General features: G+C 33.3%; 6 protein-coding genes, 1 long non-coding RNA gene, 1 other non-coding gene and 1 pseudogene across 16 annotated transcripts; 5 read left to right on the top strand and 4 right to left on the bottom strand.

The window, feature by feature from the left end:
- Positions 1-23,652: 23,652 nt before the first annotated feature.
- Positions 23,653-26,069, bottom strand: LOC107887547 (dynamin-related protein 5A-like; annotated as a pseudogene).
- A 14,710-nt stretch (positions 26,070-40,779) lies between these two features.
- LOC121224532 (uncharacterized) lies at positions 40,780-41,639 on the top strand. The gene is made up of 2 exons (XR_005922146.1): positions 40,780-41,095; positions 41,322-41,639. It is a non-coding gene; the product is annotated as an uncharacterized lncRNA (long non-coding RNA).
- Positions 41,640-45,232: 3,593 nt separating this feature from the next.
- LOC107885973 (E3 ubiquitin-protein ligase RDUF1) lies at positions 45,233-46,818 on the top strand. The gene has a single exon (XM_016809747.2). The coding sequence runs from the start codon at positions 45,529-45,531 to the stop codon at positions 46,621-46,623; it is 1,095 nt and encodes a 364-aa protein (XP_016665236.2). The 5' UTR covers positions 45,233-45,528; the 3' UTR covers positions 46,624-46,818.
- An 11,355-nt stretch (positions 46,819-58,173) lies between these two features.
- LOC107885974 (E3 ubiquitin-protein ligase SDIR1) lies at positions 58,174-62,715 on the top strand. 9 transcript variants are annotated; one of them, XM_041107970.1, is made up of 11 exons: positions 58,174-58,358; positions 59,599-59,755; positions 59,859-59,913; positions 60,033-60,085; positions 60,178-60,406; positions 60,543-60,657; positions 60,763-60,811; positions 60,904-61,005; positions 61,445-61,543; positions 62,277-62,416; positions 62,511-62,715. In XM_041107970.1, the coding sequence occupies exons 2-10, from the start codon at positions 59,678-59,680 to the stop codon at positions 62,400-62,402; spliced, it is 906 nt and encodes a 301-aa protein (XP_040963904.1). In that variant the 5' UTR covers positions 58,174-58,358; positions 59,599-59,677; the 3' UTR covers positions 62,403-62,416; positions 62,511-62,715. The 9 variants fall into 9 exon arrangements, 8 of the variants coding, with proteins under 8 accessions (XP_040963904.1, XP_016665239.1, XP_040963901.1 ...); XM_041107969.1 differs by adding an exon at positions 59,195-59,260 and having other exon boundaries at positions 58,221-58,358; positions 62,277-62,715; XM_041107978.1 differs by lacking the exon at positions 60,904-61,005 and adding an exon at positions 59,195-59,260 and having other exon boundaries at positions 58,225-58,358.
- Positions 62,716-65,269: 2,554 nt separating this feature from the next.
- Positions 65,270-72,541, top strand: LOC107885975 (laccase-2). The gene is made up of 7 exons (XM_016809753.2): positions 65,270-65,437; positions 65,527-65,678; positions 65,749-65,993; positions 66,089-66,217; positions 66,302-66,607; positions 71,500-72,162; positions 72,245-72,541. Exons 1-7 carry the CDS (start codon positions 65,321-65,323, stop codon positions 72,373-72,375), a joined length of 1,743 nt encoding a protein of 580 aa, XP_016665242.2. The 5' UTR covers positions 65,270-65,320; the 3' UTR covers positions 72,376-72,541.
- Positions 72,542-72,719: 178 nt separating this feature from the next.
- On the bottom strand, positions 72,720-73,792 carry LOC107888000 (chitinase 2). The gene has a single exon (XM_016812194.2). The coding sequence runs from the start codon at positions 73,753-73,755 to the stop codon at positions 72,835-72,837; it is 921 nt and encodes a 306-aa protein (XP_016667683.1). The 5' UTR covers positions 73,756-73,792; the 3' UTR covers positions 72,720-72,834.
- A 6,253-nt stretch (positions 73,793-80,045) lies between these two features.
- LOC121225755 (small nucleolar RNA R71) lies at positions 80,046-80,152 on the bottom strand. The gene has a single exon (XR_005923633.1). It is a non-coding gene; the product is annotated as a small nucleolar RNA R71 (small nucleolar RNA).
- Positions 80,153-95,260: 15,108 nt separating this feature from the next.
- Positions 95,261-96,196, bottom strand: LOC107887549 (uncharacterized). Its single transcript, XM_016811805.1, has 2 exons — positions 95,968-96,196; positions 95,261-95,883 (listed from the first exon to the last, which is right to left on the bottom strand). The coding sequence occupies exons 1-2, from the start codon at positions 96,194-96,196 to the stop codon at positions 95,261-95,263; spliced, it is 852 nt and encodes a 283-aa protein (XP_016667294.1).
- Positions 96,197-103,773: 7,577 nt separating this feature from the next.
- LOC107887550 (laccase-2) lies at positions 103,774-111,177 on the top strand. The gene is made up of 7 exons (XM_041107963.1): positions 103,774-103,943; positions 104,033-104,184; positions 104,255-104,499; positions 104,595-104,704; positions 107,175-107,190; positions 109,712-110,671; positions 110,754-111,177. Exons 1-7 carry the CDS (start codon positions 103,827-103,829, stop codon positions 110,882-110,884), a joined length of 1,731 nt encoding a protein of 576 aa, XP_040963897.1. The 5' UTR covers positions 103,774-103,826; the 3' UTR covers positions 110,885-111,177.
- Positions 111,178-144,179: the final 33,002 nt, after the last annotated feature.

The raw sequence follows: 144,179 nt of genomic DNA, 5'->3' as shown, positions 1-144,179 counted from the left end.
TTTCGGGAAAAAACCACGGGCAGAGGAGAAAAAAATTCACAATATAGAATTTATTTTGGGAAAAATAACTTCTATATTTTGACAAAATATAGACGCAAAGTGACTATTCGTCTTTTTTTTATAGAGAAAATAACACGAGTCTCAATTAAACAAGATGTAACCAAATAATAATATTTTAAAAGAAAAATACACTCCCACAAGGAGTGTATATAAGAGGCAACAACAACACGCTTTCTGGAATTAGGGTTTGTCGCCCCTTACTCTTAATCGGGCCTAGGGGAGTGCATTTGGTCAGTTCTTTTTTTATATCAAAAATTGAATAAACCAAAATATCAATGTAAATCGAATAAATCGAAATGATTGAAAGAGCAAAACCGAATAAACTGAATTGAAAATGTTCAATTTAGTTTTTCGATTTTTTGTTAGTTGGAAAAAATTTCTAATTGAAATACTTATAATTTTTTTTCCTTTCAATTTTTACATAATTGCCTTCTTTCATCAATTTAGTATATCGTATTACTTTTAATTTTGTTTTTATTTCAAATTCATTATAAAAATATTAAAAATTAAATCAAATGAGTTTTAACAAACTAAAAAAATATTTATTTTGTCACATGACCAACAAGCCAACATACAATTTTCATGTCTTCTACTATTTTTAATTTGTGTATATCAATTTATTATATATATATATAATAGCATAAAAAATTAAATCATCAAATTGGGTTTTAAATATTAATGAGTATTGGGTTTTAAATTTTAATAGGTTTGGGTTTTTAAGAGTATTAAATTTTAAAGAGTATTTGGGTTTAAGATTTAAATTTTGGTTTGGGTATATAAACAGGTTATGGGCTAGGTTTAATATGTTAAAACTAACTGAATAAAACAATTAATTCGAACATAAAAGTCGATTAAACTGAAAAACTAAATAAACAGAAAAAATTTGGTTTTTTTTTCAGTTTGGTTCACTTTGGTTTTTTCAGTTTGATTTTTTTTTCTCACACCCATAGTTAAGCCTTGTCATGTATCAAGTCAATTATATGTGTTATTCGGTCTTTAAACCAACTCGTATAATTTGTATAGCCAAAAAAATATGTTTCCTATGTCCAAAATATTATTTATTTAAATTAATTAACTTAATAAATTATTCTCTCGACCCAATTCTAATCCCGTTAACATCATGACGACTTTACTGTACTAGAATCTATGAAGAAACTAATTTAATTAATTTGTTCTTATGAAACTATGATGACTTAATTAATTTAATTTCCATTTCAAGCTTCAATTATTTAACTACAAAATAATTAAATAATAATTCGAAAAAATAAATTTAATTACCAAGTCATCTCTTGTTAATAGCAAGAAAACACATTCACTGTAGATAGTGATACATGAGGTCTATTTCTCTAGTTCATCTTTTCACATTTTCATATTATCAATTCTATTGCAAACCATCAAGGTTCTATTGAGCTAGCGGAGAGACTGATTGAACATGTATAATTAGGGCTCAAATAATTTGTAATTAAATTTTGACTCTTCATCTATTAATTACAACATTATTTAGCCATGGAGTCATTCCACTAAAGTACCATGACTGAACTCTCCTTATTATATATAGGGGATGCTTAGTGTGCTCGACTTGGCTGGGACCCAATGTCCCGGCCTTTGCTGCCTCTATTGCACACACAATTGGGTGTGATGCCTGATTGCCTCCTAAACGACGCTAGCCCTTGATCGATTGCTACCAATCGGTTGCAGTGTGATGCCCCAACTGATCTCACCTAGTTTTCTTGGTTGGTTGGGCACGGTGCCAAGCCATCTTGTGTTTGAACACACCGTGATAGGGCATAATGCCTGAGCACTTTGGTGTGCTTGGCCATATGATTGGGGTGTGACACCTCGACCGTTAGCGTGCTTTGCACTAGCTGGTCGTACGTTATGTGGAATTCCCAGTCGATTTTCCACACCACCACTAGTTTCCTACCATCCAGAACAGCTTGTCATTTGTCCGTTGTTCAATTTCTATTTGATTTTGGATTATATGTCCACCATGCTTTTCTAGGTTCCATTAGAAAATTTAGGGTTGCAAAAAAAAAATCCTAGTTAATTTTCGGCTCACATGATTTTTTTTAATTTTACAAAAATAAAATAAAAAACTTGCATGAAGATGAGACTCCACAATTTAATTACAACCCAAAAAATTTGGAATCCTAAATACAACCGATCTAAATGCTAGGATCTATTAGGATCTAGTGTTCCAAATGTAGCGTATTCGTCATTTGTACTCGTAATTTTTCGAACAATTTGGTTTAATAAAATTTCATTATTCATATTAATATCATTTGTATATGTCCTTAACTATTTTTTATACACAAAGCAAAATGTAAGTAAATATATTGACTTGTTGATTACCCAATGTTTAACTAATAAGAAGTCTCATTATGTGGTTGGATCATATTGTGAGAAGACAAATTATATTAGTAGGTAATCTAAAAAGTCCATAGTTTGATGAATAAAAACTAAAGCAAATCGATTAAAAGACTATTATGTTGTCTATCCAATACAATTGGAAAGATTCATTGTCTTGGGTATCGAAGTGATTGACTTTTAGAAGATAGAAACTTAGATGTGATTGTGTAGGTTGATAATACATCTGAAAAAATCCAATGTGAATTAGTCCTAGATCTGTTTTTGGATTAAATCACTTGTGATATTCTCAAGTTGACTTACCTTAACCTTAAACAGGTGATTGGTTATGTGTGCGTGTCTCATATACTTTGACGTATTAAAAACTTGAGTTTAAATAGCTAAAGAGTAGAAAGTTAGTAAGTTGGGCATGCGAATTTTAAATAAGATAGCTTTATTTACAATAACAGAATTCATAGCCTAATAAATGGTTAATTGTATACTCTTATTGGCATTATTTGATAGATGGAAAAGGAATGTGGTCATGAGTCATTTGTCTAGGACGAATGCTTTAATTACTATTTGTTAGTAATTGACCTTTTACATAATATAAAGTTTCTTTCATATTAATATATAATAAGGAAGAGTTCAATCATGGTACTTTAGTGGAATTACTTCATGATAAAATAATATTGTAATTAATAGACGAAGAGTCAAAACTTAATTACAAATTATTTGAGCCCTAGTTGTCTATATCCAAAAGGTCCCTCCACTAGCTCAACATAGTCCAAAACAGATTGCATATGGAGCTGATACGTTGGAAGGAATGAAAACGAAAATTAAGAGAAATAGACCGTATTCAATGTAACAACCCAAAGTTTACGGGTATCGGAAAAATTGAATTTTCGGGTCATTATTTCAGAAAAATGAATTTGTAAATATTTATTAGAAATATTTACAAAGTTAGTAGTGTGGTTAATTAGATTTTGGTTAAGTAAATTAGTTTGAATTAAGGCTAATTTAGAGAAAGGACTAGATTGAATAAAGGGTAAAAGTTAAATTGTAGAATAAAGAAAAGTCAAAGGATTAAATTAGTAAGTAAACCAATTGAGGACAAATGTGTGGTATAAAATTTATACATGTGTAGTGAATGTATTTATACAAATGTAATAAATATTGGTATTTACTTATATTTTAATTATAAGATATTTTATATAAATAATATATTATTATATTAATTATTAATTAACTAAACGTAAAAAAAATAAAAGAAATAATATAAAGAAAAACCATTGAAAAAAAGAACAAGGAAGAAACTAAATAGGAAAGAAAGAAAGGGAAAGAAAAAGAAAAGGAAAAATTAGGGTTTTGAAGTTTAAAGCTTAATTGGTAAGTCAATTTAGCCCCTATTCTTATAATTTTGATGTTCTTAGAATCCTAGAGACAAATATTGTTTGATTTAAGTTGATATTTTGAAAGTTCATAAGTCTTAAGGCATGATTCATGTTGAGCAAATTATTGAATTAGAGATTTAATTGAATGAATTTCAATTTAGAAATGATTAAGGGATTAAATCATAAAGGAAGCTATAAATTTTATATTTGAGGGACTAAATTGAAAGAAATATGAGAGTAGGGTTTTACTATGAACATTAATGGATGAGGTGAATGTGATAGGAAAATTTAGTAGATATGGAGTATGAATTGAGTAGTAAAAATCAATGAATTAGTTTGAATCAAATTGAAATTGAGAATTGAATTGAATAGAAATTCAATTAATTATTGTAAATTGTTTATGTATTAATAGTATAAATTGTTTAATTTTCGTAGCTAACGTAGTACTGGAGACATCGACAAAGAAAAGAAAAGAGAAGGTTGACGAAGAATAATTCGAGAAAACTACGGCTTGTATTTCTATAAACTGAGCTTTTAAGTTAAATGTTGTATGTATTGCTTTATTATGTATGGTAAGTAAATTAAAGGTAAGTATTGTTAAATTTGAAATGTATTAACTGTTATACGAAAATTTGAAAGTGAAAACCCTATTAGCAGTGTCAGGCTAGTCGGATATAGTCATGCCATAGGATTGGAAGTGTTCTGGATATTCCAACTTTGTGTCAATGAGGCACTATAAGTGTCTACTACTGTTACTGTTCTGGATTAGTTCCGATGAGGTACTTTGTGTACCATTACTGTTACTGTTACTGTTACGGTGTATTCCGGCTTCGGCTGATGAAACATTGTATACTATCCCGGTGTGTGGGTTGGATTCGTGTATCCATCCAGGTCCAAGTTATGTTAATAAGGGTAATTTAATGTACTGAACTATTGAATGATTGTGCCACTATACTAAAAATCGACTGTTTTTGACTGATATCATTGAACTGAACGTTTCATTGAAAAAGAACTTTAAATATAACTAGTGCCAATAGATTTGAATTAAGTAACTTAAATGCATTTTGATGTTAATATTTGTTTAAGTGTTAGTTTATAGAAATACCACTGAGTGCATACTCAGCATACGGTTTGTTGTCCGTGCGCAGGACTAGGTATGAAAGAAAGCTAAGAACTCAGCATCCAAGCCAATCCCAGACTTAAAGTGGTGAAATACTTTTCTTTTGGTAAAATGGCATGTACCTAAGTTGTTAAGATGTTATTTTGTAAATGATAGTGAATGAACATGAAAGATGTTGAAGCATGGTATGAAATATACATATTTTGGAAGTTAAATTTACATGAATTTGATCAGTATGATAATGTAGTATAATTTCGATATGAATTATGGTACCAATGAGGGTACATTGGTTGGATATTTATTGTTTAATTGGACATGTATTAAGTGTGTTTAATCGATTTCTGGTTGAGTTAAAAGTTGAGGAAATTATTAGCTTGAAGCTTAAGTTATACAGGGTTGGTAAACTTGAGACAAAAGGCTTATTTTGAGGCATGTGATCAAACCGTGTGTGACACACGGTAAGCCCACGGGCGTGTGATATGACCGTGTGTCCTCTGCATCCTTAAATGTGAAGTCAAGATAGTACACGGGCAAAAGACATGACCGTGTGTCTTGGTCATGTGAAGGACACCAGTTTCAGGCATGGTCGTGTGTCAAAATCGTGTGAAAAAGGCTTAAAAATGGTCAAAAATCAGTTTACCATACGGCCTAGCCACATGAGCGTGTGCCTAGGCTGTGTGCCCTTTGATGCTTAAGAAATTGCAAGTCAGAATTGCCCACGGGCATGTGCCCCTAACTACTTTAAATTTTTTTTTAAAGTTTTCTAAAGTTACCGGTTTAGTTTCAGATCACTTCTGAAGCATGTATTGGGCCCCGTAGGCCCATATTAGGTCTTTATGGTAAAATTGAAAAGTTTTGATCTGAAATGCAAATTTATGACTCGGTTTTGTACAAATGCTAGTGTATAAGTCCAGTAATACCTTGTAACCCTATTCCAGTGCTGGATACAGGTTAAGGGTGTTACATGCAACACTGTATATGCAGTGAAAGTGTTTTTGCGCTAAGTACAAAAGATAACTTGAATATTAAATTAATTTCTTTGAATTATTATTTAATTGATTGAAATTAAATAATTGAAATTTAAAGTGGAAATTAAATTAATTAGTCATTGTAGTTTTATTAAACGAGAAAATTAAATATATTTCTTCATAGATTCTAATACGATAAAATTTTCATGACCTTAACTGATTTAGCATTAGATTGAGAAAATAATTTAATAGGATAAATTAGTTTAATTAATTAATATTTTTGGGAAATTAAAAAAGGGTTATTATGTTGTTTAAATTATGTGTTATTTTATATGAGTTGGTTAAAAGTCAAAATAGCACATATAATTATACCTAGTACACAAGACAGGCTCGAGAACCCATCCCGTCGTGTGAGGGGAGACAAACCCTAGTCCTTGGTGTGAGGGGAGACAAACCCTAGTCCTTACTAGGGTGTGTCATCGACCCCATTATTCTCTATGAATAGGAACTATGGGTTGAACCAAAATTACACCAATTACTCATATTTTGAGTACTGCTACTTTGTCAGAAAATAGTGATAATTTATTTAAAAAATAGATTCTATTTCTTGAAAGATCAAGTTTTTGATTCCACATAGAGAGAATTAATTTTCCTACTAAAAATTAATTAAAATTTTCATTTTGTCCGATCGGTTCATGAAGTTAGAGCCCATACTCTAAGCAAGTCAAGTTTCGAGGATAGCGAAGAAGATTATTTGATAGAAAGCCAAGAAATGACCTAAACCACTTCTCTTAAAGCATATATACTAATTCAGTGTAGGGTTTATTCCTATAAATATCACGAGACTTAGTTTTAAGAAAAAATTAAACTTCTGATGTGCATTTGGCACTGTTTTCTAAACTAATTTTTCCAACAAGAACCACAATTTTTGGCTAAATTACTTTATAACAATTATAATATAATAAATATTCATTCATCCATATATACAAATCCAAAACATGCATATAATACAAGAATGTCACTTCTCATCAATTTAGTCAATCAAAAGAGAAAGAGAAGTAAATTTGGTAATTCAGTTTACACTATAAACATAGCATAACTTGACTTTGATGTCAATTGTTGGAAAAATTCAGCTTAGAAAAGGTTTTGTTGCATAATGAAAAATTAAAAATATTCTTAAACCGAACCATTGTGTTATTTATAACAATAAACCCTTATTAAATTAATACTTGTGTTTTTGGAATAGGAAGACTTGGTAGTTTCCCAACTTTCAACTAACACAATCTTCTCTGCTATTTTTGAACCTTTGGCTTGCTTAGAGTGTGGGCTCTAATTCACAAATTGATCAACACAATGAAAACTTTATTGATGTTCTAGTGGAGAAAATCAATTCTCTCTATGAGCTAGAAACCAAAGTTAAACTCTCTCGAAAAATAGAATTTATTGAAAAGTAAATCTTACTATAAAACGACAGAGTAACAACACTTACTATGTTTTTATTTTGGTTTAGCTCATAGTCTCTATTTATAGAGAAAATCACAAAAGTCGTAGTTCAATAAGAAGAAGCAAAATAATAATATTTTAATAGAAAACATATAGCTCTACTAGGACTAATAATGGTGGTCAGTGGCACACTCCCTTTGAGAACTATATGTGTCGCCCATCCCATGTGTTGTGGGCTTATTGAGCTTTTTTTCATTTATTTTGTATAATTATATGTTTGTCCTTGGTCTTTTAAACCATCCCATTTAATTTAACCAACACAATAAATTATTTTCTATTCCAAAAATATTTTTTATTTTGTTAAAATAAATTTAATTCATTCATTCAATTAAATTATTTTCTAAACTCAATTCCAATTCCATTAAAGTCATGTCAATTTTATCGTGCTAGAATTGACGGGTAAATAAATTTAATTTTCTTGATCAATAAAACTATGTTGACTAATTAATTTAATTTTTACCTCAAACTTCAGTTATTTAATTATAATCAATTAAATAATAATTCATAGAAATTAATTTAATCTCTTTTTCATCTCTTGCTTACTGTGAAAAAGCACATTCACTATGGATAGTGATACATGGAATCTAATTCTCTAATTTGTCGTTTTTAGTTTTTCATTGTATCAATTCAAATGCAAATCATCAAGAGTTATATCAAGCTAGCGGAGGGACCGTTTGAGCATATATAATTAGGGCTCAAAAAATTTGTATTTTAATTTCGACTCTTCGTATATTAATTACAACATTATTAGTCATGGGGGCCTATCCACTAAAAGTATTATGACTGAAATCTCCCTATTATATACCATTACAAATGCAACTTAATTAATGTGTTGGGATCTAGGGCCATTTGTATCAATTTTCGTCATATGTAATTATAATTTTTCAATAAGTGGTAAGAAATAGTGTTACATTGCTTGGTTTGATAGAATAATGGTAATGAACATACAAGGAATTAGATTACAAAAATATATATTATTAAATAAACTATATTTTACAATAAATTATATAATTACAATTACAATTTATTTGTAAAATATTTTACTAAAAAGAATAATAAATAAATATTACAATATATGATTAAAAATATAATAATTACTAATTTATATATAATATTATTTTTTATTTTGTATTAATTTTAATATATAATATTAATTTCAATATTAACTGTAAAATTTTCAATATTAACTATAAATTATGCGACTAGGTTTGACGAGCTCTCCACTGAGGAGCGTGATCATTTAGAATAAAGTACGAAAAAGATTAAGGGATCTAACAATGTTGGCAATCCAAAGGTTGACTTTCTTGTTGCTTGTTCAAGGATTCTCTTATGGAATCCCGGTTTTCACAAAAATGTTTCAAGGTTCACTTTCGATAGAGGAGGATGAGTTGGATTTGGACTCAAATCTAGAAGATGGTGGTAAGGATATTATGAAAATCCCAACAGTGTCGATAAACAAAGAATGGAAGAATCAATTGTGACAACCATGGAGAAAGGCTCTTATTATAAAGTTGCTTGGAAAATCAACTGCTTTTAGTTCCTTGGTGAATAGAATTACTAGTTTATGGAAATTGGAAGATGACTTCGATTGTACTGATCTAGACTTTGGGTTTTATATGGTGAAATTTATCAATCCGAAGGATAGGTTGAAAGTAGTCACTAATGGGCCGTGGAAGATAATGGATCATTACTTGGCTATTTAGAAATGGACGCCTAATTTTCACATTGAAAGGGCAAAGGTTAAATCTACAGCGGTATGGATTCACTTGTCTGGTTTGCCTTTGGAGTATTTCCACAAGTCTATTTTAGTTTTAGTTGGGAAACTTGTTGGAAAGTCGATAAAAATGGATACTAACACTGCTTTGGCAACGAGGGGGAAATTTTCTCGAATCTATGTAGTGGTTAATTTTGGTAAGCCATTAATATTGAGGGTTCGAATTGAGAACTTCACCTAATAGATTGAGTATGAGGGTTTGCATACAATTTGTTTCTTGTGCAGACATATGGATCATCGTATAAACTTTTATTCAATGGTGCCTAGGGTGGGGTTGAACCTTTCTTCGGGCACAACTGAAGGCAGTTAGGTTGATGTCACAATGGAGCTGACGACAGGTGTTGTGGAGGGGGACACCAATTTTGATCATTGGATTTTGGTATAGTGACAATCTAGGTGTTCCAATTAGTGGGGAAATAAGAATTCTAATCCTAGGAGAGATTTAAGGGATGCCAATCATTTTCAAAGTTTAAATTCCTTAGATTTAGATGGTGATTAAGAAGGCCAGGTTATGAGTGCCCCTATTGTATGTGTGATTATAGTGGATATTCCTTCTTTGGTGCATAAGCTTCGTATCTATAATGGTGGAAGCGGGTAATAGAGGTAAATCGTGGATATGTGATGGTATTGGGAGAAATGTATGAAGATATTGAAATGATATATGATTTGCCTCTGGTATAACATGTTAATGCAAACCAAGATTGGTGAATGACCCCGACCTTACAAGGGAACACGTAAGTATTCAAATTAACAAGGAGGATTTGAGGAGGTTTGGTTGGATAAATGGAATACTGGCTCTACAGAGCAATACCATCATAATGGAATTGTAACTCTTCGGAGCGTTGAATGGATTAGAAGATAGTACAATGAAGGGTCCATGAACTGGCCATACATAGTATGTCTGTATTACATAAAGTCCTACATGTGAATAGTACTTATTTAGGATAAGTATCTGCACATAAATTGTGGCTAACGGGTTTTGTATTCGCCTATGAATTTTACATAGAAGCAGACAGTGTCCACCACTGAACAATAATGAGTTTGCAGTATGTATCCGCCAATGGAATACACACAATTATAATGTTGCATTCGTGTGTAAATTTTATGGTAAATATATATTTTAATTACTCTATGTTGATTTTGTTTCCTTGAAACCTTGTTAGAAAGTTTGTCGTTTATTCTTGGAACTCACTAAGTTCAATTTGAACTTACCTAGTCTCCTCTCCCATTTTTCAGGAAATTTAGGTTATCGTGGGCTCTTAAAGACTCAACCAGAAAGTGACTTCAATTGTGAGTCATGTGTTTTTATATTATAACATGTATATATCGAGGTAGCGTATGATTATAAAACACTTATTTTTAAAACGTGTTGCATTCCTTGAATTTGGTTGTATCCACCAGTGAACATTATTTTGTATAAACTAACTTATAGTGGTATTCACCAATATTTTATTCTTATCTTGAATATTATATGTTATGCACTTTTGTTTTTATTTTTGGTTTTTGCCTCCAATTAGAATCTGCCAAGCAGCGTCCCAACATGTTAGTTATTTGAGTTAAAAGCTTTCTTCGAAACCTTTTATTTTTTTATATATTGCATTTTAATTCTAGCCCTTTTAAGACTGGGTTGCTAATTTGTTTTGAATGACTTAATTACCAAAACCTTTATTTTTGACTCTATAAAATGATTTCCATTTTCCAATAACATCATTGTTCGCCAGACGAACCGCTGAATTGTGGGTGTTACATCTCTCTTAGGTGGTAGCTGCACTGACTACTGAACAAGCTTCATATCAATTTGTTGCCTTTCTAGCATTTCCAAAGTGGTCTCCTTAGCACTCTGATCTATCCAGTCAATGTTCTTACCACAATGAACATCCTCGGCCAGTTGGATTACCGACAATACCATTGTTTCTCCCCTCATGTCTCGACTCACTGGCAATACGCATTGTTGTTATTGAGTATCCAAGATGCACATAGAGTCGGCAAAAAGAACCAAAAGAGCATTAATTCGATTAAGAAAATTCAAGCCAAGAATGAAATCTTAATCATCTAGATGATTTACCTCAAAGTTTTCCTTGCCTTTCCACTTGTCGATCTGTAGCTCAACTCCTTGTGCTACTCCCACAGTTGGGACCTCTTTGGAATTAACAGTCTTGATCTTCTTAGTTGACTCACTAACTGAGAGACCAAGTTTACCCATGGCTTCTTCTAAAATAAACAGGTTTGATGCCCCTGTATCAATAAAAGCATTGTTCTTTTGATATGTGATGTTAATGTCTACATACATCAACCCTTTCTAATTGCAATCCCTCTTCGCTTTAACAAATTTGAGCATCATTGATCTAAACTCCAATACCTTATCTTCAATAGGCTCCGCTTCAATTTTTTTAGTGAATGCAAACAGCTTAGATTGCTCTAGACAGTCTTGCATCCTATGCAGACCATAGTATAAGAAGCACTTCACTGGCTTCTTCTTATTCTTGTTGCCTCTCTTGGCTTAGACCCCACGCACAATCGAACCAAGCCTCGTCGGAGATTTTTCTAGCTCATCATTCTCTCCAATGGCAGAAAACATGGATCACTTAGGACAGTCCCACACCATATGCGGACATTCACAAAGGAAGTATTTCAATGGCCTTGTCTTCTTTTCCCACGGGTTGATGAGTTTCCTCTTCCCATTACGTGGTTGCCCATTACCACTATAGCCACAATTACCTTTGGTAAACTCACCCTATCCACCTTCTTCTTCTCCATCATTGCCTTTTTCTTTGGGTGTGGAAAATTTAAACTTGTCTTTCCTTGGAACAAGCTCGATTAAAGATTCTGCACGATTATGGCTTTCGACAGTTCTTAGACTCCTCAACGTTCCAATTCCTGATAAACCTATGGCTTCAACCCATCCAAGAAAAAGAAGAATACCCCATTCTTACTTAGATTCAGGATTTGGAGCATCACTTCACTAAACTCATTCACATACTACTGAATTGTGCCTTTTTGTGAAAATCGACGAACTTAGCCCGAGCCTCCTTTTCGGTATATTAAGGGTAAAACTACTCGTTGAACTCATTCTTGAACTTCTTCGAAGTCTTCATTGCAACCTGGCCACGCTTTTCATATGTGGACCTATGCCTCCACAAAGAAAAGCAAAATCAGTAAAATATTGAACAACGGTATTTACTTTAGCATTATCATCCTTGATGCCCATGACATGAAATTATTGCTCCATCTCCCACAAGAAGTTGTTTACTTTTCTTGTAGACCTTACCCCCTTAAACTTCCCCAATTTGGGGAAACCAATCTCTCGATTTAGTGTTGCACTCAACACCCCTTTACCCACAATAGCTTTGCACACAACAAGCTCTCCCTCGAAATCCTCGATTTGTATATTTAAAGCTGTCATTGTGGCTTTATTTTCTTCCTTCATAGTTGTCATCCTAGTTTCAAGAGCATTATTCTTCTCTGTTATCTTACCTATAGTAGTATTGAGGAGCGCTTCCACTATGTCCATATTGGAACTAAGGGCCTTCGCTACATATTCTTTAATCTACTTTTTTAATGGGTCTAACTCATTAGTGCGTGTTTTCACTACCTTTAGTGTTTCCTTCATTTCCCTTATGGATTCCTCGAGATGGACTACACGACTTTCCAAAGCCGACAACATATCCTCAATCTACAATTTTTCCTGGACCTTCCACTGGTTTACATCAAGACATTCTGCTTGTCTCCTCATTTCGTCATCTCAATGGCGCCTTCTAACCTTGGCTCGGATACTAATTGTCATGGGGCTAGACCTTTCTTCTCGTAAACCATGCGGCCTTAGGCGATTTCTCCTCTCCAACTCTACCTAATTCAGTCTAACTCTCGTAAAAGTGAGAATTCTCGTAGAAATTCTCTAAGACACTGAAAATATAGCGGAAGCACACTCGAAATGAAAGAGAAGCGAAGAAAAAAAAGCCAAAGGAAAATAGCACGCCAACTGTTTGAGTAAATGCTTTCAAGTATATTCAAATTATGAATGAAGTGATTACAAATGAAGGGGAGGCCTCTATTTATAGTTGAGCTCCCCAAAAGCAACGGTATAAATTGAGTTACATCGACGATCAAGATTAGAATCTATCTACAATTAAGAGTCCTAAGGGATTTAAATTCTATACAATCTTATCCATATAGGATTTACACTATTTACCTTTGTAGCTCTAGTATTATTATAGTGTTTCACTAGGCCACCAAGGCTTCAAGTAGACGGGCTTTTCCATGGGTTCCACGAGTCGAGCCAGTTCAGTTGCGTTAAATGAGCCCTATTTCATCAATTGACTTATATAGGATGTTCTTTGCACCATCATTACAACCTTTGATCCGTGACCCGTGACATTAATACATCGTTGCAAGTGGCATCGGCAGGTGGCTTGTTAGGGATGATAGGGGGCATGGATTTCGAGGCTTCATGCTGAAAATTTGGTGTACTTATAGTTTTCGTGTGAAGTTGTGAGGGGTTTGAGAAGCTTTGCGTCTAGCTCAAGAGCTTGGTATTGCTTAGATAATTATTGAATTCAATGCGCTTCTAGTGGTTCAGATGTTATGACGACCCTATTATCATAACCACCCGTTAGGGACTTCCGTTGCGAACTATTTGGCTTTCATGTGCAAGGGATGGGTTGTGGAGATATGCCACATCTTGCAAGAGGGTAATAACTATAAATTTATTTTTTATTTTCATATTAATTTTAATATATAATATCAAATATATTTATTTTTATTAAAATATTAATTACATAATAATATATTAAATAAGAATTTCCTCTCTCTTCATTATTTTTTACAATCTCTCCATCTTTCTCTCACTAATTCTTTTTCCCCCCCTTTATTTGATGGTTCTTTTTCTTCTTAAAAAAAATCTAAACCATCTAATACCTACTCTAATTAAAATCCTTGGATCTCTCGGTGTGTGTTTTCATGTGCACAAATGACATCCAAATTGTGATATCACATCTTCAATACTTCTATAATCACATATTACAATAACACCATATGAGAGTTTGTGCTTTGAGGAACATGCTTGTGTTTCAAGATGTTTGCATGCTTATGTTTTCAAGAACAAGATGATTTTTATGATTCTTTTCAAACTTTTTTAATTATTTTCTTTGGTGAGCTGTGCACCAACATTATTGTCTCCGGTGTTAAGTCAACCCCTCTTCTTTCCTTCCTCCTTCTCTCCATCCTTACTGGGTTTGTGACTTGTTTTATATGAAGGTAAAATTATATACATATATACATATTTCATATTCGGGGAGTCTTGTAACAGTCATTCTTAAGTCCCCACAAAGAATGATTATTACAATCATACATATAACAAGATAGAAATATATAATTTTTTGAAATGAGATTATCCCAACTAAACTTTACTTTATTGTAAAGATGGAATGAGGTTGAGACTTGAGTAGGATTTATTTTTAAGTGAACCAAATCACGATGTTACAACATTGCAGGAAGAATCTAGTGTTAGTGGTAGATGACGTTTGTTTCTGCTTTACATGTCAAATTTAAAGGAAGATTTTGTTATTTATTGTCATCACCTACCACTAAAATGGTCTAAACTTTCAGCTTTCAAGTGCATTAGTTGCCCAAAAAGAACAAAAAAACTGAACTGAAATTGAGGAGTACAATTTGTGGTACTCTGTCTCCTGTTGTTGATCCCATTCCCAATGGCATCCCTATTTTCATTTTGTTGCTACCTTGGGACGTGTTATTTGCTCCATACCATATTTCTTCAGGCGCTTATATAAAATTTTTGGAAGGGATTTATTTATATTTATGTAAAAAATATGAAGATTTGTAAAACTATTTTAATTAATGCAAGTGAATCCCTTTCCATAAATTTTATGAAAATAATGAAGGTAAGAAGGATGAGTATTGAGAAGAACTAGAAGGTACATGATAATGGGCAGTTTTTGAAATAAATAGTTTGAAAGTTGAAATAGTGGGTTAGCATTTTCATAAATTTTTTATAAAAGAATTATATAGAAAAATTAAATTATTTAGATTTCATCAGCTACTTAAAAAAAACAACAAAAAAAAATTTATGGTATACTGAGTAAAAATTTTATGTAATAAATCTAAAAAGGAAATTATATAAAACTCAAAATCTAGTTTTAGTTGAAATAGTAAAGTTGAGGGATGAAAGATTTTGAAGTCTTATATTCAAATTTATTGTGCATGTATTTTTCTAAATTGTATTTAAAAAGATAAAAGTACCTTCAAAATTATATTTGTTGTTTTATAAAAGTATTAGATTTTTTATAATTTCACAATTAAGTCGAGATTTGGTTAAGGATAATACTAACTCAATTAAAGTTTTAAATATAAAAGAGTTTTGTAATATTAATTTAGTGAGCGAAGAGTTTTGTAATAGTAAATATAAAAAAGGTTGTATGGAATTTTAAAGAAGGAATTCCACATCTTAGATTTATTACAAATAATAGAGAAGAATGTCACCATGGGTGAATTCAGTTGATTAAAGACTCGTTAGCACCCTAATGAGTATTACCAACGGGTTTATTTGGTTTAGATTTTTTTTATTAAAAAAAGTGGTTTTATTTGGTGTGTGATAAGTAAAGAGGGGTGAAGTTAAGAATGTTGTGATGAGAATGGAGATAAATCTTTTAAAAAAAAATAAAGGGGCCAAAGTGTTATATATATATATTAAAATGTTTAAATTGAAAATTTAACTTTTGGGAGAAACCAATAATACAACTTTTCATTTAAAAGGGATTCCACTAAACTATTATTGTTTCAAAACAATGGAAATTGGGTATTCCCGTATGCATGCCTAGGTTTGTAAGTTCCACTTTAAACCCTTTATAAGTATTGGAACCCACCATTGTTTGAAAAGTCAAATGGGGTGGGCACCGAAAGTAGAAAGTAATATTGGTTGGCAAGTTGGGTTAAAAGTTGGCATGGGATAATTGCAATTTTGGTCTCTAATTGTATAGGGATATTGCAAGTTGGTCCTTGAACCTCAACTATAAATAGGCCTAACCATTGCTTACTTTCTTCATCCCATAATTGCCATTCTCTACTTAAGGCATTATTCTCTCTCTCTATTTGTAAATTTCACTTATAATTTTTGGAGTGAAATATATTTGGTAGTGCCCGAGGACGTAGGCAAAATTTGCTGAACCTCGTTAAAATTCTGGTGTTCTTTATTATTTGTTTTGCATATTTTGTGAATGTGATTGTAGTGATTTATTGTGCTATTAAATTACGATATAGGGATATTCTGGCTAGGAAAGACTTGGTATTTAAGTGATCTTCGTGATCTACCTCTCTTTCCTGGGAATTGAACTTAGTGTGATTTTTCAGTACAATAATTTTACTCTTTCACACGCTTCCGCGCAACAATAAGGCAAATGGCATACCCCAACATTTGGAATGAAATAGTCTTTCTTTGCCTAAATTTTTATTGAGAAAAAAATCTAAATTTATTATCATATGTTAAAAATATTTATATGAACCTACTAAAATTTAGATTTAATTAATGTATATTATTTTTAGGGTAAAGTATAGAAATGATCACTAAATTATTGTTTACGTTCTATTTTTGTCATTGAACTTTTAATTTTTTCGATTTAGTCACTAAACTAATCGAAATCAATTTTGTTTTTGTTATTGAATGTTAACAAATGTTCAGAATTTGACAGAAGTACTAACATGGTTTTTTTTTTTATTAGTCTCATAACAAATTTAGCCCTATAATGTTTGTAAATCTATTAAATTGATCCTAATTATAAAAAATTCAACAAATTTAGCTCTTAATATTTACAACATTTGTCATTTTAACCCTCTAAAATATATATATTTCAAAAAATGAGTAAACTTATATAGATTGTATACCCCTATCCAACCCTCTCCTCAAGTCCAAGTAGCATAAGCTAAATAATGGAGAAAACAAATGTGGTATGTAAAATGAATAAATGGAATGAAAGTTAGCACCTTACTAAAGAGCAATATTTTTGCATAATTGGTCCATCTAAAAGTTCGGCAATCAAAAACTTTTAGGGAAACAAATCATTTTTGCCTCAATTGAAACTGCTTTCCTTCAAAATTAAACAAACCCCACAAATACTATATATATATATACACTTAAATACCTATATTAATTTAATCTTTTTATTCTTTAAAGGAGGATATCAACTATAAAGTATAATGCAATTATCAAAAACTAAATTGATATTTTCGATAAAAATGAGCAAATTAATATTAATTTCTTTTTAATTTTAATTAAATTTACATTTTCTTAAAATAGCAAAGAATTAAATCAAATTCAACCATGTCTGTCATAAGTCTTTTCTAATTTATTGAATTCAAATCCCTTTATTGTGGGATTGATCAACAAAGAAAATCTTAAAACAATTACAAATTTTATTAAAAATTCAAATTAAATTATACTAAAAATAAAGTATTATTTTTTCTTTTGACGAGGCAATAACACGTGGAGAAATTGGAGATGAGATCATTAACGAAGGTCATTTGAGTGGCGGTAGCTCGAACTGAGTTGGATGTTATCATGGCTGACTTGACGCTTAATCGTACCATTGAAGAGTTAATAATTTAATTTTTTTCGGTATTTGAAAAATTCAAATTTGGGATCAAATTTCTTTAAGTTGAGCTAGTTCGAAATTTTTAATGGGGCGATTATGAGACTTGTATGAAATTATAAGATCAAATCACTAAGTGATTACTTAGATAGGTTGTTAGATATAATACGATGACTAAATGTAAGGTAATTAAAATTGAAGGAATTAATTAGAAATATTTTATTAAAAAATAAAACTAATTAAATGTGTATATCCACATACAACGCATTAATTAAAAATATTTTTAAATAATTAAATTTAAAAATATTATTTTAATAATATTACGTATATATCAACTTTTGAACCATTATAAATCAAACCCAATCCAATCATGAGTAAATAAAATAAAATAAAAATTGGATCATTAAATATAATCAAGTAAATAACTTTATTAGCGGTAAAGTTTATTCAAATCCACATTGAAGTTGAGAAACTATCACTTTATTCTTAATTTTCATTTAAAAATAAAAATAAATTATGATACATGTTGATTTCATAATTTTTGGTTGTGGTACCAATAAATAATCCTAATTAAAATTAACTAAAATGCTGGATAAATTACTTGTACAGTGGATTCTTTTTATTTATTTTGATAAGATTAAAAAAAACATATTTAAAAGATGCAAAAATGATGGTAGTTCGCCTTGGTTGGCTTGAGTCAAATGATATTAGGTTGGTCCTGTCCGATATGAATTTAAATTAAATAATTTAAACAAATTATATAAATTTAATTAAAAATGTCAATATAAAATTATTTTTAAATAAAGTTTTTGGGTGTCTCAAGTTGAGTTCCAAATCGAGCTTAAATACTAATTATTAATTGTTATTATGGTTGAAAAATGCTTTTAAAAATTGTTTAAAGGAAAATGTGGTTTGCTAACGTTAAATATTTAATATTGTTGTCAAAAAATATGGTTGAAAGTTAAAATGTTCTTCTTAGAGATGATAATGTAAAGTAAAAGATAGTTAAGTTACATGAGATTTAAATAATTTAATACAATGATACACGAGATATAAATTTTAAATATTTTTTAAGTAATTATTATAAATTGTTTATAAAATGAATGATACATAAAATAGTTTAAAATTTTAAATATAATGATAAATGATATTTAAATAATTTAATATAATGATATTTGTAAATAATATACTAATTTAATATAGTTGATACTAACTGAGTTAAGACTTAACCAATTTTTTTTTTTGTTAACAAAAGCGGTTTACCAAACCTAAACTACATACATTAGTAGGTACATTTATATATTTTTTTATGTGAATACAATTTTTTAAGGCACATGAATACAATTAATAATTGATTATTTTTTGCAATTTTTAATTGTACTTGTAAATGGTAATTTTTACACTATTTGAATCAATTCTAAAGGAAAAAGAAAAAGAAATTAAAAGAAAAATATATATTTTTTGTTTGGATGGTATAAAATTAGTAAGGGAAAGGAAAAGAAAATAACTTTAACCATTTTTGTTTGGTTAAACCCTAGAAAGAAAAGAAAAGAAATTAAATATAGTGATTTTTTTCAATTATAGAATTTTATAATATAATTATGTAAAAAATAAGGAGGGTAAAAAAGATATTTTAAAAGAAAATAATAGATACTCAACTCCTTCGATTTACCTTAAATAAATAAAAAATTTATTTAAACTTTTTTTTTACTTGTATATTATTTCAATCCAAGGATAAAAAGAAATCTCATCATTAATGGAATTTAGAAAAAAAAACCATATAAGTAAGATTAGAGAGTTGTTATGTGCCCTTGTATTGTATTAGAAAGTTAATAAAAATGACATGCAACAGTTTTTTGTAATTAATGTTGTAAAAATTGGTTTTCATTCAACCTCCACAAAATAAAAATTTTAAAAATTCATAATAAATTTAAAAAAAAGAAATAAACACAAACAAATAAATAGTATAAACATTATTATATAAATTATAATAATAAAATTAAATATTTAAATTAGCTTAGATTCAGATCAAATAGTTTTTAATTAATTTTTATTCAGTTTAATCTGATTTTTTACCGATTCAATCCCTTCTCAATTTTATGGCACGGGCTAAATCAATTAAATATATAATGTAAGTGAGCTTATATTATAAAACAAGTAGTTTAAGATTATTCCAAAAAGGAGCCTCAAAGTGGAAGTCTCTAATCATTAATACAGAGATGCAAACAAAATGTTTGTTAGAACATACTTTTGTGGCGTGCAAATGCAATTCAACCATCAACAAAGACAGTTGGGCCACTTTAACATTATGCTTTTAGGGAAAAAATTGGATTTTGGAAGAACAAACATCAATGATTCCCCAACCCAAATGCCCAAATCTTTTTCATCTTTTGATCTGTCACCCAAAATCTTAGGGCAAACAATGTATGTACTTTATTAGAATGAGCTAGATAATACTAGTAGTGTAAGTATGACGAGATTATTCCATTACAATCTATTGATTTTAAATTCTATACTTATATAAAATTTAGGGTAAAATACAAAAATAGTCACTTTTGTTTACCTCATATTACATTTTAATCACTTATGTTTGAAATGTTACATTTTAGTCGCTTACGTTATTGTTTTGTTACAAAGTAGTCACTCTACCGTTAAGCTCTATTACCTCCCTAACAGCGGCCCTACGTGGCAGTCCAAATGAGTTTTAAATTCCAATTTGAATGTCCTATGTGGCAGTCTAAATTAAATTTATTTAATTAAAAACCTTCATCCCAGTAACTGAACATCCAAGTTGGCATTTAAAACCCATTTAGACTGCCACGTAGGACTGTCATTAAGGAGGTGACGGAGTTTAATGGTAGAGTGACCACTTCGTAACAAAATAATAACGTAGGTGAGTAGAATATAACATTTCAAGCATAAGTGACTAAAATGTAATATAAAACAAACAAAAATGATCATTTTTATAGTTTACTCTCAAACTTAATATGTTGTTAAGATAGTATCATCAATTTAATATTTTTTTAAAAAAAATTGACTACTTTGATTCCAAATTTAAGTAAAACTAAGTATCATCGTTGTACACAAAAAGATTATATATATATATATATATGTGTATTCGTGATGATTTCTTTTATGTGAAATTCATGTGAGCAGTGATAAGTTTTCAATGTACTTGAGTAGGAATATTAGAGCGGAGGGTTGAAATTTTTTCCACATATGCTAAATTAGCATAATTAGATCCATAAAGATAATAGAAATAAAAATTTGCACCTATAACAATGTATCTAATATTATTCTAGCAGTTTTTGTGGATTTGGATGGTAAATAATTTGTGTTAATTTTAATTTTTAAAAAGCACATAGTTAAAATAATAATAATAATAATAATAATAACAATAATAAACAAATTGAGTTCTTATGTGCATTCAATTAACTTAGTGGCAACAAAAAAAAATATTAATTAACTTCTTCTCATAATGAAAATTGTTGTTATTCAATTTAATTATTAATAAATGCCAATGTGATTGATTGGAAGCAATATGTGACATATCACAATAATTAGTATGATGATGCGGCTGGCTATATCAACATATATTTAAAAGTTAAAATGTCTTTTAAATTTATTTAAAAATTACAAAAAAATGTACTTTTATAATAAAGTTGTACAAATGAATGTTTAAATTCATTTAGGTATAATTATCTATTTGTCAATATTCATTCTAGACATGATTCAGAATATTATTAAAAATAAAAATTTGATATTTTCTAAAAAAGATAATTTATAATTATAAAACATCATAAACAAATATAAATTATTAAAATTTAGTAAAAGAAAAATTAAAATAGTCAATATGTGTTATAACATCACACATTATTCTAGACTAAAATGCAATTTAGCACAAATATATGTATATATTACAAAAAAAAAATCAACCTTAATTTGAATATACGCATATATATATATAAAATAAAAGCAAAAGGTATTTTTAAGAAAAATGGTGGCACAGAATATCATTAATTTGAATATATATATATAATATTATATTTGTGTCAAATTTCATTTTAATCCTAAACGCATTATATTTTAATCCTATTAGATGTGTAATCAACTATTTTGACAATTTTTAATAAATTTTAAGGTTTTTATAATTTTTACCATTTTTAATGTTTTTGTTAAAATTTTAAAATAATTTCTTTACAATTTTTATAATATTTTAAACAACATATGAATTTGAACAAGTGGATGTCCACATTTAGGGCCCGTTCTTCATTCCATTTGAGATGGACTTATGCACAATTAAGTATTTTTTCTCCAAAAGCAGAAAAGAACAGCTAACAGTGGCAAACTTTTTTTGACTTAAATTAAGTGCTTTTGGCCAGTTCCAGAAGCAGGAAAAATTGGCTTTTCTCAGCCAAAAAGCACTTTTGACTATTAATTTACCTTTTTAACCTTACTATTTCTACACGTTACAAGATATTTTTTTCACCTTTTCTGTTTTGTCTTCTCTTTTGTTTGAACTTTATTTTTCTCTTTTGTCTTCTCTTTTTTCACCTTAATAATTAATATTAATTACTTAGAAATATTTAAAATTAATATTATATATTAAAATATTAACAATAAGTTATAATAAATTATTTTTTATATTTTTGTTAAAATATCATAATATTAACTAATTTAAATATTATTTAAATACATATTTGTTACTTTATAATATCATGTTTAAAATGGACATTTTACTTCTCAAAAGCACTTTTTGACAGCAATACCAAACACTTAACAGCACGTTTGGTTCGCTGTATTGGAATAGAGACGTAATGGAATAAAGGCGTAATGGAATAGAAGTGTAATGGATTAGAGGTATAATAGCAAATCAATTGTTTGGTTGAATGTAATGGAATAGAGGCGTAATAGTATTCTTGTGTTTGGTTGAATGGAATAGAGGTGTAATAGCATAATAGAAAAAACTAAAATGACTAGAATACCCTTAGCATAAATTTGTTTTGGTAAATGATTATTGTTATTGTTATTTAAATTTTAATAAGATTATTAATATCAATAATAAATAATTTAATCATATTTAAACATAATTATTATTAAATATATTATAATTAAAATATATAATTTAATAAAATTCTTAATAAATAATATTCTTATATGAATTTACTGAAATCATAATATATGATACTATAAAATATAAATTAACATAATTATTATTAAATATATTATAATTAAAATATATAATTTAATAAAATTCTTAATAAATAATATTCTTATATGAATTTACTGAAATCATAATATATGATACTATAAATATAAATTAACATAATTATTATTAAATATATTATAATTAAAATATATAATTTAATAAAATTCTTAATAATTAATATTCTTATATGAATTTACTCAAATAATAATATATGATACTATAAAATATAAATTAACATAATTATTATTAAATATATTATAATTAAAATATATTATTTTTCATATTATTTTTGATATTATTTTTATATCATGTATTAATTTATTGCATGTTTGTATTATTGTATTTAGAAGTTGAGTGATTCTGAACATTATATCGAAAAACCTTCCAAGTTAATTTTCTTGAGTCAAATTACTATATATTTATATATCTTATTCAAAATATGACCAATTTAGAATCAAATCATTATATTCCAATATAAATATCTTAGTCAAAATATGACTAATTTTTCGAAGCATGGGAAGAGAATTTATCTAGTAATTTTAAAATTTATCTCAAAAATGCTTAAATTAATAAATTGCAAAAAGAAAAAAGAAAAAATCGAGAGGTATTTGGGTCAAACTCAAGTTATTTCCAAAATGTGTTCGGATGCTTAAATTAATGAATGAAAAATCACATAAGTGATAAAGTGGCAAAACATTTGCATATTATACAGCTTTAAAGAAACTCAGAATACACAACAAATGATGTTTGCATTCTAAAATATGGTAAAAAATATATTTCTTTAACGAAAATACAACAAAACAGATCCCAATACCATGCCCCATGGATCTAAATTTACCCACTCTTACTTCGACTAAGTGACCGTATCGATTTCAGCTTATGCACTCCTATATAATTCCAGTCTCTTCGCAAGAGCGGATCAGCGTTCCATGATTGCTGGATCCTTATTCAGTAATGCCGATAATCGTTTTTGCTACAAAAGAAATTTCCCAGAAATCATTCACTGATCATCTGTTTCACCAAAATAAGTAACAGACGGTAAGTTGGTTAAGAGAGGACATTTCTCACCTCCAGTTTACCCAATTCCGTGTAGAAAAAGTCAAGCAGGCTTCTTTTAGCTTCACGGACTTGACAATAAACAATAGACTTTCGAATCGAGTGGCGCAAAGTAGCGCAGACCATATTTACGTAAGACAAAACTGTACTTCCTGCTCACACATTGTTAGAAACCCATTATCAGAAATAAAATACATTGAATAATAGTATCCTTCGATTAAGTTTCAAACAATTGAGATCCATCCTCAACTTTTTGTGTATATGAACCTACCAATTCTCCTCAGGTAGGAGTCATTGTATCGGTCAAATATTGATTGCGTAGCACTGCCACCCTTATCCACATCTTGAGGAAGCTTTCGGAAGAACTCAACTGTAAGGTAACAACATTCCATATCAACCAGTTGAAGTGTTGCTTTTTTGCTCTGAACCCTCATTCTTTCAAGAGACTCGATCGCAGCATTTCCCACCTCTACTCTGAGTGCAGGATATTACTTTAACTCCTGAAAACCAAACCATGTTGACTCTTATAAACCTTAAAGAATACTAAACTCAATGTCAAAAGATAGAAAAATAGCAGGCAAAATTTCTTTGGTACATGAACAATATAAGCAAAGATGGGAACATACCGGAGTTTCACTCATAGCCTTGTGAACCAGATCCTTCAGAATGGAATGAGTCTGAAAAATGTAACAAATGAAATCAATCCAATTTGAAGCATCAGTCTATGACCAACATGATCCCTAGTAAACCGAGACCTTAATAGCAGTTAAAAATTATCAACATTTTTTATGTAAGACAACTAAATAGTAGAGGATAGCAAGAATCTTGATACTTGAAAGAATTTTTTTTTTTAAGAATCACAACTGAACTGATGCTGAAAGAAAAAGAAAACCAAATGATCTTGGCATGCCAAATTGAATATGACAGATATAGCATTTTTTCTAAAATTTACTTTCATACCGCATCAACAGCAGCCTCAGCTGGACTTCTGATAGTAATTAAAGTAGATTCAATCAAACGACGGTATCCTTGTTCAGGAGCTATTAAATGTGGTTGATAGCCATCAGCTTCCATCAGCTTCAGTAATGAGCTTCCTAATATTCTTCATTGATAGTTGCCTGTCAAATTGCAACATTTTCAAAGCAGCAGGAAGTTGGTTGTCGAAAATATTGTAAACCTTATCACCACTAGTACGCCTGTGAACAACATTGAAAGTCAAGACAAAATCTCTAACAAAATTAGCAAAATTGAATGATGTTAAAGACAGGTGTATTAAGGAAGGTAAAACAAGACGTGATACATACACCCCATCCAAATGTTCTCTGAAATTTTGATCAAAAAGACGGCAAATCTCCATAATTGTGTACAACTTCCCCTGTATAAGCATCTCAATCATCAGTAATTCCTAAAGAGCTTATAACTAATAATCAACTGCAAGTGGAATAGCCAAAGAATTCCAAAATCCACACACAAGAGCACACTTACACCCGCATCAGCTGCAATAGGATTTCCAAGGCGACTCGATTCGGTTTCAAGTTCAGCAATTGTTTTATTAATAAGGGACTGAATGCCAGGGATTCTAGACTTGATAACAGTTTCCAAATGCTGAGACATTAACCAGTATGACAAAGTTAATACAACTTAAGAAAAGATAGCACTAAACCCAGTATCATCTTGTCCTTTACAAGAAAGTATAGGATAAAAAGTACAAAAAAAAGGAAAAAAGAAATAAACGCCCTATAGATTACCTTTGAAAGCATCTTAGCAAGATGCTCAGAACCCATTCTATGAGCAAGATGCCTATATTCAGGCGTAGTAGAAAAATACTCACGCTCTCTACGTCGAGCAGCAATCATATCAACATTCTTGTTAATATCTGCTTGTGAGCGATTCACGACACCAACCCAAGGGAATTTCAGCCGATAAGATTTACCTTCCAATATCTAAGTCAAAGGAAACATGAATCAGAACATGATAGCGCCTAAGATGAATTGGAGCACTGGAGATTTGCTTGGTTCGGCCAGTTTCTCTATCCATCTCATCTTGAATCTCCTTCCTGACGGCAAAGGGGAACAGAAGAGGCAGAGGGTAAAACAGGGAGTTCTTATGTGCATTCAATTAACTTAGTGGCAACAAAAAAAATATATTAATTAACTTCTTCTCATAATGAAAATTGTTGTTATTCAATTTAATTATTAATAAATGCCAATGTGATTGATTGGAAGCAATATGTGACATATCACAATAATTAGTATGATGATGCGGCTGGCTATATCAACATATATTTAAAAGTTAAAATGTCTTTTAAATTTATTTAAAAATTACAAAAAAATGTACTTTTATAATAAAGTTGTACAAATGAATGTTTAAATTCATTTAGGTATAATTATCTATTTGTCAATATTCATTCTAGACATGATTCAGAATATTATTAAAAATAAAAATTTGATATTTTCTAAAAAAAGATAATTTATAATTATAAAACATCATAAACAAATATAAATTATTAAAATTTAGTAAAAGAAAAATTAAAATAGTCAATATGTGTTATAACATCACACATTATTCTAGACTAAAATGCAATTTAGCACAAATATATGTATATATTACAAAAAAAAAATCAACCTTAATTTGAATATACGCATATATATATATAAAATAAAAGCAAAAGGTATTTTTAAGAAAAATGGTGGCACAGAATATCATTAATTTGAATATATATATATAATATTATATTTGTGTCAAATTTCATTTTAATCCTAAACGCATTATATTTTAATCCTATTAGATGTGTAATCAACTATTTTGACAATTTTTAATAAATTTTAAGGTTTTTATAATTTTTACCATTTTTAATGTTTTTGTTAAAATTTTAAAATAATTTCTTTACAATTTTTATAATATTTTAAACAACATATGAATTTGAACAAGTGGATGTCCACATTTAGGGCCCGTTCTTCATTCCATTTGAGATGGACTTATGCACAATTAAGTATTTTTTCTCCAAAAGCAGAAAAGAACAGCTAACAGTGGCAAACTTTTTTTGACTTAAATTAAGTGCTTTTGGCCAGTTCCAGAAGCAGGAAAAATTGGCTTTTCTCAGCCAAAAAACACTTTTGACTATTAATTTACCTTTTTAACCTTACTATTTCTACACGTTACAAGATATTTTTTTCACCTTTTCTGTTTTGTCTTCTCTTTTGTTTGAACTTTATTTTTCTCTTTTGTCTTCTCTTTTTTCACCTTAATAATTAATATTAATTACTTAGAAATATTTAAAATTAATATTATATATTAAAATATTAACAATAAGTTATAATAAATTATTTTTTATATTTTTGTTAAAATATCATAATATTAACTAATTTAAATATTATTTAAATACATATTTGTTACTTTATAATATCATGTTTAAAATGGACATTTTACTTCTCAAAAGCACTTTTTGACAGCAATACCAAACACTTAAATTTTTCAAAAGCACTTCTCAAAAGCACTTTTCCACAGCACTTCTCAAAAGCATTTCTCAAAAGCATTGCCAAACTGGCCCTTAGTGAACTTGAATGTCGATTTGTTTAGGTTCATTCTAGACATGTATTTACAATAAATTTTTAGAATTTTTTATTTTTTTAAATATGCTAATGTAGCATACTTATCAACATGACCAATTTCTTAGTGCTTCCACCAACCATGTTAATATCATTAATGGTCAAACCAAAAAATAGCAATTTTCATTAACAAAATTGCCTAATTGAGTTTTTTGTTATTGAAGGTTCAATTGAGTACGCTTTTTCTCTAACGGCTTAATTGATTTCTTTTTTAAATTACTAAGGGTTTTTTAAGCCCTTTTTGTTGAAAAAAAATCGGTTCAAAAACGGTTTTCTTGCACAGCAGAAAATAGAAATTTTCAAAACCAAGCCGATTTGTGATATTTAAAACAATAAACCTGTAACATCCATAACACGTATCCGACAGCAGAACAGGGTTACGAGGCGTTACCGGACTTACAACACAAACAATCATACGATTCAAATCATAAAACCTCAATCGAAATAAAACCATACACATTCAATCATACTATCATGCTATAAACATTAAAAATATAATAAATTAAATATTTCAACTTCGGATTTGTAGTCCCGAAACTACTGTTTCGATTTGACTAAAAACGGGCTGTTACAACTCTCCCCCTTTAGGAATTTTTGTCCCCGAAAATCTTACCAGAAAATAGGTTAGGGTACTATTTTCTCATAGCTTCCTCGGGTTCCCACGTAACTTCTTCAACACTGTGACGTTGCCACAGAACTTTCACTAAAGCTATTCTTTTATTTCTCAATTCTTTAACCTCTCGAGCTAGAATTTTGATTGGTTCTTCGCTATACGTCATATCAGGTCGAATTTCAATCTCTGTCGGAGAAATTACGAGTGACGGGTCTGATCTATATCGACGTAGCATCGACACATGAAACACATTGGGGATCTTTTCTAATTCCGACAGTAAAGCTAGTCGATATGCCACTGGCCCTATTCTCTCAATAATCTCATACGGCCCGATAAATCACGGACTTAATTTTCCTTTGCGACCAAACCGAAGAATTTTCTTCCATGGTGATACTTTCAAAAACACTCTATCGCCCATCTGAAATTCAATATCTTTACGTTTCAAATCCGCATACGATTTCTATCGATTAGAAGCTGCTTTCAAACTGTCGCGAATTACTTTCACTTTCTCTTCGGTATCTCTGATCAAATCAACCCCGTGAATCTTTTTCTCACTAAGTTCAGTCCAGTACAACGGAGTTCAGCATTTTCGACCATACAAAGCTTCGTACGGTGCCATCTTAATACTTGACTGAAAACTATTATTATACGCAAATTCAAACAATGGTAAATATTTTTCCCAATTACCTCCAAACTCTAATAAACAACATCGGAGTATATCCTCAAGAATCTGAATCATTCTATCAGATTGACCATCGGTTTGAGGATGAAATGCGGTACTAAAATGCAACCGCGTACCCAAAGCCTCTTACAATTTCTTCCAAAATCACGATATAAACCTCGGATCTCTATCTGAAATAATAGAAACGGGTACCCCGTGCACTCTGAAAATCTCAGAGATATACAATTCAGCTAATCTATCAAGCGAATAATCTATACGTACCGGAATAAAATGTGCCGATTTCATCAGTTGATCAACGACAACCCAAATAGCATCTTTCTTTTTTGGAGACAAGGGTAAACCCGATACAAAATCCATCGTAACTCTATCCCATTTCCACTCTGATATCATTATTGGCTGTAGTAGTCCTGAAGGTACTTGATGCTCGGCTTTAACTTGTTGAAAAATCAAACATCTCGATACAAACTCTGAAATGTCTCGTTTCATCCCTGACCACCAATACGACTGTTTTAAATCATTGTATATTTTAGTACTTCCCAGATGAACAGATAAACAACCACTTTGTGCTTCATAGTTGGCATGCCATAGGATTGGAAGTGTTTAGGGATATTCCGACTGTGTGTTGATGAGACACTATATGTGTCGACTACTGTTACTGTACCGGATTCGTTTCAAAGAGGTACTCTTACCTGACTGTTACTGTTACTGTTACCCTTATGGTGTATTCCGGCTTCAGCCAATGAAACATTGTATAATATCCCGGTGTGTGGGTTGGAACCGTGTATCCGTCCAGGTCCAAGTTATGTTAATAGGGGTAAATGAAAGTACTAAAGACAAAGACTGAATGCAATTGATTATGTGACTGTGACTATTATATGATTATTAAAAAGAATCGAATGATATGAAATATATACAAAGAATTGCTTAATTTCATTTAAGAGCTATAAGATGAAGACCAAAGATTAAGCTATTAAGATTATAAAAGTAAATGTTTTGAGTTACAATACATATAGATGGCTTATTATTGTTCTAAGCATTAGTTTATAGAAATACCACTGAGTGTATACTCAGCATACGGTTTGTTTTCGTGCGCAGGCTAGGTACAGTAGAAACTAGCGTCTCAGCATCCAAGCCAACTCCCGAACTCAAATACTTGGTGATGTATCTTATCTTGAGAAATGGTATGTACCTAGGTTATTTTTGAAGTTATTTTGTTTATAAGTGATGTTGGTGAAGAATGTTAATAGATAGTTAATTAATGTAATATGTGTGTTATAATATAGTCCATTTTGAATTGATTTGAATGGTATTTATGTACAAATTTTGAAGTTGCTTTGTTTAATGGTTATTGAATACAAGTGTTAGATTATTGTATCGTGGTTTTAATGAGTATTAGGTGTGTTTTATCATGTTTTGGATTGGTTGAAAGATTGTATTTAAATTGTTTACTATTCAAGGTTTGCAGCGTTGGTAAATTTGAACTATAAGGTTCAATTTGAGTCCACACGGCATGTCACACAGGCGTGTGATCAGACCATGTGAGACACACGGCTTGCACACGGGTATGTTGATAGGTCGCGTGTCCCCTGCATCCTTAAATATGAAGTCAGGATAGTACACGGGCATAGGACACGGCGATGTGTCTTGGTCGTGTGTAAGGCACGGCTTTCAAGCACGGTCGTGTGTCAAAAACATGTGAAAATGGCCTAAAAATGGTAAAAAAATCAGATTACCACACGGCCTAGCCACATGGGCGTGTGCCTAGGTTGTGTGCTCCTCTGATGCCTAAGAATTTGCAAGTTAGATCTGCCTACGGGCTGGCCACACAGCCATGTCCCAAGCCACACGGGCATGTGCCCCTATCTTCAAGGTAAAATTTTCAAAGTTACCGGTTTAGTCTCGAACCATTTCCAAAGCATGTATTAGGCCCCGTAGGCCTATATTAGGGACTTTATGATGAAAATTGAAAAGAATTGATCTGGAATTCAAAATTTATAACTCGGTTTTGTATAAATGTTAGTGTACAAGTCTTGTAATGCCTCGTAACCCTATTCCAGTGACGGATACGGGTTAGGGGTGTTACATATCCCAAACCGGTTCGATTTTCAAAATTTTTATTTTTTGCTGTGCAAGAAAACCATTTTTAAACCAGATTTTTTTTCCAACATATTATTCTTTCAATTGGCTTGCTCATTTCTGATTAGACTAAGGACATGTTTAAGTTCATCTACTAATATAAGCTATCTTTTCGTATTACGATTCGACCACGTAATACCGTTTAGTATTAATTTAAACATTAGACAACTAGTGAGCCAATATTTGTTTCTATTTTGCTTTGCATGCAAAAACCACATGAGAACATTATGAAAAGTATATTATTGTAATTCACAAATAATTTTTTTTAACCAATTTGTTCGAAAAAATTACAAGTTTACATAGACGAAAATACTACACTCAGGGCACCAGATCCAACACTTTTACCATTTTTTAGAATTAAATTTGTATTGATATATAACAAATTGATAATAGGTATACTTTAATGTTAACACATTAAGAGTCTTTAACTCATTTTTTGTGAGATTGTATGATAAAACAACAATGAAAGAATCAAATTTGGCCTAAGGGCTATAACCAAAACTAGGGTGGCTTAACACTTTTTGACTGACTAGTGAATAATATAAATGCTAATGTTTGACACCATATTCATAGAAAAACTAGGAAATTCATCTTTACCTTTTTTATTTAGAAAATTTGGCTATCTCGCAAGGCAAAAGTTTTTCATGGAAATAGTCAGGTGGTCCCTAAAGCCTTATTTAAGGCTATAGAATTTCATGTTATTTTAATACCTCCCCAAAGATATGGACTACCCACTGTGGTAGGAGTAAAATGGGTTTACAATCACAAATCCAAGATAAATTATCTATAAAAATCAAAGAAAAATGGTTAGAGACTTACTTAAGTGAAGGATTGTAACAATGACGCTAAACATGTACATAATATCACCCCAGATTGCCCGACCATGATGGCTATCTCAATTTGATTAACCTGTCACCCCAGGGTGTCTAGAAATGATGACTCACTAACTACAATCTACCACCTCGTGTTTCATAACAACAATGGTTTCCAATCAATAATCTGACCGTATGGCATTCCAACTATATCCGACTCAATCCGAACAACTAATAGGATAACAAATTTTTGATTCATTACAAATGTAGATCGATTCACAATCTTTCAATCTTAATTTATCATCAATCATCAATTTATCATATAACACAACATGCTTCAACTCAATTTCATACCAATTTCCAAATACCAATCAAATCATGAATCTTTTATTTTATTCAATTTAGTCCCTGTCTCGATAATCATTCTTAATCACATTAGTTTAGCTCAAATAATCATCAATAACTCACCTCAAACCTTCATATAATGCAAAATGACATGAACATGTAGAAAATAAATGGTTCCCGAATCATAAAAATGCAAACCAAAATTCCGAGCTATTTATCGTCTACTTTCGATTTTCCTTTCCTCTCGATAGTTTCGTGTCAAGGTTAGCTAAATAAAATCATAAAACATAGAATATTATCAATTTCCTTTCTAATCAGAACCAATCACAAAACCAATCATAATTTTCAATTTATTCAATTTAGTTCTTAAACCTAAGACAAACTATTTAATTTCATAATTACTCATTAGGGACATCCTATTTCTTAATCCTACTAAAATTTCATATCAAATGTTATGTTTTATTCAATTTATTCCCTAATATACATAACTATAAATTAAGATTTATAATTTAGTCATTTTCTTAAACTAAGTTTAATTTCTATCAATTTAACACCTAAAAGTTTCAATTCTCAATAATGGAATCTCATCAAAACTTCACTAATTAATCAAAGAAAAACCTGACACATATCCATTCTGAGTTCATCTCTTTTTAATATGATTATAAACATACGAATCAATTAAATGGTATATAAAATTGGGCTATATGAAAAAAATATTAAAAGAATCGAAATTGAGCCCTTAAAGGCTGAATAAGTATGAAAGAGTCATTATACTCAAAAATGGTTGAAATGCCAATATGAATTGGAATATTTGTGCTTAATTGTTGATGTTGATAAATGTATATGTACATGTAACAATAAATGATGATATGAATTGATTTAGTTGCTTATGAAATAAATGATAAATAATAAGTTAGTATATATATATTTATGCCATGTTTGGTTGAATGTAATGGCATAGCAATTACAACTCAATTCTGTAGGCCTACCACAAACCATTGTTTGGTTTATTGGAATGTCTATTACAGGTCTATTCCATCACGGGTTTATGCAGGGAATGTGGGACATTCCTATTCCGTTTCATCCTTACTGAATAGTTGATTTGTGCCTAAAGAATTCTATTCTACCCTCCCATTTTCTCACCTCAAAAAAGCTCTCACTCAGCCCGATAACTACCGTCAGTCCTAACCTCCTTTATTTCCTTCATCTCCGGTCACTAGCACTCCTCCCTCGGGTAAACCTTTTATCTCTTTTGTTATTCCTTTCGATTTCCTCTCTGCCTCTTTTACTTTCCCTAAGAACAAGACTGGTTCAACGTCTTGAAAATGGAAAAAGTAAATATTAGAATTATATTTTCTTTATGTACAAAAATTTGGAAATGAACAAAAAGATTTAGCCAATTTCTTTAAAGTTTCCTTCCCAAGTCGAAGAAAAAGTCCTAATAATTTAATACTATTAGGGTGTATTTCTGCTTTTGATTCCCCGTTTGTAGGAGGGAAAAGAAAAGAGATTAAATGGAGAGTGTAGTATGGCAAGGGTTGGCTTTATTTGGAATTTTCTGTTGGATTGTAATTACTTAATATTTTGATGTAGCCAAAAAGATTAGATCTTTGTTACAACTTTGGGTGTCTTATCATGTTGTCTTTAGCACTTCAATCATCCTCAATATCTAGGTTTAGACCAAAATAAACAATACCTAAATTCTTATTTTCCTATTCCTTTCATCATTTATTTCCTTTTTTCCTCTCTAAGCTTTTCTGATTATACTAAGAAAGAAAAGAAATTTTTTTATGATGAGCCCTTAGTAATTTTTTTTATGATGAGCCCTCAGTTTCTTTTTTTTCTCCTTTTAATTAATACCAAGATAAAATTTTTGATGCATTTTGTCTTGTTTATACACTTTATCTTTGAACCTTTTGCTTTGGATTGTAAATTTGGTTTGCTGTGAACTTCAAAGTTGAGGCATTTTTGGTAGTGTGTGTGTGTATTTGTGGTTCATAGTATGCCATTCGAAGTATAAACAATCCTCTTTGGGATAAAAATAATAATGGCACCATATGGTGATTTAGCAGAATAGTTGGTATAATGGGGATAAATTAGAATGAAAAAATGGCATAAAATAACAGAGATAATGTAATAGACAAAGAATTATCTGCGTTCCCTCTCTGCAATTGTGTGCTCTAAAATAAAAATATAAGCCTAGTCAGTTGTCAAGGGAGCTACCAGATAGTCTTCTCATTGTTAAATATAAGACATTCTGGTATTAAAGTTCAAATACCAATTCCAAAATTGAGGTAAAAAGAAAGTCTTAATACTGAAATAGAGAAATATACATACTGTAGTAGGCCAATTTTGGCCCACTAATACCAAGCCCATTTAACCCATCCTCAAACCCAAAACCTAAAATTAACCTAGCCCAACATCCAAGCCCAATCCCAAAACCCTAAACTCCCACTTGCCTCTTCCCACTCTCCCATGCTGTCTGCCACCAGCACCACTCCCACTCTCCCATGCTGTCTGCCACCAGCACCATCACACACCCCCATACCGTCTACCACCACCATGCCTTTGCCGCACCTGCAAACAAGCAAAGGAAAAGGACAAAAAATGGAGCAATAAACATTAACAGAATATTGTATTTTTGGCTATAAAAGCCACAAGCAAAATCGAACACCGGGGGGGTTTTTTTTCTTTTCTGTTTTCATTTTTAACATTCATTCAAGTGTTCAAAAGAAATCAATAACCAAGATAGAATGAAACACATGTACAAGTCGTGACTTTAATACTGAAATCAGAAGTTCAAAGTTGTCAAAAAAATCAAAAACTACAAATATAAGGTAATCTTTTTCTTTATTTTGTTAGTCTCGTTCTCTAAACCTATTTTCCATACATAAATATTAATATATATAAAAAATACAAAAAAGTATAAACATAAAAAAATAAAAAAAAATATTTTTTACCTTTTCCGGCCACCGCACGCCGGCGAGCCTCCGGTGGCTGTCCGGTGACCGGCCCCCTGGCCGGATTCCCCTTCCCCCCTCCCTTCTCTCTCCCTTCTCTCTTCCCTCTCTCTTCTTTTTTTCTTTCCCTCTCCCCAAATGATTTTTTTTGGTTATTTTAGGCCTTATATAGCCCTCCAAAACGACGTCGTTTTGGGGGCTACACTTAAGCCCCAAAACGACGTCGTTTTGACCATGCCCGACCCATCTGACCCGACCCGTTAGAGGATCCGCGTGTTTTCGTTTGAATGGGATATTTATGCGCACAGTCCTTCAGCTTTTTCAGGGTTTTGCAATTAAGTCATTTTTCTTGTTTCCAATTTGGCCCCATAATTTCTCGCGCTTTTCGATTTAGTCCCCGCCAATGTGCTGCGTTTTAATGGAAAGGAATAATTATTGTTTCGGTCCCCCTATGTTTTGTGCGCGCTCAAATAAGCCCTTTTCTCTTTATTTCCTTTCACATTTGCCCCAAAACTTTGTTATTAGTTCAATTTTAGTCCTTTTTTATTTGTTTTTGTTTCTTTATTAAATATTACATTTTTGTATTTCAATATTATTATTATTATTATTATTATTATTGTACATTAGTGTATATCTTCATGTATGTACTTATATAATGTACGGATGCTTTTCCTTTTCATATTATTATTTTAATATATATATTATATTTGTGTATATTATTATATATATTTTTAATGTTATGTATTGTATATTTCTTACTGTTCATATGCTTTTATGTCGTTGTATGTATATTTTATTATTAGTTATGTTTTCTTATATATACTATTTCATGTATGTAACATTATTAATATTCGTTTTCCACATTATTATGATATATATTATGTAAATTTTTTAACATTATATTATATATGTATTTATATATTACGTATGTACATATACCTTTTAATATTATATTTTTATATTACGTAAATATTATTTTAAATACTGTATTGTATATATATATCCTTAGTACCACGTTACATATATATTGTGTATATACTTGTTTTCTTACCCCTATTATATTCATTGTTAATACATTTATTTTTTTTATACATGTATACATACCCTTTTTATAATATTATTTTTTACACATATATGTATATATTTTATTTTATTGTTGCTAGTTATGTACTTTTTTACTATCTTATATGTACTTCAAACACTATACGTATAATATATTTCTAACACTACTACCATTTATATAAATATTTTACGTATATACTCTTAATTATCTTCATATGTGTATTCATTGTATTCTTATTACGTTCTCGTATTCAATGCTAACATTGCATTTGATCTTGCATGCACGGTTATTATTTTCTAATATTATTGTCACATCGATTATTTGTTTCAATATATGCCTAGCCCTATCATTTATTTATTTTTATTTCATATCAATTTATTTTGCATTATTTCAAAAATCATATACTTGTTTTGCTAATTAATTTCAATAAACAAGGAAATGTACCGATTAAACATTAAGTCATCGAGTTCATCGCTATGTTGGGTGAACGTCAATTGACTCGTGTTAAAACGGCATATCCTTCTCAAAAACCGGAATAAACTAAAATTTCTCGTTTTTTTTCGGATCATAACTAAACTTTACATTGAGTTCGCATTTTTGAAAATTAAGACAACATGTGTTTAACGAGATACCAATTTTGGGCGTCGCGAGGGTGCTAATACCTTCCTCGCGCGTAACCGACTCCCAAACCCTAATTTTCTCTGGATTTTCACGCAGACCTAAAATTACCTCTTTTTAGAAAAGCTTAAGAATAAAGTTTTCTAAAAAAGGAGAATTTTGTAGGTGTCCGATCACACCTAGGAAAAGGATCGGTGGCGACTCCCTCTTTATTTTAAAATCAAACTTCAGTTTTCAAACTTTTTCACTAGATTGCCACAATTAGCGACCCCGAATCCACCAAAGTTTTACGTCGCTACACATACACACGATCAACACTAGACTAGGGCTACATTTGGAACCCTTGAAAAGGGGGGACTTTACCATTGTTCCAATACGATATTATGAAATCTCATTTCCTACCTCTATACATCATAAGTGAACTCTCATCTCAGATCATCAATAAGAAAATGGTACTTTAATTACGCTAGATTAAGTGATATTAAAATGATATTTGGTATTCAGAAACATGCATTGCCATCATTATCCTCATATGTAGCACATGAATTATATCTATTGAAACCCGTTAATTCTAATAAATATCTTTGTTGCAGGTATATGTAGTAGTAATTTATGCACTGCTAGGTATGTATATTGTACTTTAAATGTATAAAGAAATTTAATTGAAACTCAGAAAAAATGATTGATTCTGACTTATCAAACATGCATTTTTCACTTTCTTCAAACTTTCACATTGTTATTTGATATTTTGTTCTCTTTAACCTAATTTTCCTAGGATTTTGTCATGCTTGTGCACATAAAAAATGTTTTATTTTTTAAATGTTTTTATTGATTTACCAGTTCTCTTTTTCCAAAAAGGGAGAAATTATTACAGCTTGTTGGCATTCTTGGCCTTATCTTGGTAAGTTATTTCACTTGATTTTTAAACTGTTCTAGCCAAAGTCTGTCTTTGATATTGATTTCCTTGTTTGTGAAATTTGAAACTAACTTCAACATTTTAGATCTTTTGAATGTTGTGTTTTGAAAGACAATGTAGAAGTTTTAGTTAAACTTGAACTCACTGCATTATATGTGCATATACTTTCTACCTAACAATTTAAAGTTTCAAACTTGGTATTTACTATTTTAATCATAATCCTGGAATTTCATCAATAATTGGAATTTAAAGAAAATTTTTAGAAATTCCTTATAGATAGATAGTATTTTTGTATAGACCTAAAATTTCTCAATCTTGATAGCACATTCGATCTTAATTCCAATTCCGCATTACCTGATTTAAACAAAAGTTGTTCAAAGTGAAGAAGTGAAATTTATAAACTCATTTCATGATGCTTTAAGTTGGGTTTTTCCATTGAGTTTCCAATCTCCTAAAGCATAGGTACAATCCAATGGTATAAAATAAAATGAGCATTTAAGTTATACTTAAAAACAATGATTCAAGTTGTTTAAGATTATAAATAATAAAAAATAATGAAGGAGAAAGTCATTAATATAATAGAAAAGAAAATGGTAAACAAAAGAGACGAGAATACCATGGAATAAAGTGAAGTGAATATGATGTCCTTGCCGAGAACTTGTGTCCATTCATAAAAAACAGAATAGTTTGAACAACATCCCATTATAAATTGAAGTAAAGTGTAAACATAAGCATTTGGTGTCTAACATAGCATCTGTAAAGATACAAGATAAAAAATCATGTTTATGTGGACATGAATTTTTGTTTGCAATAGCAAAATGACCAAATCCTTATATTTTGATTTCAGGGAATTCCTGATTCCTTCATCCAACTAGCATCCTGTTTTGAGATTAATTATACTGTGATTTGAAGATATCTAACACTTTAATAACTTGCAGTAATGGATCATTTGCCTTTAAAATATTACAAAGTGAGGCAAAAAAGAATTGGTCTTGCATTAACAGTACGGTCGCAAATGTGTACAGTTGCGAGTTGGTTCTTAGTTAAATTAGGTTTCGTCTCTAATCTACATACTTATAGACCAAAGATTAGATCATATATTTTATATTTTTATGCACAATGAGATTCTGTGAAAAGACTTGTACATGTTAGTGACGAGACCTGTATTGAACAAGTTAGGATGAATAGAGTTACTTTTTTAAAACTATGTGAGATGTTACAAATTTTAGGAGGATTGAAGTCGTCAAGGAATATGCTTGTTGATGAACAAGTGACAATGTTCTTACATATCATTTCTCATCATCTTAAAAACCAATTTATCAAGCATCAATTTAATAGGTCCGGGGAAACCGTTAGCAGATCATTTGACAATGTTTTAAATGTTGTCATACGCTTATAAGATGTGTTATTTAAAAGGTAGAGCCAATTACAGCTAATTCTACAGACCTAAGGTGAAAATGGTTTTAAGGTGAAAATGTCACATCTCGTAAGTTAAGACACGACATTTGAACCTTTGAAAATAAGCTTGCCTTTTAAATGTTTTATTTAAAATTCGTACTTTGATTTTTAAAAGGATATTCAATTGTTTAAATCTAACGAGGAAAATCAAAACTCCGTAAGTTAGGGCACGACCCTCTCGAGTTTCTAAACACGGAATATTGTCTTTATTTGAAATTCACATATTTTAAAAACTTAAAGGGATATTTGGCTATTTAGGTTTAATGAGAAAGTCGAAACCCTGTAAGTTAGGGTACATTTTCTCGAATTCCTAAAATGCGAAACATTGCCTATTTTAAAAAATTTCTCTTTTTACGAATTTGAGTAAAAAGTAATGTAACTTTTAAAACGATATGTTTAGTTTATTCCATCGTGGCACAAAAACGGTTAAAACGTAAAAAGGGAGTCATACTTAGCGAATAACGATAGTGCGACATAAATTTGGAGTAATAATGGCATGACATACATAATAAGATATAAAATATATAGTATTGACATTAATAAATCATAATGTTAATATGCATGAACAATAATAATAATGATGAAAATGATAATATAAATAGCAATAATAATAATAACAATAATAATGAATAATACAAAATTGAATGTAAAGTAATAAATAAGAAAAATAATAATAAGGGCAAGAATAAAAATAAACAAGCCAATAAATAAATAAAAAAGCAAAAACTAAAAATTTGAAACTAAAAAAAAACTAATACTAAACAAATGAATAAATAAATATTGTGTAAAACAATTTTAAAAAAAATAATATTAATAATAATGATGATGATATTAATAATAATATAATAAAAAAATCTGAAGTTTAAAATTTATATAAAAATATAACTAAATAAATAATAAAAAAAAAGATAATAACAAAAGTGAAGATAAAATAAGATATGTGTATTAAAAAAAGAGATAATAAGAATAATATAAATAATGAATAAATTATAGTTAAAAGGATATAGATAAAAAAAAAAAGAGAAGATATAATAAAATAAATGTATTTTTAAGAAAAGTTAGATAAATAAATATAAGTAGAAATATAATAGTAGTAATAATTTATTAAAATAGTTAATTTAATAACAAAATAGTAAAAAATAACAAAAAAAGGACTAAATCAAACTTTAAAACAAAATTTTGGGGAAAATCTGAAACAAAATAAAAGAAAAAGACCAGATTGAATGCGCGAATAACAAGGAGGGACCAAAATGAGAAATAATCCCTTCTCCAAAACGCACAACTTCAAGGTGGACTTAATTGAAAACTGAAATAAATTACAGGGCCAAAATTAAAGATTAAAAAAGACTTGATTGTAAAAGAATAAAAAAGCGGAAGGACTAAACTGGTAAATAGCCCAATTTACGAAAACAAGCGGATCCCCATGGCGGTTTGGGTCGGGTCACACTCATGGCTCAAGCTTGAAACGACGCCGTTTAGTGTCGCTATATAAACTAAAAAAATTCCAAAAAAAATCATTCTTCTTTTATTTTAAAAAAAATTCTGAGAGCTCTCAAACTTTCTCCTCGTCCGAGCTCCAGCCTAGGTCTGATCATTGGGCTACCGGACGTCCGCCGTAACAACTGCCGGCCACCGGCGACTGTGCCGCAGTCTGCGGTGGCCGGAGAGCTCAAAAATCTCCTTTTCCGAACTCCTTTTAAATGGTTCGCCTTCTATTTAAAAAAAATAAAAAAAATGAAAAAACGACCCCAAAAGGATCGATTTCTTTTAAAAATCGTCGCACCATCAAACCCCAAACTGAACCCTAAGGGTTTTGGGCTTTCAGCGTCAGAGAGAAATCCGAATCGGAGGGATCCGGTAAGTTTCCTTCGTTCTATTTCTTTACAAAAAAAACAGAACTAAATATCAGGAAAAAAATCACCTTTTCACTTTAAATTTCTCTTTTCTATTGACATTGTTCGTAAAAAATATACATCAATTCTCTCTAGCCTTATAGCTGAGAGAAAAAATAAAGGAAAAGAAAAGAACAATTCTTTTTTTTTTGCTATAGTTATGTGATGTTGTCTTTTTGTTTTATTTGTAGGAATGGAGGCTATAGGTGGCGTGTACAGAGGCTGTACGTGGGAGCGTTGACGTGGAGATGGAGGCGGCGACATTAGGGTTCCTCTCTTTTTTTGCTGCTGAAAATGTTAAGGTTTTGGGCCCTTTTGGGCTTAAGGTTTAGTTGGGTTATTTGGGCTAGGGTCTTGTAAATTGGGTTGTAATTTTGGCCCTGGACTATTTATTTGGTTTAATTTTTTATCTGTATCGGCCCGGGCAGATTTGGGCCTGTACAATTATCTTAGCTGTAAATTTTAGACTTATCAATAACTGAATTAGATAGGCATAACGTTAAATTTAACTCTTAATATTTACATCTTTTGTCAGTTTGACCCTTATTTTTTAAAGTTAAATTTAACTATTAACCTTTCAAAAAGAGGCAAATCATTTTTTTTAATGGATCTACTTGCCTCTTGGCGTGCGCCTACCTATTAATTTTTTAACAATGTTGGATTGATAATCCATGTGACAGCTAACATGTCTTTCGTGCTGACATGATATTATTTTTCTTATATGCATTGTCAAAAAATAATTTTAAATTTATAAAAATATTTAAAAAATAAAAAGTTCAAAAAATATATAAAAAGTAGTATAAAGTATATGCAGATTGTCATGTTTAAAATTTAACATTTTAGTCAGTATTTTTGTTAAAAAACAACAATTCAACTTTTTTTGAAAAGTTGATGGTCAAATTTGACCTTTTCTTTTAAGAGGTTGAGGGCGAAATTTGGCCTAAAAACAAGAATAAAGATCAAATTGATAAAAAATATAAATGCTGAAGATTAAATTTGACATTATTCCAATTAGATAAGTAAATCCTATTAATGGAAAATAAATTTCATCACAAGACTTCTCTTGCATTACAGTTCAATTATTAATTTAGTTTTTTTATATTTTATTTGTCTCTATTTATTTAGCTAGTTGCTTATTTTATTTTCTTAATAATTATTTTATTTCTTTTTAGTTATTTCTTAGATTTATATTAACTTATTTATATTTTATATTGAAGTTCTATTCCATTATTTTAAAATTGTAAAAATTTGTCTGTGAATTTGATCTTTGGAATACTTCCTTAAAACGGAAATAATTCGATGTAATTTATAATTTGACAGTGCTTTCGTATACTTGCAAGTCAAAGAGGAAAATGACAAAAGTCTTTTGAGCTGAAAATTATTTATTTTATTGTTATTTCTCTATATACATTTTCTTTTTTTTTTGTTATTCTAGTTATGATTTAATTTTTTTTATTGTCTTTAAAAGTGTAATTTTCTTAAACATAATTTTATTTATTTCTGAGAAGAGATAGAATATTAGTAATTAAAATCAGTATCTTAATCTAAATTTATCTAATCAATTACTACATATTCTTATTCAAAATGGTATGACTCTCTTTGGTGGCTTCTTATCTTTACCAACTTAAGCACACATCGATGTGTTGATATGCTCATTAGACTGGGAAACCATTTTTCAAAACCCTCTAATGCGGATATTTTGCTGTATAGTTATTTGCATGTTAAATGCCAACAAATACCAGACTGTTTAAATGCCAACAAATATGTATCCTCACGTTTTTGCTCAATACTCACTTAATTATTAGTATTTATTTTTATTATTAAATGATTTTTTTAAAAAAATTATATAATAACAAATTTAATCTTCAAAGTTTACATATTACCTAATTTAATTTTTAAGTGCGAATCTTATAAAACTAATGAAGAGTGAATCGACAGCGATTGATTCATCTCAACTATTAGTTTCGCATCCAACAATGGATAATCAGAGTCTCAATAGAAAATAATGAGAAAAGAAGAAATTTATGATCTTAGATTTTTAAGTGTTTCTATTGTTGGTATATATATATACACACCAATTTAGTTGATAAATTTTTTTAAAGCTTTTTAGGTGAGATGGTCACAAAGAAAAGTAAAATTACGAAAAGGATGAAATTACACAATATACAAACATTGATTGTTAATTTCAATATTAAATTAACACAATGTATAAATATTTGAGAGTTAAAATTACAATTATTTCAATTTTAAAAATTAAAATGTTATTTTCCTGTTAGTCACTTAACTTCTAATAACTAAAAAAAAAGAATTGAATTGTTGAGTGACTATTTATAAAGTTTTTATAGTTGAATCACTAAAATAAATTATTAGTTGAGTGGCTACCGATATCATTTATCTAAAAAAAATATCCGCACGTTTAACACATGTAGACAATAGTTCAAATGTAGCAAACTTGGCTACTTTAGGTAATAAAATTCAAATATAAGGGAACATGTAAGGTAAAAACAAGCATCTTTAGAAACAATTCAGCTCAACAATATAGCAAAAGATGACTGAGATAATACAATAGACCAAATATCCTCTTCAAATACGAAAAGAATTGTATAAAATTATAATTTTACGTAATTTTTATCTTTTTTCAATGAGGAACGACAAATTAAATTTTTTCTTAAAAATTCAAATTTAACTAAAAATATTAAAAATCATAATTTTATACAACCTCTTCTTTTCCAAATAAAAGCACATTCCTTGAAATTGCTTGCCATCTGGACCATATTGGAAAGAAGGAAGACCTGAGTTTTTGTTTTTGGCCAACTACAATTGATTTGTAAGTTTTTTTTCTAAAAAAATTTATTTGGCCATTAAACTTTGACCCACAAAATATCTCTTTCATTCTTTATAGGTCTGTACTTGGGGACAACCTATTAGTAATACCTGCTTATTATTATTTATTTAATTGGTGTTTTTTTTTGTTTTTAATTTCAAATTTTAAAAAAAGGAAAAATAATAATAAAACAAGAAATGCTAAATAAATGAACCTACGAAATGTCACCATGGTAACATTATGATGTATAAACTGATATTTTACAGAATTAATTATGAATTGTTATACTACTTTGAATGAATAAATTGTTTTTATTTAAAAAATAAATAAAAAAGTATTCATTTCATGCTTTGTTTTTATTTTAAATGATAATATTAGTATTAAAAATAACACGTTTTGTTGTACTTAAATACATATATTTCATTAATTTGTTTGTTACCTAATTTTCACGATTCCCTATTTAATATTTTGATGTCAGAAATTTAAATACTTAATTAGATGATGTTTATGCCCATCATGTGGGGAAAAAATAACGTAAAAAGCATTTAAATAAAATTTATTTAAAAGTTAAATAAACCGATTAAGTTGAAATTTTAGAGATTAAGGTATTTTAAGTTAAAATCATATTATAATAATATTTTATAAAAGATTATATTAATATTTGTTTAATAGATTTCTAATTAAAAAATAAAGTGAGACGAATTTTCAATTAAAATTTTCTACATTAAATTGAGTTAAGTTTTGATCACACCTGCGTCACCATAAAAAACTATTAAAAAAAAAACACCTTTCCTTTTAATTTTATAAATTTTAATTAATTTTTTTGAGATTTTATAACATCTTAAATATTTTATTATTAATTTAGGTAGATATATTTTAAATAAAATGAAAATGGATGGAGAGGAGTGAGAAACAGCCGGCTCCACCTGCTGCCATCCTACTCACGAGAAATAGAATTTATATGGTAATTTCCTCTTTTTCTTTTCCTCAAATTATATGATAATTTCATATTAAGATTTGTTCAGCGATGAATTTTATTAATTAAAAAATTTTCATAAGAGTTTGGATAATCGTTTTTTGTCCACAAAATTTTTATAGTTTAAGAGTGTGGGTCCCTTTCACGCGCCAACCAAACACATAACAACACACTCTTTTGCCTCGGTTTAAAGAATCTTCCTAGTAGTTCTTGCCAGTTGTCCTCTCACTCTCTACCACGTCACACGCGCCTCTCATTACTCGGCCTATTAGTTTGAATTTTCAAACTCGGCGTCCCGACATTTTTACAGCTTCAGATTTTAACTCCTTTTACCCCCACTGTCAACCCCCCGCTTTTAACCTAAACCTTAGTCTCCAATTGACCGGTCAATCTGTTAACGCCGTTAAGTTTTGTCTTTCTCTCCAATCATAAACAGCCACCTGGATTCACACTCCTTACGGCGTTTAAACTTTAAGGCGGCCTCGTTTCCCTTTAAAAGCGACTGAAGCTCATTTCAGCACCGAAAATCCTTTTTCTTTTTTTTTTTTTTTTAAATTTGCCTTTATTTCTGGATCTGGAATACTCGCCGGGGTCAAGCATGTCTTCAACGTCTTCGTATTGGTGTTACAGCTGCACCCGTCTGGTTCGTGTGGTGGTTTTGGATAGCGGGTCAAACGACGCCGTTGTCTGCCCGTACTGCGACGGAGGCTTCATCGAGGAGATCGAATCTTCGGACAATCACAACCGTCGGTTTCCAGCTATGTACATGATCACCAGCAACGATAATAGCCGTCAAAATTCGATTCGGGCGCGAAATCTCGTCTTTCGTAGGAATCGTCGCGGTTCTGTTGACCGGTCAAACATCAATCCGATCATCGTCCTCCGTGGCTCCACCGACGACGAGAACGGCTCCACCAACGGGATCAGCAACAGCGGGTTTGGGTTCTTCTATGATGACGGATCTGGGTCCGGTTTAAGACCCATACCGACTTCGATGTCCGAATCTCTAATGGGTTTGGGTTTCGACCGGTTATTGGAACAGCTTTCCCAGATCGAAATAACCGGACTGGGTCAACCCGAGAACCCGCCGGCTTCGAAATCGGCAATCGAATCAATGCCGACGATTCAAATAGAAAAAGCCCATGTTTGTTCGGAAACCCACTGCGCCGTTTGTAAAGAACCTTTCGAGCTCGGGTCGGAAGCGAGGGAGATGCCGTGCAAGCATATTTACCATGAAGATTGTATCATCCCATGGCTGGCGCTTCGGAACTCGTGCCCACTTTGCCGCCACGAATTGCCGTCGGATCGGAGCGAGTCGAACGACGAGGCATCAGAGACGGTGGGGCTGAGCATATGGAGGTTACCGGGTGGGGTTTTCGCGGTGGGAAGGTTCAGGGGAGAAAGGGAAGTGCCGGTAGTATACACGGAGATGGACGGTGGGTTTGGGGAATCGGGATCGGAATCGGGTTCGGGTCATGGAGCAGCGAGGAGGGTATCGTGGGTCGGGGTAAGAAGAAGAGAGAATGGATTCAGGAGAGTTGTTAGAAATGTGACGTCGTTTTTGAGGGGGTTGAGGTCTCAGCCGTCTCATCGTGGAAATGAAGAATCCGGTGGTTTGACTAGAAGTGGTTCAACGTCTATGTTTCGTAGGTTTACAAGAAGCTTAAGCTCAAGCTCCAACTCTGTTTTGTAATAACAATAATTTTTTTATTTAGATTAATTACATAAAAGAAAGAGAAAGCCAAGTTTTTTTTTTTTCCTTCCAAATTTTTTTATGGGGTTTTATGAAAATAAATGTGTTCTTTGATTATTGTAAATACCATTTAATTGCCTGGAATTGGAGTCTCTGATTTCAGGTTGCAATGCAGTTTCATGTTATTTTCTTCTAGATTGTTTGCTAAGAACTTGTTAATTAAACGGCAGGAAGAAAGGAATGGAATCAAAAGCAAAAATATCTCTAGTTTGTCAATTTTTGAAGGCAATGGTGAAGACTGGGCAACATAGGTTTCCATGTGTTTATTTGGATAATTACTGGATTTGAGTTAATTAGAGGATCTAATTACTTGTTTCAGTTCTCATGGGAAAGGTTGAGAAAGGAGGATTTCATGCTGATATCCAAAATTCTGGAAATATAGCATAAAGTAGTCTTTTGGTTTTATTTCATGCTCAATTTTTACTATCCGATGCAGTCTTAGTTGGTCCAACCTGCCAGCTTACTAATCATGTTTGTGCGTTATGGATCGTTACGTGCTGCCTTAACGGGTCGAAAACTAAGTACCTTAATTTCAACAGTAACGAGCTTAAGTCAATTTTGCACAAAGGCAGAATTAAAACCTTATTCTATAAAACTGGTTTGACAAGTGCAATGCATAAAATTCTTATATATTTTTTTAATCTTAAATTGAGAGAATGAAATCTTATATGTGTGAATCGGAGTGTGTATAAGATCACTTGTTTCTCAAGACTAGAAAGCAAGCTGGCAAAAACCAAAATGTAAATGCAAAATTGGTGGGGTGAGAAGGGTTTGGAATATACAGAGCACTTGGCCGCATTACCAAACACCTCCTCATTCTATGAGAGGCAAAACAAAAGGTCACCTTGTCTCTAATATCGTGGTGGTACAGAATACAAATTTATTTATTAGAAGAGTGGGTATTTACAAATAACAACAGAAGAATATAGTTTTAGGTCATTTAAGAAAAATGAACAAATGAAACCAAACTGCGACGCGTTCAAAAGGCATAGAAAGAAAAAGAGGCTCCACCGACTCAACACAAGCAAGGCAACGAAACTCCACTCTTTTATTTGATCATCTGTTAACATCAATTTAATGCCTTACATTGTTGTCATCAATCAGCAATTTTTTTTTTTAGAAAACAAAGTAATGATATTTACTTTATTCTTGCTGTTAGCAATTCATTTTTAATTTTTTTATATAAAAATTATTTTAATTTTTCTTCGCTAACAAACTACTGATTGAATCCTAAGGTTTTTTCTTCATCACTAGATTTAGGGTTTCAACATTGTGTGCGAAAACTCTTTCCAGTTTTATTCATACTTGTAGAATTTATGTTTGCATTAGAAACCATGTTGAGGTTGCTTATCTCATTTTTTTAATTATGTGCTTAAGAGTTTGATTCTCAGATCGAAATAATTAGTTACTGTAATTTAGTGAACATCTCATAGGCCTAAAATTGATGTTTTGGTAAATATACTAGGGATTTCAATATTTCCTTTTTCAAATTTTACCTAAAACGGTGGTTTTTCAAAAATCATTTATTTAATTTTATATATATTTTGTAAATATTATTTTATTAAAATTATTTTTTTTGCAAATATAATTATATATATTTTTTACATTACTATTTTTAATATAATTATTGTTCATTTATATTTTTAAAATTTTTAAAATTACAATAACTTATTTTTTTCATAAATCAATTATTTATCCAAATAAAGCAATTAAAAATACTAGAATTTCGTGTCGGTCACTTTTAAAATGATATCATTTTAAAAATCTCAAAAAAAAAATTAAAATTCTTCATTTAAACACACTTGATTGAGAGATTTGTTGGAGAGATTTCATTTGCATCAACGTTTTCAAAATTTTAAAAATAAATTTGTTTGGATAAATACATGGGAGAATTTCAAATTCTATGAGTAATTTCAAGGTGATTTATGGGTAATTTTAGTAGCTCAGTTTCCTTTTAGGTAAACTACGCCATTAGTCACTAAACTATGGGTAGGTTTTCGTTTTGATCACTTAACTAAAAAAGTTACAATTTGGTCACTGAACTATTTACAACTTTTCATTTAAGTTATTAGGTTATTAAAATTGATGCTATATGACTTTCTTTGTTCACAATGCCTGCACCAATAGAAAGTTCTATTTCCCTTTCTCTTCTACAATTCAATTATTTCCATCAAACAATTTTGGACGTTACGAATTTGCAAACCAAAATTCAAACAACTTTTTTCTTCAATCTCTGACACTGACCTTTAGATCGAAGTGGGTCTAAGATATGTTCTTCTACTCGTTGATGGATATTGATCTACTGTATCGATTGTTAAATCGTCGCTTGGAACTTACTAGCAGAATTTAAAAAAAAAAACTTAATATCCCAATGACTTAAATAAAAACTTTTTCATTGTTCAGTTACTTAAATGAAAACTTTTGAATAATTTAGTGACCAAGTTATAACTTTTTTAAATTAAGTGACCAAAATAAAAATTTAATTAAGTGACCAAAATAAAAATTTACTCATAGTTCAGTGACTAATAGTGTAGTTTATTCCTTCTTTTTTCAAATTCCATCTAAAGTGACTGTTTTTCAAAATTCCTCATAATTTTATCTCAAGTAACACACGTGGTCTACTATGAGATAAAAAACTTAAAATTCAAAAATCTTTTTTATTTGCCAACAATATTGTGTTATAGACATGAGAGATTGGGTTTGATCCGAAGCAACCCCATTCCTCACCCCTAATTATTAAAAAAATACTTTTTTATGAATCTAATAGTTTCCATATTGAGTTTTTTTTAATATTATTTTTGTTAATATAATTATTCTTCTTTCATAATTACTTTTTTAATTTATAAAATTCCAATAACCTAATTTTTCTTAAAGCAATTATATATCCAAACAAAACAATTACAATTACTAGCACTTTAAATTGATGAACACTAAAATGCTAATATTTTAAAACTCTACATAATTTTAAAATTCTTCATCCAAACACACTCTTGAGAATTTTTAGCAATCTATTATTGAAGACATATCATGAAAAAAAAATCAAGTCAAGCAAAGAATGTATCAAGATTTTCAATGTGACCGAAGTTCTAATAAATGAAGAGATCTTTTTTCCAAGGGACTTTATAGTGAGATGATCTCTGTCGTCTTACTCATTATTGAAGACATATTCAAATGCTACTTTTGAGGAATTAGAGATTCATGTTGTTTATATTTTAAATGTAATTTATTGTCTATTTAACAAGAGTCATGTTTTACAATGAGAGATTAAGAGAGCACTTATTCTATTCAGGTTAGAAACTTATTTTAGTGCATATTAGTTGTAAGTAAATTGTTCTTTTCGTTCAATTTATAGCTAAACTCTTGGAGGGGGAGCTTAATGAGAGAGTGATCAAGATTGAAGTATAGGAGAAGGTTGCAACTTGGTGAGTGAGTTAGAGTTAAATCTCATATTGTACCTGTCGATTTAGAGTGGATTTGATATAAGCATCGAGGCTTGTGTACAAGCCTATTCAGCATCCTAACAAAATTATCAAATTAGTCTCCTTAAAGGTTTAATCACACGTACAAAATCAAGGTAGATTCGAGTTAAGTTACACTTGGTCGTGCAAGAAATTGAGATGAGTAGGCTTAACAAGCTTGGGGGAGTTGAGATCGAGGCAAAAAACAATCAAGATTTAAAATCTTGGTTTCAAGGAAATTAAGAAATCGAATATTGGTTTCATATGAGCAACTTTGAAGATTTCACAAATCAAGAAAATAAATATTTCTATTCTTGGAAATCTTGGTCCAAAATCGAGAATCTTGGATGTGGACATGTGTGGCGATCTTTGATATGTGTCAACGTTCAAGAATTTTGAAAAATTCAAGCTTAGATTGATTAATCTTGAGTTTCTTGAAATTTGGGTGTGACTTGACGAGTGTATGTAATTTTAAGATATTATTTGCGTTTTGGGCAATTTTTGGAGCATTTGGATCCTATGACATGTATTATCTTAAGTTAGTTAATTTATCCATGTGTTTGTTCAGTTCTCAATGAGTTGACAATGAGTTATCATGTTTTTCTTGTGTCATCATTTGATTGGTTAATAGAGAGTTGGTTAATTTTAGCATTATACATAGTAAGTAACTCTCATTCTTTTCTCATTCCCATTCATTTTAAGAGATATTCTCCAAGAATTGTCTAAGTCTTCTTGAAGAGTCTCCCAAGTAAGTTTCAAGTCTTTTACTTTTCAATTTTGGTTTTTCTTTCTTTTCCTCTAGTTCGATTGTTCTTTCTTATTCTTTCTCTCTATGTCATCCATTTGAGTCTTTTTATTTATTTATCATAATCCTTTGTTCGAAGATCATCCTTTGGTTGCTTAGAGTCTTTGTTATTCTTTTCACCATTTTCGAATATTCTTGGTAAACCTTAGACATATTTTGACTTCTTTACTTCTTTTGGGTTATTTTGATGTGTTTGAGTTTCTTGGACTAAACCTTATATATACATTCTTGATAAGTTATTTTGGATTCTTTAACCATTAGTGGGCTTGCTCAATCTTGATAACGTGTTAAAGAGTTCAAATGTCAATTCTTCATATTAGAAAGCCTTATTTCATTCTTTTTTACTTTATTATGTTAAATTATGTTTAAATCCATTAAGTTTCAATTTCTTTCATTTGAATCCGTTCATACTTGGGTTAAATGGGTCAAAGTTGAGTCTCGAGTCTTTTATTGTATCTTGGCTGAATTTAGCTAATTATCTCTATAATAACTTAATCACTTGAGTTTCTTCAAGTGCATGCGATGCCTAACTCATTCAAACTCTTATCTCTCAAGCTATTTAGACTTTTACTTCTAGTAGGATTAGTTGTTTTATATAGCCTACATAGGGCATTCTTTTCATTCATTATGTAAGCTTTTGATTTTTTTATTAATAAAGTATTCTTTAGAGTTCATTTATCTTTACAATATGTAATTCTTGTTTTTCTTTTTCTTTTATTTTATTTCAGAAGATTCTTTTTACTTTATCTTTTTTTTGTAAGATTTTAGAGGAAGTTCTTCAAACTTTGGGTTTTCATTAAATCTTTCTTGGAGGGTTGATTAGAGCCGCACAATTGAGTTTGCTGGAAAATCTTTCTCAAAGGGTTCAATTGGACAATCTATCTTCCCTTCTATCTTCCGCTTAGTTTGTTCATTCTTTATCGCATCTAATTTGTTTTTCTTCCATTGTATTACTTGAATTTTGGTTTCACTTATTCATCTTGTTGCTTTCTTATTTCTTTGATTACAAGGAACACTTTTTAAGTTGATCATTCTTTAGGACACAAGCAACACCATTTTGAACATCATAAATCCTTTAATTCGACTTATTCACTTGTTTTTCTTTTGCTTTCTTTATTTTATTCTTGTTGCTCAAGTCTCTAACTTGTTTTTATGTTTCTCCAACAACAAGTCGATCTCCAAAGGCCATAAAACTACTTTAATTAGAGGACTCAAGATTGGCAACCTAGAAGCTCTTCTTCCATCTGAATTTGGTTTCTTTCTTCAATTTGATTATCTCATTCTTTTTTTTGTGTTTTTTTTCTTTTGATTATTGTTTTCTCGTTTCTTATCTTCTTTGCTACTTTGTTTTAAGATCAATTCGATAGCTTGTTGCCCAAGAATACCCTAAGATCAGTGTAAAGCTTCCTAAGTCAAAATGGGTATTCTTCTCTTTGAAGCAACTTTGAATTAACCTAGGAACATTGTGGACATTGCCTTTTATCAGGATTACACTTTGTGCCTGTGTAACAAAAAATTGATGTTTATTTATTAGTTTATAACTATTAGTAAGTTTATCCAATTGCAACTGAGCAAAAATTTAGAAGGAAAAATAAACAAAATCTCAATTTATATTAGAGCTAGACACATGATACACTAAGTGGAGATCTTTCCATTGTGTTATTATTAAGACAGCAGGATCATATTGGAAAATTCGGTTAAGAAAATGATTTACAGTTCTAACAGAAGTTTAAAATTTTCAAAATCGAGTCGGTTTATGATATTTATCACAATAAATTTTTTATCAAAAACTACTTATGATTTATGCAAGATAGATTCAAGTCGATCCTGACTTTCAACTGAACGACCTTCTCCGTTATCCTCATACCATAAACTGCATCGAGTGTGGGCTCGAGAAACACGACCCAAACACAAAACAAAACATAATATTATTACTTTCAATAAAAATCAGTAAAGATCGTAACTTCCAGAAAATAAAATTTATTCTTAAGTAAATAAATTATCACTATTTTCTAGCAAAATGATGATAAATTAATAATCAATAAGTGTGTGAATTAAGTTAAGTGGTGTCACTTATTTATAGGGAGAGATAGAAGAATCTTGGTTAAACAAGCCCTTGTAAAATAATATTATTTAACTAGGGGTGGGCAACACACCTTAGTAAATACTACTAGGGTTGTAGCATTCATTTTTTAATGCGGTGTATTTCTCTAACTTCATCATTTCCATTAAATTCTATTTATTTAGTTCTATATGCAATTCATTTTTGGTTTCAACGATCTAACGAAGGGATCGATTAAACATATATAATTAGGGCTCAAATAATTAATAATTAAGTTCCAGCTTTTCGCCTATTAATTCTAAACTTATTTAGCCACGAAGTAATTTCACTATAGTATCGTGACTGAACTCTCCCTAATTACATACCATTACAAAAACTATTTAATAAATGTTCATCCAATTACCTTGTCTTAAGTATGTTGCCTTCATAGGATATCTTTAATCTCTTTGGGATAAATTTATTCTCTCAATATGATTCTATTTTATCTAATGGCAATCATTACATCTTCCTTCATTAAAAGTCAATTAGTATCAAATAGTAATTAAGTCATTCACCACAAAGACAAACGACCCTTGATCAAGTTTACTTTTCATCTATCATATAATGCCAATGAGAGGATATCATTTATCCATTTCTTGGGCTATGAATTCCACTATTATTAATGATGCTATATATTACAGAAGTCGTATACCCAACGCATTAACTTTCGATTCTTTATATATTTGAATTTAGGCTTTTACTTACATTAAAATATACGAGTCACACATACATAGTTCATCATCCATTCAGGATTAAGGTATGTCACACTATGAACATAACAAGTGAATAAATCTATAAACAGATTCATAATCTATTCTTCTTGGGTTCTGTTCGATGTATTGTTAGTCCAGTCAGTCACATCTATGTCTTTATCTTCTGGGGTCATCTGCTTCAATGCTCAAAACAAAACACCTCCTTATTTGGACTTGATAGCTGACATGTTAGTATTTAATCAGTTTGCTCATTTCTGATTAGATTAAAGACATGTTTAGATTTATCTACTAATACAAGTTATTTTTTCATATTATGATTTAATCACGTAATACCGCTTAATAGTAGTTAAACGTTAGATAACCAGCGTGTAACACCCCAAACCCGGCCTAGACGTTATGGCTTTATTTGACAATGTCACATGAGAGTGTTTTTAGAAAATCATTTTGATACATAAAATCTGTAAAATTTTTATCTATTATATAGGTCGAGAAAAACATGAAATAATCGAACTGGTTGAATACATGTCTTTATCGTAGAAGCTTTGAAACCAATATATTTTTAAAACCCATTTTTATTTACGAAACCTTTTAGTTTATTTTAGGAAAACCATATTTTAGCGTTGCAGTTTATATTCCAAATCACAGTTCAACAACCCAAATTAAAACCAAGAGTCCAAGTCCCTAATTACATCAAAACTCCCAAAAATAATGAGTAAAACAAAAGCATTAAGGTCATAAACCAAAATGTATGTGGTCGTGGTCACCATCGAGTCTTCTGCTGCACTGATCTGGCAACTGCTGGGGATTACCTGAATAGATAAAACAGAAAGGGTGAGTTTTCACAAACTTAGTGTGTACATCCCCACAATTCAACATGCATACAGACAGATCATAGAATACAGTCATAATTCGGGCCTGAGCCCTTAACAGATGCGATGCTGGCCTTGGCTCACTCAGAACAGAACCAGATATATCATGCATATAGATCAAAATAACAGAAACATGCCCACCAACCCTGCACACCAACTCCGTCCAACCTTAACACAACATGTGAGGATAAAATTGACCCCCCATCCCTACACATCAAATATGGGGATAAAATCGACCCATCCAACCCTACACACCATAAAGTACCGTAATGCGGCACATGTCATAATTATGCAGCTTAGCTATCAGATAACAGGCTTAAGAAGCCTTTCAGATACTTTTTTCACTTCATCAACCCACTCCAATGCAATGCATCGTACAATATGACATGCTATAATGCAGGTTAACAGTCATACATTTATATTTAGAATAGAACAGGTAAACATGCTAAGTATAACATGCTAGTGCATACATCACATAATCAGATCACAATAATAGGAGTCTAAGATATCCTTACCGACCCTATGACAGGTTATAGTCGACTCGGGCGACCCGTGCAACCTTACAGTGCATTTAAGAAAAATGAACTCACACACCTATGTGGCCTGCCCGTGTAGCCCACACGGCCCACTTTAACCTTGGCCATGTGGATCACACGGCCTGGCCCAAAATTTCAAAAGCCCGTGTAGCCTACATGGCCCAATTGGTCGAGCCCATGTCTCACACACAGCCGTGTCTGTCACACTAGTGTCGCACGCGTATGGCTTGGCTTGTCGACCACACTCTTGTGTACTGCCACACGACCTACCACATGGGCGACCATACGCCCGTGTAGGGTCGACATAATGCTTTTCGGCTTTCTTCGAATCTCATTTTTAGTGCATTCGGAGTACACACTTGGTTTCGATTGAAGTTAAACCGAACCTTGAGCCCTCCAGAACCTAAAAATCCATAATCCAAATCCACTTTAGTGATCCTAACGACACTTAAACAACTTATTATGAGATATTTAACTTTGCCAACAAAACTTTACCTTTGAGCGAGAACAAGAAATCCACACACTTAAAACGTTGTTGAATGGTCTTCAGCCCTTCGATTATCTCCTAACACCAATCAAAACTCAGTAAACAATGATTCATCATTCTAAACGAAAAATATAATACTCTAACGTACTTACATAATCGCATAAAGAATATCGAAACTACGGACTGTTGAAACTTCCAGTAAAACAATGACGATAGCAAGGAAGGGAATGAGGAAAAGAATCGCCAGCAAAAAGGGTAGGAAAATTCGGCAGAAGGCAAAAAGAAAGAAAGGGGAAAACAGAGGGGGAGATGAACAGTTTTTTGCAGAGAGAATTTGGGAAACTGATCACCCAAATCCCACTTCCTACTCTATCTCAACCAACCATTACCCAGATTTCCAGTACAACTCAAACTCTAAGCCACCTCACCGAGCAAAAGTATATTCCTACGCTTATGCAAATATTTGAACCCAAAACCTCCAACAAACTAACACTCTACTTAACCACTAGACCAGCAAGCCTATTCTAATATGATTTTACCACAATTAAACATAAGCCTATCGAACCAGATTAAAGCTTTATTCAGAAAAACATCAAACTTTGCCATATGCAAGGCTTGAACTTGGGACCTCTCATACACACCCAATACACTTAACCATTAAAGCAGATACACATTTGTATCACATAATTATGGAAACGTATTTACAAAATTTGGGGCGTTACATAGCGAGCCAATAGTTGCTTCCATTTTGCTTTGTATGCAAAATTGTTGAAGAAAATATGCAAAGACTATTAATGTATTCAATGGATATTTATTTAAACTAATTTATTTGAAAAAAATACAAGTATACAAAATGAATTTACTACATTTAGAGCATTAGATCAAATAAATCATTAGTCTTAAAAACCCCCATGTTAGATGACATAAATTATGCCTACCAGAAGGTAAGGATATGTGATTTTATCATGTCTATGTATGAAAATGCTTGGCATTCAATTCCAACTAGTTAGGAACCATCGACATCTAATGTAGTTGGTGTCTGAACCTTTAAACTTGAAGAAACTTGGACTACTGATGAAAAAGAATTAACAAATACAAACTCCAAAACCCTTATGCAATTTTCTATGGAGTTGACCCTCAAGAATTCATGTGTATTTCCTATTGGAAAAACATGGAAGGTGTGCGTGGGAGAATTTTAAAATTTTTTAATACATCCATGATCAACTTAGATAATTAAGAACAATACATCACGATACTCTAGTACTTAAATGTGTTTTGATCCGTTTTCACAAGCTGGAGAGGTTGATTTACAATTAAACTTAAATTGCCCGTAGGGATGTAGAATTTGAACTTCATTGATTCAAGAAATGTTGAGAATAAGGCTCAAAGATATACTATTTTGATAGAAGAATCACACCAAAAGGTGGCCAAAATGTCTTGATAAATCCAGCTGAAGTTACCTCTATGGAACCCAACGATTAATCTTGAACTTCCCATGAGGAATTTCAGTGCTTTATGAAAATGAGCTTATGGTTATAGGCCTTAAAATCTGATGATTCGAAACCCGTTTCAAAGATAAATTGAAGTTTTACAATTTAGGCACCTAGATTACCCAAAAAAACTGGTCGGAGCATCTCTAAAAGTCCAAATGAAGTTGACCTTATGGAATCCTTCGAGATTAGTTTTGGATTCTCACATAACTTTAATTTTTGCTTTCAACTAATTGGATCTTCTCCAATATTCTCTAACTCATGAATTGCACGACTAGTGGGCGTTGTTCTAAACACGAACATAAATACTCACTCAAAAATCTATAAAAAAAAATGTGAGATTCATGATAAGTAAGATTTCAAATTTAATTTAATATTTTATTTATTGCAAATGTGAATGACTAAAATGCTAACTTTTCAAACATATAGAGCTTAAAATGTTGCTTTTTATAGTAGATGGACTAAAATAATCTTTTTACTATGATACATCGACTTATAGTGAACTTTAACTTACTGATGTTTGCACTGCACCTTCCCAATTGTTTCATGATGTGGTTTTATTTTCCAATTTCTTTGTTAGATTTTAACATTTGGGCATTGGATTTAGTTTGATTTTTTAAATTGGGACAATTTTTTTTATCTTTTCAATTTTTTGTCATTTTATTTATTTATTTAATTTAATATCATATATTAGATGTTAAATTTTTTTTTTGTGAAAGGATGTTAAGCTTTTAATCTCTAAAACATCGTAATTTTAATCATATCAATTGAGACATTTTTTTCATTATGCCTTTAAAAAATAAAATTATTTTTGAGAAATTATTAATCTGATTTTTTTGTTCAGAAAAGAATAAGATATTTGGAAGTATGGATGCTGATTTGGCGACGAAGCTCCAAACCACAAATCTGAGTGGGGGTACACAAATGACAGATCCAACGGCTGATATTAAGTCATCCACGCTGTCAACAAGACGTGGCAACGATTCGATCCAAACCAAGTGCACGTGTCACTCTCTAGAGCTTTCTCTCTTCGTAAAAAATTAAAAAAAATGAAAAATGAATAAAGATAAATTGCTATTTTCATTTCAGACAAAGGAGAAGAGCGCAGAAGAATTTCTTGCAAGTTTTTATTTTATTTTTCTCTCAAATTGCTCGTGTTTTGCAATTAATAGGACGGCCTTTTGTCTTTTTAGCGATTGATCTTCAATTTTCTTGAGTAAGTTCTTTTTAAAACTTATTTTCTGGTTTTTCTTTGGTTCTTCGCATCGAATTCTGTTTGTTTGCTGAGAAAACGGTTGAAACCGGTGATTTTTCTTTTTTCTTTTCCTTTCGATTTCTCATCATTCAACGAAAACCTGGAAAGTCGACTTTTTTTTTTGGAGATATTGATTCACATAGAGCAATGTAGGTCCTCTGTGTTAATATATTTAAATTCTATTATTCCTTTTGCTCGATTTTGCGGTTGATTCAGTCTTTATATGTGATTTATTTTATTAATGTTCAAAAGATTTAAAAAGGAAAGGAATTTGAATCATAAACTTTGAATCTTTTGCTTCTGAGTATGTGTAAAGTATGGCTTACTTAGCATAATTTATTGTGAACTTTAGTTTAGAGGGCGGGTGGGGCTTTAAAGAGAATTTAATTACTATAATAATAGTGCTACTGGCAAGGTAAATGTCATTGCGATATATAAACAATTCTATGCATTGGCTTTTTAAGTTACTTTATATGGGAACTGAGAAATAGAGATATATTGGTGTTAAACTTTGTTGGATTTCATTCGTGGGTCATCTTTGTTAGGCTTTAATGTCATTTGAATCAGTAAATTGGGTGCTTAGGTCTTGATTGTTTTTATCTGTAATGGCCTTTTGGGATTACTAATTTTTCAATGAGTTTGTTCCCACTGAAATTTATGATCTTTTATTTCTTTTCCCATGTTGGATTCCAATTCCTTTTATAGTGCTTTTGCTTTTGAGTTTGGGGATTTATAACGTTTTCTTGTCATGATCTGCATTAACAATATTGAAATCTTTGGTTTTGTAATGACCACAGACCCCTTGAGAGCTTAGAGCATGTTGATAGGTTGATGCAGTTTTGTAATTATATTCTGGAAAAAAGGTATTCTATTTGAGCCTCCAGAAAAGCATTGGCTCAGAAATGGTCAGCTTGCGAGTAGAAGTGTTGCAAAGATTGATTTCATTATTTATATTTAAATACTAGTTTGCATCTTCTTCTAAGAAGTCTATATAGATAATTATATTTAAAGTAATCAGGATGTGTTATCAGCTTTACAACTTCCTTCTTATCAAGGAAAGTGGTTTCAGCTTAATAATAGACCATGTCAATCGTTATATTTTGAGTAAATTTCAGTTTAATAAAGCATGATTTACTGGCTATCTATGCTTTTTTATTATTGGAATGGCTTGTAACTGTGATTCACATTTGTAATATCATAGGATTTGAAAGTTTTCAAGAGGAGAAGTTGTTCGCATCTGCTGCCTTCTAGACAAGTGGAAATTCTGTTTTTTTGCAACAATGAGTTTTGTTTTCCGAGGGACTAGAGGGGATATTGAAAGTGGGTTTTCAGGATTTATTCCTGAACGTCCAGCTGTGGTATTTTGCTTAGCCATATCAGTATATCTTATCATTTGGTTGGCCAGATTTTCTCATCCTATATAAAGGGGCTTGAACTTTTCTTGCACAATTTTTTTTCCAGCGGATACATGCAGCTCGACCAGTTAATTCTAATTCGCTGGCCTTTCTTGTTACAGGTGATGTTTCTAGTTGCATGTGTTTTCTTCTGTTGCATCTGTTAAAACTTTTGCCTCTAATCATTCCTTCTTGTGCCTTTAATTTGCATTTCTAATCTGTTCTTGTTTGTTTCCAGCAGTTCTTTTGCTGTTCATGATTTTAAACTCTCATCAAATGTCACCAAACTTTCTGGTATGTAAACACTATACATTCTTTGGGAGCATGGTGGTGTGGCTATTAATACATGGAAGTCATGGAGTTATCTTCTATGTCTCTTTGTGCAGCTTTGGCTAGTAGTGGGTGTCTTTCTAATGGCTACGAGTCTAAGGATGTATGCAACTTGTCAGCAACTTCAAGCTCAGGCCCGAGCTCACGCTGTGGCAGCTAGTGGTTTGCTTGGTCATACTGAGTTGCGTTTGCACATGCCACCATCAATTGCTTTTGCTACTAGAGGACGCTTACAAGGACTAAGACTCCAACTTGCACTTCTTGACCGTGAATTTGATGATCTAGGTATGGTGATTCTCAATATTCACTCCTTGGATTCTATGGGTTGGTTTTAACATGGTTGACAGATATGCAAGGAGTGTTTTGGTTTGTATTTCATTTGGTTTTATGAAGATTATCACTTTGCTTACTTCTGCTCTAGATTATGAAACCCTCAGAGCATTGGATTCTGATAATATTTCCACAACTCCTTCAATGAGTGAGGAAGAGATAAATGCTTTACCCGTTCACAAGTACAAGGTTCCTGGAACAGAGAGGTACACATAAATGTTTATGTTTAGGTAGCTTGCTTCAGTTGTGAACTAGCGTCTGAGTTTCTTTTGTCCAAATTCATAATCACATTGATTTTCTTATTTTTGCAGTGCTGGATCATTACCAAAGCAGGCATCATTTTCGTCTGCTCCAGTTGAGGTATCTGTAAATAATTTTGAGTTTATGGTTTGCTCTCAGTTAGAAAATAATAATAGTGATCGTTCAGTTTTCAAGTTCTAATAATTTTTTAGGTTTCAAAGAAGATCTTGGAAACAAAACAAGTCAATACCTCTAGGATGGAAAAAAATCCTGTAATCAATGGGTTCCAACCCGATCCGACCTGCAAGGATCAGGTTTTCTTTATGAAATCGGGTTCGGGTCATGGTGGGTTTTTCAAGATGGTTGGTTTCAAGTTGGCGTTGGGTTTAGGGAAAACCTTTCCTATATATAACATATTATTTATGTTATGATGAATTGCATTACAAAGAAAAACTAAAAAAAAAAAAAAAAAAAAAAAAAACTATGCAGTGTAATTTTTTTGGGATTTCACTGCCTAGTTAATATTTATTATATTATACTGTTATTATGTTTTGATAAAAGGTATAAAAAATGAAAACTGTGACATATCAGGTCAGGTATATTATTTACTTTTGGGGTCGAGGTGAGCAAAAACCACCCTGCCCTGTCTCCTTTTCATATTCAATGCTGACCTAGTCAGAGAGAGCATTTAAGTGTTCCAAGGCAATTTGCCTCTGAGTCTGCATCTTTCTGAACTATATGTACATATTGCAGCCGAAGCAAGATTCTAGGAACGGTGAATTAACTTGTACTATTTGCTTGGATCAAGTTAACAGGGGGGAGCTTGTTCGGAGCTTGCCATGTTTGCATCAGGTTCTATTTTAAAGTCTACCCATGTTTTCTGTTGTCATCTAATGATTTTATGTTGTACTGTTTTTTAACGAAAGTGTTAGCACCCCCCCACCCCCAAAGACAAAAAAAATCAATTTTCATCATCTCCAATGTCCAATGAACTGCACCAAATAATCTCTCACATAGTGCAATAGTGATGACTTAAGGTATATGAATAGTTATAGAATGGTAGAAATCTTGTAACATACATATGCAGTTTTTCCAACTCTTAGCTGTAACAGTATGAAGTGTTTCCGCCTTTCCTTTCCTAAACTATTTTTTCTTTTTATTTCCCATGTTCTATTTGTAGAAATTGTAAACTGTGAAACCATTTCCGATTTTGGCAGTTTTTTTTTCATGGGTGTGACTTTGAGAAAATAAATATTCTTATTTGTAAATGTTTTGAGTTAGATCCTGACTCGCAGGAAGTGTAAATGTCTGTTTTCCTACCTTCAATGGATGACCTTTTACCACCATCATTTCAAAGTCTGGCCTCAACTTTTCTTTCTTTTAATTTGACAAACATTTCTCAATTCTTCATGATTCCTGATTGTGTGCCGGGGTGCTGGTGCTTCTACGCTCAGTCCTTGGTTGAGATGCTAATGGTTAATTCCTAAATCTCAAATCTTTCATGTCTTGAGGTCATTTCTATTATATGATGTTAGTATAACACTAACAGCTATATACATATACTGATAACAATCTCATGTTGCAGTTTCATGCCAGTTGTATCGATCCGTGGCTGCGGCAACAAGGCACGTGCCCTGTATGTAAGTTCAAAATGGGGTCAAGAAGGCAGGAAAACAGGGGGAGTGAGTCTGATGATTCAGACACGGTTTAACTTGAACCCTCCAAGTAATATAATCTGTATATCCAGTAAAGCATATCAATCATGTTTGCAGTTACATTCAAATAGTTAATGTTTTGGTGGTGTGTAAATATCCTCCAGGGTTGGTCTGTTATCTATCTTGGGCTTTCATTTGAAGAAAAATAAGGGTATAGGTTCATCATTCTCAGCCTTGTACCTTTTAACTGGAGAAATCCCAAATGATCTCACTTAATACACTTTGTGCGAGGTCATCAGTTCCTTTTGGATAGATTTGTACCTTTCTTTTCCACTTTGATTTTCTCTTTAATCTACCCATTTTTTTTTTTATATTTGTAGTTTTCTCATCTAATACAGTTGGAAAAGATTGGTTGATTTAATCGAAAATTGATTGCCCATCCGGTTTAGTCTATACCTTTCAATTAAGGAATCTTTCAAACCGTTCAAATTTAATAAACTACATACTTTGTTTAAATATTTGTTATATTTAACATTTATCTAGTAATAGACCTATTTATTTGATATCTAAGTTCTTCATTTCAATACAATCGACTGATTCGACCCGTTAAACCAATAGCAGGGATCTTTATTGGTTTGACCTTTAATTCGATTTTTATATTGCAGAAGGGAGGACTTACATGCAAGTTCTAACATGATCATCCATGGAAAAACTTGGCTCAATCCAGTATTTCCTCCAATGACACTGTGATCTTTAACCTAACCAGATAAACGAAGTGATTGCGTTACTCATGGTGGCATCTTACAGGCTATTATTGCATGAAAACTGCTGATCTCAAAATTAAGTAATTTGCTTTCAGGTTCCAAGGTATATGCATGAAGGAATCCTTGGACAATTTCATCGTAAAAGAAATTTTCTTTAGCGTTGCAGTTTCTAGCTCCCATTTGTCTAGGGATCGTCATTGCCATTGATGCAACAACTCCAGGCAACGTTGCTGAATGAAATCAATAATCTATTTTGAGAAGCCTTATGTTAATTTGACTAGAGAAATGGGACACAAACACGTAAAAAATCTCCATTATTAGTATGAAGATGCTTTAGAGTAGGTAGATTTGATAATTATGGACACAATAAATTCATACATATTTAAAAATCACAAAAAAATAAAAATAAAAAATAAACAAATACTTTAAATATCGATTAACCCTACATATTTTACAAGTTTCATTTTCATGTTAGGGTTTTGATAAATGATGTGTAACAAGGATCGTATGCTACAAGAGTTATAGTGGGTACAACTGAAATTCCAGCTCCGTACCAAAGTCTGATTGATAATCTATTTTTCACAAAAGCCTTGTGGATGTAGACAATTGATAAATCTGGGTTTATCCCTAGCTTGATGATTAAGCCTTGAGTGATTTGGTTTGGTTAATAACAGCAGTAAGAAGTATAAACCCTAATCATTTCTGGAGTTGCTTGAAAGGAAGGTGGGTCAAGAGTCGTCTTCCCTTGGCTTGTCGACTCACCCATGGCTTCTATTTGGTCGGAGTGAGCTGTTATCACCTACCCAATTTGCATGTCCCAGTAGGCCTTTCATGGAAATAATCATCACCATGAATTTGAATCTCAATTTAATTGGTTGATTGGCAAATTGAGGGAAGATGCTAACCTTTTCGATTAGATACAGTTAGCTGTAGCATAATCCATCAACATACATACATGTATCCCTCAATTTTGACCTTAACACAAATATAATTCAATTAATTTAAATTTATACTTACCTAATTTAACTTAATAAAAAAGTTAGATAATCCAAAATTAAATTGAAAATTATTTGCATATAAAATGATTTGAATTCGAACTTGAATAACAAAATCTAAATAACTCGAATTTAAATTCAAAAGCTTGACATAAATATCTTAAGGGTTCAATCCCATTACTCGAAATAGCTTGGTCCAAATTCAGAATTGACCCGAATGCGAAATAACCTACAAATTTTAAAACTTGAATTGACTCGATCTAGATTGATCTAATTCAAAATTAACTCGACATATTCCTTTGATAAGTATATATATTATTATATTTTTTGAAAGTAAAAAATACCTTTATTAAGCAAAGAGTAATCAACAGAGAAATGAAAGTGAAAAACAAACTAATCCAAACCAATAAACTCTCGTTATACACCCCGTCCTATAGTCCTACACTAACAATGAAAGCATCAATAGTAAGAACATTAGATAAGAAAGCTGAGTAAGCATATTTATTATTAGTATCACATATTACGTAAAAACGATATATATTAGAACAATTATTTGGTAAAACTTTACAAATAAAAATAAGAAATGCTGAGTATCCTTTGATATTTAAAAAATAAAAAATAAATTATAGACATGACATTTTCTTAATACCATTTGTGACCACCAAATAATAATCCTATTTTAAATTATCAGATATATTTTGGGTCAAAGGCATCGTATTAAAATGCACAGTGGTTGGGATGTTTATTTCACTGTTTATTTCAATGATAATAAAACATCTAAAGCCACATGATTATCTTACAATACATCTTTCAAAAGTCTCCATTAATCTTAACCAAGAATTTTCTTTTAGTATCACCAACCAAATGAGAATATCTCCAGTAGTTTCACTTGGTTTTTCTCTATGTGCATATAAATTTATGCTTGTTTCTTGAGAAAAGGGCTCTAATGAAGTTGTTTATCATCATCAACAGATTGGTTAATTGGCTTTAATGACACTCCACAGTGAAAATTGGGGCCATTGGTTGTTGGTAATTCTCTGCTTTCTCAAAGCTGTAACATCTTATTACCTAATCAACCAAACATGAACTTAAAGATAGTTCGACCTTGTCTCTATATAAACATGCATATCTCCACAGTTTTTTTTTCATGAATCACCCCAAATTAAGAGCCAAAACTTCAAAGACTTTAGCAATATTTTCTTTCCAGCTTAAAACATGGGTGCTTCACCAGAAATTGTCATGATACTTTTTGTTGCTGTTGGCTGTTTCATGGCTTATCCTGAGGCTGTCACTGCAAAACACACAGGCATTACCAGGCACTATACCTTCAATGTATGTATATTGCATTGTTTACTTTGGGTAACTTGAGGTGAAAGTAATTGATGTAATCCTCAAGAAATCATCCAATTTTCCCTTGGCAGATAAAGCTGAAAAACATCACTCGCTTGTGCCACACTAAGAGCATTGTCACAGTTAATGGCAAGTTCCCTGGACCTCGTGTTATTACCAGAGAAGGTGACCGCTTAGTCGTTAAAGTAGTTAACCATGTTCCAAACAATATCAGCATTCACTGGTATATATACGTTGTTTACGTTTCTATGGCTAAGCTCTTTTGGAATATGGTAAATTAATGTTGTTTACAGGCATGGAGTTCGACAGCTTCGGAGCGGATGGGCGGATGGGCCATCATGCATCACGCAATGTCCCATTCAAACTGGCCACTCTTACGTGTACAACTTCACCATTACCGGCCAAAGAGGAACTCTCTTCTGGCATGCTCACATTTCATGGCTTAGAGCAACTGTGTACGGACCGCTTATCATCCTCCCAAGGCGAAACGAATCTTACCCTTTTGTGAAGCCCTACAAAGAAGTCCCGATCTTGTTCGGTGATGTTACAGAATCACCGATATCTTCTTCATGCAATGTAGCAAATATATGATGTCCTTTGATGGCAATTTAACTCAATCATTGTTAACTACAGGAGAGTGGTTTAATGCTGATCCTGAGGCAGTTATCAATCAGTCTCTTCAGACAGGAGGTGGCCCTAATGTTTCAGATGCCTACACCTTCAATGGCCTCCCAGGTCCATTGTACAATTGTTCTGCCAAAGGTATATAAATAATTGTACACATGTATGTATCTATGTATTTATATAACCCTTTTGATATTAATGCATGTGATTTGTGATTTACAGATATATATAAGCTGAAGGTAAAGCCAGGGAAAACATATCTTCTGAGGTTGATCAATGCTGCGCTCAATGATGAGCTTTTTTTCAGCATTGCAGACCACAGTTTAACTATGGTGGAAGCTGATGCAGTGTATGTGAAGCCCTTTGAGACCAATGTGTTGATGATAACACCAGGACAAACCACTAATGTTCTTCTAAAAACCAAATCTAAAGCTCCCAATGCCACTTTCTTGATGTTAGCCAGACCATATGCCACTGGCATGGGCACCTTTGATAACACTACTGTAGCTGGTATTCTTGAATATGAAACTGTTGAGAATGGACTGCAATGCAACAGAAGGCCATGATGCAGACCAGCAGCTGCAGCAGACCAGCATTCAAGCAGGACCAGAAGCAGCTTAATTATTTTGTTTACTTTTGTTCATTTTGTAATGCCATCCAAGCTAAATGTAACTAGACTTTTAGAGTTGTTAAGATTTGAATTGATGGATGTAATAGCTAAAAATTGTTCAGCTTTCTTTTGTATTACTTTAGTTGGCAACTTGCCAAAACAGGTGGGAGCAGTTACAAGTTTAGGTAACTGACATTCTAACTTTGTAACTCTTATATTTTCAAATGAAATGAAAAGATGAAGCATTCCATTCATTTTTCACATTTTTTGCTTTTGAGTCTTCTGTTCTGTTTCTGCTTGCTGTTCGTGAGCTTATGCTCTTGGTGTTTTCATTTGTTTGATTTGCTGCTGCCAGTGTTCCAACAAATGGTAATCAGAGCCTCCTATCTTTGAGGACCTCTGTTGTTTATGTTTTAGTTTTTTGTTTTTCAAAGTCAGTCTTGGCAGCATGAGTTTTGCTCCTCCTCCACCACCAGTTTTTGCTGGAGACAACTACCACATTTGGGTTGTCAAAATGAAGACATATCTTCAAGCACTTGACCTCTGGAGTGCAGTTGAGAGTGATGTCGAGCCAGCACCATTAAGAGCAAATCCTACCATTGCTCAGATCAGGCAACATGGTGAGGAACGAGCCAAGAAACACAAGGCTATGGCCTGTTTGCAGAATGGAATATCAGATGTTATTTTCACTCGTATCATGGCCTGTGACTCTCCCAAGCAGGCATGGGACAGGCTAAAAGAGGAATTTATGGGATCAGACAAGACCAGGCAGCAACAAGTCATCAACCTTAGAAGGGAGTTTGAAAATTTAAAGATGAAGGAGTCAGAAACTATCAAGCAATATTCTGATAGGATTATGGCTACTGTCAACAATATTAGACTCCTTGGAGAAGATTTCAGTGATAGTAGGGTTGTTGAGAAGGTTATTACCACCTTACCTGAAAGGTTTGAGTCAAAAATCTCCTCATTGGAGGACTCGAGAGATCTCACAACCATTTCTTTGTCTGAGTTGGTTAACTCACTCTATGCACTTGAACAGAGAAGAGCAAGCAGGCAGGAGGAGAATCTTGAAGGTGCTTTTCAAGCAAAGGTCAGAGAAGGCTCCAGCTCAAGCCAGAAAGCTAAGAAGCCTTGGTTTGAAAAGAAGGAAAGATCAAAGAAAGATGCCGGTAGAAGGAGGTTTCCACCATGCATTCACTGCAAGAAGACCAATCACCTGGAAAAATTTTGCTGGACCAGACCAGATATACAGTGCAAAAGCTGTATGAAGTATGGTCATCATGAGAAAATTTGTAGAAGTCATGAGAAGGCACAAGCACAACCAGTACAAGCCAAGTCTGCCGAGGATGTCCAAGCTCAGGAGGAGCATGTATTTACAGCTTCATGTTATGCAGCTAAAAGCATGAGCAGTTGGCTTGTGGATAGTGGTTGCTCACACCACATGGCTGCAGATGAGAGCCTTTTCAAGAACCTTGACAGGAGCTATGTCTCGAAGGTCAGGATAGGCAATGGGAACTTGATTGAAGCAAAAGGTAGAGGTGATGTGGTCATTCACACTGGTTCAGGTAACAAAATCATTTCTGATGTGCTCTATGTGCCAGAAATAGACCAAAATTTACTAAGTGTAGGCCAGCTAGTCAAGAAAGGCTTTTCACTAGTTTTCAAAGATGATTCTTGTGTTATAAGTGATGCTCATGGTAGGGAGATTGTCTCAGCACCTATGGGAGACAAATGTTTTATGCTGGAAGTGAGTCAGCTTGAGAAAAGTGCATATACAAGCTCAGTTGACAATACTGATCTTTGGCACAAGAGGTTTGGCCATGTTAGCCTCAAATCACTTGATTTGCTGCACAAAATGAACATGACAGAAGACATGGTGAAGGTTAGTGCAAGTGAAGGCGTTTGTGAAGTGTGTCAGCTTGGCAAACAAGCCAGATTGCCCTTTTCAGCTAACCAAGCATGGAGGGCTCGAAAGAGACTTGAGTTGGTGCACTCAGATGTCTGTGGACCAATGAAGACCCCTTCACTGAATGGCAGTAAGTATTTTATACTGTTTATTGATGATCTGACCAGATTTTGCTGGGTTTATTTCATGAAACAGAAGTCAGAAGTGTTTGAAGTGTTTAGAAAGTTCAAGGCATTGGCAGAAAATCAAACAGGCTGCAGGATTAAGGCCTTGAGGACAGACAATGGTTCTGAATACTTGTCTGAAAGATTTCAGAAGCTATGTGAGCAGGCTGGGATTCATCATCAGCTAACCACAGTGTACACTCCTCAGCAAAATGGAGTGTGTGAGAGGAAGAACAGAACAGTGATGAACATGACCAGGTGCATGTTGTTTCAAAGCAAGCTTCCAAGCATTTTTTGGGCTGAAGGTGTCAACACCTCAGTATACCTGCTCAATAGGCTGCCAACACATGCTGTGAATGATAAAACTCCTTTTGAAGTATGGTATGATCTTAAACCAACTGTTTCCCATTTAAAAGTGTTTGGCAGCAAGTGTTTTGTACTTGTCCCTGTAGAAAGAAGAACCAAGCTCGAGAAGAGGTCAGTTCCAGGTATATTTGTTGGTTACAGTAGCTGCAAGAAGGGCTACAGAATATTTGATCCTTCAACCAAGAAGATTTTGGTAAGCAGGGATGTCAAATTCGATGAAGGAAGGTTTTGGAGTCTAGATGGCTCTAACACAAGTCAGTTTGAAGAAGAGCAGATTGGCAGCAATTTGGAGTTGGCAGAAAACGAAGTCAGTAATGCCAATGTAGATGATGCTCCTGTGAGAGGGACCAGGTCTATTGCTGACATCTACCAAAGATGCAATATGGCCATTGTTGAGCCTTCAAGCTATGAAGAAGCTGCTAGAAGCAAGAGCTGGAAGAAGGCTATGGAGGCTGAAATCGACATGATCCATAAGAATGATACTTGGGATCTGGTAGACAGACCTGATCAGAAGAAGGTCATAGGTGTCAAGTGGGTTTTCAGGACCAAATTCAATGCAGATGGCTCTCTGAACAAGCACAAGGCAAGGCTTGTGGTGAAAGGGTACAATCAACAGTTTGGCATTGATTTTGAGGAGACATTTGCTCCAGTGGCAAGGCTGGATACCATAAAGCTTCTATTTGCTTTCGCTGCACAGAAACAGTGGAAGGTCCATCAGCTTGATGTCAAGTCAGCTTTCCTGAATGGCTTTCTTAAAGAGGAAATTTATGTTGAACAGCCTGATGGATTTAAAGTCCAAGGAAAGGAGGACAAGGTTTACAAGCTGAAAAAGGCACTCTATGGACTAAAACAGGCTCCTCGAGCCTGGTATGACAGGATAGATGCTTACCTGTTTAGGCTCAATTTCGAGAAAAGTTTGAGTGAGCCAACTTTGTTTATAAAGAAGTCTAAAGATGAGACTTTGCTGATTGTCTCAATATATGTGGATGATTTATTAGTGACTGGAAGCAGGGTCGATTTGATTCAGGAGTTCAAAAAGAATATGCAAAACATGTTTGACATGACAGACTTGGGAATCATGACTTACTTCCTTGGTATGGAAGTAGACCAGTCTGATCAAGGCATTTTTATCAGCCAGCATGCATTTGCCTTGAAAATTCTCACTAAGTTCCATATGGAAAACTGCAAGCCAGTGAGTACACCTCTAGTCATGGGACAGAAGTTGAGCAGCTATGGAGATGAAGAAAAGGTGGATGAAAGAGAGTATAGAAGTCTAATTGGATGTTTGCTATACTTGACAGCAACTAGACCTGATCTTATGCATTCGGTCAGTTTGCTATCTCGTTTTATGCATAGCTGCAACACATCACATTTAAAGGCTGCAAAGAGAATCCTCAGGTATGTGAAAGGATCCTTGAAGTTTGGAGTGATGTTCAAGACAGGAGGTCAGCTGAAGTTATCTGGTTACTCAGACAGTGACTGGGGAGGTTCGATTGATGATATGAGGAGTACCTCAGGCTACCTCTTTTCTCTTGGTTCAGGAGCTTTCTGTTGGAGCTCTAAAAAGCAGCAAACAGTTGCTCAATCAACTGCTGAGGCAGAGTACATAGCAGCAGCTGGAGCAGTAAGCCAAGCTATTTGGCTTAGAAAATTGTTGTGTGATTTAAATGAGGAACAATTTGAGCCTACTGAGATTATGGTTGATAATCAATCAGCAATAGCTATCTCCAAGAATGCTGTTTTTCATGGCAAAACAAAGCACTTTAAGCTCAAATTTTATTTTGTTCGAGAGGCAGTACAATCAAAGGATGTGAGTCTTGCATATTGTAGTTCACAAGATCAATTGGCTGACATTTTAACAAAGCCTCTAGGTGCTATGAGGTTTGAAATTCTTAGAGAATTGGTTGGTGTTTGTTGCCTACAGTCCAAGGAGGAGTGTTGAGAATGGACTGCAATGCAACAGAAGGCCATGATGCAGACCAGCAGCTGCAGCAGACCAGCATTCAAGCAGGACCAGAAGCAGCTTAATTATTTTGTTTACTTTTGTTCATTTTGTAATGCCATCCAAGCTAAATGTAACTAGACTTTTAGAGTTGTTAAGATTTGAATTGATGGATGTAATAGCTAAAAATTGTTCAGCTTTCTTTTGTATTACTTTAGTTGGCAACTTGCCAAAACAGGTGGGAGCAGTTACAAGTTTAGGTAACTGACATTCTAACTTTGTAACTCTTATATTTTCAAATGAAATGAAAAGATGAAGCATTCCATTCATTTTTCACATTTTTTGCTTTTGAGTCTTCTGTTCTGTTTCTGCTTGCTGTTCGTGAGCTTATGCTCTTGGTGTTTTCATTTGTTTGATTTGCTGCTGCCAGTGTTCCAACAGAAACACCTTCCACTAGCTTAAAAAACAGGCCACTTCTTAAACCAGGCTTACCTGCTATCAATGCTACAAATTTTGTTGCCAATTTTACAAGCAAATTCAGAAGTTTAGCCACCGCCAAGTTCCCTGCCAATGTCCCACAAAAAGTAGACAAGAAATTTTTCTTCACAGTTGGTCTTGGAACCAAGCCTTGCCCCAAAAACCAGACCTGCCAAGGACCAACAAATTCCACAAAATTTGCAGCTTCAATGAACATCTCCTTTGCACTCCCAAGAACTGCACTCCTCCAATCCCACTTTTTCTCCCAATATTCTAAAAGGGTTTACACCACTGATTTCCCAGCTTTCCCTCAGATTCCATTCAACTACACAGGCACTCCACCTAACAACACACTTGTAAACAATGGCACTAAACTTGTGGCGATACCATTCAATACAAGTGTGGAAGTAGTGTTGCAGGACACAAGCATCCTTGGTGCTGAGAGCCATCCTCTCCATCTCCATGGCTATAACTTCTATGTTGTTGGTCAGGGTTTTGGAAACTTTGACCCTAAAAACGACCCTCCAAAGTTCAACCTGGTTGATCCTGTTGAAAGAAACACTGTCGGGGTGCCCTCCGGTGGTTGGGTTGCAATCCGTTTTCAAGCAGACAATCCCGGTAACAATTGAGATCATACAAGTTTTATCTTCAAAACATAAGATGAGAATGCATTTAGTGATATTATATTTTAATGGTGCAGGAGTTTGGCTGATGCACTGTCACTTTGATGTTCATCAGAGCTGGGGCTTAGGAATGGCATGGATAGTGTTGGATGGAGAATTCCCAAACCAGAAGCTGCCTCCTCCACCCTCTGATCTTCCCATGTGTTGAGATTTTTTTATCCCTTTTTGGGACTTGAAGCATCAAGCTTTACATGCGTCCATAATTAACCTTAATTTTTGGTTCCCTTTTAAATCCTTGTTGGGAGAGTTTTGTTGTTAACTTATGTAATGGTTTTGCCGTGTGTTATTTTGCCTAAGCCAACCTTGGCATTGAACAAATGAGTGCTTTATTTTTATTTTTATTTAAATCTGCCTAACAAAAATGGTGGAGCTGTTTTTGTATTTGTACGAACCCAGAGTTTCATTGGGATATAATAATTCCAAATATCATCAAATCCCTCTCTTTTAAGCTAAACAATCCTACTTCAAGCGTTGAAAAGGGGCACACATCAGATCTCTGGTATATATTTATACAAAAGAAAGCAATACACATAGTACATCACTACATCCCCAAATGTAAATGTAACTCATATTCAGTGCTTTTATAAAAGGAGAGAACAGAGAAATACTAGTGCGAAATTGCGAGTAGAGCTTGTGATTGCTTCTCATAGCGGAAACCATTTCTCTTAGAATCATCTGCAGACCAAACAAATATGCCATGGAGTTTGTCCTCACTCTTCAGCCTACTGCAGGCAGTGAAGAATCCGTTTTCCGGTGTCAAGCCACCGCTTCCCTCGCTTATAAAGCTGGCTAAAACCTTACCACCGTTATAGTTAGAGCTTTGGGTGTTGAAGTAATTCATAAACTGAGAGACTGTTGTTCCTTGATCATAGGCATAGAACTGGAAGTTGACATAGTCAATGAGGTCACCATAGCTTTTCCACAAAGCCTTGTAATGGCTTTGAACATCATCATCATCAAATGGAGCTATTGAAGCAAAAGAGATCACTCCATTATTCTTGAGGGTTTTTATAAGTTTCCCGACGCACTCAGAAAAAGTGTCAGGGTCAGCATTGAAGTGCTCATAATCAATATCAATACCATCCAAGTGGTACTCTTGGATGATATTTGTGAGTGAAGAAACTGCATTGGAAACCCAAGAATCTACAGAGGAAGGGTTGAAGTAAGCATAGCCATCTCCCACACTGTCCCCTCCTAAGCTCAAAGCTACTTTAACATTTGAATGGGTACTCTTGATGGAAGAAACCTGGGAAGGACTGAGGTTATCAGAGTCCCAAAAGACATTGAACTTCCCATTTGTTGGAGAAGGAGAGCCTGTGGTACTGTCATAGTCTATGGCAAATGAGAGAATAAAGTGGAATTCAACATTTGAATTAATGGGAACATCACTGAATTTAACGTTGTTGAATTCAGCTCCTATGTATTCCCGGAAAAGGTCCGAGTTTGCAGGAGCTGCTTGGATTGACATATGGCAAGGGAGGAAAACTTGGAAAATGAAAAGGGAAATGAGAAGCTTAGAAAACTCCATTGCTGCTGTGATGTAGGCTTTGAATTGAAGAATAACTCTCGTAAAAAGGTTAATATATAGGCATTAGAATGCAGAATACAAAGGTTTGAGGACATGGGAGGATTATTTATAAATAAATTAAGTGTTTGTTAGCCGTTGCTGCAAGTATGGGTTTGGAATCATTAATCACCACAAATAGGCTACTATTTTGGCCTTGGAGATTAATCCCAAAAACCAGGAATATAAATGAAGCTGCTTGCAGGGGTATGATATTATTTTATGATATTATTTGTCTTGATGCAGGGGTATGATAGCTAATTAAGCCAAAAATAGTGACTTACCTGGCCTGACAAGGCATGTGAGAGCAGTTTTTGACCTTTGAATATATGTTTGATGTCATATTTCAACAATCTATTGCTCTTAGTCTTGGATACGATAAGAAAATATCATTGTATTCAATTCACAGTCATATAATTGTGTTGAGTTTTTAATCACAAGAGCAAAAGAATTAAAATTTGTGTTGAAAGATGAAAACATAAGCAAAGATGTTGAAGGAGAAACAAAAGTTGACTTCTCTCATTCATCACTTTTTTGTTAAAGAAAAATGTACATATATTATACTATTATATTGGAAGTGTAATAAATTTGCTTTAAAAGAACATGCTAAAAAAACGGCCCAATGATAACCTAGGACCTGTCTAAATCTGCTAAGTACTGATTAACTTTATCCTTCAAAAAGTAGCTGTCAAATCAAATATAGGTTGCTTGTTACAAAAAAAAGTACTTCATCCAGATAACATCAGGTACATTTGTATGCTGCTGTATTTCATCCAGGTAACATACATACTGCTGTTTGTTGCCATCTTTTAACACTCCTCAGTTACAAAGCAGCAAACTCCAATTTCCTTCCTTAAACACTTGAACCTTGTAGCAGCCAATGGCTTGGTCAAAATGTAGCAAGCTGATCCCTCGAACAACAATAGACCAAGCTGATTTCTTTAGTCAATTCTGCTTCCCTCACAAAGTGATATCTGATCTTGAAATGCTTCTTTTTACCATGGAATCCAGGGTTCTTGGCTATTGCAATAACTGACTGATTATCAACCTTAATCTCTGTTACTTTTGCTTAACCAACATTCAAGTCATCCAACAGCTTTCTAAGTCAAATTGCTTGATTAACAGGAGTAGCAGCTGCAATATACTCAGCTTCTGTAGTGGATTAAGCTACTGTCTATTGTTTCTTTGAACTCTAGCTGAAAACACTTGAGCCTAGAGTGAAGAAGTAGCCTGATGTGCTCTTCATGTCATCAACTGAACCAGCCCAATCACTGTCTGAATAGCCAACCAGCTTTAGTTCATCAGCTTTCCCAAACTTTACACCAAAATTCAAGGTTCCTTTGACATATCTTAGGACCCTTTTAGCAGCTTTAAAATGTGCAACATTGCAGCAATGCATGAACCTCGAGAGAAGGCTAACTGCATACATGATGTCTGGCCTTGTTGCTGTCAAATAGAGTAGGCAACCAACCAAACTCCTGTACCCCTTTTCATCCACTCGATCATGCTCACTGGTGCTTGATAGTTTCTCTCCTAGTGCAACAGGAGTGCTAGCAAGCTTGCACTTTGAAATGTTGAATCTGCTTAGAACTTTTAGTGCAAATGATTGCTGGCTTATGAAAATGCCTTGCTTTTCCTGATTTACCTTCATACTAAGGAAGTATGTCATCAAATCAAGATCAGTCATCTTGAAGACATCTTGTATCTACTTCTTGAATTCTTCAATCAACCCACTTCTGCAACCAGTAACCAATAAGTCATCCACATAAAGTGAAACTATTAACAAGGTTTCTTTTTTAGCCTTCTTCACATAGAGTGTGGGCTCACTAATGTTCTTCTCGAATCCCAGCCTTGACAGGTATGCATCAATCCTGTCATACCAGGCCCTTGGAGCCTGTTTTAGGCCATACAAGGCCTTTTTGAGCTTGTAAACCTTGTGTTCTTCACCAGGGACCTTAAATTCATTAGGTTGTTCAACAAAGATCTCTTCCTTGAGAAATTCATTCAAAAAAGTTGATTTAACATCCAATTGATAGACTTATGGTATCCAACCTTGTAATAGGTGCAAAGGTTTCAAAAAAATCAACCCCTTGCTACTGACTGTACCCCTTCACAACTAGCCTAGCCTTGTGTTTGTTCAGTGGCCTATCTGCATTGTTCTTGGTTCTGAACACCCATTTGATACCAATAATCTTTCTATTTGCCGGCCTATCAACCAGCTTCCATGTGTCATTCTTATGGATCATCCTTAGTTCAGCTTCAATAGCTTCTTGCCAATAGCTCTCTTTTACTGGTTCATCATAGCAAGAAGGTTCAACCATGGTCACAACACACCTTTCATAGATGTCTGCTAGTGTCCTAATGCCTCTAACAGGTACATCATTATAATCACCTTCAGCTTCAACTTCAATCTCAGCATGCTGCAGGTCAAGATCATTCTGGTCCTCTTCAAGCAAACTTGCATCAGTTCCATCCCATTTGCAATAGCTTGCTTAATTAAACTTCACATCCCTGCTCATTAGAATCTTTTTGGTCAATGGACAAAGACCCTGCATCCCTTCTTCACACTGATATAGCCAAAAAACACTCCTCGCATGGACCTCTTCTTGAGCTTGGTTATTTTCTCAGTTGGCACTAGTACATAGCACAAGTAACCAAACACTTTCAAGTGTGAAACAGTTGGTTTTTGTCCAAACCAAGCTTCAAAGGGCGTTTTACCCTTAACTACATTAGTTGGTAGCTTATTCAGCAAGTAAACAGATGTGTTTACAGCCTTAGCCCAAAAATTGTTAGGCATTTTGGCCTCAAACAGAAGACACTTGGCCATATCGAGGACTGTCCTATTCTTCCTATCACAGACACCACTCTGCTTTGGTGTGTAGATGGTTGTCAATTGGTGTTAAATCCCAGCTTCATCACAGATCTTTTGGAACCTCTGAGACACATAATCAGTTCCATTATCTGACCTTATGCACTTCAGCTTACAACTGGCTTGATTTTAAGCCAATGCTTTGAATTTCCAAAAAAAGTCAGCCACATCTGACTTTTGTTTCAAAAAGCTTACCTAACAAAATCTGGTGCAATCATCAATAAACAATGCAAAGTACCTGCTGCCATTCAAAGAGGTGGTCTTCATAGGTCCACAAATGTCTGTATAGACTAGTTGGAGCTTATCTTGAGCTCTTCAAGCTTTGTTGAGAGGAAAAGGCAGTCTGGTCTACTTGCCAAGCTGACAAACGTCACACACATCCTTCTTAGACTCGATCTTGGACATGTCTTCAACCAAATTCATTTTTTGTAGCAAGCCAAGTAACTTGTAGTTCACATGCCCCAACCTCCTATACCACAAGCTTGCTTTATCAGCCTAAGCTGCATGTGCCCTTGCTTGTAGCTGATTCATATCTACATTGAAAGTTCTATCATGCATAGCTATTGTTGTTAGCACCTGGTTAGTAGCATCTTTGATCATACAAGCTCTACCTTCAAAAGAGAGAGAGTAGCCTTTCTCCAATAGCTGATCAACACTCAGCAAATTTTGGTCAATGTCAGGTACATAAAGGACCTCAGAGATGGTTTTGTTACTTGACTTGGTGCAAATCACAGCCTTACCCTTGCCTTTGGCCTCTATTAACTCACCATTGTCGATTCTGACTTTGGACACAAAGCTGGTGTCAAGCTCCCTGAACATGTCTTTGTCTGAAGCCATGTGGTGAGTACATCCACTGTCAATCAGCCAATTCTTGCTGACCTTGCTCGAGCTTGCAAAAGAAGAGGCTGTGAAGACATGCTTTTCCTGTGCTTCAACATCCTCAGCAGTCTAAACTTTGTTCTAGTATTATAGCTATGCTTTTGGCTTGTTTTTGCACACTTTTTCAATATGGCCAAGCTGTTTGCAGCCTTTACACTGAATGTCTGTTTTGTAACAGCAGTATTTTTCAAGGTGAGAGTCTTCTTGCAATGAGCACAAGATGGAAACTTTTTCTTGGTAGCATCTTTCTTGCCTTTCTCTTTCTTCTTCGTCCAAGGTTTCTTGCCTTTGAAATTTGAGCTTGAGCTTAAACTTTCTCTGCTCTTGGCCTGAAAAGCTCCCTCATAGTGCTTCTCTATTCTGTTTGCTCTTCTTTGCTCTTGTGCATAGAGAGCATTTATCAGCTCTGTCAAAAGAATGACTGATAGGTCCCTTGAGTCCTCCAAATAAGAGATTTTTGACTCATACTTCTCTGGTAAAGTAGTATGATAAGTCATAATTTATACATATTTTTATCCCATGCTTAGCACATTTTTTGATGAATTATCATTAGATTTGTGGAATTTGATGCTCCTAATCCTTTAATTTCATGTTTTATACTGAGGTGAGCATAGGAGAGTAAAAAGAGTGAGAAACAGGCTAAAAACGGAGAAAATGAGTCAACGTGGGAAATCAACATGGCCTGGACTTCCTCACACGGGTAAACCACAAGCCAGTGTCTATTTAGCAGACTTTAACAAGGCCTAAGCCACCTCACATAGGAGTGATACACGGCCGTGTCCCTGTCGAGCCCAAGTCTAGTTCTACTTAGAAAAAGGCCACTTTTGAGGGTTTTGAAGCATTCTAAAGCCTATATAAACACCCTAGAAGAGGCAGCTAGAGGCAACACATGGAGTGGGAGGCAAGGAATTACTCGAAGAAAGCCGATTGATCCATTTCAGAAGCTGAATTCTCCTTCAAGACTAAAGATCTCCCTTCAATTTCCTTCAGGGTTTTTGGGTTTCTTTATGTTTTGTTATTATTATTCATTTGAGATGTTTTCTTTTACACAAATGAACTACTTCCCCTAAATACCTAAGGAGGATGAAACCTAAGATGGATGTTGTTACTATTTTTTGATTTATTTGATAAATACTTGATTTGTTCTTAATTATGTGTCCTTAATTCTTATTTTAATATTCTAAGATATTGATTCAAGTATTGATATGCTTATTCAGAGGAGCAAAAGTCCCTATCTAAGAGTAGATCTAGCATAACTAAGTAGAGTTGATTGCACCCCTAGACATAGGGCGACATAAATCTGCCGGATTAGGGTCAAACCTAATAAGGGAATCTATAGATCGAGTTAATGCAACACTAGTGGTTTTAATTAGAAAGAGATTTCAATTAATCAACCTAAGGCTAGACATTGTTAGTCTCCAGAGAGACAATAATATAAATTAGGGATTTCTACGGATCGAGTCAAGTGAATAAATCGTCTAATTTAGAGTCAAATAACAAGTGAAGTCTAGGTGGATTCTTCCTTGGGTATTGTCTAAATCAATCAATTTTCCCAAAAGTATTTCCCCAATTTACTTCCTATGTATTCTTAGTTTAGTTAATTAGTTTAGATAAAGCAAATCCCCTTATTTTTAGGCTAGATAATAAAAATAGAGTAACTACTAGCACCCTTAGTCCTCGTATATACGATATTCCGGTCTCACCATAGCTATACTATTGTTCGATAGGTGCGCTTGTCTTAAGTCGAATTATTAGTTAGTTTTAAGACCATCAAGTTTTTGGCGCCGTTGCCGGGGACTAAGATATTAGGAACGCTTAATTTTTATTACTTTAGTCATTTATCTTATTGCAATTTAATTTTATTTCAATTTTGTTTATATTGCTAAATTTTCTTTTATTTACTTCTGGCAGGTTTTTATAGTTTATGACTAGAAGAAACCCGTTAAGACCATTACTTTTTCATAGTGAGATCGAGAGCACAGCTCGCAGAAACCGAAGAGAAATAAGGTGAAGCCTAAGATATATAGAGGAAAAGTGAGAGGACGATATTCACACCACAACCGAGGAGATGGCTGAAAATCAGAATAATCAGTTACCTCCTGTGATCACTGAAAATCCAATAAATCAGAATCCTTCTCTACATATTATGTATGATTATGCCAAACCTAATTTGACAGGAACTAAATCGAGTATAGTTAGGCCTATTATTACTGCAAATAATTTTGAACTGAAACCTAACACGATTCAAATGATACAACAGTTTGTTCAGTTTGATGGTTTGTAGGATGAGGATCCAAACACTCATTTAGCGAATTTTCTAGAACTCTGCGACACTTTTAAAATCAATGGCGTTTCTGATAATGCCATTCGCCTTCGGTTGTTTCCCTTTTCGTTGAGGAATAAGGCTAAACAGTGGTTGAACTCGTTACCACGAGGGTCAATCACCACTTGGGAACAAATGACCGAAAAATTTCTGCTTAAATACTTTTTGCCGGCAAAATCGACTAAATTAAGGAATGATATTTCTTCTTTTGTGCAGATGGATTTAGAAACACTCTATGATGCATGGGAGAGATACAATGATCTATTGAGAAGGTGCCCTTACCATGGGTTATCACTTTGGCTACAGGTTCAAACTTTTTACAACTGCCTGAATCCTTCGACTAGACAGATGATTTACGCAGCTGCTGGTGGGACTATTATAATAAGACACCTGAAGGGGCTTATGAATTTATAGAAGAGATGTCATTGAATAATTATCAGTGCCAAGTCATGAGGACAAAGCCGATGAAAGTGGCCGGCATTTTTAACGTCGATTTGGTCACTATGCTCTCTAATCAGGTAGAACTTTTGTATAGAAAAATTGATGGTTTACTTGGTTCTTCACAGGTTTATCTAGTAATGTAGTGCGATGCAAGTGGAGGTGAAATGAGCAATTCAGAATACCCACCCTATGGCCATAACATGGAGAATGAACAAATGAATTATATGGGTAATAATTCTTGACCTCAAAATAATCCTTATAGTAATACTTACAATGTAGGTTGGAGGAACCACCCAAATTTCTCATAGGGAGGCCAAGGGAATCAGAGACCACCACCCCTTCCAGGTTTCTAACAACAACCTTACCAGCAAGAGAAGAAGTGAACCTTGAGGAGATGATGACAAAAATTATTTCAGTAGCGAAAACCCATTTTCAGAACACTGAAACTGCACTTAAAAATCAGCAAGCATCGATCCAAGGGCTCGAGAATCAAATTGGACAGCTGGCTAAGATGATTTTAGAAAGACCACCAGTAAGTCTACTTAGTAACACCGAACTCAATCCAAAAGAGCATGTCAAAGCAGTTACACTAAGGAGTGGGAAAGTGTTAGCTGAATCTGAAAAGAAGCCACCACAAGAAGCTGACAGAAATGAAGGAAAGGAAAGGAAACCCGAAAACAAGAACGTTCCAATGCCAAAGGAATATAAACCACCAGTCCCATGTCCAGCAAAGTTGAAGAAAGACCGCATGGATGCACAATTCGGTAAATTTCTTGAACTTTTTAAACAACTGCATATTAACTTACCTTTTGTTGAAGCTATATCGCAGATGCCTACATATGCAAAATTTTTAAAGGAGCTTCTAACAAATAAAAGGAAGTTTGAAGACTAATCTACAGTGGAACTTAACGAAGAGTGCTCAGCCATACTCCAAAATAAACTGCCAACCAAACTGAAAGATCCAAGAAGTTTTACTATTCTCTGCTTAATTGGTAGTTTGAATGTTGATAAGACACTAGTTGATTTAGGCGCTAGCATTAATTTGATGCCATATAAAATGTTTAAACAACTATGTCTTGGGGAACCTAAACCCACTAGGATGAGTATTCAACTAGTTGATAGATCTGTTAAATATCCTAGGGGTATTATAGAAGACGTACTTAATAAAAGTAGATAAATTTATATTCCCTGTTGATTTTGTTGTGCTTGACATGTATGAAGATGTTGAAGTACCTCTAATCTTAGGTCGTCTATTTTTAGCCATTGCTAGGGCTATTATTGATGTGGGTGATGGTAAACTGGTACTTAGAGTAGGTGACGAAGAGATTATTTTCAAAATTTATGATGCCATGAGATTTTCTAGGGAACATGATGACTCGTGTTATTTTATTGACTCTATTGATCATGCTACTCAAGATTCTTTTTAGGAAATCGTACATAAGGACACGTTGGAATTGTGTCTTGCCCAAGGAGAGGAGGTGAATGATGATGATTCTGAGATAGGTAAGATAAAAATTGAATTAAATTCCAATGAACCCTTTTCAAGACAAGCAGAATATGAGGGTATTAAGGTAAACGATGAACTTAAGCAAAAACCCTCTATTGAAGAACCTCCCAAACTGGAACTTAAACAATTGTCAAATCACTTGGAATACGCATTCCTTGGAAATAATTCTACATTACCAGTGATTATTGCTTCTAGCTTGCAACCCGAGGAAAAAGAGGAATTACTCCAAGTATTAAGAGAACATAAAAGAGCCATAGCTTGGAAAATTTCTGACATTAAAGGGATCAGCCCTTCTTTTTGCACCCACAAAATTTTAATGGAGGATGAATATAAGCCATGTGTGCAAGCTTAAAGACGATTGAACCCCAACATGAAAGAAGTTGTTAAAGTTGAGGTAATTAAACTCCTAGATGCTGCAATTATTTATCCTATTTCTGATAGTTCTTGGGTAAGTCCAGTGCAGGTTGTTCCTAAAAAAGGAGGCATGACTGTTGTAGCCAATGAGAAGAATGAATTAATCCCAACAAGGACAGTCACAGGTTGGAGAGTTTGCATTGACTATAGGAAGTTGAATGATGCCACAAGAATAGATCACTTTCCCCTGCCATTCATTGACCAAATGTTGGAAAGATTATCAGGGCACATGTACTACTGCTTTTTAGACGGACTCTCTGGCTACTTTCAAATTCCAATAGCTCTTGAAGACCAAGAAAAGACGATATTTACATGTCCATACGATACATTTGCTTATCATAGAATGCCTTTTGGATTATGTAATGCTCCTGTTACTTTTCAGCGCTGCATGATGGCCATTTTTGACGAACTCATAGAAGACATCATGGAGGTATTTATGGATGATTTCTTGGTATTCGGTAACTCTTTCCATTTTTGCCTTAAAAATTTAAAACGAGTTTTAATAAGTTGTGAGGAAATAAACCTTGTGCTTAACTGGGAAAAATGTCACTTTATGGTTCAAGAAGATATTGTGTTAGGACATAAAATTTCTAGTAAAGAGATTGAGGTTGATAAATCTAAAATTGAAACCATTGAAAAACTACCTCCCTCCAGTTCAGTCAAGGCCATCTGAAGCTTTTTAGGACATGCTGGGTTTTATAGAAGATTTATTAAAGGTTTTTCTAAAATAGCTAAGCCTTTGACTAAATTACTGGAAAAAGATGTGCCCTTTTATTTCGATCAGGAATGTTTAGAAGCATTTAATACTTGAAAGGATAAATTGATTAATGCTCCAATTATAATCGCACCTGATTGGAATTTACCTTTCGAACTAATATACGGTGCGAGTGATTTTGCAGTAGGTGTAGTTTTGGGACAGCGAAGAGACAAGCATTTTCAACCTATCTATTATTCTAGTAAAATTCTGACAGCCGCACAAGAAAACTACACCACCACGGAGAAAGAGCTGCTAGCTGTGGTTTTTGTATTCGATAAATTTAGGCCATATCTAATATTGTCTAGAGTTGTCGTTTATACTGACCATTCTACTCTTCGCTACATTTTAACTAAGACTGATGCAAAACCTCGACTCATTCGATGGATTTTGTTATTGCAGGAATTTGACCTGGAGATTAAAGATAAGAAATGAGCTGAAAATCTCGCAACTGATTATCTTTCTAGGCTTGAAAATTCAAGTACCAAAGAGCTAGATGAAGTTGAAATAAATGATTCATTCCCTGAAGAACAATTTTTTGCTATATCTGATTCTGAGGTACCTTGGCTTGCAGATATTGCCAATTTTTTGTCACTAACATTATCCCAAAAGGGTTGGCACATCAATAAAAGAAGCGATTCTTTACTGATGTGAAAAACTACTTTTGGGAAGACCCTTTCCTTTTCCGTATATGTGCAGATCAAATCATTATAAGATGCGTTACAAGGTCAGAAGCATTGAAGATCTTGGAACATTGCCACTCAAGACTGACTGGGTAACATTACAGTGGAAATAAGACTCCACATAAAATACTTGAATCAGGTTTTTATTGGCCTACACTATTCAAAGACGCCAACATGTATGTTGCTATTTGTGATAGATACCAATGAGCAGGTAATATCTCTAAACATGACGAAATACCCTAAACGTACATGCTTTTGTGTGAAATGTTTGATATATAGGGTATTGATTTCATGGGTCCATTCCCGAGCTCATTTGGGAATAAATACATATTAGTAGCCATTGATTATATGTCTAAATGGATGGAAGCCCAAGCCTTACATACTAATGATGTAAGAGTAGTAGTACGATTCCTTAAAAAACTTTTCTCTCATTTTGGAACACCTAGAGTAATCATCACTGATAGGGGTACTTATTTTTGTAATACCCAATTTGATAAGATCCTTAAGAAATACGGAGTTCACCACAAGATAGCTACCCCTTACCATCCTTAAACTAGTGGACAAGTCGAAGTAGCAAACTGAGAGCTTAAACGTATCCTAGAAAAGACAGTAGAATCAAACAGGAAGGATTGGGCGATAAAAGTAAATAATGCTTTATGGGCATATAGAACTGCTTTTAAGACCCCCATAGGGACATCACCTCCATAGGGATCTAAACTTTGATCCCAAACTTGCAGGTGAAAACAGGTTGATGCAGTTGAACTAGTTAGATGAGTGGTGAACCAATGCATACGAAAATTTACGCCTATACAAGGAAGCAACGAAGCGTCGCCACGACACTCGTTTAAAGCAGCGCAAGTAACTTGAAGTTGGAGATCTTGTCCGGTTATATAACTCGAGGCTCAAATTGTTTCCTGGGAAGCTTAAATCACGATGGTCAAGTCCTTTCGTAGTCCAAACTGTCTTTCTATATGGCACAGTAGAGGTAAGTCACCCATTACAAGGCACTTTCAAGGTAAATGGACATCGTCTCAAACTTTATAACGGTGAGAATTTTAAAGACGATAGAGAGGAGCTACGGCTCCACAAACTTCCTTGAATATACCCACAAGGTAGAGTCGAGCTTAGACTCTAAATAAGCACTTCTTGGGAGGCAACCCGAGTACAAACGGTGTTGATTTCTTTAAATTTTAGCTTTTAACATCTAAATCATTAACTGAGTCCTTGAACACAGGTTTTCCAAATCCATACGGCCAGGCACACGGGTGTGCCTTAGGCCATGCTCATACCACGAGCGGCGACACGGCCTTGCGATACGGCCGTGTGAAAATAGAGTAAAATTTTACCCAAAACAAGGGATTTGATACGTTGCCACACTCGTGCCCACCACCCGTGGTTGAAACTGTCATAATAACACGGGCGTGCGACACGCCCATGCCCATCAACTGTGGTTGAAACTGTCAAAATAATACAGGCGTGCGCATATATACACGGGCGTGGGCAAAGCGAATGAAGCAGGACATAGCCGTGCGACACTGCCGTGTACACCAACATGCCCAAAGAACATGAGCGTGGGTCGAATTCTAGACGCACCCAAATTTGAAAAACCATGAACACACAGGCTGAAATAAGGGCACACGAGCGTGCCCCTCGGCCGTGTGCCCCAATATCTATATAAACCCTCACTATTCATCATCCCTTTACCCAATACCCTAACATCACCCCAAAATCCACCATTTCTCCTCCCTTTTTCCTCCATAAGCATCAAAATATTCTCTCTTATCCTCCATTCCCTACACATTCCTTCCTTCTTCTCTCTTTCTCCATACTACAAACCGCCAGCGCCGCACCAGTACCACCGCTGTCGTCATCTGCCGCACACCAACGCTACACTCCTCATCCGTCAAGCACCACCATTGTTCATTAGTCGCACACCATGACAAACACTTGTGGGAAAAAGGCTTCCGTCCCCGCCTCGAAGGAGCGAAAAGAAGCAGCATCCTCCTTGGTTCCTACTAACAAGATACGACACCCATTACTCAAAATTCCACTGGGACCCTGAGAGGAACTATTCTAGATACTACGGGCCCAACCCCTAGGTGTGGGCTGTTGCATTGATTAGACCGTCCTAGAGCAGATCCAACTCGCTGACACAGTTTGGTCTCTCCTGACTACTGACCCATAGGGGCTCTTCTTTGAGATCATCGAGCTGACATATCTCGAGCTCACATTAGAATTCTGTTCGACCTTCCACTTTCAAACCGTTATGAGAGAGTTCGATGATCTCGGAATGGTCCAGTTCCGTCTTGGCAGTTTAGTTCGCCAGTTAAGCGTGCCTAAGTTCGGTGTTGTATTAGGAATATATACGGAGGAGTTCATGAACGACGATGACTTCGATAGTCTCCATCGCCACATCCACTATCCTCCAAATTGCTGGAAGACCCTAGTCCCTGCTTCGACCACTTATGACCCTAGCGCTCCAAGGCATTGGCTTTTGTCCCATCACTGAGATACTTCCAAGCTATCCTAGCCCACACCCTGACAGGATGGCGAGATAGCATCGGAGTCGTCAACACTAACGATGCTTATTTTTTATGGAGCATGGTGCATGGGCACGTATTCGACCTCGCTTATTTCATCGCCCTCGCTATTCGCTATCAAATAGAGCGACATAGGAAGGGAGTCTTTTCGATCGACCCTTATGTGACTCGCCTGGTGCGGTACTTCGGTCTCCTCAACACGGTGACACAATCATCCTTCCTTACCCTCATCGGTTAGGTGTCCTCACAGGGCATCTCAAGTATGTTCCATATGAGGATGATCGAGCGACGACTTGGATTTGATCCTCCTGAGTACTGCCTCGTCCAGTCAGTTGAGCAGGAGGACCTAGAGGACATTACTGATGATGTCCACCTCACGAGGATCCACCATCTCAGCCACCACCTATTCATCGTCCAGTTTATACAGTTGCTTCACTCTTTGTCATTTTTGAGCCTCTCACTCGATTCGAGTAGTAATGTTTTTAGCGCTTTGATCACATTGATGCAACCTTACATCAGATTTGTCAGCACATTCACATTTTATTGCCACTCATACCTCGAAAACCATCTGACGATGATGATTTTTGAAGACTTTTATTTATTATTTATTATTTTTTTCTTTTATCTTTATTTATCTTTTTTTTAAATTACTTTTTATTTTATTTCTGTTTAATACTATTTTTACTTCATCTTTAGGTTTTACAATTTATATTAAGCAATTTATGTTTTCGGCCATTTCTTTACGAGTAATCATGCTACTTTATATTTCCTAAAGAGTTATTGATTCTATCGCAGTTATGAAGAGCACCAAAGCTCACTATTACTTAGGAATTTGCAATTCTACTAGAAAAGGTCCTCCATGACTGCCATGCCCTGCTCGACTACGACCATAGCTACCACCAGTTATAATATTCTTTTGGCACAGCACTTGTGGACTAACAACCTCTACCACCACCGGAGTATCCTCTTCCAATCTCACCCTTGCTTTAGCCGATTACTTTCCATGATTCCAATTCAAGGATTCCATTTAACATTCAGGAAGTTTCACTTCTCTCCCTATCTTATGATCTTATATCTATATTTTTCAGTAAATCTATCTTTGTACATTGAGGACAATGTACATCTTAAGTGTGGAGGGTTATTTATATCATTATTAGAAAAATCCCTGAATTTTGTCTAATTCTTACGTGACTCACTCACATCACTATTAGAATGAATTTTGATTAATTTATGGTTTTTATTGATATGTTTTGAATTAAAACATAGGCATTTATGCATTGATTGTTTAAACTTTAAGTAATTAGAGAATCAAGTATGATAGGTTGATTTTTGAGAATTAAAAATTTTTAGGTTATTTCCCCAAGTTTAGTTATTACCTTGAAGTTGAAATTCACAAGATTAACATCAAAAAGCCATAATTTTTGTGAGATCTTGAGCCTTCAGAGCATATATTATTTCTTTCATTCTCACTTTTATTGTTGCTATGAGTGCGTCAATATTGATTTGTTATTCTAGAACTTGCTTCGATTATGCATGTCAAGACCACACCATTAATTTGATATGTCGAGATGATAAAGGCGCTTAGGTTTAACCCACTCACTCTATAAAAGTCTACCTCCATAATTAACCCTCAGTGAACCCTATTGAGCCTAATAAGCCATTTATTGATTTACCCTCAATATTAACCCATAACCCATTTTTGTTGAAATCCCCTCAATTAATTTGATCCCTATTTTTGTCGAGATTTGATTTGAATAAATTGCTTAGCTATGTTTTATTTTTGATAGTTAGCAAAGTTCTATGTTACTTGATTTATGCTTATTCTTAAAAAAAATAAAATGAAGCTGCTGCAATTGAGATTTGTTGTCTAGCATATTATGAAATTATGTATTGCTTGGATTAAAACGATGTTATCCATGAAGAAAAGCTCAATTTTAAGATCATCTAATTAGGAATGTAATTTGTCAGTTTTAGTATTTTTCTAGTTAGGTAAATTTTCAATTTAATCTTGATTCTAACCTTCTCTTTCAGCTTGTGACACCACCCCCTAACCAAAGCCATGTTACAACCCTCTAAAGACCTTTTGATTAATGTATCATCTCAATATATAGTGGTGGAGATTCGATTTTCACGCAAACCTATGGTAATAACTTTTCATATTAACTGTTGAGTGATAAATTTGCTGTCCATAAAAACCTCGAGTGATTTGAGTGAATCCTTAGTGAGGATGTTAAACTCTGTAATATTTTGAATCAAAGGTGATTACTTAGATGAGGGGAGACACTTATATTTTCGTGATAAAATGCTCAACTTGAAACTTGAAACTTTGATGTTCTTCTAGTTGAATTCTCAATGTATGGTTACTTATGGATTATTTTGAGATATTATTGATAGGAATTATAAGTTGAGAAAAATGAATTCTTAATTGTGAATTGAGGATTTTGCTTGAGGACAAGCAAACGCTTAAGTGTGGGGGTATTTGATAAGTCGTAATTTATACATATTTTTATCCCATGCTTAGCACATTTTTGGATGAATTATCATTAGATTTGTGGAATTTGATGCTCCTAATCCTAAAATTTCATGTTTTATATTTAGGTGAGCATAAGAGAGTAAAAAGAGCGAGAAACGGGCTAAAAAAGGAGAAAATGGGTCAACATGGGAAATCAATACGGCCTGGACTTCCTCACACGGGTAGACCATACGCCCGTGTCTATTTAGCAGACTTTAACATGGCCTAAGCCACCTCACACGGGAGTGGTACACAACCGTGTCCCTGTTGAGCCTAAGTCTAGTTCTACTCGGAAAATGCCACTTTTAAGGGTTTTGAAGCATTCTAAAGCCTATATAAACACCCTAGAAGAGGCAGCTAGAGGCAACACACGGAGTGGGAGGTAAGAAATTACTCGAAGAAAGCCGATTGATCCATTTCAGAAGCCGGATTCTCCTTCAAGGCTGAAGATCTCCCTTCAATTTCCTTCAGGGGTTTTTGGGTTTCTTTATGTTTTGGTTATTATTATTCTTCTGAGATGTTTTCTTTTACACATATGAACTAAATCCCCTAAATACCTAAAGGGGATGAAACCTAAGACGAATCTTGTTACTATTTTCTGAGTTATATGATAAATACTTGATTTGTTCTTAATTATGTGTTCTTAATTATTGCTTTAATATTCCAGGATATTGATTCAAGTATTGATGTGCTTATTCAGAGGAGCAAAAGTCCCTGTTTAAGAGTAGATCTAGCATAATTAAGTGGAGTTGATTGTACCTCTAGACATAGGGTGACATAAATCTGCCGAATTAGGGTGAAACCTAATAAGGGAATCTATAGATCGAGTTAATGCAACACTAGGGCTTTTAATTAGAAAGAGATTTCAATTAATCAACCTAGGGTTAGACGTTGTTAGTCTCGAGAGAGATAATAATATAAACTAAAGAAATCTACGAATCGAGTCAAGTGAATAAATCGTCTAGTTCAAAGTCAAATAACAAGTGAAGTCTAGGTGGATTCTTCCTTGGGTATTGTCTAAATCAATCAGTTTTCCCAAAAGTATTTCCCAAATTTACTTCCTGTGCATTCTTAGTTTAGTTAATTAGTTTAGATAAAGAAAATCCCCTTATTTTTAGGTTAGATAATAAAAAGAGAGTAACTACTAGTACTCTTAGTCCTCGTGGATACGATATTCCGGTCTCACCATAACTATACTATTGTTTGATAGGTGCACTTGCCTTAAGTCGAATTATTAGTTAGTTTCAACCATCATTGTAATGACTTTTTCAAATACCTTCTTGTCACTAAATTCGTCTCCAAGCAGTCTTATATTGTTGACTGTGGCCATAATCCTGTCAGTATAATGCTTGATGGTTTCTAATCTTTCATTTTCAGATTCTCAAAGTCCCTTCTCAAATTTATCAACTGCTGCTGCTTGGTCTTTTCTGACCGCTGAAACTCCTCCTTGAGTTTGTCCCAGGCCTACTTTGGAGTGTCACAAGCCATTATCCTTGTGAAGATGACATCTGAAACACCATTCTGGGGGCACATCATGGCCTTGTACTTCATGGCATAGTCTTCATTATGTTGCCTAATCTGAGCTATGGTTGGATTTAATCTCAAGGAAGGTGACTCTGTGTCATTCAGAACAACATTCTATAAGTCATGTGCCTGTAGGCATGTCTTTATTTTCACAGCCCAAATGTTGTAGTTTTCACTAGCAAAAACAGGTGGAGGAGGTGGTGAAAAGCTCATTTTTGCAGCAACCAAACAAACCAACAAAAACAGCTTCTACTTTTTTTTTTTCAAACATGAGTCACTCAAAAATAAAGCACAACTAAGGCATTCAAAGACAACAAGCTCTTGATACCATTTGTTGAGTTTTTAATCACAAAACAAGAACAAAAGAACTAAAATTTGTGTTGAAAGATGAAAACAGAAGCAAAACAGATGTTGAAGGAGAAACAAAAGTTGACTTCTTTTATTCATCACTTTTTTGTTAAAGAAAAATGTACATATATTATACTATTACATTGAAAGAGCAATAAATTTTCTTAAAAAGAACATGCTAAAAAAACGGCTCAATGATAACCTAGGACTTGTCTAAATCTGCTAAGTACTGATTAACTTTATCCTTCAAAAAGTAGCTGTCAAATCAAATACAGGTCGCTTGTTACAAAAAAGGTACTTCATCCCGATAACACCAGGTACATTTGTATGCTGCTGTATTTCATCCGGGTAACATACATACTGCTGTTTGTTGCCATCTTTTAACAAATTGGTTGATATTTTTTTTGTGTGTGTTTTTATCCTATCCAAGTTCAAAATAATAATACCATGCAATGGATTTATTAAAAGATGCATTACAAATTATTTATTCTCCACTTTGTTTTCAGATTCTTAGAAATTTTAAAAAAAATTTAATGCACTAAAATTTTCAATGTCAAATTTCATGAAATTTTGGTAAAATAACACGAGGTATATCGAAAATTAATTTTTATAAAGAAAATTTAATATAAAAAAATTATTTTCAGAGTTAAAAATTATTCTTGGACGTTAGAAATTATCAAGTGCTATTTTGGCTATGGATTGGCTTGGAGTGAATGAGAAATTTCAAAATTTAAAACTTGAGAACTTAATTGAACAATGGACGAATCAATAGGATTTTATATGGATATTACACCAAAACATTTAAACACGCAAAAACCTCAGGAGTTTTCGTTCGTGAGTCGGTTATTGGTTCTTCAAAAAAAAATTTTAGGCTAAGAGTTTATTTGATTTTCGGGTGTTGATCCAAGGGTTCAATAAGGTAAACTGATATCCAATTTTTCTCTTTGAATTTCTTTTCAAGATTCAAGCATCATTCGATTGGAAAGCTTGAACCCTTTAATATGGCCATTGGTTGTCGATTTCATATTCTTTTAAACACTTTCTGATCAGCTCTTCAATTCCATTCTTTAGTATTGTTTGTTTGTCTCTAATGTAGCTTTGATGTTCGTTATATTGTCATACTCTTAGTTTTGATTTTTGACAACCATTGCATTGTTGTTGGGGTTTTGAAACAATTAATTAGGAGGAAGTATGAAGCTCAGTCAAAAACTTGAGCAACAACGTAACAAATTCGGATAAAGAATGACAAAAGCTTGATATTCAAGTCTGGAGGTTTTTTGAGCAAACGAACAGAATCTGGCTTGAACTATGAAAGCAAAAATTGAGAGAGTATTTTTTTTTGAATGATTTCTATTGAAATTTATTAATTCAAAAGATGGCATAATGCCAATACATATACCAATCATAAGCTGGTCAACATTAACAAGTTCTACGTACTACCTTTAAGTCTCATTGCAACTTGTACAACTTGCACATTGCAACTTGCAAAACACAACTTGCACAATTAAGTAAGCTGATCTATCAATCTTATCAACACCCAATTACATTAAATATATTACCTACTTAGTTCTAATTAAACTAAGTTACAAAATATTACTTAAAGTAACAAAATAAAACCGAAATTGAAAGTAACATCAACTTCAGTAGCTGCATGTACTTCATTCGAAAATATTATGGCAGCTTGATCTTCATATTTCATCCATATAACTTGGACTGCATGGTCTGCTCCTTGGCTGTTCATGTGCTGCATGCATGCCAACTTCAACACTCCTCATTGGCTTGCATACTACAAACTCTCATTCTGGCTCTTAAATCTTCAAATCTTAACAGACTAAGGGGCTTAGTCAAAATATCAGCAAGTTGTTCTTCGGAACTGCAATGAATCAGTCTCACTTCTTGTGCTTGTTCCATTTTTCTAACAAAATGAAGCTTAATGTTGAAGTGCTTTGTCCTTCCATGGAATTCTGGATTCTTTGCAATTGCAACAGCAGATTGGTTGTCACACATAATTTCTGTTGCTTCCCTTTGGTGAAGATTCAAATCAGCCAAGATCTTTCTTAGCCAAATGGCTTGGTTGTCAGCTCCTGCAGCTGCCACATACTTTACTTCAGTAGTTGATTGAGAAACAACAGTTTGCTTATTTGAACTCTAGCAAAAAATGGATGAACCAATGGTGAATAGATACCCTGTGGTACTCTTCATATCATTTATCGATACAGCCCAATCACTATCAGCATAGCTAATTAATTTCATGTTTTCAACTGTGCTAAACAACATTCCATAACTCTGTGTACCTTTGATGTATCTGAGCATTCTTTTGGTAGCTTGAAAGTGCTTTTCATTGTAGCAATACATGAATCTTGAAAGCAAACTCACAGAAAACATAATGTCTGGTCTAGTGGCAGTTAAATAGAGCAAACATCCAGCTAGACTTCTGTAGGTTGATTACTAACCTTCTCAAAATCGCAATTTTGCATGGAGAATTTGCTCAAAATTTGGAGACAAAAGCTCTCTGGCTTAGAAAGATTCCATATTGTGTTTGAGATACTTCTATACCAAGGTAGTAAGACATTTGACTCAAATCAGACATCTCAAACACTTTTTGCATTTTTCATTTGAAGTCTGTCAGCATTGCTTGGTCTCCTCCTATTACTAGCAGATCATCAACATATAGAGACACTATCAGTTGAGTTTCACTATCTTGCTTCACATAAAAAGTAGGTTCACTAATGCTTCTTTCAAATCTAAGGCTAGCTAGATAGCCATCGATCCTGCTATACTAGGCGCTTAGAGCCTGTTTCAAGCCATACAAAGCTTTCTTCAGTTTGTACACCTTGTCCTCTTCACCAACAATTTTAAAGCCTTTAGGCTGCTCAACATATATCTCTTATTCAAGAAAACCATTGAGAAAGGCTGACTTCACATCGAGCTGATGGATTTTCCATTGCAATTGTGCTGTTAAGGCAACTAGCAGCCTTATGGTGTTAAGTCTGGTCACTGGTGCAAAGGTTTCGAAGTAGTCAATGCCATACTTTTGGCTGAACCCTTTTATAACCACCCTTGCTTTTAGTTTATTCAAGCTTCCATCAGTATTGTGCTTGGCTCGAAACACCCACTTCACTCCAATGACTTTTCTGTTGAGGGGTCTTTCAACTAGCTGCTAGGTCTGATTCTTCTTAATCATACTGATTTCATCAACCATTGCCTGTTTCTAGACTTGTTGAGCTTCAGCCTCTTCAAAGTAGCTTGGTTCAACCGCAGCCACATGAGTTCTTTTATAAATCTCAGCCAATGGTCTAGTGCCCTTGACTGGTTCATAATCAATGTCCATTTTAGGACCATTTTGATCAGCTTCAGTCTGATCTATCATCAAAACTTCAGCAATGATTTCTGGTTCATTTTTATCCCAGTTCTAGCTTGACTTCTCATCGAATACAAGATCTATGCTTATAGAGACCTTGTTTGTTGAAGGATCAAGTATCCTATAACCCTTCTTAACATTGCTATAGCCCACCAATATGGCAGGTTGAGCCTTCTTGGTCAACTTGTCCCTTCTCAGGTGAGCTAATGATGGTTTGAACCCGAACAAGGCCTCGAATGGAGTTTTTTAAGTTAAAGCCTTGGTTGGGAGCCTATTTTGGAGGTAAATAGCAGTGTTAACTGCTTCTGCCCAAAATGTCTTAGGTAAATTTCTTTCAAGCATTAGGCACCTAGCTATATCCATCAAGCTTCTGTTTTTTCTTTCACTTACACCATTTTGTTGAGGTGTATAAGTGTTGGTGAGCTAGTTTTTTATACTCGCTTCGTCACAAAAGGTATAAAAACCGGATGAAGTATACTCAGTCCCATTATCAGACCTCAATGTCTTCAACTTGTAACTTGTTTCAGTCTCTACTGCAGCTTTAAACTTCAAAAATACTGAGGCCACTTATGATTTCTGTTTTCAAAAAATAAATCCAGCAATATCTCGAGTAATCATCAATGAATAAGATGAAATACCTTTTGCCATTCAGAGATTGAGTCTTTATTGGACCACACACATCAGTGTGTACAAGTTGTAGTCTTTCAGAAGCTCTCTAGGCTTTGTTTGTAGGAAATGATAGTCTAGCTTTTTTTCCTAGCTAACATACTTCACAAACTTCTTCTTTTTCAACTGAGTTAGTGAAGTTTTCAGCCAAATCTTCTTTGGTTAGCTCAGTCATTGAGTTGTAGTTGACATGGCCAAGTCTTTTGTGCTACAGCTTGGATTTATCTTGAACAGCTGTGTAGGCACTGTTTGAGCCCTTGCTCCAGTCCACAATAAAGCTTTTGTCAGCCATGGTTACTGACATGAGCTTGGATCCACTTGGGTCACTGATTAGACACTCATTGCCTTTGAACACTACAGAGTAGCCCTTTTCTAGCAACTGAGCTATAATGAGCAGGTTTCTATCTATTTCAAGCACCAAAAGTACACTAGAGACAAGTTTGGTACCTGTAGGAGTGTTAATTTGCACATCTCCTTTGCCTTTAGCTTTGATGAAGTGTCCATTTCCAACCTTCACCCTTGTTTTGAAGCTTCTGTCAATTTTCTTGAAGATGGCAGCATTTGGAGTCATGTGGTTAGTACATCCATTGTCAATCAGCCATTTTTTGTGGCCTTTCCTTTTGCAGCTAAGCAAAAGACTGCAAAGACTTACTCTTCTTGGTTAATGTCATCTTCTGCTACTTGAGCTTCAGCTCTAGGTTGCTGAGTTTGATTTGGCCTCTGTTTGCCTTTGTTTCTGCAAACTTTTTCAGCATGGCCACTCTTTTTGCAGATTTTGCACTGCACATCTGGTCTGAACCAACATACTTCACCCAGATGACTTAGCCTTCTGCAGTGTGGGTAGGGTGGATATCTTCTTGCACCATCTGCTCTAGGTTTGTCTTTCCTGGTTTTCTTCCCCTTGTAGGCAGAGGAGTTTGAAGCTGGTCTGCTTTTGGCTTGGAAGGCACCTTCTTGATGCTCCTCCAATCTACTTGCTTTCCTTTGCTCTTGAGCATAAAGAACATTGATTAGCTTAGTCAAGGAGATGCTTGACAGGTCTCTTAAGTCTTCAAGAGATGAGATCTTTGCCTCATACCTTTTAGGTAAGGTTGAGATCACCTTCTCTACAATTCTTGCTTCACTAAACTGTTCTCCAAGTAGCCTTATGCTATTTACTACATCCATGATTCTGTCTGAGTATTGCTTCACTATTTCTTTCTCTTTCATCTTCAAGTTTTCAAAATCCCTTTTCAAATTCAGTAGCTGTTGCTGCCTTATTCTCTCAGTCCCTTAGAACTCCTCATTCAGCTTATCCCAGGCCTGCTTTGGTGGCTCGCAAGCCATGATTCTTGTGAAAATCACATCAGACACACTGTTTTGGATGCAAGACATGGCTTTTTGCCTTTTGGTTCTTTCATCTGCATGTTGTCTGATTTGAGCCATTGTTGGATTGGCTCTTAGAGGTGCTGGTTTAACATCTGAGTTGAAAACCTCCCACAAATCAAATGCCTGCAGGTAGGTCTTCATTTTTACTACCCAGATGTGGTAGCCTTCAATATTAAAGATTGGTGGTGGTGCTGGTGAGAATCTTGATGAAGACATGGTTTTAAGAATTGAAAATGGCAAGTCCACTAAGAATAGGGCTCTAGATACCAATTGTTGAGGTTTTGGAACAATTAATCCGGAGGAAGTATGAAGCTCAGTCAAAAACTTGAGCAACAATGTAATAAATCCGGATAAAGAATGACAAAAGCTTGATATTCAAGTTTGGAGGTTTTTTGAGCAAATGAACAAAATCTAGCTTGAATTATGAAACCAAAAATTGAGAGAGTATTTTTCTTGAATGATTTCTATTGAAATTCATTAATTCAAAAGATGGCATAATGTCAATATATATACCAGTCATAAGTTGGTCAACATTAACAAGTTCTACCTACTACCTTTAAGTCTCATTGCAACTTGCACAACTTGCACATTGCAACTTGCACAACACAACTTGCACAATTAGGTAAGCTGATCTATCAATCTTATCAGCACTCAATTACATTAAATACATTACCTACTTAGTTCTAATTGAACTAAGTTACAAAATATTACTTAAAGTAGCAAAATAAAACCGAAATTGAATAGTAGCATCAACTTCAGTAGCTGCATGTACTTCATCCAGAAATACTACAACAGCTTGATCTTCACATTTCATCCACATAACTTGGGCTGCATGGTCTGCTCCTTGGCTGTTCATGTGCTGCATGCATGTCAACTTCAACAACTACATATCCACTCCATCTATCATCGATTATTTTCCTTAATTGTTACTTCAGTTACCGCTCAAATGACCTCAAAATTTCCCACGCCATTCATCAATTATTTGCTTCATCAGCTAGTTGCTGTTTGCTTTCAAGAAAACACTAAAGTTTGTCACGCTTTCGCTGTTTTTGCTGCTGCTATTAGTGATTAATAACCAGCTGTTCCACAATCCATTACTTTGCTATTGTTGCTGGTTTTAATGGAATTCCTTTTGTTACTTCATTTCCCTCCATTGCACCAATTGTTCCCATTTAAATTGCTGCTGTATGCTTACCGTTTAGCGCCAAAATAGCTGCTCGATTATGGTTGTTTTGCACCAGATAATCATCGTATTTTCTTCCCTTCAATGCACCGATTATTTCATCTAACTGCAGCTCATATCAATCAACTTAATTTTGTTTTCTTTTGCTGACTTTATTGACTCGTATAAACTACTGTTGCTGCGAATTGTTGCCGATTTCTTCTTCAATTTGCTTGCTGATTTATCGTGTAATTGGTGCAAAATACCATTAAAGTTTAGCTGCTAATGTCTAAAAAAGGTAAACTATACAAACGGTCACCCAACTTTACCCGCGTTCCTGTTTTGGTTACCCAATTTTAAAAAATTTTCATTTAGGTACTAATGTTTGAATTTGTTCTTTTTTGGTCACCTACAATTGAATTAATAATGGAAAGCCTTTTTTTTAATTGGTATAGTAACACATTTGGTCCTCCATATTTACATGTTTTATCAATTTGATCTTACTTCTAAATAATTCAATAAATTTAACCATTCACATTTACAAATTCTATCAATTTGATCCTTAAACTTCCTAACCAAAGCTTTCAACTTTTAAAATAGAGTTGTTCCACGTCTATGAATTGTTTTATGGTTGAAATTATCCAATTTAGTACACAACCCTTTTTGTTTATATTTTTAAGAAGTTAGTGTTAGAAATTAATAAAACACCATTTGGATCTAGAATGTGACAATGTGATGGTAGTTGAATCGATTTTGGCTGGAGGGATTTCTGTTAATATAATGATAGAGCTGCGACTAATTGATTAGATCCTAAAATGCAAGTGGAGTGCGCGAATTTGACATATTCCTAGAGACCACAAGAAAGTTACTGACCACATGGCTAAACTAGTTGATCATAACCTTAATAGTTTACAAAGATTTGAAGAACCCCCAGACTCAGCTCTGCCGCTGCTACGTGGAGACTTGGATGCATTATCCCTTTTGCTACTTAGGAATTTCTCTGAATTGTAATCACCATTAATTGACTGTCATTTGTACTGAAAAAAATAAAACACCATTAAATAAAAATATTAAAAATATAATATATATAATAAAATTATATAAATAATTTAATATTTGTAAAAGATAATTTTCACTTCAACTAGCATAATTTTAGTTATTAATTAATTTGATAGATGATTTGGCACTAAATCAGGTTATTAGTGATACATATTGCTTATTGTGGACTTAAAAGTTAAAAACAAATAATCAAAAATAAATAGAACACATAATGATATCTTAATCAGTTTATAAAATTAAAAAAATATTATCAATATAACAGAAGGAAATTCAATTAATTCTTTCACATTTTTTTATGGTTCATAATTTTTTCTTATATAATTATTGATTCAACAATTGAATTTTTCAAAGTCATATTCTTTTAACTTTGGATTTAATTTTCAATTTCAAGGAGCAACTTCGAGGACTATTTTTATGTATCTTCAAGGAAATATAATATGGTTAACAACAAGAGTAAATTTAAAGTGTTCATTTTAAAGGTTTTTCCATTTTTTTAGCCAAAATTTTATCAATCAAAGATTTAATAAAATATTATATTTAGAAGAAAATGAATAAAAAAAGAAAAGAAAATTAAAGTTTCAAGATAAACTCATTGATATCAAGAATTGACTCGAAAAATGGCTCGTCAGTTGAGAGAATTTTTTTTTCTTTTTTGGGAATGCCTTTGTTTTAAAAGTTAAAAGCTTTTGTTAGGAAGTTTGAGGATCAAATTGATAGAATTTGTAAATATGAAGGGTTAAATTTATTGAATTATTTAGAATTAGGATAAAATTGATAGAATATATAAGTATTGAGGACTAAATATGTTATTATACCAGTTAGAAAAAAATTTCGCCTTATCAATTTAATAGTGGATGAGCAATGAATTCAATCATTAGTGCCTAAATTGAAAATTTCTAAAGTTGGTTTACTAAAACAAAACACAAGTATAGTTGGTTGACCATTTGTATAGTTTACTCTTTAAAAAAAATCAGCTGTTTTCCCGTCCTTTAATATGCTATTTGTTGCAAGAATTTAATTTGGATTTTTGCTTCTTTCTTTTCCTCTCCATTGATCTGATTGTTTCTATTTAATTTTGTGCAACTTGCATGACCGATTGTGCATCAATTTGCTGCAATTTTGTTTACTGACTGTCGTGGTTGCCGTTGGCCTCATAGATTAGTTGTCAACCAAGTGAAAATTTTTGCTACTATTATTCGTTCTAAGTATTATACCCTCCTTGCCTTCAATTGCTTTTGTTTTTGCTGCCAATTAAATGTTGAAACCCTCAAACTCTCATTCGGTGGACACCAAATTGTGGAAAACTATTTGGAAGATGGAAGTCCCGAGCAAGTTAGAAAGTTTTCTACCGGAAGTTATGCTCTAATGCTGTTCCATCGAGGCTCAATCTTTGGAAGAGGAATTGTTCTCCAACGTCTTTATGTTTGCTGTGCGGGATGGAGGAGGAGTCTACTGAACACATCTTTTTTGGATGTAGCTGGGTAAGGGGTATTTGGTTTGAATGTCGTTTTGGTTTGCGAATTTATAAAGAGTATATACATTCATTTGATGCATGGTTTACTGAAATTCTATCAAATGTTTTGGGGGGGGGGGTTGAGGGTCTTACCATTAGGATCGTTTCTACATGCTGGTTTATCTGGAAAATGAGGTGTGAGGTCATTCTTGATAGTAAGTAGGCGACATGAATGCGGATGCTCCTTTATTCTATGAGTTCTAGCAAGTTGATGTATGTTTTCCGTGAAGGGAACAAATGTGTGGACGTCTTATCGCGTCTGGGAAACTCTTACTCTTTTTCAAATGAAACTTCGTTTATTAATTTATTTTGTATGTGTGTTTTAATCCACCTAATTGTTTAAATCGTTTACTTTTGGACTATGCCTATGGATTTTTTGTGCATCATACTTTAATTTAGTAGTTTAATAAAAATTGACATCTTTTAAAAAGAAAAAACTTAATCTATTAAGAATAGTAGTGTGAAAAAAGTTATTGGTAAATATTTGGTAATTTAATTCCATTTTAAAATTTAAAATTTTTTTTGTTTAAAATTAATTAATAAAAATAATTAATTAATCATATTAAATTTTTTAATCAATATTTATGTTGAGACAAATTTTTGAAGTGACTGTTATGTACTTCTGGAAGTGTCCACTTTCATTATAAGTGCGACAGAGAGCAACTTGCTATATTTGAAAGTTGGCAATATATTGGAAAATATTTTTGGGTTATATTGATATTGTAGAATTAATCAAGTCTATAAATAAATATCAATTCACTTAGAGTAACATATCTTAAAGATTGGATAGAATCGAATATAAAAATTTTATTAGAACAAAGATGTTTGACTAGAACAAACCTTGAAAACTTATATTCCAACAATCCATTTTACTTTGGTTATTATTATTATATTATTTTTACAACAATAAAAATCATAAAAAAAAACTAGGAGTTAATCTTGCATCCCATAATCACTTACTATCAGGAAATAAGCTTCAGCTTGCTTCGCAAGAAAATCACTTATAGAGTTCCGCCATTAATCAATTTTGATAAGTGTTACTTTCTTGCAACGGTTAGTACAATAGTGAATGATTTTTCTACATCGCCCAAGGCTTGTAGTTGATGTTGGAGCTCCACTTCATCATAGCACCCGAGTCCGACTCAATCTATAAATTAAACTACAATGGTAACCGGTGGCAATAAAAGTTACAAGTGCAGAAAGACAACAAACAACCATATATTATGGGAAAAAATTATATAAGCTACATACACTAATTCAACATCTTAAGCAATCACTTATTTATAATGGTGAATAAAGAGTTTAAGATATGTAACCATAAAAAGAGAAAAAAAGATGTTTTATACAAATTTTTCAAAACTATTTTATTAACCATTGATTGTGAAACTTTTTATATATATTTGATTATTGATTTAAATAAGAATATATATAAGCTTGGGCAAACATTTTATAAATTTGGGTTTCAACTTTTAATAATAAAAAGAAGGGAATGAGCAATCTTAAAGTTGGATAAAAATGTTTGCGGGAATAATTCAAGGAAATTATATTAGTGCAATTTAAAATTAGGGTAAACTATTAAAATAATTATTTTTATTTGTTTTAGGTTACATTTTAGTCATTTATGTTTGAAATGTTGTGTTTTAGTTACGTTATCGTGTTATAACATTTTAGTCATTGATATATTAATTGCTGTTAACGGTGTAACAGAAAGCTGATGTGGCGTGGTAAATCATCATTTCAAACGAAAGTTTTAAGTTAAATTCTACAATTGGTCCTTATATTTTTTCATTGAGCAATTTAATTTTTTCTTTTATGTTATTTTAACTTTTTTTTTCCATTCTCTTTTGCTTTTCCCTCTGTTTTCCTTCATTCTTCATTTCTTTTAATGTAGTTTTTCTATATTTTCCATTTCTTAAAACTAGTCTATAAGCTTGCCTCACTCGAAAAAATTAAATTGTTCAAAAAAATAAAAGTATAGGGACTAGTTTTAACAAATAGAAAACATAGAAAAACTACGTTAAAAGAAATGGAAAAGGGAGGAAACCCGAGGGAGAAGAAGAGGATAGAAAATAAAGAAAAAAAAGAAAAGTTAAAAAACATAAAAGAAAAAAATTAAATTACTCAAAAAGAAAAAATATGAGGACCAATTGCATAAATTAACCTTTTTTTTTGAAATAATGATTTAACGTGCCACGTCAGCTTACCGTTACACCGTTAATAACAATTAACGGCTCAATGACTAAAACTGTTACTACACGATAACGTAAGTATCTAAAACGTAACATTTCAAACATAAGTGATTAAAGTGTAACCTAAACTAAACAAAAGTTATTATTTTAGTCGTTTACCGTTAAAATTAACGGAAGAATGATAATTTAATATGATAAATTAAAAAATGTTATTGGAGTAAAGGTATTATATTATGAGAATAAAATTAACTAATTGTTCTGCACAGCAAAGAAATAATATGTTTTAAAGAAATTTCGAATCCAACCGAATTTTTATATAAAAATATTTACATTTGACACATAATTGAATAGATTTGTGATCCTCTAAATTTATTTTATATATTCATATCTAATACACATCTAAATTAATGTAATAATTAAAAAGTTGTAACTCCATGCCAAAGTCTAAATGGTAAACTAACTTTTCACAAAAGCCTTTTGGAAGTAGACACTTGCTAATTCTAGTTTATCCCTTAGCTTGATCTTTTGAGTGATTTAGTTTGGTTATTAATAGTATTAAGAAGTAGCTAAGCACATAAACCCTAATCATGCATAGAGTTGCTTAAAAGGAAGGTGGGTCAACAGTCGTCTTCCCTTGGCTTTGCGACTCACCCATGGCTTCTCTTTGGTTGGGGAGAGCTGTTGTCACCAACCAATTTTGCATGTCCCAGTGAGCTTTCCATGGAAATAATCATCACCATCAATGTCAATCTTAATTCAATTGGTTGATTGACAAGCCGTGGGAAGAAGGTAAACTTTTTCATCAGATATAGTTTAGCTGTATATATTATATCGAATATCTTTTTGATTAATCAAAATTTATATTTGTTGAATTTGAATTCATGATAGAGTTAAAAAATTATTCAAATTTATAATTATTCGAATTTAAAATTATCTAAACTCTAAAGTTGAGCTCGGATGACAAAGTTCGAAATAACACAACTTTAATTTAAAAAAAAATAAAAAAAATTTAAAATGACACAAATCCAAAATTAGAAATTACTTAAATAGTTGAAACCTAAAATGGTTTGTGTCCAAAATAAGCAACCCAAATCCAAATTAATTTCATCATGAAAATTTAAAAAATTATATGTATTAAATTTAGATCTCGATTCAAAATTAACTTAAACCCATCCAATTCGCAAATATATAATATAAATTAGATAAAAGAGTTAGATTGAGAAAACACCAAATACCATTAATTAATATAGAAGAATTCAAGACATATGCAGTTTCTCAATTCCAGTTAGGAAACTAAAAAAAAGCTCCGCTAACAATTCATCAAATAATAATCCCAGGATATTTTGGATCGAGGACATCAATAGAAATGCACAGTGGTTGGGATGTTTATTTCACTGTTTACTTCAATGGAAATAAAGCATTTGAAACCACATAATTATCTTAGAATACATCTTTCAAAGGCACCATTAATCTTAAAAAGAATTTCCTTTTATTATCACCAACCAAATAGGATTCTCCCCTGTAGTTTCAATTGGTTTTCCTTGTAATCATGTAAATATATGCTGGTTTTTTAACAAATGGTTCTCGTGGAATTGTTACTCATCATCGATAATCTGTATTAAGTTTGGGGATGGTGAAATTTTGTGTATAAAGATAAAGTTGACAGGCATAACAAGGACAAAACGTTTATTCACAGACTTTAATGACACTCCACAGTGAACACTTGGGGCCATAGCATAGAAATTCCCTCCTTTCTCAGACCTGTAACATCTTATTACCTAATCAACCAAACATGGACTTAAAGATAGTTCAATCTTGCCTCTATATAACATGAGTATCTCCACAGGTATTTTTCATGAATCACCCCAAATTAAGAGCCAGAACTTCAAAGACTTCACCTATATTTTCTTTCCAGCTTAAAACATGGGTACTTCACCAGAAATTATCATGATACTCTTTGTTGCTGTTGGCTGTTTCATGGCCTATCCTGAGGCTGTGTCTTCAAAACACACAGGCATTACCAGGCACTATACCTTCAATGTATGTATATTGCATTGTTTACTTTGGGTAACTTGAGGTGAAAGTAATTGATATAATCCTCAAGAACTTATCCAATTTTCCCTTTGCAGATAAAGCTGAAAAACATCACTCGCTTGTGCCACACTAAGAGCATTGTCACAGTTAATGGGAAGTTCCCTGGACCTCGTGTTATTATCAGAGAAGGCGACCGCTTAGTCGTTAAAGTAGTTAACCATGTTCCAAACAATATCAGCATTCACTGGTATATATAAGTTGTTTACGTTTCTAAGGCTAAGCTCTTTGGGAATATGGTAAATTAATGCTGTTTACAGGCATGGAGTTCGACAGCTTCGGAGCGGATGGGCGGACGGGCCATCATACATCATGCAATGTCCCATTCAAACCGGCCACTCTTATGTGTACAACTTCACCATTACCGGCCAAAGAGGAACTCTCTTCTGGCATGCTCACATTTCATGGCTTAGAGCAACTGTGTACGGACCGCTTATCATCCTCCCAAGGCGAAACGAATCTTACCCTTTTGTGAAGCCCTACAAAGAAGTCCCGATCTTGTTCGGTAATGTTACGGAATCACCTATATCTTCTTCATGCAATGCAGCAAATATATGATGTTCTTTGATGGAAATTTAACTCAATCATTGTTAACTACAGGAGAGTGGTTTAATGCTGATCCTGAGGCAGTTATCAATCAATCTCTTCAGACAGGAGGTGGCCCTAATGTTTCAGATGCCTACACCTTCAATGGCCTCCCGGGTCCATTTGTTGAGAATGGACTGCAATGCAACAGAAGGCCATGATGCAGACCAGCAGCTGCAGCAGACCAGCATTCAAGCAGGACCAGAAGCAGCTTAATTATTTTGTTTACTTTTGTTCATTTTGTAATGCCATCCAAGCTAAATGTAACTAGACTTTTAGAGTTGTTAAGATTTGAATTGATGGATGTAATAGCTAAAAATTGTTCAGCTTTCTTTTGTATTACTTTAGTTGGCAACTTGCCAAAACAGGTGGGAGCAGTTACAAGTTTAGGTAACTGACATTCTAACTTTGTAACTCTTATATTTTCAAATGAAATGAAAAGATGAAGCATTCCATTCATTTTTCACATTTTTTGCTTTTGAGTTTTCTGTTCTGTTTCTGCTTGCTGTTCGTGAGCTTATGCTCTTGGTGTTTTCATTTGTTTGATTTGCTGCTGCCAGTGTTCCAACAAATGGTAATCAGAGCCTCCTATCTTTGAGGACCTCTGTTGTTTATGTTTTAGTTTTTGTTTTTTCAAAGTCAGTCTTGGCAGCATGAGTTTTGCTCCTCCTCCACCACCAGTTTTTGCTGGAGACAACTACCACATTTGGGTTGTCAAAATGAAGACATATCTTCAAGCACTTGACCTCTGGAGTGCAGTTGAGAGTGATGTCGAGCCAGCACCATTAAGAGCAAATCCTACCATTGCTCAGATCAGGCAACATGGTGAGGAACGAGCCAAGAAACACAAGGCTATGGCCTGTTTGCAGAATGGAATATCAGATGTTATTTTCACTCGTATCATGGCCTGTGACTCTCCCAAGCAGGCATGGGACAGGCTAAAAGAGGAATTTATGGGATCAGACAAGACCAGGCAGCAACAAGTCATCAACCTTAGAAGGGAGTTTGAAAATTTAAAGATGAAGGAGTCAGAAACTATCAAGCAATATTCTGATAGGATTATGGCTACTGTCAACAATATTAGACTCCTTGGAGAAGATTTCAGTGATAGTAGGGTTGTTGAGAAGGTTATTACCACCTTACCTGAAAGGTTTGAGTCAAAAATCTCCTCATTGGAGGACTCGAGAGATCTCACAACCATTTCTTTGTCTGAGTTGGTTAACTCACTCTATGCACTTGAACAGAGAAGAGCAAGCAGGCAGGAGGAGAATCTTGAAGGTGCTTTTCAAGCAAAGGTCAGAGAAGGCTCCAGCTCAAGCCAGAAAGCTAAGAAGCCTTGGTTTGAAAAGAAGGAAAGATCAAAGAAAGATGCCGGTAGAAGGAGGTTTCCACCATGCATTCACTGCAAGAAGACCAATCACCTGGAAAAATTTTGCTGGACCAGACCAGATATACAGTGCAAAAGCTGTATGAAGTATGGTCATCATGAGAAAATTTGTAGAAGTCATGAGAAGGCACAAGCACAACCAGTACAAGCCAAGTCTGCCGAGGATGTCCAAGCTCAGGAGGAGCATGTATTTACAGCTTCATGTTATGCAGCTAAAAGCATGAGCAGTTGGCTTGTGGATAGTGGTTGCTCACACCACATGGCTGCAGATGAGAGCCTTTTCAAGAACCTTGACAGGAGCTATGTCTCGAAGGTCAGGATAGGCAATGGGAACTTGATTGAAGCAAAAGGTAGAGGTGATGTGGTCATTCACACTGGTTCAGGTAACAAAATCATTTCTGATGTGCTCTATGTGCCAGAAATAGACCAAAATTTACTAAGTGTAGGCCAGCTAGTCAAGAAAGGCTTTTCACTAGTTTTCAAAGATGATTCTTGTGTTATAAGTGATGCTCATGGTAGGGAGATTGTCTCAGCACCTATGGGAGACAAATGTTTTATGCTGGAAGTGAGTCAGCTTGAGAAAAGTGCATATACAAGCTCAGTTGACAATACTGATCTTTGGCACAAGAGGTTTGGCCATGTTAGCCTCAAATCACTTGATTTGCTGCACAAAATGAACATGACAGAAGACATGGTGAAGGTTAGTGCAAGTGAAGGCGTTTGTGAAGTGTGTCAGCTTGGCAAACAAGCCAGATTGCCCTTTTCAGCTAACCAAGCATGGAGGGCTCGAAAGAGACTTGAGTTGGTGCACTCAGATGTCTGTGGACCAATGAAGACCCCTTCACTGAATGGCAGTAAGTATTTTATACTGTTTATTGATGATCTGACCAGATTTTGCTGGGTTTATTTCATGAAACAGAAGTCAGAAGTGTTTGAAGTGTTTAGAAAGTTCAAGGCATTGGCAGAAAATCAAACAGGCTGCAGGATTAAGGCCTTGAGGACAGACAATGGTTCTGAATACTTGTCTGAAAGATTTCAGAAGCTATGTGAGCAGGCTGGGATTCATCATCAGCTAACCACAGTGTACACTCCTCAGCAAAATGGAGTGTGTGAGAGGAAGAACAGAACAGTGATGAACATGACCAGGTGCATGTTGTTTCAAAGCAAGCTTCCAAGCATTTTTTGGGCTGAAGGTGTCAACACCTCAGTATACCTGCTCAATAGGCTGCCAACACATGCTGTGAATGATAAAACTCCTTTTGAAGTATGGTATGATCTTAAACCAACTGTTTCCCATTTAAAAGTGTTTGGCAGCAAGTGTTTTGTACTTGTCCCTGTAGAAAGAAGAACCAAGCTCGAGAAGAGGTCAGTTCCAGGTATATTTGTTGGTTACAGTAGCTGCAAGAAGGGCTACAGAATATTTGATCCTTCAACCAAGAAGATTTTGGTAAGCAGGGATGTCAAATTCGATGAAGGAAGGTTTTGGAGTCTAGATGGCTCTAACACAAGTCAGTTTGAAGAAGAGCAGATTGGCAGCAATTTGGAGTTGGCAGAAAACGAAGTCAGTAATGCCAATGTAGATGATGCTCCTGTGAGAGGGACCAGGTCTATTGCTGACATCTACCAAAGATGCAATATGGCCATTGTTGAGCCTTCAAGCTATGAAGAAGCTGCTAGAAGCAAGAGCTGGAAGAAGGCTATGGAGGCTGAAATCGACATGATCCATAAGAATGATACTTGGGATCTGGTAGACAGACCTGATCAGAAGAAGGTCATAGGTGTCAAGTGGGTTTTCAGGACCAAATTCAATGCAGATGGCTCTCTGAACAAGCACAAGGCAAGGCTTGTGGTGAAAGGGTACAATCAACAGTTTGGCATTGATTTTGAGGAGACATTTGCTCCAGTGGCAAGGCTGGATACCATAAAGCTTCTATTTGCTTTCGCTGCACAGAAACAGTGGAAGGTCCATCAGCTTGATGTCAAGTCAGCTTTCCTGAATGGCTTTCTTAAAGAGGAAATTTATGTTGAACAGCCTGATGGATTTAAAGTCCAAGGAAAGGAGGACAAGGTTTACAAGCTGAAAAAGGCACTCTATGGACTAAAACAGGCTCCTCGAGCCTGGTATGACAGGATAGATGCTTACCTGTTTAGGCTCAATTTCGAGAAAAGTTTGAGTGAGCCAACTTTGTTTATAAAGAAGTCTAAAGATGAGACTTTGCTGATTGTCTCAATATATGTGGATGATTTATTAGTGACTGGAAGCAGGGTCGATTTGATTCAGGAGTTCAAAAAGAATATGCAAAACATGTTTGACATGACAGACTTGGGAATCATGACTTACTTCCTTGGTATGGAAGTAGACCAGTCTGATCAAGGCATTTTTATCAGCCAGCATGCATTTGCCTTGAAAATTCTCACTAAGTTCCATATGGAAAACTGCAAGCCAGTGAGTACACCTCTAGTCATGGGACAGAAGTTGAGCAGCTATGGAGATGAAGAAAAGGTGGATGAAAGAGAGTATAGAAGTCTAATTGGATGTTTGCTATACTTGACAGCAACTAGACCTGATCTTATGCATTCGGTCAGTTTGCTATCTCGTTTTATGCATAGCTGCAACACATCACATTTAAAGGCTGCAAAGAGAATCCTCAGGTATGTGAAAGGATCCTTGAAGTTTGGAGTGATGTTCAAGACAGGAGGTCAGCTGAAGTTATCTGGTTACTCAGACAGTGACTGGGGAGGTTCGATTGATGATATGAGGAGTACCTCAGGCTACCTCTTTTCTCTTGGTTCAGGAGCTTTCTGTTGGAGCTCTAAAAAGCAGCAAACAGTTGCTCAATCAACTGCTGAGGCAGAGTACATAGCAGCAGCTGGAGCAGTAAGCCAAGCTATTTGGCTTAGAAAATTGTTGTGTGATTTAAATGAGGAACAATTTGAGCCTACTGAGATTATGGTTGATAATCAATCAGCAATAGCTATCTCCAAGAATGCTGTTTTTCATGGCAAAACAAAGCACTTTAAGCTCAAATTTTATTTTGTTCGAGAGGCAGTACAATCAAAGGATGTGAGTCTTGCATATTGTAGTTCACAAGATCAATTGGCTGACATTTTAACAAAACCTCTAGGTGCTATGAGGTTTGAAATTCTTAGAGAATTGGTTGGTGTTTGTTGCCTACAGTCCAAGGAGGAGTGTTGAGAATGGACTGCAATGCAACAGAAGGCCATGATGCAGACCAGCAGCTGCAGCAGACCAGCATTCAAGCAGGACCAGAAGCAGCTTAATTATTTTGTTTACTTTTGTTCATTTTGTAATGCCATCCAAGCTAAATGTAACTAGACTTTTAGAGTTGTTAAGATTTGAATTGATGGATGTAATAGCTAAAAATTGTTCAGCTTTCTTTTGTATTACTTTAGTTGGCAACTTGCCAAAACAGGTGGGAGCAGTTACAAGTTTAGGTAACTGACATTCTAACTTTGTAACTCTTATATTTTCAAATGAAATGAAAAGATGAAGCATTCCATTCATTTTTCACATTTTTTGCTTTTGAGTTTTCTGTTCTGTTTCTGCTTGCTGTTCGTGAGCTTATGCTCTTGGTGTTTTCATTTGTTTGATTTGCTGCTGCCAGTGTTCCAACACCATTGTACAATTGTTCTGCCAAAGGTATATAAATATTTGCACATATATATGTATCTATGTATTTATAAATCCCTTTGGATATTAATGCATGTGATTTGCGATTAACAGATACATATAAGATGAAGGTAAAGCCAGGGAAAACATATCTTCTGAGGTTGACCAATGCTGCACTCAATGATGAGCTTTTCTTCAGCATTGCGGACCACAGTTTAACTGTGGTGGAAGCTGATGCAGTGTATGTGAAGCCCTTTGAGACCAATGTGTTGATGATAACACCAGGACAAACCACCAATGTTCTTCTAACAGCCAAATCTACAGCACCCAATGCCACTTTCTTGATGTTAGCCAGACCATATGCCACTGGCATGGGCACGTTTGATAACACTACTGTAGCTGGTATTCTTGAATATGAAACACCTTCCAGTAGCTTAAAAAACAGGCCACTTCTTAAACCAGGCTTGCCTGCTATCAATGCTACAAATTTTGTTGCCAATTTTACAAGCAAATTCAGAAGTTTAGCCACCGCCAAGTTCCCTGCCAATGTCCCACAAAAAGTAGACAAGAAGTTTTTCTTCACAGTTGGTCTTGGAACCAAGCCTTGCCCCAAAAACCAGACCTGCCAAGGACCAACAAATACCACAAAATTTGCAGCTTCAATGAACAACATCTCCTTTTCACTCCCAAGAACTGCACTCCTCCAATCCCACTTTTTCTCCCATTATTCTAAAAGGGTTTACGCCATTGATTTCCCACCTTTCCCTCAGATTCCATTCAACTACACAGGCACTCCACCTAACAACACACTTGTAAACAATGGCACTAAACTTGTGGCGATACCATTCAATACAAGTGTGGAAGTAGTGTTGCAGGACACAAGCATCCTTGGTGCTGAGAGCCATCCTCTCCATCTCCATGGCTATAACTTCTATGTTGTTGGTCAGGGTTTTGGAAACTTTGACCCTGAAAACGACCCTCCAAAGTTCAACCTGGTTGATCCAGTTGAAAGAAACACAGTCGGGGTACCGTCTGGTGGTTGGGTTGCAATCCGTTTTCAAGCAGACAATCCTGGTAACAATTGAGATCGTACAAGTTTTATCTTCAAAACATAAGATGAGAATGCATTTAGTGATATTATATGTTAATGATGCAGGAGTTTGGCTGATGCACTGTCACTTTGATGTTCATCAGAGCTGGGGCTTAGGAATGGCATGGATAGTGTTGGATGGAGAACTCCCAAACCAGAAGCTGCCTCCTCCACCCTCTGATCTTCCCAAGTGTTGAGTTTTTTATTATCCCTTTTTGGGACTTGAAGCATCAAGCTTTACATGCGTCCATAATTAACCATAATTTTTGGTTCCCTTTTAAATCCTTGTTGGGAGAGTTTTGTTGTTAACTTATGTAATGGTTTTGCTGCGTGTTATTTTGCCTAAGCCAACCTTGGCATTGAACAAATGAGTGCTTTAAATTTTTTTATTTAAATCTGCCTAACAGAAATGGTGGAGCTGGTCTTGTACTTGTACCAACCCAGAGTTTCATTGTAATTGTTGGGAATATAATAATTCCAAATTTCATCAAATCCCTCTCTTTTAAGATAAACAATCCCACTTTTTATCTATTGATATTTATTGTTTTCATTTCCATTATATTTATAAACAAAAACTGTTGATTTGATTAAAAAAAAATCAAATGATGGGTTGCGGATGCTTTAGTAATAGATACACTGTGTAAACCTGTTAGTGATGTTTTCCAATATTTATTGTGTTTCAATTATATTAGATCATTCAAAAAGGTTTTTTTTTTTAGAAATCCAATAAAATTATGTTATTTCATATTTAAAAAAAATATAATTAATATCATGCTAAATCAATTCTCTCTAAGAATATTTTCACCCTAATTAATATTGATTAATTAAATAAATTTAAATTTTTAAAAAATAAAATTAACAAATAATAATAGTTTTTTAGTACTTATGGTCTAAAGGGTTCAATTTTTTTCGAAAGTGATTAGATATAAGCGCTTTTTAAATATTATATATCATGTTTTAAATCATGTTTTGTTATTTTCTTTTCTTTTCAAGTAATATCTGAATTCAATTGTCATATATTTTATTTTAGATATGTTAGCATTCTTCTAATTTTTATTACAAATTGAGTTGAAGTGTATGAAAAACTCTTATTTAAGTATTTTTTTAAATGTTAGACTCTTATATGACCATTTAAATATATTTGACTCTTATGTAAGCAACTAATAAAAAATTTCAATTAATTTAAACATTTAACCTTAATTAATCAATTCAGGTAATATAATTAAAATTATTAACACAGAAGCAACTTAAGTAAATAAACTTATTCCACCTCTGACTTTCATCATTCAATTTACATTACCTTAAGAGGAAATGGAAGAGGCTTTTCCATGGCCAAGTTGAAGTACACTGGAAGTTACAACCCATAGGGAGTGATATTTTAACTCTACAACAAAGATTCCACATCTACATGGCCGCTTCTTGGCATGCATTACATCAGAAACTCTATTGCATGGCTCGCAATTCGGCACGAACAGGAAATTCCCCGAGGATGGTTCTAAGATCAAATGTATTAACTAGCTACCATTATGCTTTTGCTCTTTTACCAAAAAAAAAAATATTCTTGATGTATTTAGGGTTTAAAAGAGTTTTTTTTTAATTCCTTAATGATTATGTGGGCTTTGAAAATATAACATGGAAACATTGAACTACACAAAGCATGGGCAGAAGAAAACCTGATATATTTCTCTCTTTTTTTTAAAAAAAAATTCATTTATTTTTCTTGATCATTAAATTTCTTTTATTTTAACAAAATACGAAACATAATTGTCAAAAAAAATTCTTGTCAAACATCACATAATGTTGAGAGAGAGTCTTGCCCTCATTTCCTAGTGTGAGTCTTTAAGGGGTTGTTTTTTATGGTTCTCGAGATGCCATTGTTAGGATTTTGTGCTTTTAGTGTTGTGATTTTATCATTCTACATGTAATTTTTAAATTGATTGAATAAATAAAATTCCATAATTAGTTTATTATATCTTTTTATGATTGTCCTTAATGATTTTTGCATGAAAAACAAAATGAAATAAGCAAATATTAGATCATTAATTATAAGGTTTAACTAATATTAAGTTGCATTCTATGAAAAGATTATGATGGAAGAAAATAACTTATATTAATAGGTAATATAAATTGTTTGTAGACAATGGGAACCAAAATGAGCAATTGATTCATGAAGGCTCTGATGTTGTTTATATGTTCAATTAGGGCGAGACCTTATCTTGGGTATCGGGGCAATTAACTCCAAGAAATAAAGACATAAGTGTAATTGTTTGGATTGACAATACATCAAACTGAACCAAATAGAATTTATCCTAGACTCCTTTATGAATTTGTTCACTTGTGACATTCATGGTGTGACTCACCCAAATCCTAAGCAAGTGTCTGACCATGTGTACCTAACTCATGTACTTTGATATATTGAAAGTTTGTGCTCCTTTTGTATTAGAGCCAAAAGTTGGTATATGGGGTGCATGACTTATGTATAACATGGCTTCACTTACAATAATGGAAATCATAGCACAATTAAGGAGTCAATGGTATCCCCTCACTAGCATTACATGAATTATGAAAAATGAACGTGGATATGGGTCATTTGTTTGGGATCATCAACTCAGTCAGATCTTCTTGTTGGCCTGCTTTGATTAGGCTTCCTTTAACGGGTTTGATCAGCATTTCGTGCCTCTAGCCCTATTGAATTAGACCTTTTATCAGTTGGTTAGGTAGCATAGTAAGGTTAGAGGCGCAACTAGAAGAGTTGGCTCTATATTTGTATATATTTTTTATTTGATTGCAGTCTCCGAAGTCCTTCTTGATCGATGGTCCACATTAGCATTAGTGTCAATTAGTAGTCTTTTTTTTTTGGAATGCGAGGTATTCATGTGTGATCGTGAATTCCACGGTAGCAGTAGTTATAGCTCTACTTTAGGAGCACAAGGCTTTATTTATCTAAAGGAGGTGTGGACCCCTCCAGGTATGATGCAGTTGAAAAACGTAAGCCCTTGTATAGGTTCGACTTATGTTTTGTTGATTATCTTTACTGTTTGTTAGCAATGGTCTTTTTCATCATAGAAGATGCAATGGTAACCATGAGATAAAATAGGATCGAGTTGGGTGAATGAGATTTAACCTAAAAGGACCAATGATATCTTATGAGGGTAACACAAAAATGACAAGGTAATTTTAGTGGATTAACTCCATGACCAAATAATTTGGGATTAATAGAAGAGTAATCAAAACTTACTTACAAATTAGTTGAGCACTAATTATATATGACTGATCAGTCCCTATGTTAGATCAACATAACTTTGTATGGTTTGCATAATAAGAATCACTTTGATGAATGAATGTGAAATGAATTGCATGAATTACTATCTGTAGTAAATGCATTTTCTCAAAGCAACATGAGATAACTTAGAAATTAATTTAATTTCTTTGAATTATTTAATTAAATTTAACTAAATAATTAAGTCCAATTTCAAAAATTAAATTAATTAGTTATCGTAGTTTTACTAAATAGGACACTTAAATTAATTTACTCATAGATTCTAATATATTAAAATCATCATTAATTTGACAGAATTAGAATTGGGTTGAGAAAATAATTTAACAGGATTAATTAATTTTTAATTAATTAATTAATATTTTGGGAATAAAATATTGATTATTGGGTTGGACAATTATATAGGCTTATTTTAATTTACAACTATATTATACGTATAATTTTACCCTATACATAAAAGGCTTGGAAAGTCCAATTATTACACAAGTCGGCAACACATTGTGAGGGTGCCCACCCCTATAAAGTTCTAGCATAACTCTAGTTTTCTATTAAAATATTATTTTCTCAATTTTCCTATTCTAACAGAGCTTTTGTGATTTTTCTCTATATATAAGGACTATAGGGTGCCAAAAATTATATGGAAAATATACGAGCATACTATGTAACACCCCTTAACCCGTCTACACTACCGGATTAGTGTTATGGGCATTACAGTACAATTCAGAACTTTTACATTTTCAAACAATAACAATTATCACTATTAATCCCCTCTTGAAAGCTAAAAGTTGGAAACATAACAAGACTATTCCAATTATAAACATCTAAGAATTAAACCATTTTATGATATCTACCTTTGATGATATTAGCAGAATGACATGCTTCAATCAGATTAAGGTTACGGAACATCAATCACATGTAAACTAATATATATATAATTTGATTTTATAACTCTAAGAGGATCTGTTTGCAAACTTCAATAAGATAAAAGAATTTAATCTCAAAACAATAAGTGTTAAAGCTAAAAATGAAAGTTTTGTAGTTGGTATCAATTCCTAATCGATACCATTTAGAAAAATCAATACCAAAATTCAGTTTTGTTTTATTTGAAAAGAAATGGTATCGATAATTAGTTAGTGGTATCGATATTTTATGAAAAGTATCAATACCACTATTTTGGAATTTTGTTTTATTTAGATATTATTCATTTGGTCAAGTATCGATACCAAATGCCAAAGTGGTAAGCTATAAAAGTAACATATTTTAATCCCATTCTTGATGCATTTTTGGATGATTAATTAGTGAATTTGATGCTCCTAATCCTTTAAATTCATGTTTCTATACTTAGGTGAGCATAGGGGAGTGAAAGGAGCAAAAAACGAGCCAAAATCAGACAAAAAGAGCTGTTTTCATGATCCACACAGCTTGGGCATTTCCACATGGGCTGGGCACATGCCCGTGTGAGCCATACGGTCTAGGCACATGCTCATGTGCTAGCCCGTGTCGATTTCGTATTCTGTTTCCCAAAGACGCGGAAAAACCAAATTTCAAGGCTTTCTGAGCATTTTAAAGTCTATAAATACATATTACAATAAGACCTAAATGGGCAATCAGAGAAGATCGAAGAAAACACTCAATGTAACACCCCTAACCCTTATCCATCACTGGAATAGGGTTACGAGGCATTACTGGACTTATACACTAACATTTATACGAAACCAAGTCAAAAATTTTGTATTCCACATTAATTCTTTTCAAATTTCACCATAAAGTCCCTAAATGGGCCTACGGGGCCCAATACATGCTTTGGAAATGGTTCGAGACTAAACCGGCAACATTGGAAATTTTACCTTGAAGATAGGGGCACATGCCCGTGTGGCCTGGGACATGGCCGTATGGCCAGCTCATGGGGATCACATGGCCGTGTGGCCAGCCCGTGTGGAATTCTGACTTGCATTTTCTTAAGTATCAAAAGGGCATATGGCCTGGGCACACGCTCATGTGACTAGGCCGTGTGGTAAACTGATTTTTTTTACCAATTTTAAGTCATTTTCACATAAATTTGACACACGACTGTGCTTGAAACCCGTGTTCTTCATACGACCAAGACACACGGCCGTTTCTTTGGCCCGTGTACTATCTCGAATTCATATTTAAGGATACAGGGGATACACGGTCATATCACACCCCTGTGGGCTTACCGTGTGTCACATACGGCCTAGACACACGCCCGTGTGTGTACCCGTGTGGACTAAAGTAGGTCGTTTTAGGCTACTTTTCTCACCCTTTCATCCATTGCCTGCATTTAAACACAATTATACTAATTCCAACCAACCAATCAATCATTTTATGCCCAAAACATGCATTATGTATTAACACACTACTACTTAACCATTAAACTAGTTTCATACACATATGCCATCCCTTTTGTATACTTTAACCATTTATACCTTTATCCAACTAAATACTTATACATGCCATATAAATCAAAAGATAATAATCCAAAAAAAACTACCGGAGAACGTCTGGATAGTGTGATTCTTGGTGATGATCCGATCCTCCAACTCCATGTTAATCTACAAGACATGTCAAACACATTCAAGTAAGCTTGTGAAAGCTTAGTAAGTTCATAGGCTTAGAATGTAAACTTACCAAATATGGAAAAAGCATTTGTATATTTTACAATTTACTAATTTCTCCTGGCATTTACAAACCAAGTTAATTTCATTTAATATTATTCACACTTAAGCTTCATTCTTAGAGGCCCATTTATTGCTTACCATCTCTTTTCAAATTAAGAAACTATGCGGAATTGAGCATTTCGTCTTCACTTTGCCATAGCAAAACTATGGACTTGCATATGATCACGTTTCATTTTTCGAAGCCGTGGCCCAACCATGGTCTTACACGAGTCATATATCATACCGATGCCATATCCCAGATATGGTCTTACACGGGAGCACTTATCATTATTCTCCGATACCATAGCCCAGCTATGGTTTTATACGGATCACTTGTATCACATTAATCCGAAGCCATAGCCCAGCTATGGTCTTATACGGAAATCACTTATCTTTTGTTTTCAAATGCCATAGCTCAGTTATGGTCTTATATGGATATCGCTTATCACTTGTTGCCATGGTCCAACCATGGTCTTTTTCCATCAATTCATCGTCTGTCACTTGGAAGAAGTACTCAATCCGATTGTTCATTCAATTTGATCATTTCTTCAATTTCATATTTTTACATTGTTCATGGTTTTATCATAATCATATAGTATAACTCATTATAAAATTCATAAGAATAACAATGATCACTAAAATTTAGCCACATGAACTTACCTAGGCTGATTTGCAATAGTTGTAGAAGTTCGAGAAAATTATTCGACTATTTTCTCCTTTCCACGATTCACTTCAATTCCTTGATCTATAATTGCAAAATCATTCATTAATTAGCTTTCATTTAAATTTTATTTTTATCTCACAATTTATACCCTTAAATTCACGAAATTACACTTTTACCCCAAATTTCACAATTTTCACAATTTCGTCCCTGACCAATTAACTCATCAATAGAACCTTTTCTTCTTAATTAAAACTTTCCTTAAACATTTTAAGTTACTTCAAAACCATTGAAATTTAGAATTTTCACATAAAACTCTAATTTCAAGCTCTTTTATAATTAGGTCCCCAAATATTCACTTTCTATATAATTCTTTTAATAAAATCAACATATAAACAAATTAAAGCTTTTATTCCATGCTAAATCATCATAAACTTCCAACACGTATTTATGGAAACTTTCAAAATCAACCATGAAATCAAAAACTAATGAATTAGATAATAGGACCTAGTTGTAAAAGTCTCAAAAACATAAAAATTTCAAGAATTAATCAAGATCTGAACTTACTTGCAGTAAAAATATGAAAAACCAGCTCTAAGGTTTCTTAAATGGCTATTTTTAGCTGAAGAGGATGAAGAAAATTGAAGAAATCTCTAGATTTCAAATTACATCCCATTTTTTAACTATTCAATTTTACTTCTTTTCCAATTTTACCCATTGTTCACACCTAATTTTAATATTTCCTGCACACACATGCCGTCCAGCCCAATAATAGGTGTTTAATTGCCTATTTAGTCCTCTTTTAATTATTACTAGAGCTATTTATCACATTTCACAATTTTACACTTAATTCAATTTAGTCTTTTTTACCCAATTGACTACTGAAACCTTAAAATTTCTTGATGAAACATTAATACTAACTTTCTAACACTCTATAAATATTTATAAAAATATTTATGACTCGGTTTAATATTTTGAGGTCTCGATACCTCGTTTTTTACTTCTAAATTATTTAGTATTTATTATAAAATACTACTCACTATTTTCATTATTTTCTTAACTTCACATCTAACTTATTTTCATTAAATTATCAATATTTATACTCATATGTCGGATTTAGTAATCTCGAATTACTATTCTGACACCACCGGAATTTGGGCCGTTACAACTCTCCCCCTTTTAAGAAATTTCGTCTTCGAAATTTCGTACATGAAAACAAATGCAGATATTGTGATCTCATTGATTCCCCCATTTCCCAGGTTGCCTCTTCCAATCCATGTCGATGCCAAAACACTTTTACTAACGGTACTTGTTTATTCCGTAGCTTTTTAACTTCTCGAGCTAGAATTTTCACTGGTTCATCCGAATAAGTCATATTTGTTTGTAGCTCTATCTCAGTATAAGGAATCACCTGTGAAGGGTCTGATCTATACCGTCTCAACATAGATACATGAAATACATTATGAATTTTCTTAAGTTCCGGAAGCAAGGCCAATCTATAAGGTTCTGGATCAATTCTCTCAATGACCTCATACGGCCCAATAAACCGTGGACTAAGCTTTCCCTTTCTACCAAACCATAGAACTTTCTTCCACGAGGAAACTATCAAGAACACACAATCACCCACATTGAACTCTATATCTCTTCTTTTCAAATTTGCATACGACTTCTGACGATCAAAAGCTGCTTTCAAACTTTCTCCTCAGTTTCCCGTATTAAATCCACTCCTAGTAATTTCGATTCACTTAATTCTGACCAATATAACGAGGTTTTACATTTTTTTCCATACAGAGCTTCAAACGGTGCCGTTTTGATACTAGCTTGATAGCTATTATTATAAGCAAATTCAGCTAAAGGTAAATACCTTTCCCAGCTACCACCGAACTCGAGTATACAACACCTTAACATATCTTCCAAAATTTGAATCACTTGCTCTGATTGCCCATCGGTCTGAAGATGAAAAGCTGTACTAAAATTTAACTTAGTACCTAAAGCATCTTGTAGTTTACTCTAAAATCTCGAAGTAAACCTTGGATCTCGATCAGAAATAATTGATGTCTGCACTCCATGTAATCTCACAATTTCTGACACATATAATTCCGCTAAATTTTCAAGCGAAAAATCTATTCTGACTGGAATAAAATGCGCTGACTTAGTCAATCTGTCCACTATCACCCAAATCGAATCTTTCTTCTTCGGAGTCACAGGCAATCTAGATACAAAATCCATCGTCACATGTTCCCACTTCCATTCCAGAATCATTACAGGTTGTAAGAAACCCGTAGGCGCTTGATGTTCGATCTTTACCTGCTGGCAGATCTGACATTTTGCTACAAGTTTGTAAATTTCTCGTTTTATACTAGGCCACCAATACATTTTCTTCAAATCACAATACATCTTCGTGCTACCCGGATGAATTGTACTACTATGAGCCTCTAATAAGATATCATTTTTCAATTCTAGGTTATTCAGGACACAAATTCTATTGCGATAGTATAACATACCACTATCATCAATAGAGTACTCTAAGTTCAAATTGTCTTGAACCATCTGTCGTTTCAACACCAACTTCAGATCTTCATCTTGCAACTCCCGAATTTGTTGAAAGAATACTGGTTTTGCCTTTAATTCGGCTAACACAGAACCATCTTCAATAACAGACAAATGAGCATTTAACACTCGAAGAGAAAATAATAATGATTTCTGACTAAGTGCATCTGCTACTATATTTGCCTTCCCTGGATGATAATCAATGAAAAGGTTGAATCTTTCAGTAGCTCTAACCATCACCTCTGTCTCAAATTCAGTTCTTTCTGCGACATTAAATACTTCAAACTTTTATGATCTGTGTACACATAACATTTCTCCCCATATAGGTAGTAGTGTCTCCAAATTTTTAAAGCAAATACTATGGCAGCTAGCTCAAGATCATGTGTAGGATAGTTTCTCTCATGTGGTTTCAACTGCCGGGAAGCATATGCTACAACTTTTCCTGATTGCATCAGTACAGATCCTAAACCATTCAGAGATGCATCATTATATACTACATATGGCACACCTGATTCGAGCTGAGTTAACACTAGAGCCTCTGTCAACATTTTCTTTAACTGATCAAAACTTTGTTGACATTTATCTGACCATACAAATTCAGTATTTTTCTGTAACAACCAGGTCAATGGTAAAGCAATCATTGAAAAATCTCTGATAAATCGACGATTATATCCTGCTAATCCCAAGAAACTTCGTACTTCGGTGACATTCTTTGGAACTTTCCAATTCACCACTGCCGCTATTTTACTAGGAATTCCATTAGTTGACACAACATGACCCAAAAATGATCATGAAGCCAGAACTCACATTTACTAAACTTTGCATATAACTGTTTCTCCGGCAAAGTTTGTAACACTGTTCTCAAATGCTGAGCATGCTCAGATTCTGTCTTTGAATAAATCAATATATCATCAATAAACACAAGAACAAATTTATCCAAATAAGGTTGGAAAATCCAATTCATTAAGTCCATAAATACAGCAGGGGCATTGGTTAATCCAAATGGCATTACAAAAATTCATAATGTCCATACCGGGTTCGGAAAGCAGTCTTCGGCACATTGCACTCTTTTACTTTCAATTGATAATACCCAGATCGGAGATCTATCATTGAAAATATTGCTGCACCTTTCAACTGATCAAATAAATCATCAATACGAGGCATGGGATACTTATTCTTTACCGTTACTTTATTCAACTACCTGTAATCAATATATAGCCTCAAAGAACCATCTTTCTTCTTCACAAATAAAACAGGTGCTCCCTAAGGCGACATACTTGGCCTGATGAATCATTTATCTAAAAACTATTGTAACTGTGTCTTCAGCTCTTTTAATTCAACTGGAGCCATTCTATACGGTGTCATTGTTGTTCCCGGGATTACATCTATCATAAATTCTACTTCTCTATCGGGTGGTAAACTTGGCAACTCCTCAGGAAACACATCGGGGAATTCATTAACTATCGACATTTGTTCTAACTTTGAATTGGAACCCCGAGTATCAAGAATATAGGCCAAGAATGCCTTGTTTCCTTTACGTAACAATCTCTGAGCAGAGAAGGCTGAAATAATACTAACAATATTACCCAAATTTTCAGACCCAACTGAAATCATATCCCCTATTTGGCTTTTCAAACTGATCTGTTTTTCACGACAGTTCACTATTGCATTATGCTTCATTAACCAATCCATTCCCAAAATAATATCAAATTCCCAAAAGGGTAGCAACATCAAATCAGCAGGGAACTCACAACCCTTTATTCTCAGTGGACAATTACGACATATTAAATTAACTATCACACACTGGCCTAAAGAATTAGTAACTTAAACATCGAAATCAGTAGGCTAAATAGATAAATTCTTTTTAGATACTAACATGGTGCAAATCTATGAATGTGTAGACCCAGGGTCTACTAATGCATACGCAGTATCATCATAGAGATAGAAAGTACCAACAATTACGTCTGGAGCTGTCGCCTATTCTCTCGCTCGAATAGCGTAGGTACGTTCAGGTGTTCTAACATTTGATTGACTAGCTATTTCTCTCATACTCGAACGGGTAACCCCTGTAGCACTACCCTACCCCGAATGTTTACTTCGTTGAGAAGTAACTTTCTGTTTCCCTTTCTACTCTACTTCATCTCTTTGTAGTTGGGGACAATCTCGAATAAAATGATTAGTAGATCCACAACTATAACAAGCTCCTGTCTTGCTCCGGCACTCACCAATGTGATTTCTTCCACAATACTGACACTTAGGTCGAGGGGCATTTTGAACACTGCTCATACTAGCTGCAGGTCTGTCAAATGTCCTAGAATCTGATTGTCTTGATCTGCTCTTTCTCGATTTTTCCAGCACTGAAGTGGTCCTACTAAATTCTTCTCTAGATTTCTTCACCGGCAAAGCCGAAAATGTCTTGGGTGCACCTCTTTTAAATGATTCTTCGCTCTTTTTTATCTCGTTGCATCTTTCGATTATACATTTATTCAAGTTTCTAAGCACAATCTGATAGAACAACAAGTTCTCGAATCTCAGTGCCCCTTGTCATCATTCTAATCTCATCATTTAGTCATTCTTAGAATCTTTTACCAACATATTTCTTCCTAAATTCATTTTTTAAAAATTCCCAAATGATTTTCTTAGCCGGTACCACAGCTTCTATTGTTTCCCTTTAGTTATAAGCTTCTTCTTTCAATAATGACACAAGACATACTAAGTAACCATCTGGTGAGCAAGCCATTTGCTTAAAAACCCTCGTTATACTTTGCAACCAATACTCAGCTTTGACTGGGTCATTATCTGTTCTTCCCAAAAATTCTTCAGTCCTATGTTTTCTGAGCTTTTCAAACGGAGAACGTTTACTGGATTCAGTTGTTGGAAGAGGTGGAAGAGCAACCGCGGGTACTACTGATGTTAAAATAGAGGGAGGAGGTTGCTGAGTCTGATTTCTTTCTCGCACATTCTCATTATACCACTGATTCATAAATCCATAAATCATATTTTTGAGTTTTTGTTCTCTCATCAATGAAATTGGAACTTCACTACTTGTTCTTGTTTAGTGGATTGTACTCTACTGTTGACTTCTTCTTGCTCAATTTGTTCTGGTCTATCTAACATCTTTTCAAATCGAAGATAATCTTTAATAAAAAAAACAAGGATTAGATCGGATCATATACATCACACTATCACGATTTATATGGCATGTATTTCTAGACACTTTACACATCATACATATTCCGAGAATCGGCTAAACCGAAGCTCTGATACCACTAAATGTAACACCGCTAACCCGTATCCGTCACCAGAATAGGGTTACCAGGCATTATCAGACTTATACACTAACATTTATACAAAACTAAGTCATAAATTTTGCATTCCACATTAATTCTTTTCAAATTTCACCATAAAGTCCCTAATATGGGCCAACGGGGCCCAATACATGCTTTGGAAATGGTTCGGGACTAAACCGACAACATTAGAAATTTTACCTTGAAGATAGGGGCATATGCCCGTGTGGCCTGGGACATGGCCGTATGGCCAGCCCGTGGGGATCCCATGGCCGTGTGACCAACCCGTGTGGAATTCTGACTTATATTTTCTTAAGTATCAAAGGGGTACACGGCCTGGGCACACGGCCTGGGCACTCGCCCATGTGACTAGACCGTGTGGTAAACTGATTTATTTACCATTTTTAATATATTTTCACACAATGTTGACACACGATCGTACTTGAAACCCGTGTTCTTCACACAACCTAGACACACAGCCGTGTCTTTGGCCCGTATACTGTCTTAACTTCATATTTAAGGATACAGGGGACGCACAGTCATATCACACCCCCGTGGGCTTACCGTGTGTCACATACGGCCCGTCTGGAGGAAAATACACCGTTTTAGGCCACTTTTCTCACCCTTTCATCCATTGCCTGCATTTAAACACAATTATGCTAATTCCAACCAACCAATCAATCATTTTATGCCCAAAACATGCATTATGTATTAACACACTACCATTTAACCATTAAACTAGTTTCATACACATATGCCATCCCTTTTGTATACTTTAACCATTTATAACTTTATCCAACTAAATACTTATACATGCCATATAAATCAAAAGATAATAATCCAAAAAAAACTACCGGAGAACGTCTGGATAGTGTGATTCTTGTGATGATCCGATCCTCCGACTCCGTGTTAATCTACAAGACATGTCAAACACATTCAAGTAAGCTTGTGAAAGCTTAGTAAGTTCATAGGCTTAGAATGTAAACTTACCAAATATGGAAAAAGCATTTGTATATTTTACAATTTACTAATTTCTCCTGTCATTTACAAACCAAGTTAATTTCATTTAATATTATTCACACTTAAGCTTCATTCTTAGAGGCCCATTTATTGCTTACCATATCTTTTCAAATTAAGAAACTATGCGGAATTGAGCATTTCATCTTCATTTTGCCATAGTAAAACTATGGACTTGCATATGATCACGTTTCATTTTTCGAAGCCATGGCCAAGCCATGGTCTTACACGAGTTATATATCATACCGATGCTATATCCCGGATATGGTCTTACATGGGAGCACTTATCATTATTCTCTGATACCATAGCCCAGCTATGGTCTTATACGGATCACTTATATCACACTAATCCGAAGCCATAGCCCAGCTATGGTCTTATACGGAAATCACTTATCTTTTGTTTTCAGATGCCATAGCCCAGTTATGTTCTTATACGGATATCGCTTATCACTTGTTGCCATGGTCCAACCATGGTCTTTTTCCGTCAATTCATCGTTTGTCACTTAGAAGAAGTACTCAATCCGATGTTTCATTCAATTTGATCATTTCTTCAATTTCATATTTTTACATTGTTCATGGTTTTATCATAATCATATAGTATAAATCATTATAAAATTCATAAGAATAACAATGATCACTAAAATTTAGCCATATGAACTTACCTAGGCTGAATCGCAATAGTTGTAGAAGTTCGAGAAAATTATTCGACTATTTTCTCCTTTCCACGATTCACTTCAATTTCTTGATCTATAATTGCAAAATCATTCATTAATTAGCATTCATTTAAATTTTATTTTTATCTCACAATTTATACCCTTAAATTCACAAAATTACACTTTTACCCTAAATTTCACAATTTTCACAATTTTCTCACTGACCAATTAACTCATCAATAGGACCATTTCTTCTCAATTAACACTTTCCTTAGGCATTTTCAGTTACCTAAAAACCATTAAAATTTAGAATTTCCACATAAAACCCTAATTTCAAGCTCTTTTATAATTAGGTCCCCAAATATTCACTTTCTATATAATTCTTTTAATAAAATCAACATATAAACAAATTAAAGTTTTAATTCCATGCTAAATCATCATAAAATTCCAGCACTTATTTATGGAAACTTTCAAAATCAACCATGAAATCAAAAACTAATGAATTAGATAATAGGACCTAGTTGTAAAAGTCTTAAAAACATAAAAATTTCTAGAATTAATCAAGATTTGAACTTACTTGCAGTAAAAATATGAAAAACCAGCTCTAAGGTTTCTTCAATGGCTATTTTTAGCTGAAGAGGATGAAGAAAATTGAAGAAATCTCTAGATTTCCAATTACATCCCATTTTTAACTATTCAATTTTACTTCTTTTCTAATTTTACCCCTTGTTCACACCTAATTTCAATATTTCCTGCACAAACATGTCGTCCAGCCCAATAATAGGTGTTTAATTGACTATGCAGTCCTCCTTTAATTATTATTAGAGCTATTTAATCGCATTTCATAATTTTGCACTTAATTCAATTTAGTCCTTTTTACCCAATTGACTACCGAAACCTTAAAATTTCTTGACAAAACTTTAATACTAACTTACTAACACTCCATAAATATTTATAAAAATATTTATAGCTCGGTTCAATATTTCGAGGTCTTGATACCTCGTTTTTCACTTCTAAATTATTTAGTATTTATTATAAAATACTACTCACTATTTCAATCATTTTTCTAACTTCACATCTAACTTATTTTCATTAAATTATCAATATTTTATACTCATTTTTCAGATTTAGTAATCTCGAATTACTATTCCGACACCACTAGAATTTGGGCCGTTACAGATGAAACCTATGATGAATCTTATTATTTAATTTTTGTTTTTACGCAATAAATACTTGATTCTTGTTCTCAATTATGTATGCTTATTCCTTGTTTTAAATATTTCCGGGATATTAATTCATGTTTAATGTGCTTAATTCAGTAGAGCAAAAGGCCCTATTTAAGAGTAGATCTAGCATAATTGAGTGGAGTTGCATGCAATCTTAGAAATAGGACGACATAAATCTACCGAATTAGAGTTAAATCTAATAGGGGAATTCATAGACGAGTTAATGCGACGATAGGGGTTTTAAGTAGAAAGAGATTTCAATTAATTAACCTAGAGTCAGTTGTTCTTACTCTCGAAAGAGATATTAACATAATTTAGGGATTTCTACGGGTCAAGAACAAGTGATTAAATTGTTTAATTCAGGTTCATAATAATAGGTGAAGTTTAGGTGGATTCTTTCCTGGGTATTGTCTATCTCATTGGTTATCTTCGATTATTTTCCTATTTCATTCTCTGTTGCATTCTTAGTTAAATTAGTTTATTAATTTTAGATTAAAACACAACCACTCCAATTTGTTGGCTAAATAATAAGAAGACGGTAATTACTAGCGCTTTTAGTTGTCATGAATATGATATTCCCTACTCACCATAGCTATACTATTGTTCGATAGGTGCGCTTGCCTTTTTTGTATTTTTAGTTAGTTTAGTGACCATCACAAAGCATCGATGCTTATCTCAAAATGGTAAAAATCTTATCTTAGCATATTCAATTCATGTCAAAAAGTCACTTTACCACAAAAGACAATAATTTATCCATTCAATCACCTAAACAACTAACCAATGTGTCCCTATTGATACCACATCTCAAAAACTAAACAAATCACATTCTTCCATGATAATTCTACTAAACTATACAATCTATCTTCATATTATCCATCATACCCAAAACTAAACCATCATGAGCTACTTCAAATATTATCAAAAGACATATATATTGTTAGTATAAACACTAGACTAGTATTAAGATTATATACAAACAATGACTTAAATCATGTTCACACATTTGCATAATAACACCCTAATTACATGCCATATTTAACCAAAAGTCATGACTTCAAAATCTATCGTAAGGTGATGAAGGAAGATGTGTGTGTGCTCTGACGATCTAAACAACGTGATCCAAAAGTTCAAAGTCTACATAAGAAAATAATAACCACAGTAAGTATAATCAAAACCTAGTAATCTTCCATAAAAATCAATACTATACTTTCTATGCTCATTAAACAACTATGAGCATATATAATCAATTGAAGTTCAACCTTGTTTCAACATGATTCAGAATTTCAAAGTCAGTAACATTTAAACATACGGGTACTCAAAATTCATAGCTTGTTATACTTCATTGAAACAATTCTGTGTTAGATCATTTTTATTATTCCGATGGATTTTTGTAAAAGTATTCAATAAGTAAGTCTAGAAACATATAATGCTCATAAGAGCCAGTCAGGTATAGATTAGTTGCATCAGGTTACTGTTTCGGGTTAAACCAATGATAGCACAGATAAACTAGCTTGGCCAGAGTTAGGTAAATGTATTAAACGACAACAGATAGCTAAATCAGGCTAAATTTGAGTCTCATGTTAACCCAATTCTGCAACACATGCAAGAGCTTGGTCTAGAACAGATATTCAGACAGAAATTTCACATATGAAGCTTTTACTTGATCCATCGAAATCTTTTCAAAAAATCATACCTACTTCTTATAAATCTAATTATTCACTATAGTGACAACTCAAAATATATATAAGTACAATTAATAATATTAATATCAAATTATAACTCAGACATCAGTAGAAACTTATCGAACTTTGATATTTACCCAAAACCAAAGAAAATTACTTGATGACCTTCTCTTTCCTACTATTAACAAATGTTCCACCCTTCTCTTAATCAAGCAATGAAAAAAAGCTAACCAAAAAAAAGCTCTTTCCATGGTAGTACTTTCCCCTTTCAATTTCAACAATTTAGAGAAGAAATATGATAGTTCTTTTACTTAATTTACAATTAACTTAATTATACTTTCCCCCTTAAAAATTACTCAAAATTTCAAAAATTAACAACCATGATCATCCACTATATTTAATAATGGTCTTATTATCATATAAGGCTAACAATTCAAGTATTTAAGCTTTATACTACTTTTAACTAATAACCACTAACTTTTACAACTTTAATTATTTAGTTCTTTTTACTTAATTACCTAACTAAATATTAAAATTTCTTAATCAAACTTGAATACTACATCATAAAATCCCTATAAATATTAAATAATCAATAAAACATTGACTTACTATCCGAAATCATGGTCCCGAAACCACTGTTCTTGACACTACTGAAAAACGGGATGTTACAACTTTCCCACCTGAAAGAATTTTCGTCCTCGGAAATCCTACCAGAGAAAAGATTTGGGTATTGGGGTTTCATTGATTCTTCGGTTTCCGACTTAGCTTCTTCACTTCCATGTCAATACCATAATACCTTAAATAATGAAACTCATTTATTCTGTAGTTCTTTCACCTCTCGAGCTAAAATCTTTATTGGTTCCTCGTTATACGTTAAATCACAACATATAACATACAATTCTCATACATGAATCCAATAATACATAAACATTAATCAAACATAATTATAATGTCCCTTAAGAGGCTCATCAAGGCCTTAGAACATGCTTAGAAGTGATTCGGGACTAAACCGATCACATATAAAAATTTTGGGAAACCTAGAAAAATTTCATGCATTCATAGGTCACACGCATGTGTGAACAGGCCGTGTGCCTCACATGGTTACTAGACACGCCCGTGTCATAGACCGTGTCAAAACAGGGTATACATACTGACTTGCACCACACGGCCGGAGACACACTCATGTGCCTTGGCTGTGGGAAATCTGGAGGGGTTACTAACTTGGGTCACACGACTGACCACACGCTAGTGTGTCTAGCCCGTGTACCCTTCGAAATGGCCACACACGCCCGTGTGCTAGGCCATGTGCCATTTAGGGGGTATATTGACTTATATCACACGACCAGTAGATACGCCTTTGTATCTAGGCCGTGCCAAACCTGTAGGGTATACTGACTTAATTCGTAGGGCTACCTCAGGGGAGACACGGCCGTGTAGCATGACCGTGTGTCACACACGACTGAGACACATGCCCGTGTCTCTATCCGCGTGGACAAAAATAGGCTATTTGCAAAGCCAATTTGCCACCCTTTTCATATGCACACTTAGTAACCAAAATGATACCAATACAACACATTCATAAGCAACCAAAACATGCCAATTCATACACATATCATATCATTTATCCTCAACCATTTCAACTACTCAATTCCATATTCAAAACATACCAAATCATTATGCCAAAAATCATCAAATCTTACATAACTTCTAAATACACTTACTCGTCACATTATCATCTAAGTCATGCTACAAAACACACCATATGATCATCTCAAAATCAAACCACAACATGCCAAATTCCAAGTATTTATACATCAACTAATAACCAACCAATTGAACAATTCATTTAGCTATATCAACAACTATGGCAAACATCTCAAATCAAGCCAACATATAAGGCATTATATATATCACATATATCACTTATCAAACACATACTTAAGCCAATTTAAATAGCCAAATTCATGCCAACATTTACAACAAAAACAAGCCAAGTCTTATGGCTATACTATATCTCAAAACATAACAAAATTACAATATACAATGCTTCAAAAGTACCAACGAGATGATCGATAGTGTGATAACATTTCTCGACGATCCCCTAATCCAAGCTAGCTTCGATAATCTATAAAACATGGAAAGAACACACAAGTAAGCTTTTAAAGCTTAGTAAGCCATATACAAATAAAATTATCATATAAACATTTGCACATCAAATTCAAATATGCTAAGCATAGCTAATCACATACAAGATCGCAAACCTTTCTCATTGAACATATATTCAACACTTTAATCACATACATCATTTACTTTACCTTTCAATACTTATATAATCTCGTACATACTTAAGTCATTTAACTCATTCATACATTCTTTCTTGACTTGACTTTGCCTGTTGAACCGTTCGGAATCGTTAAGGATACTCGGTAATCACGTATAGCTCGTACAATGCCATATCCCAGATATGGTCTTACATGTTATCACATATCGATGCCACCGTCCCAGACAGGGTCTTTGTAACACCTTTAATCAGTATCCGTCGCCGGAATAGGATCATAAGGCGTTACAGAATAAAATGCAATTCCGAACAATTAAATAAAACATTTTATATAATCGCATGAATATTTCTCAAAAATTGACTAAGATTTAAATCAAAAGCTATTACAACTCTTAATTTGAACATTTCATATCATCGATATATTTGAGTATATCGTTCACATGCATTAATAGCATACATATCACAAGAACAATTTCATATATGCGACACTAGTAAAATAACAATTTATACGAATCTTTAATATATATATCACACATCATTACCAAATAATATTAACTTTCGATTATAAATAAACTCATTTCATTTTCTAGTCCATTCGACTAATATAAATGATTTATACAAATTTACGAACTTATATATATACATATCACAAGAACAATTTCATATATGCGACACTAGTAAAATAACAATTTATACGAATCTTTAATATATATATCACACATCATTACCAAATAATATTAACTTTCGGTTATAAATAAACTCATTTCATTTTCTAGTCCATTCGACTAATATAAATGATTTATACAAATTTGCGAACTTATATATATATGACCAGTAAATTTACATAAGTAATCACACTCATGAAAATTTAAACGTACATATTTCTATTTGATTGATATAGTAATATCCATTACTAAATTCATGCGTATCACATCATCATTACTGCAATAATATTTAAATGCAAGTACACATGCATGACTTTAATTAAATCCAACATATTATATGCCCATCTCATATATTAGAATTCCTACTAAATAAATCATATATATAGTCTATTTCTGAAATTTTCATGAACATACATGCCGAAATACAATTGTATAAAATACCTCATTCAAGTTGATCAACTATCCAATCATGAAAACAATTATCCACACACCATTCGTACATTTACATTTTACGAAATAAATAATATATTATTATGAGCTTTAACCCTTTTCAAAATCAAAAATAAAAATGCCAAGCCATAAGTATTACCTTATTAAATAATGAAAAAAACATTTTTTTTACTAAGTTCATGAGCATGTTTCACCTATGAATTATCATAGTCAAAACAATCACAAACCTTTTAAAACCACTGCACCTTGTCCAAACATCCAACATTTACCTTATATAATGAGCATACACAGCATGCAACTTATAACCATAATTAACATAGACCATGCCCAGCATATTTAAATTCAAACATATTAATTAGCCAATTTCGCATGGCTTTATACACAACCAAAATTTACCATCTCAAAACACACTTTAGCCTATAAAGGTACCTAAAATAGTAAATAGTGTGATGAGCTTCGCAGATGATCCCCGAGCTTGTAACTTGACTTTCCAAAAAGAATCTATAAAACAAAAATAAACATTCACACGATAAGCTAATATAGCTTAGTAAGCTATAAGCAAATAAACAAACTAATAATATAACTATCTCAATAATAAATTTAACCGAACCACTCCGATATGAATATATTTATTCTTAACCCACCACATTCATTCATGATATTTCATTCTTATACAAAATCCACACCTTGACCGAATGCTTATGAAATCAACCCAAGTAATAAATACTTCATTTACAAAGCCAAAATATCATTAAGCAATCAATTTCACTTATATTCATAACTTCTACTCAAGTATAATAATATATATCATTATATATACATTAACCAAATGACTGAATGTAATTAGTACCATTAATAACCACAACACATATCATTCGAAGACAATTACAGTTCATTTATGTATATCCTTACCAATTTTGATTACTATAATATAATTTCACCATCCATACTCATTCAATAAGTCATTATATCGAATATTAATTATTTACTGTCATTACCTTGACTTGGTAACAATTTAATTCATACCTGTCACATGGCTCATTTTACATATTCAAATATAGCTTATCACTGCTCGATGAACCATTCAGAATTGGATAGGACACTCGGATAATAACATAAATCGTACAATGCTAACGTCCCAGACGTGGTCTTCCATGTAACCACATATCGATGCCATTGTCCTACACAGGGTCTTACTCGTAAACACATATTGAAATCACATATCGATGCCATGGTCTTACTCGCACACATATACCGGAATCCTATGTCATGAAATATGTATCCTAGCTATTCCTAAGGTTCATACGGGGCTTCCGGACGTCGTAATTCGGTCAAATTGCACTCGAAAGTGTAGTAGTAAAATTTAATCATTTTCGGCCATAGCATATTAAAATTCCACACTTCATAACAGCATATAAATATAATATTTAATTACCAAATAAACACGTCTATCTGCTTATAAACTTACCTCGGACGATACAAAATGGAATCGGGAAGTTAGTCGACAACTTTCGTTTTTCCCCGATCCAAATCCGATTTCTTTAGTTCTTGATCTAAAAATATTCAAATTAAGATCATTCAAACATATTTTCATTCAATCTAGTCTAAAAACACATAAATAGGTAAATTATCATTTTGCCCCTAACATTTACAATTTTTACAATTTAGTCCTTATTGCACAAAACACAAAATACACAAAATTTGGCTACATTCTAATTAGGCCCAATGCTCTCTATATACATACAAGTCCATATTTTCCATCAATTTCATAATTTAGTCCCTCAAATTTTTATTTTTTCAATTAAGTCCTAATTACTCAAAATCATCAAAAATTCCAATATAAAATATATTAACCCAACACTTATCTTTCATATTTCACCATCAAACAATAAAAATCACAAGCTCTCATCAATGGCATAACTCAAAATATTCATCAAAATTAAAAATTTAAACATGGGTTTTATAGTACTCGAAGTAACGATCTAAAAAATATAAAAATTATCAAAAACCGACTAAAAACGAACCTTGAATTTGAACTTGGGAGATGGCCGAACCTAGTTTCTTCTCTTTTTTTTTTCTTCTTTTGTTTATATTCGGTTATGGTGGTATTATAAGAGCACTTAGGCTTATTTTATTTTATAACATATATTATATAAATTAAAGGTTGGCTTCCTAAATTACCCTTTTTAAAATTAACAACTAAAGCTTATAAGCCAAGGACATATTCGTCCATGTCACATGCACATGGTTTCTAACTCATAACTTATATTATATACATATAATTATACATTTTATTATTATAACATATATATATTATACAATTAAATAAAAATATACATTCAACTTAGATAATGCCGTCCACTAACATATATATAGAAAAAAAAATAGACTTTTTGCATCATGAGTGCTTCCATTTAAGAAGCCATTACCAAAACAGTCTTTACAATTAAAACTAGCTAATTTTCAATTTATGCGATTAGGTCCTTTCATTTAATCGGATACCCCAACGATAAAATTAAATCACGAAAATTCCACAGATGTAAATTCACACAAAATAAACACAGAAAATAAATTTAAAAATATTTTTCTGACTCGGATTCATGGTCCCGAAACCACCATTCCGATTAGGGTCTAAATCGAGCTGTTACAGTCTTACACGTAATCGATTAACGATGTCGATGTCCCAGACATGGTCTTACACGTAATTGCAATACAATGCCAATGTTCCAGACATGGTCTTACATGTAATCACATCTCGCTAACCTAATGTCATGACATACGTATCCTATACTATTCCTAGGGTTCGTACGAGGTTTTCGGATGTCATAACTCTGTCGATTATTGGTCGTATTTGCTCGTTCAACATTATTAACAATTCAATGATAAATAAACATATATAATTCAATTTAACAACATTTATTTGCATATGAACTTACCTCGTACGAAAACGAAGGATGAGAACAACTATTCAACGACTTTCGACTTTCCTCGATCCAAATCTGATTTCTTTCGTTCTTGATCTATGTACATTCAAAATTAACTCTTTTATTCATCAACACATTCAATCTAGTCCACAAACACATATTTGGGTATTTTTTCACTTTGGCCCCTAAAGTTTTATATTCTTACAATTTAGTCCTTATTTCAAAACAACACAAAATACACAAAATTTCATCAAACCCATGCTTGGCCGAATTCTCTATAGGACCATAGCATCCCATATTTTTCATTTATTGACACTTTTAACCTGACATTTTGCACATTTCACAATTTAATCATATTTAAGCATTTTCACTCAAAATCACTTTACAAAATATATTAATTTATCAACAAATACTCATTTTCTACCATCAAACATTCAAGAGCTCATGGATTCATCAATGGAATTTTACAAAATCATCAAAAATTTCAGAAATTGAGGTATGGGCTAGCTAAAACACAGAGTAACGATCACAAAAACATAGAAATCATCAAAAACCGAGCTAAAATCGTACCTTAATGCTTGAATTGTCTAGTCAAATGGAAAACCCTAGATTAGCTCCTTTTGATTTTCTATTTTCAGTTGGATAAAACAAAGATGAACATGTTTTCATCTTTTGTTTTATTAAACATAATATTATTAAAAATTTTACCAAATTAACCTTTAATAAAAACCTTATAAATTACATAATTCAAGGCTATTTATGTCTATTTCTAGTAACAATGGTCTATTTACAACATAAGGACTTCACATTTAATAAATCATAGCAATTAAGCACTTTAAACAATAGAATGCCAGTTTTTCATTTTACGCGATTTAGTCCTTTTCTCAAATTAACGCCTTAAACGATCAAATTAACAACTGTCTTTTCTGTATACTTTCCCCGGTTCCGTTGTTACCACGGGCTTTACGCAATCGATCGAATCATATAGATATCCCTTTAACACAACATAGGTCGTCGAAAGGATCTCGGAGACTACATAAAACTTTCACACGTACATATTCACATACTATAAACACCAAAAATAATATTAAAAATAATTTTTCGACCTCGTATTTGTTGTTTTGAAACCACTGTTCCAATTTAGCTAAAATCGGGCTGTTACATAACGGATCAAAACAATAGCGACGAAGCATCGAAATATGAAAGACGTGAATTTTCTCCAACTCTGGTGGCAAAGCCAAATGGTATGCTACCAATCTGATTTTCTTTAAAACTTCATACGGCTTAATAAACCTAGGACTAAGCTTTGCCTTTTTTCCAAATCGCAACACTATTTTCTAAAGAGAGGCGTTCAAAAATACTTTAATCCCGACTTAAAATTCAATATTTTTTCGTTCAAATCAGCATATGATTTCTGTCGACCAAAAGTGAATTTTAAACAACCAGGAATAACCCTGAATTTTCTTCAGTTTCTTGAATCAAATTAGTACCAACTATTTTTCTTTCACTCAGCTCGGATGAATACAACGGAGTTCTACACTTTCTTCCATATAAAGCCTCATACGGAGCCATTTTGATACTTTATTGATAATTGTTATTGTAAGCAGACTCAGCTAACAATATAAATTTCTCCAATTGATTTCAAACTCAATAACACAACATCTCAGCATATCTTCAAGAATTTGAATTATTTGTTTGGGACTAACCATCAGGATGTTTGTTTCAAATCATTATAAATTTTTGTACTGCACAAGTGAATAGAAAAAGTACTATTGTAAGCTCCACTCAAAATATCATGTTTTAATACTTTATCATCCGTAATACATAATCGACCTCTGAAATACAAATTACCATTATCACCAATGCTAAATTCTACAGTCTGGCCGTTTTCGACTAATTCAAGCTTTAGTTTCAATTCAGGGTCATTTTTCTACAACTCTGAAATTCTTTGAATAACCATCTATTTAACACATAATTCAACTAGAATAGAGCCATCTCATACCAAATTCAACCGAGTATTCAATGCCCTTAAGGCAAATAAAGATTTCTCACTTAATGCATCTGCAACTACATTGGCTTCACTAGGATGATAACCTATAACCAGGTCTTAGTCTTTCAACAATTCAAGCCACCTTTGCTGATAAAGATTCAGTTCTTTTTGTGTCATCAAATATTTAAGACTCTTATGATCCGAATATATATGGCATTTTTCATCGTAGAGATAATGTCGCCAAATCCTTAATTGAAACACAATCGCAACTAACTCTAAGTCATGTGTCAGGTAATTTCTTTCATGAGTTTTTAGTTGACCTGAGACATAAGCTATTACTTTGCCTTCATGTATAAGTACACAACCTAGTCCATTCAGCGAGGCATTTCTGTAAACTATAAACTCTTTTCCAGACTCAGGTTAAGTCAACACTGGAGCTTCAGTTAACATCTGTTTCAGTTGTTTGAAACTTTGCTGGCATTTTTCAGTCCATACAAACTGAACATCCTTTTGTAGTAGTTTCGTTATCGATGAAGCAATAATTGAAAAAATATTTAAAAGCGCCAGTAGTAACTTGCTAAACCTAGAAAACTACGTACCTCTATAATATTTCTCAGAGGTTTCCAATTTACGATTGTTGAAATTTTGTTTGGATTAACATGTATACCATCCGAAGAAATAACATGCCCCAAAAATCCAACCTCAAATAACCAAAATTCACACTTGTTGAATTTAGCATAAAGATGCTTTTCACATAAAGTCTGTAATACAACTCTCAGATGCCGATCATGCTCAATTTTACTCTTTGAATAGATCAAGATGTGTATCACCCCCTACCCATATCCGTCATCGGAATAGGGTACGAGACATTACCAGAGTTTATCGAATCATTATTAATTAGGGGAAAAAGTAAAACAAAGTAAAAATGTAATATTTAATAAGTTTGTATAACATGGTAATTAACTTTTTGCTTCTCTATATTTAACATAATTATGCAAAACATAATTATTCGAATTGATCATGAGCCCTAATACCCATTCTTATCACATTGTTAGTCATATAATTCATATAAATATCAAGAAACATGTATGGGCTCAACTTTCATTAAATTTCTCATATGCATTTACTTTTACACATCATTTATTCACATAACTTATAACAATCATATCTATATGTTTTAAATACGCTTTCATAACAATTTATCTTGATTTCAGACTATCTCACATTGGAGCTTTACTCATCAACTCATTTGAAATACTATCTTTATACAAATAGTACACTTGAGTTGTACAATTCTATAATTATGAACGAACACATTTATAAAATATATTCCATGTTCATATATCATAGTCTCATGTCTCCATATATCAAATATATAACCATCATTTTATTGTGTTTCAGATAAATACAAATAACCATACATAAGCATGCCATTCACTATTTCTTTCTGTCTATCACAATTTCAAATGACAAATTCATGTGAATGAGCTCTATAATAACCATGAAAATACTTACCACATTCTTTCACACATATTCCATTTATAACATTTTTTTTATATTTGGCTTGACATTTACTAAGCAATATCGGATATTCATTTATTAGACAATATCAAAAATTTAAATTATTCTTTAACATATATGACATTTAATTCAAACATGAATTTATAATATTTTTCATTTTAACAAAGTTTAACATTTACCAAATATAATCGAGCATGTGATCAATTTATGCATAAGTCACTCACATATTTTCCCTCCTCCTCCTCCTCTCCATTCCACATCCTTAATGTATATAATACACTTGTAAGTAACATTATCTATAATTTTTACTATTTACTTATATGAATATTCAAACTATCCATCTATGTCATAGTAACTAAATTATTTTTATCTTGAGCTAAAAACCTTCAAATTAAGACCCACTAATTTTCCCTGAAATTAGACTCATGTATCTTCTTACCATAAAATTTTCAGAATTTTTGGTTTAACCAATAAGTACGGTTTATTCTTTAAAGTCACCCCTATTCTGTTGTCTGACAGTTCTGACCCTTCTTCACTAAAATTAATTATCTCCTCATACAAGATTTTAATAATGTTCTCATTTGTTTCTATTGAAAATAGACTCATTTAGGATTATAAAAATATAAATTTATTCCCCTAATTATTTTTCTTTAATTTTTGATGATTTTCCAAAGTCAAAATAGGGGAACCCAAAATCATTCTGACCTTATCTCACAAAATTTATTATATCTCATGATTTACAATTCCATTGCTTACATAGTTTCTTCTATAAGAAATTAGACTTAATAATCTTTAATTTCATATTTTATTCATCCTCTAATTAGATTTATACAATTTTTGGTGATTTTTAAAAGTTAGACTACTGCTGCTATCCAAAACAATTTTAATGCAAAATGTTGATTTTCATTTTACCCCAAATTTCACAGTTCATACAATTCAGTCCTTACTCAATTAACCCCTCAATTGAGCTAATTTTTCTCAATTAATTCTTTAGTATATCATTTTAAACTACTTCACAACCCCTAAAAATTAGAACTTTACCACTAGACCTTAATTCCAATCTCTTTCATAATTAGGTCCTAAAATCAATTTCCATTAATTTTACTTGATAAAATCATCATACATCAAAATTAAAGCTTCAATTCTATATTTATTCATCATATGCTTCCAGCACTCATCCATAGAAACTTTAAAAATTAGCCATGGAATCAAAAACTAATGACATATTATGAGTTGGACCCAATTGTAAAAGTCTAAAATCTTAGAAATTTCAAGGAGAAAGCAAGAATTAAACTTACATGAAGCTAGAGTATGAAAACCAGGTTGAACCCTCTTCCATGTCTATTTTTCAGCTGATGAAAATGAAGAGAAATGAAGAGAATTCTAGATATTCCAATTTAGTCCCATTTTTATTTAGCTAATTTTGACAATTTTCCAATTTTGCCCTTATTTCACCAATTTCCTGATTTTTCTCAGCTATTGTCTCCCAAAATATCTCTTATGGGCTATTTACACTTTAGATCCTTCCGCATTTGACAATTGAGCTATTTAATCGTTCTAGCAACTTTTAGACCTTTTTCAATTTAGTCCTTTTTTATTTAATTAATCACCCAACGTCAAAATTTTCTAACGAAATTTTAATACTACCTTATTGACACTTTGTAAATATTTATAAAAATATTTATGGCTCGGTTTATAACACCGAGAACTTGATACTTTTTTTTCTCAATTTCTTGACAAAAAAAATCTTTATAAAACACAATTTACTATTTTAAAAATCTTTTGAAAGCTACATTTGGCTCATAAGTATTAAATAATATAATCTACGAGTTCATTTTTTGGATTTGGTGGTCTTGAACCACTATTTCTGACTTTGCTGAAATGTGGGCTATTACAAGATGTCATCAATAAACACTACCATAAACCAATTCGGATTTTGTTGAAACACTTTATTCATCAAATTCATAAACGAAGCAAGGCTATTCGTCAAACAGAATGGCATGACCAGAAACTCATAATGGCCATATCGAGTTCTAAGCGTTGTTTTTAGAAGGTCTGGCTCTTTGACTTGCAACTTATAGTAACCTGATCTTAAATCAATCTTCGAAAATACAGTCACTATTTTCACTGATCAAACAGATCATCAATTCGAGGTAACGAATATTTATTCTTTATTTTCACTTTGTTCAATTGTTGATAGTCAATACACAATCTCAAGGTACCATCTTTCTTTTTTATAAATAAAACAGGAACTCCCTAGGGTGACACATTCGGTCTAATAAATCCACTATCTAATAATTCTTGCAACTGAGACTTCAACTCTTTTAATTCTGTCGGTGCTATTCTGTACGGGGCTATAGATATCGGAGAGATTCCAGGTATAACATCAATTAAAAACTCAACTTCTCTTTCTAGTAATAATCCCGATAATTTTTCCAAAAAAACATCCACAAATTCTCGTAATGTTGGAACCTGACCTATTTTTTATTCAGATACTCGAATATCTAAAATATAAGCCAGAAAAGCTACAGCACCTTTTCAGATCAACTTCTGGGCAGTTAGTGTAACAGCCCAATTTCAATGAAATCGGAATAGTGGTTTCGAGACCAAATCCAAGTCCGAAAAATGAAATTATTTAAATTTCATAAAATGATAGGTATTATGATAGGAATATTGCATGAAAATTTTTATCGAAAAATTTTACCAATTATGTGTCTAATTGCAAAAATAGACTAAATTGAATAAAATGTCAAAGTTGAATTCTAGTAGTTATAAGGATTAAATAGCTATAGAATTAAAAGTGAGAAGTCATTATATGACAATTAGACCATTGATGGAAAACATGTAAATATTTTTAATGAGTCATCCATGGAAAAATTGAAAAATGTTAAGGACTAAAATGGAAATTGAATTAAATAATATGTGATAAATGATTAAATAGAATTAAAACTCATTTTATATCATCTTCTTCTTCATAAAATACATGGAAACCCTAGGAGAGAGAAAGAAAGCTTTTCAAGCTTGAATTGATAAGTTTTATGTCCAGTTTTTAGTAATTTTTATATTTTTGAGATCGGGAAAGCTTAATTTCTTTATTTGAGTGATTAAATTGAAAGAAAACCAAAGTTTAGAAAATTACCTATGGATAAATATGCTGTAAATTGAAAGTTTTTGATAGAAAATGAAAGATTATTGATAGATAAATCACTTATACAAGGAGATTTTTAGTGAAAACATGTGTAGGGATTAAATTGGAAAGTAGTGAAATTCTTGGAAAAATTCTGAAATTTATGAAATACATGTGCTGTAAAGTTATATTAGAATTTTGAATAAGCTTGGAATAAGGAGTAAATTGCATGAATTTCAATTTCCGAGCCTAGGAACAAAATTGTAATTAATTAAAAGTTTAGGGGAAAAATGGTACTTTTGCCTAAAATGTGAAATAGGCTTGATTGAATGTAAAAATCATAGAATTGATGATTAAAATTATTTATATAGATCTGGAAGTGTTGAACAAAGAAAAAGATCGAGGGAAAGAAAAAGTTTCGGATTAGTAGATACGATCAATTGTCAAGGTAAGTTCGTATAACTAAATTAAGCATGTAAATGTGTTGAATTGATTGTTAAACTATGTGCATCATGTCTTGTATTCAATAAGTACATGTAATAAACAATTATTGATTTGTGACTTATATAAATGATGAAATGGTGCATGAATCCGTATGAATATTGATTTCCGATTGGACAGGTGATACCGTGAATATGAGATCTTGCATATGTTGCAATAAAGATTGTCCCTAAAAGATAATCTTTTGATCTCATTATGAAAAGGGAAATGTATCCCGAAAGGGTAATACTTGAAAAGGACTTATGTACCCAAATGTTACAACTTGAAAAGGCTATGTACACTTTGTGTGTACACTTGGAAAGGTTAGGTATACTTTGTGTATACCATATGAAAAGGAAAGGTATACTTTATGTATACCATATGAAAAGGAAAGGTATACTTTATGTATACCACTTGGAAAGGAATGTACACTTCAAGCGTACAATTGGAAAAGAAAAGGTTCATCGGAAATTCAATAATTCAACAGTAACAATATACATAGTGATATAAAGAGAAATGACATGATGAGCTCATCTATGCATTTTAGTATTTTTAGAAACTAATCAATTGGTTGAATGATTATGCATAGGTCTTATTTGCTAATTGACTAAGTTAATGGACATATTACTTAATGTGCGAATTACTTAATGAACATGAACGGTAAGTGTATTTTAGTTATATGAACTTACTAAGCATTAATGCTTACTAGGTTTATTTTTTCTTGTTTTATAGTGCTCAAAGCTCGTGAAGGTTGGATTTGGGGTCGGAGTTATCATCACACTATCAATCCCTTGATTTTGGTAAAAATGTTAACTTATTTTGATATAATGGCATGTATAGACTAATGTAGACAAGTAATACTTAAAAATGTTGGTTTGTAATCTAGCCATTGGAATGGCTAGTAATGTATGTTTAAAAATGATATGGTAAGGTATTGTATCATGAGTTGTTCCATGAATATAAATTGCCAAATTTTATGTAAGAGTAAGTTTAGAAGCATGATTGAAAATAGGAACACATCAATTTGAATATTGAAAATTGGTTGAAATGGATGGTATATACTTGTAAGTTTTCATATAGGAAAATGGTTAAGTTTGGGTGAGAAATAGGGCTAGGAAATGGTCTTATTTCGTCCACACGGGTAAGATACACGAGCGTGTGTCTAGGCAGTGTGTAACACATAGACAGCCCACGGGTGTGTGAAATGACCTTATGTCCCCTGTATTCTTAAATATGAAGTCAGGATAGTACAAGGGTAAAAGACACGACTGTATGTCTTGGTCGTGTGAAAGACATGGGTTTCAAGCATGGTCGCGTGTCAAAATTATGTGAAAATGGCTTAAAAATAGTGAAAATCAGTTTACCACACAGCCTAGCCACATGGGCGTGTGCCCAGGCCGTGTGTCCTTTTGATAATTAAGAAATTGCAAGTCAGAATTCTACACAGGCTGGCCATACGGCCATGGGATCCCCACGGGCTGGCCACACGATCATGTCCCAGGCCACATGGGCGTGTGCCCTTATCTTCAAGGTAAAATTTCCAAAGTTGCTGGTTTAATCTCGAACCACTTCCAAAGCATGTATTAGGCCCCGTAGACCCATATTAGGGACTTTATGGTGAAATATGAGAAGTTTTGATTTGGAATGCAAATTTTTGACTCGGTTTTATATAAATACTAGTGTATAAGTCCGGTAATGCCTCGTAATCCTATTCTGATGACGAATATGGGTTAGTGTTGTTACATTTATTGGTATCAGAGCTACAGTTTAGCCGATTCTCGGACTAACATAGCAAGTGTGAATTTAGCTATACATGCCATTAAATAATTAATGATAGTGTGATATCTCCTAACTATTTTAAATGTGTTTTTCATATAGTAAATGTCTTCTAACCGAGCAAGAGCAGAATCCGAAGAAGTTGAAATTACTTCTCAAGCTTCTACGACGAGTTGCAAATGGTAGTAGTAGTAGTAGAAGGTCCGAATCAGAGGGCCGAAGTGAATATGATAAAGAGGTTTTCTTTGAAATGTTGGATAAATGGTTTCCTGAATATTTGAGAAGAAATTCTGCTGTTTTTCAATCACAACCTCCCCCACCAAATACTCAGACTGTGCTTGAGAGACCATCGAGTATTGAAACTGCTAGAGTTGGTAAGGCTCTAGTGGATAAACTCAAAAAATATGGAGCTGAGGAATTTAGAGCTACAATTGAAGATGATCCAGAAAAGCTGAATTCCGGCTGGAAAATACTACTCGAGTGTTAGACGGATTATCATGTACTCTAGCTGAATGCTTGAAATGTGATATATCTTTGTTAAAGGACACAGCTTATCACTGGTGGAAAATTGTAAGTTCAGCGGTTCCAAAAGAAAATATTACTTAGGAATTCTTTCAATCTGAATTCAGAAAGAAATATACTAGTCAAAGATTCCTAGATCAGAAAAGGAAAGAATTTTTAGAATTAAAGCAAGGGAACAGGATCGTTGTAGAATATGAAGTGGAGTTTGTTCGGTTAAGCCAATATGTTAGTGAATGAGTCCGAACAGAGGTAGAAATGTGTAAATGTTTCAAGGAAGGATTAAATGAAAATATAAAATTACTGATTGGTATTTTGGAAATAAGAGAGTTTGCAGCACTTGCTGATCGTGCAAAGAAAGCTGAAGAGCTAAGTAAAGAAAAGAATAAGGCAAACAGAGAAGCCCGATCCTCTAGGAAAAGACCTATTAGTAGGTCTCAATAATTTTCTTCAAAGAAATCAAAGAGGTATCAACAAGGATCTACTTCTTCAGCTGGGTATTCATGTAAAGAACGTGGTTCTCAACGCTTTAATCTCAAGTCTTCGTCACCATCAGTAACTAGTGTTGGAAGTGTGGGAAACGTGAAGCCAAAATGTAAACACTATAACAAATTTCATTATGGGGAATGCCGAATGAAAATCGGTGCATGTTGCAAATGTGGTTCACATAATCTCCTTTTAAGAGATTGTCCGAAAATAGTTGAAAAAAATGCTGAACAGATTTTAAAACC

This window comes from Gossypium hirsutum, chromosome A03 (assembly GCF_007990345.1).
Source record: "Gossypium hirsutum isolate 1008001.06 chromosome A03, Gossypium_hirsutum_v2.1, whole genome shotgun sequence".
NCBI lineage: Eukaryota > Viridiplantae > Streptophyta > Magnoliopsida > Malvales > Malvaceae > Gossypium > Gossypium hirsutum.
The sequence above is the reverse complement of the archived record's forward strand: the minus strand, read 5'-3'. Positions and strand labels throughout refer to the sequence as shown.

What these genes read in the sequence shown, in the direction of transcription:
- LOC107885973 (XM_016809747.2), top strand. Translation starts at nt 45,529, where the DNA reads ATGTCTTCAACGTCTTCGTATTGGTGTTACAGCTGCACCCGTCTGGTT.
- LOC107885974 (XM_041107970.1), top strand. Translation starts at nt 59,678, where the DNA reads ATGAGTTTTGTTTTCCGAGGGACTAGAGGGGATATTGAAAGTGGGTTT. An exon ending in AAATGTCACCAAACTTTCTG is followed by an intron (nt 60,086 to 60,177) that starts GTATGTAAACAC and finishes CTCTTTGTGCAG; the next exon opens with CTTTGGCTAGTAGTGGGTGT. An exon ending in TTTCGTCTGCTCCAGTTGAG is followed by an intron (nt 60,812 to 60,903) that starts GTATCTGTAAAT and finishes ATAATTTTTTAG; the next exon opens with GTTTCAAAGAAGATCTTGGA.
- LOC107885975 (XM_016809753.2), top strand. Translation starts at nt 65,321, where the DNA reads ATGGGTGCTTCACCAGAAATTGTCATGATACTTTTTGTTGCTGTTGGC. An exon ending in AACAATATCAGCATTCACTG is followed by an intron (nt 65,679 to 65,748) that starts GTATATATACGT and finishes TGTTGTTTACAG; the next exon opens with GCATGGAGTTCGACAGCTTC. An exon ending in AGAAGTCCCGATCTTGTTCG is followed by an intron (nt 65,994 to 66,088) that starts GTGATGTTACAG and finishes TGTTAACTACAG; the next exon opens with GAGAGTGGTTTAATGCTGAT.
- LOC107888000 (XM_016812194.2), bottom strand. Translation starts at nt 73,755, where the DNA reads ATGGAGTTTTCTAAGCTTCTCATTTCCCTTTTCATTTTCCAAGTTTTC.
- LOC107887549 (XM_016811805.1), bottom strand. Translation starts at nt 96,196, where the DNA reads ATGTCTTCATCAAGATTCTCACCAGCACCACCACCAATCTTTAATATT. An exon ending in CATGTCTTGCATCCAAAACA is followed by an intron (nt 95,884 to 95,967) that starts GTGTGTCTGATG and finishes AGGAGTTCTAAG; the next exon opens with GGACTGAGAGAATAAGGCAG.
- LOC107887550 (XM_041107963.1), top strand. Translation starts at nt 103,827, where the DNA reads ATGGGTACTTCACCAGAAATTATCATGATACTCTTTGTTGCTGTTGGC. An exon ending in CCAGGCACTATACCTTCAAT is followed by an intron (nt 103,944 to 104,032) that starts GTATGTATATTG and finishes TTCCCTTTGCAG; the next exon opens with ATAAAGCTGAAAAACATCAC. An exon ending in TTTTCAAGCAGACAATCCTG is followed by an intron (nt 110,672 to 110,753) that starts GTAACAATTGAG and finishes TTAATGATGCAG; the next exon opens with GAGTTTGGCTGATGCACTGT.